The sequence below is a fragment of the Felis catus genome, chromosome B2 (assembly GCF_018350175.1).
Source record: "Felis catus isolate Fca126 chromosome B2, F.catus_Fca126_mat1.0, whole genome shotgun sequence".
Lineage (NCBI taxonomy): Eukaryota > Metazoa > Chordata > Mammalia > Carnivora > Felidae > Felis > Felis catus.
In genome coordinates, this window is record NC_058372.1 from 44,867,077 (window position 1) to 45,011,255 (window position 144,179).

Here is a 144,179-nt window from a genome sequence, read left to right on the forward strand (position 1 = left end):
GTGTGTTCCTGATTATTTACATGTATATAAACCAAAAGCTTATCTTTACCCATTCTCCAAAACATTCTAACTTGTAGGAAGTTGGCATATAGTCTCAAACTTATCACATCCTTTCTTATTATGTCTTTCCACAAGACAAAAACTACCTTTCCAAAAACCCAACATCTTAAATACCTTTCCAAAGAAATGGCCTACATGTACCTTTGTTCATGATTCTCTATGAAATGGCCAATTATTTCTAACATTTCTTACCTACGTGGTAACTAGCAGGCACGATAATAAGTCTAAGAGCCAGAGATCAGAGTCTCATCGTCTCTCAGCAACCCTGGATGTCTGAGATTCTAATAATTTAGTTGTTCCCCAAAGCGCCACAGGATAGCCTACTTCTGTCTTCCATTCGTCGTGTGCTCTTTTCAGTGCTATTTTTTTTTAATTTTTTAATGTTTCATTTGTTTTCGAGAGAGAGAGAAAGAGAGAATCTGAAGCAGGGCCCAGACTCCAAGCTGTCAGCATAGAGCCCGACACGGGGCTCAAACTCACAAACTGCGTGATCATGATCTGAGCTGAAGTCGGACGCTTGACCGACTGAGCCACCCAGACGCCCCTTCATTGCTGTTTTTTTCAACTCAGACCTTGTTTTCTTTCATGTGGGTTAGCACTATGCAGAGGCAGTGTTGGAAGTTTTTTATGGGCTGTGATTAATAGAGAAGCAGGAAAGTCTTCCTAAAATATAGATATTGACAAGTACCACAGCCTGAAATCCAGCACGATGAGCCTGCCTTGGATTTAGGATTGTGTTTCTCTCTTTTTCCTCCCAATGTTTTATTTATTATTCATTTATGAGAAAGAGAGAGAGAGAGAGAGAGAGAGAGAGAGAGAGAATCTTAAGCAGGTTCCGTGCCCAGCGTGGACCCCGCCACCGGGCTCCACGTCACAACCCTGAGATCATGACATAAGCTGAAATCAAGAGTCAGAAGCTTAACTGACTGAGCCCCCCCAGGCAGCCCCCCCCAACAATTTATTATGAAAAATGTCAGACATACAGAAATATTGATAAAAGTGCGCAGTGAACACAGCGAACCCTTAGATTCTATAATGAGCATTTTGCTGTGCAGTTGACCCTAGAACAATACAGGTTTGAATTGCATGGGTCCACTTGCGTGTGTATTTTTTACAGGACAGTACTGTAAATGTATTTTCTCACCTCTATGAGTTTCTTAATAACATTTTCTTTTCCCTAGCTTACTGTGCTGTAAGGATACAGTATGTAACGCATGTAAAATACAAATTGTGTGTTAATTGTGTTATCAGCAAGACTTCTGGTCAAAAGTAGGCTATTAGTAGTTACGTTTTAGGGGAGTCCAAAGTTATACATGGATCCTTGGCCATATGGGGGGGTTGCTATCCCCTAATTTCTGTGTTGTTCAAGGTTCCAGTGTATTTGCTTTATCACATATTTAGGCACCTCTCCATTCATCAACGCATCATATTTTGTAATGCATTTCAGAGTAAGTTGCAGACATCATTATACTTTACCCCTAAATCCTGCAGCGTGTGTATCATTAACTAGAGTTCAAGATTTGTATGCAGTTTCTTTTTCTCATGTTTATTTATCTATTTTGAGAGAGATGGAGAGAGTCAAAGAGAGTGTGAGCAGTGTAGAGGCACAGAGAGAGGGAGAGAGAGAATCCCAAACAGGCTCTGCCCTCTCAGCACAGAGCCTGACACGGGGCTCGATCTCACAAACCATGAGATCATGACCTGAGCCAAAATCAAGACTAGGACGCTTCACCGACTGAGCCACTCAGGCGCCCCCCCTTTTTTTTTTAAAGTATTATTTACATACAATGAAATGCACAGGTTTTAAATGTGGCAGTGAGTCCTACTTTGGGTCCTCTTTTAAAATACAATTACACATATACACACTCCCACACACACCCAGCACTCCTGACGTAATTCATATCTGAGCATAAATTGAATTTACTTCTTTTTTTTTTTCCTCTTTAAAAGGCGTAACACATTGCAGGATGAAAATATATAGGAAAAAGCAAGTAGTCAAATTCTACTTCATTAACTTCCCTCATTGGAACTTCACAGCTATTTTTTTTTAAGTATTTTTTTTCTTAAATTTGGAATATATGTCTGGTTTCCAACAATGTTATGGTGGAAGTCAGTATTTCTAGAAAACATGGTCATCTTCATTAGCAGTATGTTTTCTTTTTTAGAGAGAGAGACAGAGAGAGTGTGAGTGCAAGCAGGGAAGGAGCAGATGAAGTGAGAGAAAGAGAATCTTAAGCAGGCTTCATTCTAAGTGTGGAACCCGACATGGGGCTCTATCCCTGGGATCAGGAACTGAGCCGAAACCAAGAATCATCCGTTCAACTGACTGAACCACCCAGGTGTCCCTTCATTAGCACTTACAAGGGTATTTTATGTGCCATGCACTGAACTGATTGCTTTTTCTTTAAATTTTTTTAACATTTGGGGTGCCTGGTGGCTCAGTGGGTTGAGCGTTTGACTTCGGCTCAGGTCATGATCTCGCAGTCTGTGAGTTCAAGCCCCGTGTCGGGCTCTGTGCTGACAGCTCAGAGCTGGAGCCTGCTTTGGATTCTGTGTCTCCCTCTCTCTCTGTCCCTCCCCTGCTCATGTTCTGCCTGTCTGTCTGTCTCTCTCTCTCTCTCTCTGTCAAAAATAAACATTTTTTAAAATTTTAAAATTTTTTAACATTATTTTTGAGAGACAGAGAGAGACAGAGCATTAGTGGGGGGAAAGGGCAGAGAAAGAGAGAGAGACAGAGCATTAGTGGGGGGAAAGGGCAGAGAAAGAGGGAGGCACAGAATCCAAAGCAGGCTCCAGGCTCTGAGCTGTCAGCAGGGAGCCCAACACGAGGCTTGAACTCACGGACCATGAGATCATGACCTGAGCCAAAGTCAGATGCTCAACCCACTGAGCCACCCAGGCACCCTTGAACTGATTTCTTTATTGGCACATATCACTTAATCTTCACTACAACCATATTAGGTTTATTATTATTATTATTATTTTACAAATGTAGAAATGAAGGTTCAGAGAAGTTAAACAACTTGTGCAGGGTCACACAGCTTGTAAGTGGTGCAGCAGAAACCCAGAACGCAGCATGCCTGACTCCCAAGCCCCCTCCACAGTCCACTTGCCACCAGTATTTACTGAGCATCTACTAAACCCACCACAACTCAAGGCACCAGACATATAATGGTAATCAAAACAGACTTGGTTCCTAGAAGGTCTTATAGTAGAGGAGATGCATTAGACAAATAAACACATCAATTTTGTTTGGTAAATGAATTTTCATGGAAATCATGGAAGGCAGGTTTTTGAATTTTTTTTTTTTTAGCTTATTTATTTATTTTGAGAGAGAGAAAGAGCACGAGCAGGGGAAGGGGCAGAGAGAGGGGGGAGAGAGAGGGAATCCCTAGCAGGCTCCACAGTGTCAGCATAGAGCCTGACATGGGCTCGAACTCATGAACCATGAGATCATGACCTGAGCCGAAACCAAGAGTCAGACGCTTAACCGACTGAGCCACCCAGGCACCCCGTGAGTGGTAGTTTTTTATTAATCCATTTAGCGATGGATAAAACTGAGAATCCCCAAAATGAAACTGGTCCCAGATTACAGCCCTAATAAGTAGGCCAATGGTATTGAAACAAAGGGCAACTTCAAATGTAGATCATGAATAGCACATGACAGCTTTCTTTGTGGAGGAGACTTTCTAAGGTACCCTGAAGGCAAAAGAAAAGGGAAAAATGAATACAATCAGAAAAATCCTTAGAGTGAAATAAAAAGAAGACAAACTCGACGGAGCACAGAAAACAAATCATACAGCCTTAGCCTGCTCCCATCCCGGCCTGAAGAAAGATGAGCTAGTCCATGGAGTAGACTGTCCAAGAAGAAATGAGTCTCTGGAAATTGGGTAAATTGCAACAAAGTTCTCCCCCAAGAGCAATATAAAATGAACTTGGAAAGGATCACCAGAATACTTTTTTAAGGATTCTTTTCACATAATGGAAGAACAGCATGGGCTATTGCTTCTACTTTGGCACTTGCATTATACTCACATTTCTCCAGTTATACAGAGCACATACATACCTGGGACCAATCTACAGCAATTGAGGCAAATAATCTTTGAATACAAAGCATAGGGAAGTTTCAGGACCCAAGATCTATAAATGATGATCATAGAGAGTTGTACTAGATTGTGTTGGATCCTTTTAATTCATGTCCTAGCATATGGGATGATGGCAGACCAATATCCTTGCAATGATCCTCAAAAATAATTAAATCAGAATTTCTGGGGAGGTGGTTCAGACATCGGTGCTTTGGAAAGGCTCCCTGGGTTAATTCTAATGAGCAGCCGGGGTGAAGAGCCAATAGCATTCGAAAGAGCTTGAGGGTTGGAGTCAGGGAGCTGGGTTTGATTGCAGCTAGAAGTTACCTGCATGGTGGCCTTAAAGCAAGTTACTAATCTTTTTTTTTTTTAATTTTTTTTTTAATCTTTATTTTTGAGAGAGAGAGAGACAGAGTGAGAGCATGGGAGGAACAGAGGAAGAGGGAGACGCAGAAGCCAAACCAGGCTCCAGGCTCCAAGCTGTCAGCACAGAGCCCAACGCGGGGCTCAAACCCACGGACCGTGAGATCATGACCTGAGCCGAAGTCAGATGCCCAACCGACTGAGCCACCCAGGCACCCTGCAAGTTACTAATCTTTTACGTTTGGTTTCTGCATTCACAAAACTGAGGTGAGAACATCTATCTCACAGAGTTGTCCTGATTATTCAGTGGGACAATGTAAGCAAAGTATCTGACGTAGTGCCCGGTAGAGCATAGAGGCCCCATTAAAGTCACTGAGGGTGTTCCCTGCACATAGCCTGGTAGGAATAAATACATGTCAGATTTAAGTGATTTTGCTAATGGCCACCCACTCGACTGTGCCTGGCTGATTAGGAGATACCAAAACGGCCATTTACTTTCCCCATTATACACATATATATGCACACACACACACACACACACACACATACACACACATCCTCTAGTGGTGGGAACATGACACACTCTGGTCCATATGACTCCAAAGCTGAGCTTCTCAGAAACTGTGCTGAATGCTCATACCTGCTGGCGGGACAATCCCTGTACTCATCAATGAAGATTTACTAAGCAACTGCTTGGAGGAAGAAACCCTGGGTGTTGCAAATGTGGATGAGACAAGATGGCCACTGTCACATAATGTGCAACCCAGCGAAGAAGCCAGAGAAGCATACAACTATCCGCTTCAAAGAGTCGGGTGTGACGGGCAGCCAGATGCAGTGCGTGTGCAATACAGGGTGCTCAGTTAAATTCTAATTTCACATAAGTGACAGAAATCTTTTAATAGAAGTATTTCCCATGCAATTCTGGGACCATACCTACACCAAACGAATTTACTCGTGGTTTATCTGAAATTCAGACTTCACCAGGTGTCTCTCTTTTATCTGCAACCCTACTGGACTATAGGTTTTATGACTTTGAGAATCAAGGTTGAAATGCAGAAGAGAGAGAGCTCTAGGAACAATAAAAATCAAGCTCTGAAAAAATGGCAAACAGATGGGGCTGAGATAACTCAGAAGAAGAGATCACACCTATTTGTTAGGAAGGGCTAAAGGTGGTATTTGCACTTGACCTTAGAAAGTAAATAGGGTTTGCCTCTATGTGAAGGAGCAGAGATTGCATCTCAGGCCAAGATAATGGTATAAGCAAGGGTGTGGGGATGGGGAAACATAGTTATAGCTCAGTACAGCTAAGAATAATGAATAGAGGGGGGCGCCTGGGTGGCTCATTCGGTTAAGGTCTGACTTCAGCTCAGGTCATGATCTCATGGTTCATGGGTTTGAGCCTTGCATTGGGCACTCTGTCGACGGCTCAGAGCCTGGAAACCTGCTTCAGATTCTGTGTCTCCCTCTATCTTTGCCCCTCCCCCACTTGCCCTCTATCTCTCTCTGTCTCTGTCTCTGTCTCTCTCTCTCTCTTAAAAATAAATAAAACATTAAAAAAAAATTTTTTTAAAAAGAAGAATGAATAGAGGTGGATTAGAACCCAGGTTTTTCTCCAGAGTCCAGGCCTATCACATTCTACCAGTAAGAGAAAAATGCGGTCTGCTCGGGGTAGAATCCAGTGACAACAGTTGGTTGGGAACAGGCTGTCCAGGGACTAGAACACCAGGCTGAGTCCTGTGGGCTTAATTAAGAATAATTCAGTGTGAGGAAAGATACAACCTTCCAAGGACACTGCATGCCCAAACCATAGCTAACAAAGGGATTCCAGAAACTCTGGGGACTGCGGATGAGGAGAGCCACAGGGGTCACACAGCTGTTCAGTTGGCCCACCCCCAGACCCACAGCGTGTGTGGAAATCCCCAGCACGTATAACTTGGTGTGGCTGCGAACAAAACAGGCCCTTGGCGTTTTATTGGCCAAAGATGCATTTGGCTTCAGCTAGGTATCAGTGTTCCAGGCACGGCATCCATTTTGTACTGGCTTTTACCAAACAAAGCTACAAAAGAGTGCATCTCCATTGTAAGTCAGAGCAAAAGAGAAGCCCGGTGTGACAAGCTCACCCATGATTGTGCTGACTCCGAACGTGCTTTCCTGATGAATAGCTGGGTCACAGCAACTGTCACTCTAGCCTTATCTTGGTTGCAAAAATGTGTCTTCCCACCCAGCTGTTCCACCTGCTGAGGGTGGAGTCCGGGGAGATGTCTGAGTAGCCGGGAGGGCCCGGGGCAGGGCGAGTGGACAAACCTCGCCTTCTGTCTCATCTGCTTGTTACCGATGACTCATCGAAGGCACCCGCTCTCTCAGGGCTGCGTGTTCACAGAGTTTCTCATCCTGAAGAACCAACTTGCCTGCCACACAGGCTTTGCCTGGTTAATCATCCATATGAGGCTGTGGAGGGAGTTAGGAAATTGTCCCATTAATAATCACAGCCCTGATCTCAATATTAAAGAGCTTTGTGCATGAGGTTCCCTGGAGGGGAGGAGAGTCCTTTAGGAAATTGACTCCTTGCAGGCAGGGTGTTGAATGAAACCTTTCCTGGCCAGAGAAAGGACAACACTGATTAGCAACACAACCAAAGCAACTGCTGTTTGCCAATATCTGCCATGTGCCACGTACTGTGTATCTTTGAAAAGTGGGAAAATTTCTTCTTTAATTCTTGTTCAACTCCCTTAAAATGTTTTTACCCTGTCCACTCCGAAAGTGGCTCAAAGACACCTGTTTAGCAAAACTAATTTATGGGGATACAGACCAGAATGTTGTTACATCTGGGCAGAGGAAAGGTTGACTAGGAAGGGCACAAGGTGGTTTTCTGGGGTGATGAAAATAGGCAGGTCATGATTGGGGTATTGGTTTCATAGGGTACACAATTTGTTAAAACTGAACAAATGGCACATTTAAGATCTATGCAATTCAATGCATATAATTATACCTCGATTAAAAAAAATTTTATTCCTGCTTTCTAATCCTACTTATCAGAGCCAGTTCTGGCCATATGCCCTCGGAAATCATCTCTCGTCTGAAGCCGGGGCTAGCGCTATGGCCCAAGAAAGGAACTCGGCAGATACGACATCCCCACAAAGCCATCCAGAAAAATCCCTGTTAGTGACAGCCCAGTTTCCTAAGTCCACCACTTAAATTCTTTATGGCTATGCATTTATGGTTTTAACTTCCATTTTGTATTTTAACATGTGTTAGCCCAGCTGGCCCACTAACTACAACTGGTCCATTAAGGACATGATTATACAGATACTTCTTAAATGAGACTAACAAGGTGATGGCTATTTCCATTTGCCTAGACTATCTCATCTTCTTTATTCATAGCACCCAAGTTTTGTTCAGGTAGCAATATTCCCAGTTTAAAAACAGTCATCTCGCCAGACTCTCTTGCAGCTACAGGTAGTGTGTAACCAAGTTCTGGCCAATGAGATGCAAACAAAAGTCTACTGAATAAGAATTTAAGGGAAACTATCGTTCTCCTGATAAAGAGGGTCAGACAGTTGACAGATGTCTTTTCTGTCCACTTCTCTTGGAGCCCCCATATCTCTGGCTTGGAAGGCAGGTGAAATGGCTGGACAAGGTATTGCTACATTGGACCAGGAAACTGCTAAGCATGGGAGAGAAGGAAGAGAGAAAGAGGCTGTTTCACTGACCTCGTCTTCGACTTCCTAACTGTAGTCTCTTTACTACATGAAAAACAATCCCCTTTTTTGGTTAAGCCACTGTGGTTAGGTTTCTTTTATATCCAGCCAAATCTAATTCTGCACTTTATATTTAAATTCTTCAACTTGAAAATATGAGTATAAGTATAGACGATCCATGATTAATGCAAAAAACATAAGCACGAGATCCAAGTGATGACTTCTAACTGTGATGATGTCATAAATATGAGACCCAGGTGATGACATCTACGTGAGACCTGCATGATGATTATACTAGACTTGTGAGTTCCTTGAGGACAGGGACCATGTCTAATTATTGTTACACCTTTAACACAGCACAAGTCTAATTTATATTTGCTGGATGGAACCTCCCTACAACTCCAAGCAAGGAGTCACATTTCAAGAGTACCCATCGAGGTCCCCAAATTTGTTTTCTCTATAGGAACCTGACCTGGTAGGGTTCATAATACAAGACTTTTCCTTCAACTAAATTTGAATTCTTCCTGAGGCTATGTAAAGATTCTATCACTCTTTTCCCCCAGATTTTTTGAGATATAATTGACATATAACATTGTATTAGTCGAAGGTATGCAATATAATGATTGATAAATGTATGTATTGCAAAATGACCACCACCATAAGTTTAGTTAACATCCATCACTTCACAGAGTTACAATTTTTTTCTTATGATGAGAATTTTTAAGATCTACTCTCTTAGCAAGTTTCAATAGACTGGACCACAGTATTGCCACCTGCAGCCACCTTGTTGTACGTGACATCCCCAGAACTTACTTATCCTATAACTAGCAGTTTCTGTCTTTTGATCACATTCCCTCTCCATCCTCCCTTATTCAAGGCAGAGAAACTCCAATTGAGAAAATCACAAAGTGCAGATTCTCAAAGAAGGTTATTCCCCTGATGGTACCACTGAGCTCACTGTCATGTTATGGCCTTCCTGTGAGGATTACCTTGACCACCCACCAGAATGAGCATTTTCCGTGCAATTTTTTGTGGTGGGGGCAGAATTTGAGCTCTAATGCTGAGAATGACAGGGCCTTCTATAGACATCCCCACACTTTTCAAAAGTTTGCATGAGGCCACTTTGCTTTTACAGAAGACCTACCTTATTACCTGGTGTTGCTAACTGAAAGAAACCCGCAGAGGATTTTTGCGTTGACCAAAAAAGAAGAAAAGCAAAAATAGCGCTCAGCATTTGTTTTTGCAGCAAAGCTGTTATGGAGACAGCATACCCCACGCAGGAAGAGGGGCCTTGCCAAGCCTCTTCCGCAGGAGCTACACCCAGCATCCCAGCATCCAGCCAACGTAACTTTGAACTGTGTCTGGGAGCATCTGTGCTTTATCTCAATTTACACTGTCCATGCATTACAGATTATCTTGGGGGTCTAGGAACCCTCAAACAAACCCTCAAAAAAAAGTTTGCACATAAATTAATGATGATCGCTTCTTCCTTTTATGCCATTTTGCATTATGAAAGTTTTCATAGGAACGTTCTAGTTTTGAGTAACGGGGATAGCTATATTTGGACGGTGGGTTACAATATTTAAAGTGGCATCACATAAATGATTTCTTTTGGCTCTCACGGCAATCCTATGAGGTAGACAAGGAAAGCATTATCTGCCCCTATATTAGTTTCCTACTGCTACTATAAGAAATTATCACAGGGGTGCTTGGGTGGCTCCATCGGTTAAGCATCCACCTTCAGCTCAGGTCATGACCTCGTGGTCCGTGGGTTCGAGCCCCGCGTCGGGCTCTGTGCTGATAGCTCAGAGCCCGGAGCCTGCTTCAGATTCTGTGTCTCCCTCTCTCTCTGCCCCTCCCCTGCTCATGCTCTGTCTCTGTCTCTCAAAACTAAAATACACATTAAAAAATTTAAAAAAAAAAGAAAGAAATTATCACAGCCATAGTGGCTTAAAACAAAACTATGTATTATCTTACAGTATCCGTAGGTCAGAAGTCTGAAATGGGTGCTGAGGAGCTAAAATCAAAGTGTCAGCAGGACTATGCTCCTTCTGCAGGCTTGAAGGGGAAAATCAGATTCTTCCCTCTTCCAGTTTGTATTCCCAGGCTGCCTACATTCCCAGGCTAGTGGTCCCCTTCCGTCTTCAAAGTCAGCACCCCTATCACTCCAACCTCAGCTTCTGTGGTCACATCTCTTGTAGCTCTGTTTCCTCTGCCTCTCTTTCACTTATAAGGACCCTTGCGATCATGCTGGGTTCACCTAGATAATATAGGACAATCTACCCATGTCAAGACCCTTAATCACATCTGAAGATCTCCCTTTGCTATTTACAGTAGCGTATTTACAGGTTCCAGGAATTATGACGTGGACATTGGAGGAAGTCATTTACTTTGTTTACTACACACCCTTTTACAGAAGAGGAAGCCAGCTCTGAAAGATAACCGTCCTGCTCAAGTTCACGAAGATGTCTGCAGCAAGGAGGGACTTGGGCCGAGGCCGGTGCCCTGTCCACTGCCGTGTGCTGCCTCTCTTTGTAAATATTTGTCCGACAGCTGGCCCAGGAGAGGGCATGCTCGGGGACAATGGGTACAGCACAGCTGAGGGTAGAGCCTCTGAGGGACTGATTTTTGGATCTTATGAGTCCTCCCGGGCCCAATCTTCCACTAACCAAACACTCTTAATTTTCCTTCCCAGCATCCCTGGGAGACTTGGAGGTCGAGGTACGGTGACCTAAAGTCCCTAAGAGCTGGATTTTCTAAGTGTTGGTTGAGACATAACTGAGGACGTGCCCGGACACATGGAGACATTTCCTTCCACCCACTCTATCTATTTACCAAGCTGGTTAACCCCTTTCCTTTCTGGGGCTTTGCTTGCAGCTTCAGGACTTAACTATCGCCCCCCACTCTCTCCTCCAGGGCAAACGCCACCTCCCTCAGTCAGATGAAATAGTGGGTAAGTGGGGGAAAATGATTAGAATATCAGAACATCATAAGGCCGTCTATGCCAATTAGAAGGTGTCCACCTTGGGGATCCAAACTGGAAGAGAGCAAGTAGAGCCCTTGCTCGCTCCTAGTGTTCTATGTCGAAAGAAAGTAGCCTAAAAAGATGTTGGATTAGGACACTCGTGTCCTCATTCACGCTCATGTTCCAATTCATTGCATGACTCTGGGCAAGTCACTTCTTGTGAGCCTTTATTTCCTCATGTGGACAGGTGCAAGGAGCAGTTCGCTCTGTGAGGTCCTATGCCATAAAGTGACTGATAGTGCCAGACTTAGCATCTGACGGCCCAAGTTCAAAACCCTGCTCCCAACACTTGTTGGAAGGGTTACGTTGAGCAAAAGACTTAACTTCTCTGTGTTTCATTGTTCTTATAAATGCAATGGGGATCCTAATAACATCACCATCCTTAGACTTACGGTGAGGATTAAATGACATGAGGAAAGTAATGCACTTAGCACAGTGCCTGGCACATAATAAGCCCTTGATATATGTTATTGTTGTAGCAGATTAGTGATTCTCAAAGTGTGCCCCCTGAACCAGCAACATCAGCCCCATCTGGGAACTTGTTAGAAATGCACATTTTCATTGTTAAAATGTCAACACCACCCAAAGCAATCTACACAGTCAATGCAATCCCAATCAAAATTGCACCAGCATTCTTCTTGAAGCTAGAACAAGCAATCCTAAAATTGGTATGGAACCACAAAAGACCCTGAATAGCCAAAGTAATTTTGAAGAAGAAGACCAAAGCAGGAAGCATCACAATCCTAGACTTTAGCCTCTACTACAAAGCTGTCATCATCAAGACAGCATGGTATTGGCACAAAAACAGACACACAGACCAATGGAATAGAATAGAGACTCCACAATTGGACCCACAAAAGTATGGCCAACTAATCTTTGACAAAGCAGGAAAGAATAGCCAATGGAAAAAAGAGTTTCTTTAACAAATGGTGCTGGGAGAACTGGACAGCAACATGCAGAAGAATGAAACTAGACCACTTTGCTACACCATTCACAAAAATAAACTCAAAATGGATGAAGGGCCTGAGTGTGAGACAGGAAACCATCAAAACCCTAGAGGAGAAAGAAGAAAAAAACCTCTCTGACCTCAGCAGCAACAATTTCTTACTTGACACACCTCCAAAGGCAAGGGAATTAAAAGCAAAAATGAACTATTGGGACCTCATCAAGAGTGCAGCGTTTCTGCACTGCAAAGGAAACAATCAACAAAACTCAAAGGCAACCGACAGAACGGGAAAAGATATTTGCAAATGACATATCAGACAAAGGGCTAGTATCCAAAATCTATAAAGAACTCACCAAACTCTACACCTGAAAAACAAATAATCCAGTGAAGAAATAGCAGAAAACATGAATAGACACTTGTCTGAAGAAGACATCCGGATGGCCAACAGGCACATGAAAAGATGCTCAATGTCGCTCCTCATCAGGGAAATACAAATCAAAACCACACTCAGATACCACCTCACGCCAGTCAGAGTGGCTAAAATGAACAAATCAGGAGACTATAGATGCTGGAGAGGATGTGGAGAAACGGGAACCCTCTTGCACTGTTGGTGGGAATGCAAACTGGTGCAGCCGCTCTGGAAAACAGTGTGGAGGTTCCTCAAAACATTAAAAATAGATCTACCCTATGACCCAGCAATAGCACTGCTAGCCATTTCCCCAAGGGATACAGGAGTGCTGATGCATAAGGGCACTTTTATCCCAATGTTTATAGCAGCACTCTCAACAATAGCCAAATTATGGAAAGAGCCTAAATGTCCATCAACTGATGAATGGATAAAGAAGTTGTGGCTTATATACACAATGGAATACTATGTGACAATGAGAAAGAATGAAATCTGGCCTTTTGTGGCAACGTGGATGGAACTGGAGAGTGTTATGCTAAGTGAAATAAGTCATACAGAGAAAGACAGATACCATATGTTTTCACTCTTATGTGGATCCTGAGAAACTTAAGACCATGGGGGAGGGGAAGGGGGAAAAAAAAAGTTAGAGAGGGAGGGAGGCAAACCATAAGAGACTCTTAAAAACTGAGAATGAACTGAGGGTTGATGGGGGGTGGGAAGGAGGGGAGGGTGGGTGATGGGCACTGAGAAGAGCACCTGTTGGGATGAGCACTGGGTGTTGTATGGAAACCAATTTGACAACAAATTTCATATTTAAAAAAATAAAGAAAAGAAAAGAAGTCTTGAAAAAAAAAAAGAAATGCACATTTTCAGTCCCATTCCAGACCTTGTGAACCAGAAATTCTGGAGGGGCTGGGGCACAGCAATCTGTGTTTGAACAAACCCTCCAGAGGATTCTAATGCTACATGTCAAAGCTTGAGAACCCCTGGTGCAGATGGTTCTAAGATCCCTTCCAATTCTGGAATTCTTTTTTTCCTGCAAATGTATGCATTTATCCAAGACCCCAAGAAATCATTCGTATTTACTCACATCATTCCACAGACACTTCTCAAACATCTCTTCACAGTGGAATCTAGAGACAAAAAACCAAGCAAGAAACAGCCTGTGGGCTCAAGAAGTTGACCGTTCATGTCCCTAACCTTAATTTACCACTTCAAACATATAATTTGGTAAATGTTTCTGCATCCGTTCAGGATACCTGAGTTTCACTACATGAAAATGGTATCTTTAAAAAAAAAAGAAAGAGGGGCGCCTGGGTGGCGCAGTCGGTTAAGCGTCCGACTTCAGCCAGGTCACGATCTCGCGGTCTGTGAGTTCGAGCCCCGCGTCAGGCTCTGGGCTGATGGCTCGGAGCCTGGAGCCTGTTTCCGATTCTGTGTCTCCCTCTCTCTCTGCCCCTCCCCCGTTCAGGCTCTGTCTCTCTCTGTCCCAAAAATAAATAAAAAACGTTGAAAAAAAATTAAAAAAAAAAAAAGAAAGAAAGAAAAAAGATTTTCTTCAGATCACAGTCAGAGCAAGATGTTAGCTAAGTGACCTTGAGTCTCAGCATCTTCATTTCCGGAGCAGGATTCATAATACCTGTCTCACTATTTTGTGGTGAAGATTAACCTGATTAAATGTGATGACATATATGAAATAACAGTTTGTTCTAGATGTCCAGGAATGCTTGGTCAGGTCGCAGCTTAAAGCCAGCTCATAATTAAGTATTGTTGACTAGTATTGATTTGGCTTTATGGCATACAGTGCTGATATGCAAAATTAAAAAAAAACAAAAAACAGATCAATCCATGATATGCAGAAATCCTGAATGCTATAAGGTCTGTTCATCACTTTCGCATTCTCTTCTGCAGAATTCAGGCAATGAAGCCCCTGGACAGGCTCTTTGTACTTTGGGGATAAATCTGGTGTTTATTCAAAGACAACCCCGAGTGCCAGGAGTCAAAGCGAAAACCTTGATATCACCTCGGAAACTTCCCTTTTAATTCTATCTCAGAAGATTCTATCTGATTAACCAGACAGTCTACAGATTCCAGAAGAGTTTTACCCCTCTTTGTGTAAAAGCCAGTAGCTGCCCCGAGCTTGGCCTGGAAATGGGGCTTCTTGTGGTTCCCCAAATTTAATTCAACAAATATTGAATTTCTGACAGACCACAGGGGGCTGTTCTCAACGTTTGTGGCTTCGTCAAGCAAAAGGGCTTGCTCAGGGCTCAAAAGTCTTTTACACATGGAGAGAAGGAGAGTAGCAGTCCAGTCTGGTGACGTGAAGCATTGTGTCTGCTTTTTCTTAATCCACTACAGCTAAGGAGAGAGGGCTTTTCTTGAAATTCTTTGGGCTGAGATTTGAAATGGGAGCCAAGAGTTCAGGGGTCTGACAAGTCCCAACCAGAAAGGAAGGCCAACCTGTCACTGTGAGCCTTGTCTACAGGTAGAGACATTCCTTCTATTTAGTGAATCATCAATCCTCAGGCCCTAACGCTTCTCTACTTCTCACCCCTCTCCAATCTCCCTTTGCCCAAGTCTAAGTGGCTTCTCACTTACCAATGAATTCACATCAGACTTGGAGGCCGCAATGACAGTCCCAGGTCCTGCAAAGTGAGGTCAATCAAAGTGAGAAGGGTCATGAGTCTTCTATGTTGAAAGTATAGCTTTTGATAAGTGCAGTAAGCGACAGTCTAAGGATGCCTTTTGTTTATTTGGGGAGATGTTTTGTCCACAAAGATAAGCCTCAGGGGCCTGGGATTCAGCATCTTCAACCACCAACAGCACGGGACTCCATTGAATGTATGCCATGTGTGGGTCGGACACTAGGAGAGGCACATTTCTCACTTGACCTCATTTCAAGCCTCACGACTCTGCAAGGTTCATTTCATCAACCCCATTTTCTAGAAGGAGACATCAAACCTCAGTATGGCCGCATCACTTAGCCGAGGTTTCATGATCATTCAATAAAAGAGAGACTCCTGGGGCACCCAGGTGGCTCAGTCGGTTAAGTATCTGACTTTGACCCAGATCATGATCTCATGGTTCGTGAGTTCCAGCACTGGGTCAGGCTCTGTATGGACAACTCAGAGCCTGGAGCCTGCTTTGGATTCTATCTGTCTCTCTCTGCCTCTCCCCCAATTGCACTTGTCTCTATTTCTCTCAAAAATAAATAAACATTAAAAAAAAAATTTTGTTAAAGGAAGACTCCCCCAACCCTCCCAGGTTCACCTGACCCCAAAGCCCAGGCTTCCCCCTATTTTGGTTAGTGGCATAAATAGAAATACAAGTGTTCATAACAGAACCCTGAGTATTAACTCCTCATTCTCCTTCACCCTCACACTTCCCATCTAATGGGCCATCAAATCTTTTAATGCCTCCTTCATTTATTTTATATCTGCTCCCTCCCTCATCTGATTCTTCACTGCTAAATTACTACAATTTCCTCTTTTTCTTTTTCTGACTCCAGTTTTCTACATTCCTCTTAGAGTCATCTTTTCTTTTTATTTATTTTTTGAAAAAATTGAAGTTCATTTATTTATTTTGAGAGAGGGAGAGCACAAGCTGGGGAGGAACAGAGAGGGAGAGAAAGAGAATCCCAAGCAGGCTCCACACCGTCAGCGCAGAGTCCCATGTCGGGGGTCAAACTCACAAACCTTTGAGATCATGACCTGAACCAAAATCAAGAGTCAGATGCTTAACCAAATGGAGCCACCCAGGCGCCCCGCTTCTATTTTTAATGTTTATTTACTTATTTTGATCGAGATAAAGAAGGGCAGAGAAAGAGGGAGAGAGAATCCCAAGCAGGCTCCACATTCAGTGCAGAGCCCAAAACAGGGCTCGATCCTACCACCCTGGGATCATGACCTGAGCCAAAATCAATGGCCAGGCACTCAACCAACTGAGCCACCCAGGCATCCCTTAAAGTTGTCTTTCTAAGACTCAAACCTGACCATGTCTCCTCCCTCATTTGGGTTCCTCAGTGATCCTTTCATAACTAATAATAATCATTTTGTAGCAGTTACCATGTGCTAAACATTGTGTTAAGCACTTTACGTATAGTAAGTGGTATGGGATAAATGTATAATTACCGATATTATCCCCATTCTAACGGTAAAACTCAAATCTAGAAATTCTGTTCCTTACCCAATGATACCAGCTACTAAGTAGCTTAAGTAGGATTTCAACTCTGTAAATATGGTTCTAGAATCTGTGCTTTTAACTTCATCTTGTTTGTAAAGTCTGGGCATTTCATATAGCTTAAAAAACTCTTCATGGTCCAACCCTGCTCTATGCTCTAGCCTTGATAACCACTTAGAAAGTTTTCGGAATGCAGTGAGGCCACAAACCTTAGTGCCTTCCAGTCTCATAATCCGTTCCTTCTGCCTAAGTCCTACCCTCCGTGCCTATGCAGTTGATTCCTGTTCATTCTCTGAGCCTGAATTCAAGCCTCACCACTCTGGTAGGACTTCCATGATCACAGCGATTCTCTGAGATTTATGCCAAAGGTCTTATCTATACTGTAGTGGTCAGTCTGCCAGCGTGTCTCTACCTTCTAAAGTAAGCTATGGGCTCCTTGAGAGAGGCCTGGGCCTTTATCATTTTGTACCCCCAGTGACTGGCATATAGTAAGTGCTCAGTAATTTTCTTTGAATGAAAAAGAGTGAAGGCAGTATATGACAAGGGTGTTAAAAATAAGACCACAGACCCAAAATGGTGTCCTTAGGCCAAGTGACCAGATTAGGGCGCAATATTTAACCTAGTTGCACTTTCAACCTTCCCAGACATATAATCTTAACTGGGCAGTCAGGAATTTTCTGATCAGCACCAAGGGTCATCTGTCATATGGGCCCTCTCCATCTCCCAAAGAAAGAAAGATGAGGTAATCTGCCTAATTAGATCCTTTCCTTTTCCCCCATAAGGAGGTGACCTTGCCTGGAACATCCTTTCATTCTTTTTTTTTTTTTTTTTTTTTTTTAACGTTTATTTATTTTTGAGACAGAGAGAGAGCATGAACGGGGGAGGGGCAGAGAGAGAGGGAGACACAGAATTGGAAAACAGCTCCAGGCTCTGAGCAGTCAACCCAGAGCCCGACGCGGGGCTCGAACTCACGGACCGCGAGATCGTGACCTGGCTGAAGTCGGACATTTAACCGACTGCGCCACCCAGGCGCCCCTATTTTTTTTTTCCTGCTGATAATTTCTTTGCCCCAACTTTGTACCTATAAAAACCTTCCATTTTCTACAACTCCTAGGAGCTTCCTCTATTTGCTGCCTGACTCATAAATCACCTAATACAGCCAATTAGATCAAGTTAACTTTGTTGAATTTTTGTTCTTTAATAAGTGACAAATAAGTTGTGCAGAAAACAAGATAGAAAGAGCCACTAAAAAGTTTGAAAGAAGGAGGAGATCATAGTAGGCTGGAGCACCCAGCATTCTTACTTTGTGTGAGAGAAAACTGAGGCACAGAAAGGGTGAGTGAGGTACCCAAGGTAACACAGCTAGTCGATAAGATTTAGCTCAAGTTGTCAGGCGCCAGGTCCCGTGCTCTACCTGTATAAACATTTTGTACTTTAAGTGAGATATTTAAGTTATGCACTTAAGTCATATATTACAGTGTATAAAAATGTACGTATGAACGAGCGATTTCATGGATAGTATTTTTTAGAATAAGTATAAGAAAACAATGGGTCCTTTTAAAGAAAAATAACAGGAGGATGGTTCTCCGAAAGAACAAAAATCAGGAAGGGGGAATGCTAATGACCAAAGAATCATCTTTATGAAACACGTAATTAACTATGTTAAAAGTTAACAGACCCATTATTTACACAGCTGGGCAGATCGCTGATGAGATGAACTACGATGTCAGGTTGACTTGACTCAATGGAAATTTGACTGGTTAAACCTTGCTACTGTAACCTTAAGAGCTCTCATTCCATTGTCAATAAATTCCTTTACACTTTGGACCTTTGCCCTGAACACTTTCATCATTTCCTCCTTCCACTTCCTACCCTTACTGAAAACCTCACTTTCTCTTTCACCTGGCTTTTTACCCTCTCGAGTGGAATTTACTTTCTTCCTCATTCCTCCTTTATCTCAAAGTCAAGAAGGGGCACATTCTCATTGCCCTCTACCCTCCTGTTGCCTCTGGATCATCTTTGCTGTTCACGTTCTAAACTTAACTCTCTCTCCTCTGTTGAAATCCACATCAGATTATCACCTCCTCTCCATCATTGTTCTGCTATCTGCCAACTTTCAAGTTATTTTTCTACGTTTTGAAGATTCTGATCGCAACAATATTTGAGTGTGACTACCTTCTCCTTTTTGAAAAAGTCTTCCTTTGTTCTTTGCTGGTTTTGTGTCCCTCCACCAAAAGGGTGGATTTTCTTCAAGGTCCCACCCATAGCCCTTAACTCTTTTCCTTTTGTCCTCTCTCTCTGGTAAACTTCACAGCTTCAACCATGACCTCTTTTTATTTTTTTTATTTTTATTTTTAAAAAAAATTTTTTTTTCAAAGTTTATTTATTTTTGGGACAGAGAGAGACAGAGCATGAGCAGGGGAGGGGCAGAGAGAGAGGGAGACACAGAATCGGAAACAAGCTCCAGGCTCTGAGCTATCAGCCCAGAGCCTGACGCGGGACTCGAACTCCCGGACCGAGAGATCGTGACCTGACTGAAGTCGGACGCTTAACCGACTGCGCCACCCAGGCGCCCCAGCCATGACCTCTTTTTAAATGTCTCTCCAATACAGATCTCTTGCTTAAAACTTCTCTGAACTACAGGCTGGAATTTCTAAATGTCTCTGCACTATCTCCATAATATACTGCCAGGTTCAACAAACTGTCAAAAAATGAACTCACTCTTCCTTCTCCTGGCTCTCCCTCTGCACGCCTTCTCTCAGTGAAAGGTGGTCATGTAGAAGAGAATGCTCAGAGTTACTTCTAATGGCTTTCTCTCTTTCATCATCCCAATATACCTTTGGTCGCCATGCCTCATCAATAAATCACTCTGTCTGTTCTTACAGTTGCTCAACCCGAATCTCCTGTATGCCTCACCTCATGGGTCACACTACACCAGCAAACAAAACAGACTACTAGGCTTATGCTAGAACATGTCACTTTCAGGCTCCAGACCCTTGCAAATGTCAATTTCGTCTATCGAATGGAGTTTAAACGTTTTAGTTTAAAGTCCAAGACTCTCTCCCAACCTATTTTTTCCCTCATCTTTTCCTATATATACATCCAATTTTAACCAACCCAGATTTCTTTTTTTTTTTTTAATTTTTTTTTCAACGTTTATTTATTTTTGGGACAGAGAGAGACAGAGCATGAACGGGGGAGGGGCAGAGAGAGAGGGAGACACAGAATCGGAAACAGGCTCCAGGCTCTGAGCCATCAGCCCAGAGCCTGACGCGGGGCTCGAACTCACGGACCGCGAGATCGTGACCTGACTGAAGTCGGACGCTTAACCGACTGCGCCACCCAGGCGCCCCCCAACCCAGATTTCTTGATGGCCCCTGAGTAAACCTATTATTCACTTGAGAAGTATTTATTAAGCACTTTGTATTAGTCCAACACTATCCTGAGTGTTGGAAATATAATGGGGGACAGGACTTCTGTGTTTAGACTTAGATGATACAATTAATGGAAACACAACGTGGTAAGTACTAATCTAGGATCACAGCTTGGTACTATGAGCAATCATCTGGAGGTTCCTAACTGTATTGGGCAAGATCTAGGGAATGCAGAACTAGGAAAGGTTTTCTGCAGTAGGTAATAACTGAGCTGAGAACTGAAGCTAAATAAGAATTGTTCCGATATAATATGGGGAGAGGGCTGTTTTAATATAGAAGGAAATGTATGCATAAAGACTTGGGGCAGGAAAGGATGGCCAGACAAAAGAAAAATGAGAATAGAGATCAGAGGAAAAAGAAGGAAAACAAAGTGTTGCAGATGCCAAGGGATGAATGCGGACCACAGGGTCCATGCTGCCAAGAGGTCAAATAAGATGGAGACTAGAGTGTCCATTGGATTTAGAATAGAAAAATCACTAATGACCTGGCCAGGAGTCCTTCAAGCCATTGATGCAGGCAAAGCTAGATTACAATAGAGAGGGAGAGATATGGAGGGTAAGACACTGACGACTAGAATTCTAAAAAATCGTTATGGAAATTCAAAACTCACTACGTCTTTCTTCCATTTGCTCATTCTGTACCAGTTTCCCCCTGTCCCACTTCTTTCCCTATTTTACCTATACCGTTACTCCCAATTCTTTTCCCACTGAAACGGTGGCTGTTTATCAAGACCCAAATCAATTACCATATCTTGAGCTTCCCTGCACTCCTGGCAGTTAGAATGGATTACTCAGAACTTGCCACATAAATCTTTGCTGAATTAGCTGATCACACGGAATTTCCCTTGTACATCTGTCATAGCACTTGCTTCTTCTTAACTTGTGGTTTGTTTAGTTGCACACACCTGTTTCCCTGACTACATAACTTGATGACAAGCTAGCTGTGTGTTAGTCATCTTTGAACTTCTCAGAGTTCCCAACTAAGTGCATTGGGCATTGCTGTCACCTAAATTATCTCAACTGACTGCTCTCTCTCTTGCATTGATGTAAACACATGCTATATGTATGACATGCTCTTTGTCCTTGGAGACAGTGATTTTTAATAGTACCTCTAATGAGAATGGAAAACCTTGGGGTTTGCTAGGGTTATCTTTGATCTCTCCAAATATTTCCACTATTATTCACATGTTTTTCATATTTCAAATGCTATAAATCATTATCAGATTGGCTCTCTATATGAATGAATACAAACCAACTTTCTGATTCAAGTGAAATAAGTCTAGGCCTCTCCAACCTTTAAGCTCATGGTACTCATTAACAAGGTTGAGTTAATACTCACACGTATGTCTCTTTTCAGAGAACAACCTAGGAAATTGTTAAACGAAGCCAAAAGAGAGAAGTGACATTGAACTTTTGGGTTTCCAAGAACTGAAATCAAATGAGTAAGTCATGTTCTTAAATTCCAAGTGCCTGATGATTATTCAGACATGCTAATTTGAGGAAGGCAAGGACAATAATTAGAATCATGGATGAATTTATTTATTATGCTGTAGACAGAAAGACTTTCAAAATATTTCAAAAATTTTAGTGGTTAATGAAATTAAGATCCACTTAAACCCTGTTTAATGAATACAATTGATAAACCACATTGAAAAATACTTTAGAATTTCCATTAAGTATATTTTATAATTCTTCTGCAACGGAATCTGGAACTTTAGTCCCCTCCCCGCTCTCAAAGCCCAACCTTTTGCTACATTTTTAAAACAGCACAGAGATAACCAACCCGTTCCTAGGTCGCATCACAGAATTGGGATTAAGTACAAAGCTTCATTTCTTTGAAAACCAACGATGGCAAAATGTCAGTAACCTCACAGAACTGGATAGTGGCTATCCTGGTTACTGCAATGTCACTCTCCATTTTTCTCTGTTGGTGTGAAATATTCCATACCATTAAGATAAGAGAACAAAGATCTATGCAGTCCAAAATTACTGGAGAATTCAATCATGAAAGAATTTCTTGTACTGATTCATAAATACCCCATTTCTCTACTGCCCCATGGATACTTAGGTCAGAGATATTTCTTTAGTTTCCAGAGGAAGGAAAAAAAATTAATTAAAAGAAACCAAGTGATTCTGGAGCAAGGGCAGTTCCAAGCTCAAGCCAGAGTTAGAAGTTCTGAGGTATCAAAGGCCAGGAGGCTGCCTCCAGATACTGACTGGCATAATAGACATTCAATTAGTGCTTATTAGATTAATTGATTGCTTGTTTAACGGGAGCAAGAGCTCAGCTCCTTGGGAAAGATGGCATATGTCACCTACCATTTATCACGGATCACGGCAGTGCTGGCCCACCCTCAGGAGACGCTCGTGGGACTTCAGTAGCAGTGACAGTTTAATGCGGAGACAATCACAGTCTCAAGGGTCCCTGCAGGTATAAGGTGGTTGGTCCGGGGTTGTGGGTTCTAGTAATAGCCTTGGTGTGAAGCAAAGTTAATAAATCCAAGACTGGGGAGAACTATAGAACCTAAGGGCAAGAAAGAGCAAAGCTATCTCCAAAGACATTGGCTTCCAAGATGCTCCCTCCTTTTGCCAGAGTTTCTGTTGCCATGGGAGTTGCCATGCCACGCCAGCTGCGTGGTGCTGACTTGGTGGGTGAAGGAGTCCAGCAAACAGGAAAGGGAATGTATGGTGGTCCCAGTACAGATCACTAATGGTGCTGTGTTCTGGAGCTCAACACAGTGGCATTTATTAAGCACTAACTTTTACTGAGCATCAACAGTAAGACACCACATTGTCTTTTCTCTCCTCCCTGCTCAACCTCAATGTGTTACCTCTCCATGTCTCTCTCTGTCTCTCATTCTTTCGCTCTCGCACACACACCCACGCATGCACACACGCCTGAGATTGCTAGCAATTTGTCCTGCCCGCATCAAACCCACGTTCAAAGTCTGTGAGGCAGCACTGTAAGCAACTATAGGGAGTGGAATGGACAGAGGATGGCCAATCTCACTGCAAGGAAAGAGACTGGCTGCAGAAATGAACGGACCTCTTGTCAATGTTCATTTCCTCAAAGCCATCTTACGATTTCTTAGCAGTGCGAACTCATAGCCAAGTCTTTACGATAGACCTACTATCCCGTGAGAACCTTAGTAGCTGCACACTCACTTTTCCAATTGCAGGCTGGCTGTTCGGCTCATCCCCAGTGTCCTTGACAGATGCCTCCTCTCTCCCCAACATCATCTCCCACTACCCATGAAACTGCTTCAAATAGCAAGTCCAGGCTTGTCATGGAGATCCTCTTTCTTTTCTTTTCTTTTTTTTTTAATTTTTTTAATGTTATTCATTTTTGAGAGGGAGAGACAGAGACAGAGCGGTAATGGGGAGGAGCAGAGAGAGAAGGAGACCCAGATCCGAAGCAGGCTCCAGGCTCCGAGCTGCCAACACAGAGCCAGGTGCAGGGCTCGAACCCACAAACCCGAGATCATGACCTGAGCCAAAGCCAGACACTTAACCGACTAAGCCTCCCAGGCGCCCCCAGAGCTCCTCTTTCTGACATGAGCACTGGCTCACGTTCTTCTGGGAAACCTCCTTGTGAATACCCCACTTACCAAATCTTCCCAATCCGTCCTATCTTCACCGCAGTTACATCCTCGGGAAACCTTCCCAGTGCCAATCGGTTCCTCAGCTGAAAGGAGGACTCCTGTGGCCCCTTTCCTTCCTGGGGATTTACCACATAAACCTCTGCAGGGTTGAGGGCTGGTACCGATCTCCCTTAACCAGACTGAAATCTTCCTTCCAGCCAAAACCCGTCCTGCGCACATCCAAGGCAGCGCCGTGGGCATCCATCTCCTGTGGACTAATGTTGCTGTGGGGTCAGCGCAGCAGAGAAGTGAGTCTGGCAACTCAAGGGAATGGGGCAGAGCGGTGGGACCAGGCGGTGGTCTGACTTAGGGAGCACACAGGCATCTTCAACATAGAATTTTCCTCGGCTTTGTCTCAACCGAGGACCTTTAACGCATGAGGATGAGTGACAAGGGCCAGGGAGTTTGTTCACTAAAGCTTCTCGGGGAAAACGGAATTCAAATTCATCCCTCCTGGCGAGAGAGAGAGGTGTCAGAGTCACTGGAAGCAAAGCTGGTATGTGTGTCTGGGAGGGTAAGCCCTTACGTGACTGTTGCTTGTAGGAGCGGTTTCTACATGGTGGTCACTTGCACGTGCCCACACTGGGCAGCCCCAGCCCCAGGTGGAGCCAGGATTCTACGCGGCCAACACGCTGAGACCGGGAAGACGCTCAGTGACTCCTGAAGGCTGGGTATCCTGAGGCCCGCCATCGTACCAGAGGAAAAGTGGGACCTGGAGATAGTGGAGGGCTTGGGCCAGGCTATGGCGGAGCAAGAGGTGTAACTCAGGCCCACCCTCGACCTGCCTAGGGGTAGGCCACCCATGCCTGCGGGGAGCCTTCTTTGTCACCCATAAAACACTGCCAGTAGGGAGAGTAGGGGAAATGAGGCTCACCTCTCATTAAGTCCCCATCCTTGGCTTGGCAGTGCATGGTGTCTTCCCAAAGCTTGCTGCTGGAGCGGGCAGCAGAATTTCCCCTCAGGGCCTCCACTCCCAGAAGCCAGCGGAGTTAGAGAAGGGTTCAACAAGCGCAATGAGCGAACAGGTGGGAGAAAGGGCCACCCGAGAGGAGACGGGGATACGAGGTGAGCCCAAGAGAATCCCAGGTCAGCTGTGGACACGTGATTGCCAAGGCCCTGGTCAAGTTGAGCAATGTGTTCTCTCCTCTCTGCAGGGGAGGAAAGCCAGACCAGGCAAGTTTGGGGAGTTGCCTCTGAAAACCCCAGCCTGCTGAGAGGGTAACAGAGGTGAGAGGCTAACAGAGAAGCAAAGCTGGTGGCAGGATGGGTCCCAGAGACACATTGGGAGGTCCCCTAGATAATTGCAGCCTTCGTACAAAGACTGCCATTACCACAACTGGGAGACCGAAGCTGGGCCAAACCTCAGGATATGGCAGTTCCTTCGGGACTTCTTGTCAACCCTCGGTCTGAACCTGCCTAAGACCAAGTCATCTTGTGCCTTGGCCAACCTAATCCTCTTGAAAATGCTTTCATCTCACCCTTCCCTGGATCAGAGCACTCCCCTGGCTCCATACTGCCTCCTGCTTCAAGTCTAAACCGCTCTGCCCCCAGCCCAGCCCAGCCTCCCTCCCCATGCTCAGCAACCCTCTCGTCCGCACTCCCACTTTAGTCAGAACCGCCCCTTATTCCTCCCTGTGCTCTCTGTGCTCACTTCTTTCTTGTCTTTTCCTCTCCTCTCTTACCTGGGAAATCTTGTCTTCATCCCTGTCTAAAACTGATCTGCCTATCCATCAAAGTATGGCTTAGGCTCACTTCACTCATGAATGCTTCTTCTCTACCAATCCACGTTGACCTCCCCCTTTTCAAAGTGTCATTGCAAAGTCCATTGGACCCCATGAAATGTTGAATCTGTCCTCTGTAGGACGTTCAGACTCAGTCCAAGGGGAATCGAGACTCAAAGCTCCGAATCTCAAGTCGGCTAGGCCCGGGTTCACACAGGGCCCACACTAATCTGCATGGCACCTATGTGCCCATCAGAAAGACCTGCACAAAGGTACCCAGCAGCCCTGGTATAAATCCCTCCCCTGGTGCCCACTAGCTGCTTGACCTGCAGGAAGCCCTTAACTTCTGTCAGCCTCAGTCCCTCATCTATAAAATGGAGCCCATTGTGCCTACCCTACTGGGTTGTTCTAAGAGCTGAGTAGGAAACTATTACAAAGTGCTGGGCATTAGAATCCATTGAGTGGCCACTAAATGTTTGCTGTTACTGTCATTAGCCTTCTCTACCTCTTCAATGAACTGTCTCTAGAAAGAGGAAGGAGTGTCAGTAATTTCTTAAGACAGCAACTGACATCCCCTTCCTTCTGCTCTTTGTCTTTGGCCATCATAGCACCACGTCCTATAACTGAAAGTTTCAAAGACCCCAGTACCAAAAATAATTTAGCCAAGCGGGAAAATTATACCTGAGGGCTAGAGTAGACATATTTAGCCTAAGGCAATCCAGGCATCAGGTGAGGGGCTGGGGGTGGGGGGTAGTTACCCTCTAAAATGAGGGAAAGGGAGTGAGAAAGTTTTCCTTAAAGCCACTATTTGAGAGTGGGAAGGTATGAGACCAAATGAAGTTGATATGGAAACCAGTGCATAGAAGCTGACTTGGGCATTTCTTAACGATTAAATGAATTGGCTTTGGGGTCTGACACCCTAAAGTTCAAATCTTCTATCTGTCCCTTACTTGTTGTGTGAAATTGGACAAGTTACTTAACCTCTCCCTGCCTTAGTTTCCTTATCTAAGGATAGTGGATGAATGAAACCATGTAAGAGATATAGCATGGCTAGTGCTAAATGTCCCCATATTTTGTGGATATTTACCATGTAAGAGGCCCTCAGTGGCATCCAATGACAAGAGAAAGCTATTCCCATTACTCAGCCATGAGACCATTACCGTCTCCCCAAAATAAATCATCCCTAAACTGAGGGTCCAGGAAAACCAGGATTCAGGTTGAGGAGGAAGCAGGAAACATAGGGATATTTGCATGTATCACAGTAAATATCTTATACCTCACAAATATCTGACACATTTCGTGTGTGCATTAAATTTTGTTGAAGGCATGTAAAAACATCCAATTAGTATTTCATTTAGCCTGGTAAATTATTCAACTAGGGCAGAACTCCCAGTTCCTGAGGAGAATTTATTTTGTATTTTTTATTATGAATAATTTACAGGAAAGTAGAAAAGTTGAATAGGTCCCGGTGTACCCATCACCCAGCTTCAAGAATAGTCAACTCATAGCCAGGCATTTTCATATATCCCACTCTCTCCCTGCCCAAACCCAAATTATTTTGAAGGAAATCCCAAACACTGTATCATTTAATAAAATGAGGATATTTAAAAAATTTTTTTTAAATGTTTATTTATTTTTGAGAGAGAGAGACAGAGCACGAGCAGGGGAGGGGCAGAGAGAGAGGGAGACACAGAATCCGAAGCAGGCTCCGGGCTCTGAGCTGTCAGCACAGAGCCCGACGCGGGGCTCGAACTCACGGACCGTGAGATCATGACCTGAGCCGAAGTCAGACGCTTAACTGACTGAGCCACCCAGGCGCCCCAAAATGAGGATATTCTTAAAAGAAAGGAAAGGGAGAAGGGACACATACATTTTACATACCTTTTACTTTTCTGAGACATCCAGCTGCTAAGATGGGCAGCAAGTGACTATTTGTCCACCATTTTAATTGCTTCTCCACTATGTATTTATTCCATCTATTCTTTCTCATCATAGTTCTATATGTTTCCCTGTAATTTGTAATTTAATAGTCTTACGTGGCTTTGCCTCACCAGCTGCAATTGGATTGGAAACACCTGGGAAGCAAGAGCCACGTTTTCTTCTCCGTGAATTTAACATTCTATGTTCTAGTGCGCCACATGACATCTGGCCTGCCTTCCTCCTTTTCTTCTTAATGTTCTCTCTTCCTCCCTAACCAACCTCCTAACCTTCTCATGACTCTAAAGCTTCCTTTTATTAATTCTGTCAACATTTACATGGCAGGGCTCCTGCCATACAGCTGACAAAAGTAAGCTGGGAGCACCTAGCAGACCACGGGAGGCCGAGAGGTAGTGGGAAGCTGGTGAGTGCAGCTGAGTCTTGCCGGGTAGGGATGCATTCGCCAACAGAGGAGGAGGTGGGAGGGCGCCTGAGTGGCTCTGTGGGTTGATTTCAGCTCAGGTCATGATCTCGCAGTAGCCCCTGTGGAGTCTCGCGCTGGGCGTGGAACCTGCCTAGGATTCTCTCTCTCTCCCTGTCCCTATGTCCCCGCCTCTTCACGCTCTTTCTCTCTCAAAACAAGAAAAAGATTTAAAAAGTGAATTAAACAAAGGTAGAGGTGGGAGGCCGTTGAGGGTGCAGGAAGGGCATTCTAGGCAGAGGAAGCAGACCCTGACAAGGGTCTATGAAGGAAATTTGGGTCTTGTGGGGGGGAACTGCAAAATATATCTTTTGGCTGGACCAATCAATCTGAGTGGATAAAGAGGGGAGAATAATGAGAGGTGAAAACATAAAGTTAAGCAATGTCCAGTCGTTGGAGGACAGTGCCGATTGGATTGGCATGGGAGCTGGTTGGAGGAGGGCTGGTAGGAGAGAGGAGTCCTGAACACTGAACACACAGCTATGAAGCATCTTATGCCCTTGGACTCACCAAGGCACTTTTCACCTTCTGCAGTATCTCCTGTGAGAACATGGCCTTATCAGGGGTGCCTGGGTGGTTCAGTTGGTTAAGCGTCTGACTATTGATTTCAGCTCAGGTCATGATCTCATGGTTCCTGGAATCTAGCCCCCCACCAAGCTCTGCACTGAGAGTGCAGAGCTTACTTGGGATTCTCTCTTTCCCTCTCTCTGTCTGCCGCTCCCCCGCTCTTGCCCAGGCGCACATCTGCACGCGCTCTCTCGCAAAATAAATAAACATTAAAAAAAAAAAAAAAACTTCAAAGAACATGCCCTCCTGGGACTCGCATATCTCTTGGATAGTTTACTAAAGACTGATGCCTCCCTCGAAGAGGCTTCCTTTTTATAGAACCTACCTGCTGGACTAGGCATATTATTCAAGCACGCGCGTTCATTTAGTGTGCAAATATTTGTTTTCTCCCAAAATGTTTTCAAAACAGAAAGCGGCCCAGTCCTCATTATTTTTCTCAATTTGTTTCACTTGCTGCAACAAAACAAATGCTAATTGGAATGAAAGGATGATAATGTACATAAATTGTTTTTATTGGGCTTGGTATTAGGTTCACGGTATCCGCAATTGCACCTGTGCAAATATATTTGGAAATATTCACTTAATAGCGCAAGAGCCGCTTAATCACATAGCTGAGACTTTGAGCTAGATTTGCAGAACTCAAAATGCAATCCAGAGTTGCCATTTGGCAGCTGAATTGGAGTGTGTAGACAATCATTGCCATGGAATTATCTACTCAGGCTATCGTCACTGCCCCAATTTGCTTGGCAGTTGAAAATCCCACACTTTGCACTTAAGTGGTTGCACTTGACTGGTTTCAGAGCTCAAAGAGTGGAGGGATGTTTGTAGGTTCCAGGGGTCATGCATTTGAATTGCAATGAAGTATGCAAGAGAGAGTTTGGGAGTGAGAAGGGTAATTAAGTGACCTCTAATGTTCCTTGCATTTACATAACTCCCCCATCCTTGGAACACGGATATCTGGAGCTACTACATTGATAATCATTTTATTGTAAAATTAAGTTAACCAGACTTTGGAAAGATGACTCAGTGACCAGTTTGAATGGTGGCGGGGAGAGTTTGACCATGTTGAGATCTAGTTTCACGTTTTATGAGATTTAGAACCTTGTTCCACGTGATGCCAGGTCCCTTGCGTCCAGACGTGACACCCCTGCCACTCATTTCTTCGCCATTTGAGTCAGGGGCTCACTCGCCTATTTTCCTCATTTGTGGCCCATGATTTTCTATGCCTTGACTGGATTATCTTGCTTGCCTTCCACTCACCTGCCTCTCACCCTCATCTATAAGCTCAATTGCACCCTCGACCTCCAGGAATACATCTAGTCTTGGAGGTGAAGGGCTATTTGGGGGGTACTTGGAGACTAAAATCCTCCTCAATCACCACCAGACCATCACTAGGTGTGGATTTTACCCCTATTTCCAATCTTTGGAGAGCTGCTGACCTGACACATGTTGCTAGCCTTCTAGAAACCTGCTCTCTGGGCCTTGGCTGATCTCCCACCCTACTCCCTCCCGCTCAAAGCCACCAGTGGATTTTAAACCGTGAGGGCTTTAAAATTGTCCCTGTGACCTACAAATTTTAGATCCCTGGGACACATCCTACCTAGAACCATGCCACCTTACATCTCCCAGCTGGGCTCCCATGAGGACCTTCAGGTCTGACTTGACATTTCATCTCAAGCTCATCATCCCACATAGTTCCCATGTCTGTCCCAGCCCCTGTCAGGCCAGAGGCCCCACTTATGATCCCAGACTTGGCTTCTGACCAAAAAGAAAGTAAAAGTAAAATCTCTGGCTCTACCAAAGCTTTGCCTCAGTTATCAGCACCACATTATCACTTTCTAACTGGCTTCGCCTCATATGAATTTTCTCATTTATATGTCCCAACGCTGGTCTTGGACCCAGAGCTTGACCTGACCATGGTAACAGTGGCCGTTTTATGCCTCTTGCTTCCCTAGAAGTCTCAGGGCCTCTTTAGCCATGGGGTTATTACCTTATTCCAACAGCTGGCTCAGATGTGCTCAGATATTCCCAGCATTAACCAACAGCAGCAATGGGCACAGATCTTCTGTTCCTAAATCCGTGTCCTTTCCAGGTGCCACAATGTTCTGATCTATCTCAGCATTTTCTACACTTTGTTCTGCAGAAAATTTGTATTCCGTGAGACAATAAGCATTTGTAAAACAAACAGACAAATTCACTATACGAGCATATCTATGTATATTTCATAATCATGTGAATTTGGAAAATGCTGTGTTAAAGCTAAGTGTGTTACTTCATTGCAAGACTTTTCAGGCCCTTTAATATGCTACTAATGACCATTGTAATATTAATTCAGGGAGTGGGAGGGAGAAAAATGGAGTATGTAGCTTTGTCAAATTTATTGGCCTATAGAGTTTTTTTTTCTGTGGAACACTCTAAACATGTCACCAGAAGTTCCTCAGAACATCGTGTGGGACATGCTAAGTGACTTAAGCTCCATTCTTTGACACTGACCTGAAGTCACCTGGACAAAATTCTCCCTGACAGAATGTAAAAGGAGCAAGGAAGTCAAGACTTCCCTAAAAATTAGACTAAAACTCGACCCTTATCATACACCATTCACAAAACCCAACTCAAAATGGAGTTAAGACTTAAATACATGACCTGAAACTATAAAACTCCCAGAAGAAAACACAGGGGACAGCTTGACATTGGTCTTGGCAATGATTCCATGGGTATGACAACAAAATCACAGATAACAAAAACAAAAGATAGACAAGTGGAACTGTATCAAACTAAAAACCTTCTGCACAGCAAAGGAAACAGCCAATGGAGTGAAAAGACAGTCAATGTGATGGGAGAAAATATTTGCAAACCATGTTTCGAAAATATATAAAGAATTCCTGCAACTCAATAGCAAAACAAAACAAAACAAAACAAAAACAAAAAAAACACCCTAAAATGGGCTAAAGACATGAATAGACATTTCTCCAAAGGAGACATACAAATGACTAAGAGGTACATAAAAAGATGTTCAATGTCACCAATCATCAGGGAAATGCAAACCAAAATCACAGTGAGATAACACCTCATACCTGTTAGGATGGTTATTATCAAAAAGTCAAAAAAGATAAATGTTAACTAGACTTATTGTGGTGATCAGTTTGCAATATATACACAAATATCAAATCATTATGTTGTATATCCAAAACTAACATAATGTTGTATGTCAATTACACCTCAATAAAAAAAAAAAAACAGTCAAGAGATAACATGTTGTGCAGAAGAATGAAACTAGACCACTTTCTTACACCATTCACAAAAATAAACTCAAAATGGATGAAGGGCCTGAATGTGAGACAGGAAACCAACAAAACCTTAGAGGAGAAAGAAGGTAAAAACCTCTCTGACCTCAGCCGCAGCAATTTCTTACTTGACACACCTCCAAAGGCAAGGGAATTAAAAGCAAAAATGAACTATTGGACTTCATCAAGATAAAAAGCTTCTGCACTGCAAAGGAAACAATCAACAAAACTCAAAGGCAACCGACAGAAAGGGAAAAGATATTTGCAAATGACATATCAGACAAAGGGCTAGTATCCAAAATCTATAAAGAACTCACCAAACTCCACACCCAAAAAACAATCCAGTGAAGAAATGGGCAGAAGACATGAATAGACATTTCTCTAAAGAAGACATCCAGATGGCCAACAGACACATGAAAAGATGCTCAATGTCACGCCTCATCAGGGAAATACAAATCAAACCACCCTGAGATATCACCTCACGCCAGTCAGAGTGGCTAAAATGAACAAATCAGGAGACTATAGATGTTGAAGACGATGTGGAGAAACGGGAACCCTCTTGTACTGTGGGTGGGAATGCAAACTGGTGCAGCCGCTCTGGAAAACAGTGTGGAGGTTCCTCAAAACATTAAAAATAGATCTACCCTATGACCCAGCAGTAGCACTGTTAGGAATTTACCCAAGGGACACAGGAGTACTGATGCAGAGGGGCACTTGTACCCCAATGTTTATAGCAACACTTTCAACAATAGCCAAATTATGGGAAGAGCCTAAATGTCCATCAACTGATGAATGGATAAAGAAGTTGTGGCTTATATACACAATGGAATACTACGTGGCAATGAGAAAGAATGAAATCTGGCCTTTTGTGGCAACGTGGATGGAACCGGAGAGTGTGATGCTAAGTGAAATAAGCCATACAGAGAAAGACAGATACCATATGTTTTCACTCTTATGTGGATCCTGAGAAACTTACAGAAGACCATGGGGGAGGGGAAGGGGGAAAAAAAAAGTTAGAGAGGCAGGGAGGCAAACCATAAGAGACTCTTAAAAACTGAGAATGAACTGAGGGTTGATGCGGGGTGGGAGGGAGGGGAGGGTGGGTGATGGGTATTGAGGAGGGCATCTGTTGGGATGAGCACTGGGTGTTGTATGGAAACCAATTTGACAATAAATTTCATATTAAAAAAAAATTCCTTGCTGGAAAAAAAAAAGATAACGTGGGTGAGGATGTGGAGAAAAGGGAATTCTGGTACAGCATTACTAAGAATGTAAATTGGTTACAGCCCTTATGGAAAACAGTATGGATATTTCTCAAAAAATAAAAAATAGAAAACTTTATGATCCAGCAATCCCACCTCTAGGAATCTATCCAAAATAATTGAAATCAGGATCTCAAAAAGATATTAGCACCTTCATGCTTACAACAGCCCTATTAACAATAGCCAAAATAGGGAAACAGACTAAATTTCCATTGAGATATGAATGGATAAGGAAAATCTGATATATACACACAATGGAATATTATTTAGACTTTAAAAAAGAAGGAAATTCTGCAATGCATGACAACATGGATGAACCTTGAAGATATGATGCTAAATTAAATAAGCCGATCTCAGAAAGACAAACATTATGTGATTTCACTTAGGTGAGGCATCTGAAATACTCGAATTCGTAGAATCAAAGAGTGGAATAGTAGTGGCCAGGGGTTGAGAGTAGAGAGAAAATTAGGAGTTACTAATCAAGGGGGCATAAATTTTAATTAAGCAAAATGAGTAAGTTCTAGAGGTCTACTGTATACATTGCACCTGTAAATTATACTGTACCATATACTTAAAAATTTGTCATGAGAGTCAATCTCATATTAAATATTCTTACCCCAGTAAATGAAATTTTAAAAAGAATGAAATATGGCAATTAAACAGAAGCGAGCATCAGAGAGGTAGCACTTTTTAATTTTAAATTCTTACTCATTTGTATGTTTCCACGATTTTATAAATTCAGGTTTGTACTACCACATACATACTAGCATAACTAACATAAAAATACTGACAATATTGAGGACTAGCAAGGATGCAGAACAACTTGGTCTCTTATGCATAATGCTGGGAATATACAATGGTCCCACCACTATGAAAACGGTCAGTTTACTATAAAGTTGAAAAAGCACTTAGCATATTATGTAACAATCCTATACCTGAGTATTTACCCTAAGGAAATGAAATTTATTTCCACATAAAAGTCTGTGCACAAATGGTCATAAAAGTTTTATCCGTAATAGTCAAACACTAGAAACAGCCCAAATGTATTCGTGAATAGTTAACAAACTGTGGTACATCCCTACCGTGGAGTACTATTCAGCAGTGAAAAAGAACGTGTTCGTATGTGCAACAATTTGGTTAGATCACAATGGAATTATGCTGAAGGAAAACAAGCCAATCTCAGGTTACATCCTGCATGGTGCCATTTATATAACACTTTCTAAATGACAAACGTGACAGAAAACAGTCATCAGGGTTTAGGGTGGAGGGGAAGGTGTCACTATAAAGAGGACACGAGGGAGAGTTTCTTTGTGGTGATAAAGCAGTTATGTATTCTGATTATGGTAGTGCCTTCATGAATCTACATATGTGATAAAATTTCATAGTACTACACACACACAAACACACACACACACAGACACACACACACACCAAAAAAATAGGGGCGCCTGGGTCTGGGTGGCTCAGTCAGTTCAGTGACTCTTGATTTCAGCTCAGGTTATGATCTCCCGGTTCATGGGATCAAGCCCTGAGTCAGACTCTGTGCTGACAGCGCAGAGCCTGGTTGGGATTCTCTCTCCCTCTCTCTAACCCCCCCTCCCCTGCTCTCTCTCTCTCTCTCTCAAAATAAACAAACATTTTTTAAAGAAGTGCATGTAGGGGCACCTGGGTGGCGCAGTCGGTTAAGCGTCCGACTTCAGCCAGGTCACGATCTCGCGGTCCGTGAGTTCGAGCCCCGCGTCAGGCTCTGGGCTGATGGCTCGGAGCCTGGACCCTGCTTCCGATTCTGTGTCTCCCTCTCTCTCTGCCCCTCCCCCGTTCATGCTCTGTCTCTCTCTGTCCCAAAAATAAATAAACGTTGAAAAAAAAAAAATTAAAAAAAAAAAAAAAAAAAAAGAAGTGCATGTAAACACTGGTGTGAGCTGAGTAAGGTCTGGAGCCTTAGTTAGTAATATTATATGAATGTCAATTTCCTGGTTTTGGTAATATGGTTATGCAAGATGTTATCCTGGGGAAACTGGGCAAAGGGTGGATAGGAACTCTCTATACTACTTTTGAAACTTCTTGTGTATCTTAAATTATTTCAAAGTTAAAAAAAAAAAATGAACAATGTGAAAGCCAAACAAAAAAGCAATTCAACTTCGGTCGATTCCAGATGAGATGCTCTAGAAGGGCAGCAATCCAGTCCACCTAATTTGTCATTTAGGACCATGCTTGGCTCACCCAGTTCTACAGTGGTCTTCCTGGCTCCACCATTTACTAGCTGTGTGACGTGGGGAAGTCATTATCTGTGCACCAGCTTCCTCATCAGCAGAAGAGAAATTCTAACAGCTCCTGCATCATAAGATGCAGGTTAGGATTAGAGTGAATAATACCAAGTGCTTTGGATACTTTATAGGAGGAGGAGTTGCTTCATGAAGGGACATATACATTCTGGACTCCCAATATGTGATGTATGCAAAGCAGTCACATGACTGGGCCTCGTGTCTTATGATGATTAGCCAATATTTAAACAATATCAACTCCTTGCTTGCATAATAATGTCTACAATACCTACGTTTTCCTTTTGGAAAACTTTCTCTTTACAAACTATCTCTCTCCCCAGAGATTTGGAATGTATGGAACTGTTAACTGTCTGCCCTTTCTTTTAGCGCAATTTTCTTTAAAATTAGAAGGAAGACTTCCACTAAAGGATTTTGTGATATTTTTTCCTTGATTCATATTTCATTTCTAACTCTCCTAATACCCTCTTTGTATTTCTATCATTTCATTTAGATACATTTGATTATAATTTGATTTGATTATAATGTCCGTGTCTGTTTCCTTTCTGAGATGTGAGCTTGAGGTCAGGGCCTGCATGCTTTCATTTACTCAACATAGAGTAACTGAGCACCTACCATGTTCCAGGCATTGTTCTAGATGCTGAGGATACAGCGATGAACAGACAAATGCCCTGGTGTCGACGGTCGTTACTGGCTTGTATAGAATTCTTTGTATTCTTGGCTCTTGGCTTAGTGCCTCACCCATAGTAGGTGCTCACGTGTTTCATGGATGGATGAATGGAGTGACAAAATGAATATTTCTGTTGATGGGTACCCTGTGTTTAAACAAAAGGGGCCAAAACCTAGCATGAAATTGTTCTAACTTCTAAAGAGAATGAGACACAATTGTCACAGGACTTTTGGAAACGAGCTACCTGTGTCCGTCTTCTGCCTCCTTCATGGGATTTCTAGTTTGGCATCTTGCTATGGACAAAGCACTAGGTGAGTGAAAACAAGACAATGCCAGAGCAGAACAGAAGCGTCTCCTTTGGAGAGATGAACAACTATCAAAAGGCTCTCAAGAAAGCTTTGACCTTTTTCCTCCTGAAGATCTTAATTACAAGTGATTCCTGTATTGAGAAATATAAAAAAAATGGGCCAGAAAATAGCTGCTATGTTCCACCTCTCTGAATTTCTTGGTTTGAAGTCCCTCCCTCTAAATTTTGCATTAAGTTTGTTGGGAGCCAAGTCCGGGAAAAGAATCTAAAATCACAGAGGTTGGGGTTAACGGTGGGCAGAACGAGACCCTGTCTCCCTTTTGCAGATTTTACAAAAACGCCCCTCACAGAACTATTACTAACATTTTAAGCCTGGTTCATTACCTTGGTCTTCACGGGTGTACATTCCCTGGATGCCTTAGAAATATTCTAAAAATAGTTTTTATTTATAATTTTTCAAATTCCACACACAATACACACATATGGTGCAAAACTCAAAAGTCTCCAAAGAACAAACCGTGGAAAGAACGTGTCCTTCCTTTCCTCTTCCTGTCCCCTGGATAGCTCGTTCCTTTCCCCAGACGTATCCATTGCCGTATTTTTTATATCCTTGTGAGGTACTTTATGAAAAGCTGTTATTTTAGAAATAGTGAGGCTCTGGCATCCAACATGCTTCACATATTCGGCGACTTGAAGTCAAATAGCATAAAAACTGTTTTAGATTTCTAATGCAAGTAACTCTTGGTCAAATCGCTAACTTCATTTGCCACCTGCTTTCAAGAAAAGAGGCCAAAGAAGTATCTCGGAATAGTGGACGAGTACTGGCAGGGACTAAGGTAACTGGGGTCTGCCATGAAGTAGCAGAAATGAGCCTAGCTTCCCACCTGAAAACCGCAAGATTTCTAGACAATGTCCAAGTTTCCTTACAAAGGTAAGGGCCACAAGTCTGCTAAACAAGAGACTGATCACATCTCCTTTTCTCAAATCGAAGTGTAAGATAGGTACCCGATACATCTACAGGACCATACATCGAAACTGACACTCCCATAGCCCAGGTGCGACCCACAGTCTGAGATTCTATGACATAGTCAGTGCAGTTATAACTCATCAGATCTTACTTTATTTTTTGAAAATTGGCAAACCTTCAATCAAATAGATATAGAAACATAAATCAGAACAACATCACATCCCAAATATTCTTGATTAATCATACCTTATACATTATGCTCAAAGTCATGAAGAACTGGTCAGTTGCATCAATTAATTGTTCAGCAGTGCAATTAAGCCTTAAGATGTTGCCCATCCTTGCTACGTAGCGTATCAGTTCTTGACAGTTACATGTAGTTTTACAGGACGGTTATGGGTTCTAAAGCAAGCCTGCAGAGTTGAGTGGGACGATTTATAGCAAACTCACAATTGCAGATTTCCGAGTTAGTTCCCTGTAAGATTTATCCATCAGATCTGGGGTGAGGATTGAGAAGCACTCTCTCTTCACAAACTCTTAAATCAGTGGCTGTCCAAGCTGACTACACATTGGCATCTCTTGGGGAGCTTTAAAAATTCTGATTCCTGGGTTCCAGGCCCTTAGATTCTGACATCACCGGTATGGAGGTTGACCTGGGCACTGGATTTCCCAGAGCCGCCCTGCTGATTTCGATGTGCTGCCAGGATCAAGAACCCCTGCTGTAGATCTTGACCAGGACTGCCTGATTCTGGAAATCTCTTTGGATCATCGGAAATCGTTTACTTCTCTCATTTGGAAATGGTGTCATCTTCTCTCACATCAGCACTACTCTTTGCATGAAAACGAGGCCCAGTTGCAGGCTACCCAGTGTCGATCTAGAGACCAGCAGCATCCACATCACCTAGGTACCTATCCCCTCACCAACTGAAACAGAATCTGCATTTTAACAAGATCCCCAAGTGTTTCATGTGCTCATTAAAGTTTAAGGAGCACAACAAAGTGGCCTCCAAGGATGCATTCTAACAACCTCCTGGGTGCAGTGACAGCCCACCGTGGCAAGGATCTCAAGCACTGAGCCCAAGATTTTTCAGAAAAAAAAATATGGGAGACACTTGTTCTGTACTTCACGGCAAACCTTCTGAATTGCACTCTCTGGGAACCTGCCTTTAGAACAGACTGCTCTTTCCCAGGTGATTATTTACATGAAAGGTTGATAACCCAGTGAAGCACATCCAACTTTTTCCCAGAGTAGGAGATATTTTCTCCTTGGAAAAGCAACCAGATCTAATTGTTTAAGAGCTCTTCTGCATTTCACCTAAATTGGCTTAGAGGAAACAGTATTACTCTCTAAAGAAAAATAAATTGTCTCTTCCTTAGCCCTGCAAATAGCTGAAGATAGTCTGTCCCCTACCCAGATGATCTTCGTAGTCAACTTTAGATTTCTCAACAAATGCTCCTGTTTCTGTTTCCTACGCTTCTGGCTATCCCTCCAACCCCGCACTGGAAACCTAGTTTAGCACAGCCCTCAAAGTAAGCTAGTTCACACCAGAGAAAACCTCCAAAGTGAGCCACATAATGTATAAATCAGATTGTCATCAACTCTGACCAGAACATTACATATTTTTTTTTAATAATGCAGCTTGGGGTTACTTTTGGGGGTAGGTGGAAAGCTATGTATTATATTAACTCAGTATTAAGCTTCTGATTAACCCTAACTTCCATGTCCCTTCCCCTTGTATCATCAAAAGATGCTGCCCCCTTCTCACACTTCCACAATTATTCATTGAACTTAAGTACAAGGCTTTCTTTATAAGCCACATACATTTCACCACTGTGATCTCTGTATCCACGGCTTCAGCCTGACAAAATATTTCTGGTTATCAGTCCTGAATAAACACTTTTGGATTCAGATTCAAGTCTGATCTCTACCACTCTGTTGTGGAGCCTTAAGCAAGTTCCTTAGCCTTTATAAGCCTATTCTTCATCTATAAAATGGGTACAATAATAGTACCTATCTTAAAAGGTGGTTATGAGGTTTCAATGAGATATTGTAAAAGTCACTTTGTAAGGTACAAAGCTGTAAAGGTTAAGAAAATAATGATCTCCAAGCTAGAAGTAACTTACAAACTTAATAACTATAACACTGATTTATTTTCAAGCCCCACAAAAAATAAGTCGCAGTCTCCAAATCCTCTGAAAAACCCATCTGTCTCCTTCCCTCCCATCACCGACCTATCCTAGTTTGTTTCCCTTTTGAAGAGTTTCTGTCTTCTATTCACAAAAGAGGAAGGGAAATCTGGCCTGAGAACCATAAAACCAAATACCAGAATTGTTCTCTAGAAACCAGCCACATGGGAGTGGATGAAAGCAGAAGACCCCTTCAATGTCCCTGACATGGGTGTCAAAGTGTCCAGACGGGGCACCCACTTCCAGTTTCTCACCGAAAGAGGAACTCAAAATTGCTGATGTCCTGGCCACTGGAATTCTATAGAGCCAGGGTTCCCAAGCTAAGGAGATGTGATAACACATAATAAAAAAAATAATATATATAATATGTTGTAATACATCCATCATCATGAGACTTTGCCCTATTGCCAAGAAAGCCCCTTGAAGTTACTCAGGGGCAATGACGTTTCACACAGAAGCCTGCGAACTTGTACAGACCCCCTCCACCACCCCCGCCCCCCACGAGTGGTAAAATTCCTAGATGGAAATGAGTAAGAATACACTCCAGCACCTATGTCATCATTTATACCTCTCCACCTCCAAATCCTCTTTTCTTAAAATAGAGACAAAATAGGAGCCTAAGATTTACCCCCAAAAGACTAGGGAATGCTTGGTCATCTCTAACACTTGGTCATCCTTCTCTCTGAAGTTCCAAATACTCTTCCAGACACAAAGCTTTGCGAATCTGCATGATTCACAGGTCAGAAATGCAGAGATTTTTAGAATACACACATTTTTTCCAAGAGGCTAACCAAAGAGTTGTAAGTTGAGCACATGTACAAGGCAAGTAGTAAATACACTCAAACTACTCAAGTAACAAACACCTAATATTTATTAATAAATTAGTACACTTGAAGGCATTTTTTCTGCTATCAGTCCCTCCCCATGACCCACAAACCCCGCCCACACAAAGGGAGTCCACGCCACCTTTGCATTAGAGTCTGGCAACTGAGCGTTATTAGAGAGCATGTTTATAAACGGGAGCAGAGTTGCAAATATATCAGACAAGAGCTCTTACAGCTGCAGCCACTTTTAATTAAAGTGATTGAATGACAAAGGACACCCACCAAGACCAAGGCCTCGAGGGCAGACTGGACCTACCGACTACGTGTGTATAAAAAAACAAGACATCTTTTAAAGCAAAACTGAGCAAATCCCCTATGGAAAAAGGTGCCACGGGCACTCAGTTGTGACTTTCCAAAGTGCAGCAATACGTTCCAGAATAGCTCAATTCCTAAAAGATGAAGTTCAAGTTCTTTGGTGGCCCAGGTGTCAAGCCACTTAAATAGCAAGGTCTGATGGCTTGAGGATTTCATGTCTCCAGCCCAGAGCATCATTAGCATAAGAGGGGCACAAGTAATCAGGCATTCTACACGGTGCCCAAGTGAAAATCATACAATCAGCAACAGTGTGGTCAAGTTTCAGCCATGAATATGAACTATACAACAAGGCATATTAAAACGATAACTCAAAATCTATTGCATTACAGTAACGCAACGGGGTATTACACTTCTTTAACCCTTAAGAAAATTTGTAAATTACAAATAATAATAAAAAAAAGTTACAATTAAAAAATAAAAAGCTGATGTGGATGTTGAGACATGAAGACTGCGTATAGAATTCACAAGATGCCATTACACTTTTAAGAAGTTCAGAGCCTCACAATCCAGTGTGCAGGAAAAGCCACACTGCATTTGTGGTACATTAAGTGAATTTAAAGTGCACAGAACAATTTTGAAAACACGTAAGAAGTCGAAACAGAAAATATGGAACCTAGAAAACTTTAGTGGTGGGTATTTTTCAACAGTTACACCTTGAGTAAGGCTTATAAACTAACTTCCTAGAAGGGTTAAAAAAAGAAAGAAAGAACTCAAAACACTGGCCATATACTCTGTTACACACACACACACACACACACACACGCACGTGCGCGTGCGCATGCACACACGCGCAACTAGAAAAACAGAAACAAAACAAACAAAAAACCACCCTGCCACTAAATTGAGTAATTTCCAGAGTGCGGTATCCCTCATGGTCTACAATAGATCGGGAAGATGGCTATACACAGAGTCCAAGAGGGTCTGGCTGGCTTCCTGACTCTTGACTCCAATAATCTCAAATAGCCGGTCCAGCTTGTCCTCAGCCTGAGGAATCTCTTCAATCACCCGCAGCTCCTCAGGATTCAGAATGTGGAGCATGTCGTCAAAAATAGGCTGTAAGTCACAGGGGTCCAGGCGTACCTGCCGCAACACCGTGTCCTTCTTTTCTGCAGGGAGGACAGGGAAGGTAAGGGGCGGTCAAGGGACTGGACTGGGGAAACAGAACAGCGCTAGGAGGGGCAGTTCCCCTCTCCCAGGCCGTCCCCACCCCCACCCCAAGGTGTGTGAGTGAACCCCTGGCACATTTTAAACGATACAATAGTTTTTACTTGCATTGCGCTTAAGATAATAAGATCTGCCTAACAGCAGACAAGGAACCACTTGCATGGGTTGTTGACTGTCCTTAGCGTGACTTTTGTCTAGACCTAAAAGACTTCGGGATTCTTCTATAACTCAGCAGAATGCTGAAATACTTAGAGACACTTAAGGAAACAAAACAAAAAAAACCACTTTTCCATCTGCAATGTGTTTACTAAACAAAGATCAGTCCGCCCTTTTCCCCTCAAAACTTCCAAGTCCATGTAATCTGCTTATCTGACTTTCAAATTACATTGCCACATTTCAAAACTAAACTACAAGGGCAAAAGCACACAAATAAGAAAATACTGCTTCTTGGATCACACCTTACAATGAGACAAGGGACTGTAACGTATTTATTACTCCTCTAAAAAGCTTTCTCTAAAATATAATACGTAGCATAAAATACAAACTAAAATATAAATCTTTCCTATAAATATAAAATAGATAAATGTAAATAGGTAAGGTATATAAGAGAGAACATATTTTATAAACATAAACTACAACATAACATGAAATATAACCCTTTCTTTAAAATCTAACTGGAATTACCCAAACGGGGAAATTTCGAACAAAAACCCATTACAGATATAGTGTGCCTGCTAATTCCCTAGCCTGCCATGAAATATCCGAAAGTGGGAAATTATTTACCAAAAGTACCAATCCTCAATGTTTAAAACCTTGTTCTCTGCAATGATTCTGAAGAGAGTGCATTTTAAGTTGAGTCACTGAAACTTACACTTCTGACCCCCAAGATAGGTTAGACTCTAAATCCTTGGATTCTGCAAACCCGGTCTGGTAAATAATTTTCAAAAAAACCTGCCAGACAACATTTTATCGGACCTTCCCCGAAACACCTTCGATAGCATCATGAGGATAAAGGGCGACCAATGCAGGCTCTCGGCCAGATCAAAAGAGCTGTAAAGACTTCCTGGGTGGGTCCCCCGCTGTCTGATGCCTCGGTTCCTCTGGGGCCAGCCTCACCTTGGGGTCTGTCATAGGTTTTCCTGGGCAGATCACTCCCATGAGGCAACTACCTGGCTGTGGGGCTGGCCAGGGAGAAACCCCGGGGGCTCCTCTGGGGGAGGCTTAAACAATGAATATGCCCTGCTGCCGTTCTGCCAACGTCTGTACCTTTGGTAATAAAGGAGCCCGTCCTGCTCAGAGCCGAGGAGCCGCTGGATGTGGAGTCACAGCGAAGAAGAGGCTCCGACTCATCCACGAAGAAGCCCTTGTTCTTGTCCAGCGGGGAAGGCTCCACCGTCAGCAGGGTGGAATTCTCAAGTTTCGTGTTGGGGCTGGGGATGGGGCTCGGGCTAAGTGGGCTGGGGCTCATCGGGAGGGCCAGTTTGTCAGTTTCCAGCTGTGAGGGGAAACAAACAAATAAAAATGTTTCTTATTATATACTTCAAAAATTGTAGAGGAAAACAATGAAATCAAAACACCCTCTCAGATGCTATTTTTGTTCCATTTACTATTTTATAGATGAATTCTGACAGTCTGTAACTTACATTATTGCTAGACACACATACACACACGCTTTTTAAACCTTAGGCGCTGGCTAAGCGTTAAGCATTAAAAATTAGGAAGCATGTGCACGAAGCTGTTACCTCACGGGAACGGAATTGGACAAGGGAGTGAGTGAACAGGAAGATCTCCAACTTAGAAAAACATTGATTGAGCCAGTGTAGGTCTTCGATAACATCTAGTACCTTCCCCTCTGTATGAGCTGAATTATGTCCCCCAAAATTCATGTTGAAGTTGTAACTTCCTGTACCTCAGAATATGACTGTATTTGAAGATGGGGCCAACTAAGTAAGTTTAAAAAGAGGTGATTAAGGTATAATTGGGTTCTAATCCAATATGACTGGTATCCTTAGAAGAAGCCTTTAGAAGAGGCACACAGCAGAAAGACCATGTAAGACACAGGGTGATGGTTACCATCTTCTCCAAGTCGAGAAGCCTGAGGACACCTCAAACTTGTAGCCTCCAGAACTGTGACAAGATAAGCGTCTGCTGTTTAAGCTTCCAGTCTGCGATACTTTATTACGGTAGCCCTAGCAAACGAACACATCCTCTTTCTACAAGTAAGGAAACTGAGGTCTAGAGAAATGACGTGACTTTCTTAATTATGGGCTCCCAAAGAGTAAGGGGCAGAGCTAAGACTCATTCCCATTTCAAAGCAGCTCAGGAGAACACCAGAGGCCAAAGCAGCTGGAAGAGAGTGAGGACCACCCCACTGGAGCCAGTATAGAGCTCCTAAGGACTTAATGGAGACAGTGAAGCTTGCATTCTGGAGGGGAGGGTCAGAAGGACAAAAACAAGGAAGCAAACAAACAAGATGGTTTCACATGGAGATGGTGAGCTTCATGCCCATTGGCTGGTATGCGGAGAATGGATTTTGGGGGGCGCGGGGGAGGGCGGGCAAGAAACAAAAGAGAGAGCCCAGTTAGGATGCTGCTACAGTGGCCGGGTCAGGTAAAAGCATGGTTTGTACCTAGGTGTGCAGTGGGGAAATGATAGGCGATATCACCCCGTTTTACAGATGAAATGACCAAGGTCCAGGGAGGGCACACAGCCCTTGAGAGAAGGCCGGTGCTCAACTCAGGTCTGCTTAATACCTCTACTTAGCTTCTCATTTGACACTCTGCTTTAGAACTCTGGCAGGCATTTGTGGCATCTCTTAGTTCGTTGACTTGAATCTTTTTATTGGCTCTTCTGGCATGGATGAAAATCTGGGGGCCAGGTGGCCAGATCGCACAGGGCAGGGTTCAGGGAGTGCTAATCACCACTTATTAGAACCCTCATGACTTCACTCAGACACGACAAGCAAAACATTGTCAAGTTCCTCAATCAGGAAGACACTGACCCTCATTTCAAAGTATTGTGCTCAAGGGCTGTAAAACGCACAAGGCAAACACAGCTGCTTCTTTTACAACCTGTAAGGCCTGAGGAATTCTCGCAACTGACTGGAGATTCCAAAGACCACCGATCACTGCACCTGCCCACTGTTCCAACAGCATTTTTCCTCCGCACAACCACCCACACCCTGCTTCTGCTTCCCAGAACAAGCTGAAGACTCGCATAACGCATTCCCAGCTGCCCCCTTTCTGATCCACAGACAAAATTTTATGTTTCTGCTTTTACTTTTAATTCAATAGGCCTTGGCATGTGCCCCTCCTCTCTGAAATGCACATGGCCATTCATGCCAATACACATTTTTTATTCACTCAATTAGACAAAGAGCACTTGTCTACACTCTGGTTCTCAGGGACCACATTACATTGGACGGCATGGTCAGTCAATATAGTGCACTGTTCTTGCTTAAAAAAAGAAATTCCTGCCCACAAATCACATGCCAACAGACTAAGGAGTCCACCCACCTATTTCCTGAACTTAGCTCAAAACTTTAAATATTTTATTTTCCCCCCACTTTTGCCAAAGGATCCTATCAGTGGAAATTAAGTACGTGATTTCCAACACAATTCAGTGAGACAGAATGCTGCAGTGATGCTCTCTTATAATCGACGATGAGTCCAGCGAATAAGAAAATGTCCCTAAGAGTGGTTTTAGCGTCATCACCGTAGGGCTAACAATCACAGCCAAAGCCAGAGGTCATGTAACAATCATCTTTCTAGAAAATCTATTCAGCTACTAAATATAGGTATCTCTCCCTTTATGCAGGATACACAGCAGCTGGTTGATTTCCAGATTTCTCTAAAATTATCTGCACTTTTCCTATAAGGAAAAAAAAACAAAAACCCTGCTCATAGAAAGTTAACTTCTTTCCTCCCTTTATCTTACTATTTACAATATCCATCAACACTGGGTTACAACACAGCAACTCAAGCATTGTATTACCTACGATACCTATTAGATAGCTCTAAATGGAAATTAAGTCATTGGGGGTCACCTGGGTGGTTTAGTCAGTTAAGCATCTGACTTCAGCTCAGGTCATAATCTAGCGGTTCATGAGTTTGAGCCCCACATCAGGCTCTGTGCTGACAGCTTGGAGCCTGGAGCCTGCTTCAGATTCTGTGTCTCCCTCTCTCTCTTCCCCTCCCCTGCTTGTACTCATTCTCTCTCTCAAAAATAAATAAAACACTTAAAAATTTTTAAAAAAGAAAATTAAGTCATCGGGATATGTGGAATAAATTAATTCTTTATTAATTCAGAAAGTTCATGTTCATTGTTGAGTTGATAGCAAATAAAGAATACTTATTAATAAGATTTAGATACTAAATGACAAACACTCTAAACAAGAAAGCCAGAAAAGGGTCCTCTTGTTAAATCTTTAAGCATACACTTAGCCAAATATTCACAAAATAGATTATAAGGGACTTAATTTTTTCCTTATGCATCTTTGGGCCTTCCAAATTCTCTACAGGGACATATCAACTTTTATAACTATAAAAACAATACAAGTTATTTTAAAAAAAAGTTACCACAATGGGGCGCCTGGGTGGCTCAGTTGGTTAAGCAGCCAATTTTGGCTCAGGTCATGATCTCACGGTGTGTGGGTTCGAGCCCCACATTGCGCTCTGTGCTAACAGCTCAGAGCCTGGAGTCTGCTTTGGATTCTGCGTCTCCCTCTCTCTCTGCCCCTCCCCCATTCTCTCTCTCTCTCTCTCTCTCTCTCTCTCTCTCAAAAATAAATAAAATACTGGGGTGCCTGGGTGGCTCAGTCGGTCGAGCATCCAACTTAGGCTCAGGTCATGATCTCGCAGTTCATGAGTTCGAGCCCCGCATCAGGCTCTGTGCTGACAGCTCGGAGCCTGGAGCCTGCTTCGGATTCTGTGTCTCCCTCTCTCTCTGCCCCTTCCCCGCTCATGCTGTCTTTCTCTGTCTCTCAAAAATGAATAAACGTTAAAAAAATTTTTTTTCAAATAAATAAAATATTTTTTAAAATTTTTAATAAATAAAATAAAAGCAGTCACCACTGATAAGTATATTTTCTCTTTGCTAACTTGGAAATATTATGGCTACAGTAGCTCTTATTTATTTATATTGGTAGCCGAGGAACAGGATCACCTTGGAAGATCACCTACTTGGCTGAGCACCTCGCTATACTTCCGTTAAGTGTCCACAGGCACAAAAGGGTAACATTACCCTCCAATTCACTGCAGTGAGGTAGACACTCGACTTAAAAGAAAGGCCTCTGGAGAAATCTGGCCAATGAAGGCAATACATCCACCAGATATTTGAAGTCCTTTTGCAGAAACTTTAAAAATACAATTCTTTTTGCCTTACAGCCAGGAGACAAATCATGCTAACTTAGAAGACTCACTTGAGAAATGAGGTAGAGACGGTAAGACACACGGAAGGGGGAGGCAGCAGGGATAATGAGGGGAGAGCTCCCCAAGCAGCCAAAACCAGAACGGTTCTATTGTGCGAACTTCAAGAGCGTGCAATTTACTTTCGCCAAATGAGCCCCAAATGTCCTCCTGATGAGTTTCTATGCAAGTACACTTAGTCCTGCCAGATACTGTATTTATTAGTCCCAAGTGATAGGGGAAGGGAGATAGATAAATGATTCACCTACTCAACAGCTGAGTCACACCTAAAGGTCCACTGCTGACCTGACTGCTTTCCTTTCTGATTAGCAGAACCACCGAGTACAAGGTACCATCCAAATGGATGAGGGAACCAAGGTACTGATTGAAATTGGTGGGCTTGACCATCCCAGGGCTGTAGAGGTTTATAGCAGTCCTTGTAAGAACAGTGATTTAACTTGTATTTGGGCTACACCGGGGTGAGCCATTCATTTCCAGCTGTGTCTTTGCGACCCTCCACTCCTATGGCATCCAAATGAGCACCCACTCTGGGTGCTCAGCTCAACTACAACCTGAAACTGAAGCTCAGAAGTAATTCTTCTGTTTTAGCATCAAACCCCAAATCGCTTTCCTTGTTGACTAGCCTTGGGGATGGCGTGGCCAGGGATGGTAAAGGAAAATCCTTCCAAGCCTCAGTCATGGCAAGAGTGGTTTATAAATGAAATAAGGTTCCAAGACTACTCCCAAATATAGTCTGCAAACAGGAATCGGCCAGAGAACGCCAGCCCCAGAGGCTGTCTTTCCAGCATGCATTTCATGTGCCCTACAGTCAACTCCTCAACATCAAAATCATTAACATCCTGGAAATTCCACTGAAAGAGAGGAAAGGAAATCGACTTCCAACTAGCTGTGTGGTCTTGGAGAAATCACTTCCCTCCTTAGACCTATTTCCTCATTTCTGAACAAAAAAGATTAGACTAGGTCATCTCTGTTGAAATTATGTCTTATTTATTGTTTGCCACACTATGGCTATTTCCTTCTCTCCCCTCAACCCACCCACCCCCAACTCCCTTTCTCCTTCCAAGTTACCCCTAACTGGTTCACTCAACGAAAGTTTACCACTGAGTTATTTTCAATTACTACCCAATTATAATCTCCCTGTGGTTGCACAATCTGTTTTCATAAAACGAATTCACAACTTTGATGCATCAATGACCCCCTGAAATGAAGCACTAATTACCCAGCCTAGATGCTCCTTGCCAATCTGCTAAAATGGTTCAACTTAACCCCTTGGCTCCTGGCACTAGCCAGTTGGGATTCCACAAGATTTCATATCCCACCGATATGCCCGACAGCCTCAAGAAGAGAACTCCTCACAATCAAAAGCTACCCTTTCAGCTGAACTTTCCCTCCAGGCCTCCTCTAACACTTAGAAAGATGGGAGAATCCTATGTCACATTTTCGACGTTTTTCCATCACTTTAATAATGGTGTTTAAAAGCCCATTTGCTAAATTCAATGAAAACTAATTGCTATTCCATCTGAGTTGACCGGCTTGTCACTCAGATCCAGCAAACAACAGGGACTTTAAGAAATAAACCATTACCGGTACTGTGCTTAAATGATTCAGTGTGAAATACACATATTCCATTTGCTGTGAAGGTAGCTCTTAGGGGCTTCATTTTACAAATGAAAAAACTGAGGCTCTAAGAGGTTTGACTACCCTGCCCAAGGTCACGGAGCCAGGATTCAAGATCAGGTCGGTCCAGTTTCAAAACGACCCTCTTTGCTGAGCCATGTCACTTCTCTGTCTGGACCCACTACATTTACAGAAAAATGACAAACCCCGTAACCTCAGTATGAGCAACCACATGACCACAAGGAGGTGCCCTGGCTGCTGAGCCAGAAGGAAGAAGCAAAAGGCGGGGTCTGCAAGGATCTGTAACTCAGTGGCAGAGCTTAGACTCCGGCTGGATGACGGCCCTGAGATAAAGATGAGAGAGAGATTCTGTAAATATCAGACACCTCAACGGTGGACCAATGACTTGCATTTGTATTTGAAAGTATTTCCAATCTGACAGACCAGGGACTGTTTAAAACACACACACACACACACACACACACGTAATTTCCACTAAAGTTTTATCTCAAAGGAATTACAGTCACAAATAAATACATAACTAAAATTATTTGAGGATTATGATATTATCTCAAGCTTGTTTTCCCCTGCTCTCCCAGCTGCTCGTGTAATCAAAATCAAATTAGATTTCATGACGTCCTATAGGTCTGGTAGATATGTAAGCCGGGGCTCTGAGAAAAGCAAGTGCTATCTTCCCTGCCCGTATAAGCATCTAGATATCTGAATCTTATGCAGTCCCTTTGTTTAGAGAACAGGAATCCAGATGATAAGGAAACCTTTGTCATCTAAATCTATGTGGTTCCAGGATTTCATATATAAATAAGGTTCAGACAATGATGGTTACCAGCTGTCTCTCAAAAAACTTATCTGAATCCATTCAATTCCTAAGATCAGACACTGAAGAAAACCTGAGAAATACAACGATTTCTCTCTTTAATAAATGAAATACGGTGGTGATCCCAACAACAGAAAAGAGAAAAAATGGATGGGAGACAATGGCTTTATTCTTCTGAGTGTGAGTTCTTATTAAATTCACTCAGAGTAAAAGGTGTTGGCAGGAATAATCCAAATTTACACCTAGTAAAATTATAAAATTTTTTTTTCACAAACAAAAAGAAATAAAAGGAAATGGGAAGATGCTGATTCCTCAGCCTTTAAAAGAAGTGTTATCAGTTGTTAAGAAATTTGGAGGGAAGTCTTAGAAATGGGAATATGACCCGGAAATATACATTCACGTATATAGATAAAGCAAAGACGTTAAAATGTGAGTTAATCGTTAAATCTAGGTGGTTAAGCTTATGGGTATTTGTTGTACTGTGTTTTCAACTTCTCTTTGTTTCATAAGCCTTATTTTCTTAATTGGAAAAATAAATTTTAAACAAGGGCTAAGAGCCAAGTAACTATAGGACAAAAATTCCCCAAACTTTTCCTAGGCTTCTGATTCTTTAGTCTGTTGTCATTCCGTCTTTCTTCTCTTGCCCAGCCCCTGTCCCAGGAAAGGGAGACAAGAGGGGGCTTCTGTTGCATAAGCAGGGAACAGGGCTAACACTTAAATCTAAATCATCAGTTGGCAAGTGGGCATTGCTGGCCTCATGCTGTCTAGATCCCCCTAGGGCCACCGGAGGTCATGGGATGGAAGCAGGAACAGGAGTGCGATGCCAAAAAGCCCTGCTCGTCTTCCCTGGGAAGCCCGATGTCAGCCCACAGCAGTAGCAGAGGTCAGTGGACGCAGAGGTGTGCACTGTCCCCGAGAGCTGGGGACCAATAGCAGGACCTACAGTACTCATCCTCGGGTGGCTCATAGGATTAACTTGGCCCAAGAATGGCAAAGCCACCGGGAAATTATTTTAAAAGACACCTCACACCCACCCTAAATCTGTCGAAGCATAGCATCATGAAAGTATTTTGTATCGACTGCAACCTCAGTTAAGGCTATATTGAAACTGCATCCCAGGTTAGCTGGCCATAGTGTGTTTCTCCCTTAACTACGCCAAGCCCAAGTCAAGGCAGTTGCTACAGTCTTGTGTGTATGTGTCATTTCTAAGAGTTAATTTCAAAAGGGAATCCCAAAGGCTACAAATCCACCCACATTTAAGTGAAGGTGGCTAATCCCTGCCCTAAGCAAGAGAACTGTTCCTCTGCTGAATGCAGAGGGGAAAAGCCACAGGAAGCCACAAGTAGTGCTGTATGAAGCTGCCAGAGCTGGGAAGAACCAGCTGGCTCTGGAAGGAGAAGGAAGGGAGCGTGAGCCCCGCCCAGCTGCTGGCGCTGTGTCTGCAAGCTGTCCAGCCTGCTTGACATCAACGGTAACATTGCAGCCCTGAGCTGACTCACTGACTAGCTTTCTCGAAAAAGGAAGCGACGACAGAGAGAGTAAGTGGGTTCTCTTGGTTCCAAGCTGAAGCCCACTCACATCCAAACATACTGCTGAGCCTTACAAGAGCTCGGCCCCGTGGACACATGAGGAGGTCACGCTGCCGGGAATGACGTGGGTTTCCCTACATTTCACTCACTGAGAACCCATGAGGAAGCCTTTCCCACAAAAAAGTCTTTGACCAATTCTAACCATGAAAAGGAGGTACATGAATCTGACAAAGCTTGCCTTAAGGCATTGTGGAAGACAGAAAGTAATTTCACAGGAAACTCATGATCTTGAGCTAAGAAGGCTCAAGCTCATCTCAGTGACTCAACTGTTTTGAACTTGCTAAGTTTGATTAAATTAGTATTATTTAATAAAATCATTAGTTGGATGCATGCCATTAGAATTGGAATATACCTGGTACATAATTCCAAAAGGAGCTACTGTGAAAAATACTTCTCCCTTATTAATCTCTGACTCACAGTTCCCATCTACTCGGTTCCCCTGCGGGTGGTGATTCTTACCCATTCCTCGCGTGTTCTTCCTCCCAGTCGATACTTACACCAATAAAGAGGTATTATATAGTCTCTACCCTTCCCCACCTCTTTTTTAGTTGTTACTAGTTTTCTTAATTTACTTTTTTTTTTTTTTTAACACAACACTCGCTCCTTTCAACAAATGCATGCTGTTCCACTGTCCGGGCGTTCCACAACTTCTACAACCAGTTCTCTGTTGAAGGTCATTTATGCTGCCTCCACTCCTTTATTACAGATGACGTTACAAGGAATACTTTACTTGGGACATTCTACACACATGGCAGAGGCACGTAGGACTATTCGTAGGACATAGTCCTGGAGGTACCAGGTCAATCATCAACTGCCATATACTTTGGTAGATAATACCAGATGGCTCACGTACACACACATCGGCAACAGACAGTATCCCTTTTTCTCTATACTCTCACAACACAAAAAATGGCGTCACACCTTCTCCTCCTTACCAATCTAAGAAGTTAAAATTGTATCTCTGTGCAGGTTTCCATTTTAATTTTTCTTGTTCCGAGCAAGGCTAAAAAACCTGTATACCTTTAGGAACCCTCACGATTTCCTTTTCTGTGAACTGTCTTGTTCACAGACTGCCCAATTTTCTTTTGGGTCCTTGGTCTCTTCATTAATTTGTAAAAGCTCTTGATTTTTTTTAAGGTTGTTAACCCTATGTTGCAAACAACTTCTCCCAGCTATTATTCTTTTGATTTACCTATGATGTTTTCTGGCTTATCCATTTATTGTTAAGTAGTTGAATCTTACTTGTGTGACTTCAGTGTTTTCTATCCTTCTCAAAAGAGACTGACCTACTGTTGGGATAATAAGAACAAAGAAAAATTTCCCCATGTTTTTTTCTAGTACTTTTTTGGTGACAAGTCATGTTCATGGTTGTTCACTGCAGACTGTCCCCTGACAAAGTCCAACTGTGGGTAAATCAAAAGTTTCTCTGTGAAAAAAAAAAATATTTTAATGGGAAAATCAGGAGTGAAAGCTACCTCTCCCAAAGAATATGAAGAATTAAGCATTGAAAGTGTTGAACTGAAATTACCTGGTATACAATAAAACTTACTGCTGGCCATGATGCAATTCCTCACCAGCACGTGTACCTGTGATTGGTACATGTGTTATAACAGAACAAGAGATAGTCTCATAAACATAAAATGGAGAAACTGGGCCCGAATTGGAAGCTACTAAGCTTTATCAAGATATGAGTTTTGGCTTTAAAAATAAATTAAAAATATGATATCCAGCACTGGTAATTGATGGAGAAAATAAGCTTCTTTTCACTATATTGATTCTGATTTCATTTCAGTGGATTCTTTGAGAAAGCCAGTGAAGGTGTGGATTAAGCAACGGAAAATGTCATCAACTAATAGACTGCCTTTTCTGAACATGGAGACACCGTGTCTCAGGAAACAAATAAAAGCCCACTTCAAGTCTACAGAATATCCTTTAACGTGGGGCTCAAATACCTACCCCTCCTGTAAAACTGTCAGCAACTTGAGGGAGGATTCCCAGGTTTTGTGTTTTATGTGTGTCTTATACGTAAATGTTTCCATCTAGTATCTCCAGTGTTGGACACAGGGCTCAAAACATAATGGGCATTCCACTAATGTTTACTAAATAAGTTGTTTAGGTTAATCCATCTATCCTCAAAAGCAGTTTTAAAAAGGAAAAGAAAAAGCATGTGCAAATACATGCGTTGGGAGAGAAAATGTATCAATCTCAAGATCCCCAAGAAACTCCTTATAAACTATACACCTCAAGCTCAACTACCATATTGGATTAATCCTACGATATGTATTTTTTCACATTTTAACATCTCTCAAATAGGGATAAATCTTACAACTATAACTGGCAGTGTTTTAATTGCTACCTTGGTAGTATATACAATAATGGTGCATCTTACAATGGACATGGCCTTGAACTAAATACAAAATGATGTCTTAATTCTCATACCTACCTATACCCTGCAGAACGATGAAGCTTGCTAGATAATCACAGATGTAAAGCACCCACACAGCATTTGGGACACAACAGATACTCAGCAAATGCTGGCTCCCTTTCTCCTTAATGTGCATTTATTGAAAGTAGAGTGGTATCATTTGCTCTTGAGTTAAAAACGGAAGAAGGCAGAATTTAATTTCAATGTAGAGGATAGTAGCAAAACTGTATTGAGCCCCCACTCAATGGCAAGTGCAGGACTGGGTATTTACACTCTTGATCTCTAGTATACACACTCTGGTTCCAATCTTCCCCAGATCCTTAGAAGACAGCCATGAATTCACGAAACTGAAAGTCAATTTGTTGGATCTGCCGATTAGTTCTATTAGTTCCTAAAGATGCAAAGTTCGAACTTCAGCACTTCCATGAAGTGGGGCATTGGAAACTTATTTATGTACCTTTAATATTGTGCAACAGTGAAAGCTTTCTGAACAGCTTGCGACAGAGCAAAACAAAACAAGGTTCTCAGTAAAACAAGTGTCCTTTGCAGAGTCAAAAGCTTGAGAAGCCCTAAGTGTGATTAGGTAGGGCTTCCTCAGCAGAAACCAGACAGAAAATCTCGGGGAAGAGGACCAAAATCCAGTCTTGAAAGAAACTACAGTCTGTTTTTTTAAGAGTGCCTTTTTTGGGGGGCACCTGGGTGGCTCAGTCAGTTAAGCGTCCGACTCTTGATTTCAGCTCAGGTCATGATCTTGCAGTTGGTGGGTTCGAGCCCCATGTCAAGCTCTGTGCTGACTTCGCAGAGCCTGTTTGGGATTCTGTCTCCCTCTCTCTCTGCTCCTCCCCTGCTCATTCTGTCTCTCAAAATAAATAAACATTAAAAAAAAAAAAAGAGTACCTTTTTTTCCTTATTTATTTTGAGAGAGAAAGAGACAGTGTGAGTGGGGGAGGGGCAGAAAGAGAGAGAAAGAGAATCCCAAGCAGGTTTCACACTGTCAGTGCGGGGCCCAACGTGGGGCTCAAACCCACGAACGATGAGATCATGACCTGAGCCAAAATCAAGAGTCAGATGCTTAACTGACGAAGCCACCCAGGCGCCCCTAAAAATGACTTTTTCAAATGGACAAATATACGTCTGCTATTGTTTTCTGTATTTTGGGGTAGGTCAGTACCCCTGCCTTCTGCTACAACCTTATAATTTCCTGTGTACCCTTCTGTTATAACATTTGCTTATCACACTGAATTGCACATTATTTGCACAAGAGTCTCCCTCTCGGTGATCGAGCTGCTGAAAGGCCTAGAGACCACCTTTCTTCTTTACAGAGTACCAGACACACAGCTGGTGCTCCACAAAAGGCTGTTGACCAACTGAATGAAACCCTGGAATGTGATAAGTAGAATGGCCTGAAATGACATTAAAAACCTAAAAGCTTATTCACAGAGCTTGCTTCTTTATACACGATGGCCACCCTAAACACAAGCACCACGAAATGTACCTAAGCCTATCGTGTGGCAACAATCCCTTTATAAAGTCCCTTTGTCACCACACAGGGGAGTTCCCCAGAGCCCACAGTCACACCCTGCAAATTAAGTGACTTGACCTTAAATGACCCTCTATGCTGTGGTAACACGGCCGGCTGAGGGCAGGCGCGAGATACAGGCTGAGTTCAGCTAGCGTCTTAGGGCCTTGGGATAATAATCCCTATCTTCTCAGAGATGACCAACTGGTAAATTAAAGACGAAGACAAATCTGAATGGCCAAAAAGCCAACAGTTGAACATACAGCTGGTATTCGCCTTGACTCGCCCTCACTATGTTAAGTGTCTGAAAAGAGCTGGTCTCAGTCAGACCTTAGGTAAGGACAGCTGCATCCTGCAGCTGGTTAACAAAAAAAAAAAGAAATCAGCAACTGTAGTTCCCTCCACCACAGAAACAGTGGCAAAATCAGAATGCCCAGTGCTGTCCCCAATGCAGAGACTGTCCCAGTTGATTATACAAAGCAAAGCCATCCAGTGTCCAAACAACGTCGACTATAGTTGGGGGCCGGTGGGGGGGAGGACTGTCTCTGGGACGTAGGTCTCCTGCATGGTTTCTGGAAGGGATGGAGAATGTCTAACAAAGAGTCATTCTATTACCCAGCAGTCCACAACAACAGCACTGGCTTCAAGTCCGCTAGTTACATTACAGCATAGTTTTGATCGGTCTTATCTAATGGAAGGCGGGCAGGAGGGGTAAGGTACCCAACTCCCCTGCTGGATTAGCACCAGTTCTGTACATTTGAGTATCACTGGTCAAAGCAGACAGCTGAAGTAACACTTTACATTATTTTCAATTGTTGCAGGTCTTCTTAATATTGTCATTCTGTAAAAGGTGCATAAAATCCCTTTTTCTATCCTTTATCAAACTGAGACAATAAAGGAATACTGAAATTCCAATCACAATTACTGTCGAACCTAGCTAGTAAGCATTGCTTTACTATGTCACTTTCTTACATCCCGCAGTTTAAATAAACAGTACCTCATTCAATTTTGATAACCACTCGATCTTCCATTTTAACTAGAAAAATCTGGGGCCTTGGGTGGCTCAGTCTATTAAGCATCCGACTTTGGCTCAGGTCATGATCTCATGGTTCATGGGTTTGAGCCCCGTGTCGGGCTCTGTGCTGACAACTCAGAGCCTGGAGCCTGCTTCGGATTCTGTGTGTGTGTGTGTGTGTGTGTGTGTGTGCGCGCGTGTGTGTGCACGCTCAAGTGCACACACCCCTCCCCCACTCATGCTTTGTCTCTTAAAAGCAAATAAAAGTTAAAAAAAAAAAAGAAAAATCTGAGAGGGGACGACAGAGAGAGAAGTTGAAGGGAGGGGAGGGGTGAGGAGGGGTGAGAGTAAATCTAGAGATTCAGTTGCTCAATTTTGTTTCCCTTTTTCTGGTGAGAAAGCAGACCGTTATCTTCACACATACCATCACCTTTGTTTCTTCGCTAGAGAAAACATCCCCAGCCTAGGAACATTCGCTCAGGCAGCAAGGAATAAATATTTACCATTAGTGGAATTTCCAGTTCTTGGGCACTGAACCCAGATGGCAACCTGATGCTCAACCGCCCACTTTAACCAGTGTTGGAATGGGAAGTACCTCCCCACCCGACACTAAGTGGATGGATTTAAAGGATCCATTATGTGTATGAGTTGGAGCTACTCAGGAACACTTTTTCCATCTCTCTTGCCTCTAGAGCCCGGGGAATAATGGCAGCCATGCACAGTAAACATTCACCAAGTGCTTACTGTGGGGGCACACTCACCTAGCTCCCACAACACCTCATAGGACAGGCACTAATGGCGCTCCCATTTCCTCAGGAACAAACTGAGGCAGAGAGGCCAGGGTTCCCTGCGACGTGCTGCCAGGGCAGGAACTTCACCTGGCACACATCTCCACACTGAGGCTCCGATCTGGAGCCTTACCGGCTGATTAGCTGTATATCCAGCAACCCCTCTTCCCACCCTTGTGGATTTATTCCCTCACACTCCCTAAGTATATAGAAGTTTCTCCTATTCAACCGTAAGCTTCCTTGACCGCACTGACTCTGTCTTAGACTGGTCTTTGCATTTGCCCCAAATGTCCGGTATAATACTGCACATCTAGTCTGTTAGGTAATAGAGATTTGAACACAAAATCACATCATCTCCTTTGCTCTTTAGCAGAGGAAACTTACATACAGACATGAAAGCACTGGAAAGAAACAACGGTCCCACTAAATTCTCTTTTCCAGCTATCCTTCAAAACCAAAGGGCAACTAATGCAATTTATTTATTGAGTTGGCATTTTCCAGACACAGAAAAACAGAATTTATTGCCGGAAACCTACCCTAAGTATTCTTGGGGCCAAAGAAAAATGATCTCAGGTAGAAGCGGCAGAAAGGAACAAGGAATAACAGAAAAGATCAAGATGCAGGTGTTATCCATGGGAATCCTGACGCGAAAAATCGTAATAATTGTGCCTTTTGGGGGCTAAGAAATGTGTGGTGTTAAAATTCAAGACAATAAGGGGCGCCTGGGTGGCTCAGTCGGTTAAGCAGCCGACTTCGGCTCAGGTCATGATCTCGCGGTCCGTGAGTTCGAGCCCTGTGTCGGACTCTGTGCTGACAGCTCAGAGCCTGGAGCCTGTTTCAGATTCTGTGTCTCCCTCTCTCTGACCCTCCCTCATTCATGCTTTGTCTCTCTCTGTCTCAAAAATAAACGTTAAAAAAAATAATAATTAAAAAAAATAAAAAAATAAAAATTCAAGACAATAAAAAAACATAATGCAAGAGAAGGATAAATAGAATTAAGGTCTCCTAAGGCCGTTGTGCTGTTTAGAAATAGTAAGAAGTACGCACTTATGAAACATCTCTCATAATTTAAGTTGTGATCTCTACGGTAACCATTAAAAGTACAGTAAAACATGTGTAACTAACAAGCTAAAAAAGGAAGAGAAGTCGAATCATAAAAAATACTTGATTAATCCCAAAGAAGGCAAGAAAGAGGGGGAGAAAAAGAGACAAGACAAATACAAAACAAATAATCAGATGGCTAGATTTAAACCCAAATATATGAGTAATTACATTAGAAATGTAACCACACTAGAATTCTCTAATTAAATGACAAAAAGCTGTCGGACTAAATTTTTTGAAACCTTAAATATATGCTACTTACATAAGACTTTCTTTAAATAATGCCACAGAGGGGGAAAAAATCAAAGTAAAAGGTTGGGAAAAAAGAGATAACATACAATTTGGAATGCTGTATTGGAGTTTTTAAATAGCTTTGGCAAAGTCCCAATAACTTCCAACTACGGCCCCACTGCTGTTTCTACCAAACGCTGATGCCCTGGAAGGGAAAAATAGATCCAATTCTAGAAGGCTTTAGATGTTGAACTCCAAGAAGAGAGTACTGAAAAACAACTCATACCTTAGATAAAGAAAGAGTCAGGTAGCTGAATGGATTAATAAACTGGTATAACTAAACACTGGAGTATTATTCCGGGCTAAAAACAAATGAGCTATCGAGTCATGGAAAGACACGATGGAATCTTAACTGTATATTACTAAGTCAAAGAAGCCAATCTGAGAAGGCTACATACTGCATGATTCCAACTATATAACATTCTAGAAAAGGAAAAACCATGGAGACAGTAAAAAAAAAAAAAAAAAAAATAGTGGTTGCCAGGGTGGGTGGGGTAGGAGAGAGAGATAAACGGGCACAGCATAGAGGATTTTAGGGGCAGTCTAAATACTCCACATGATGGTATTGTATCATTATACACTTGTCCAAACCTGTAGAATAGACACTTAGTGAACCCAAAGGTAAACTATGGACTTTGGCTGATTATTGTATGTCAATGTAGGTTCCTCCTTGGTAAAAAATGTGCCATTCTGGTGAGTGATATTGACAATGGGAGAGGCTATGTATATGTCGGAGGAGAAGGTATATGAGAAATCTCTGTACCTCCCTCTTGATTTTCTTTTAAACCTACAACTGCTCTTAAACACTTAAGTCTTAAAAAAAAAAAAAAAAAGAACACGCCAAAAAGTGAATTTTATTATGTAATTTTTTTAGTACATAAAAAAATTTTTTTTTAGGTCAGACTCTGGATGTGTTTAACTAAAACATGGCTAATAGGCCACCATGGTTAATAATGGCCCAGCTGTCCTTGCCAGAGGTAACTAAAAGGTACACCAGGCTAATCCTTTGAGTGGAAGCTAATGTGGGTGCTCTCGGGTTCATGAATAGGAAAAACTATTAACCGTTTTTCAACATACGCACGCATAGTCATTTTTACACATTAAGCTTCCATTAACTCCTAGGGCAAAGTCTCAAGTCTCCAGCAGTTACCACAATACAGCAAGAATACAAATCCATCATAAAGTGGGAAGAATAAGTCTCAATTATGCCCCCTGCACTCTGTGTCTTGTTTGACTCAACTAATCTCAGAGATAAGCTGCAGACAATTACATACTGTGTGATTAATAAAAGCTGGCAGCCAGAAATTCATGCTCATTGGCTCTTAAAATGAGAGTCAGAGCTGGGTCCACAGGGCTGCTAGACAATGATGGCCATTATGAAAACACGGAACAAGAAGCTTCATATTGGCTTCTCAGGCTCCATCATCACACATAGGCTACCCCAGAACTACAGAGAAAGCGACGATGCGTGATGCCACTGTTCCTTAAAAAATAAATAACAAAATAGATATTAGAATCTTGTTGGATATAGAGGAGACAGAAGAAAAGCGCTCAAGGGTACAAGAGTCTGGCACTTGGGGACTCAGTATTTTGTTTTGTTTTCGGATTCACTGACTCAGTGATTTTTGTTACGAATCACTCTCCTTGGTACGCAAACACGGTCGCCTCCACAGAAACTTTGGGGCCTACCTCTCCCAACACCTGTGACAGTGCCTGGAATAAAGTAGGTGCTCAAGAAACATTTATGGACCTCAACGGAATCATCAGAGAAACATCCAAAGGTCATTTTTTATAGTCAACACCCTACCACCATCACCACCACCCCCAAAAGAGAATTACCCTGAAGATTAGGACTGAGTTTTCTAAGTGATTGCTGAGTATGCACAGAGAAATGAGACAGACTTGCAGAAATCAAAAAGCGAAATAAGTCTCGGCGATTTTTTTGGCAAATCTGACCCAACATCACAAACCTCAAGTCAGTCCTTGTAAACATTTACAAGGAAGACTGTCACACAGATATGGTCACACTGTCTACTCTCCCTAAACTGAAACAGGATGGGCCTCCCTCTCTCAATTCAGCAGTCAAACAAAGCCCTACCTACCCTTTCGCTTGTGCCCTTTCAGCTCAGTCATTTAAAAAATATTTTAATGGGGAACCTGAGACCAGAGAGGTTTAGTAATTTGTCCCAGATCACACAGTGGGTAAATTGAGGATCCAGAATTTGGACTCTACACAGACTGATTCCAGAACGTACTTTCTTCAAATCTATACCCACGACACATCTTTCAATTGCATGATTGGGGGTGAAGAGTGGGTATCACTTGATTTATGAAATCAGTATGTGAGGATAACTTGAATATAAATAAGTCACATTTGGGGTGCCTGGGTGGCTCAGTAGGTTGAGCGTTCAACTTCGGCTCAGGTCATGATCTCACACTTGTGAGTTCAAGCCCCGCGTCAGGTTCTGTACTGACAGCTCGGAGCCTGGAGCCTGCTTCAGACTCTGTGTCTCCCTCTCTCTCTGCCTCTCCCGCACTTGCACTGTCTCTCTCTCTCTCTCTCTCTCTCAAAATAAGTAAATATAATTTTAAAAACTTAAATAAGTCACATTCTATTTGCCATTTAAATAAATAAACTTTAAATCACAAAAGTAATGTGTTTTCATTACAGAAAAAAATAAACAAGAAAATTCACTTCTCACTGTATCACCTGGATTTGATGACATAACATTAATGCTTTCTCATTTCCCTATGTTTATATTTTCCTACGCTTGCATTTTTTTTCTAATAAGACACCTTCTTTTCCCTTAAAAATTCATCATGATCATCTTTCTACTTTACCAAAGATTCCACTCCACCAAAGATTCCACTCCACCAAATGCTAACATTGCATCGATCACAATTTACGTTTCTTGTAGGGATCATCGAAAAGACCTAGCGGCTTATTCTCCAACATCTAAATCCTCAAGTCGCCTGCTTGCCCTGCCAGCTCTTTCCCTGAGTCAATATTCCAAGGAAGCCCATTCATGTTTGCCTCTCAACTCCCTTACTCGAACGGCAGTCATTTCATCCAACTAGAGATTAAACATCTTCCTTTCCTTTCCCCCAGATCCAGCTAACTCGAAGCCAGCTTTAGTTGTGAGCCATACTTTTGGTATCATTCTCAGGAAGTCACAAGACACTACTGCGTGCCTTTGAATGTTTACCACTGCATCTGTTCATAATATTTTTTTCTGGGGGCACCTGGCTGGCTCAGTCAGTTAAGCATCTGACTTGATTTCAGCTCAGGTCATGATCTCATGGTTGGTTCATGGCTTCGAGTCCCGTACTGCCTCTGTGTGACAGCACAGAGCCTGCCTCGGATATTCCCTCTCTCTCCCTCTCTCTCCCTCTCTCTCCCCCTCCTCTGCTCACTCGCACTCTCTCTCTCAAAATAAATAAATAAATAACAATAAATAAATATATACTTTTCCTGAAATTCCACATTTCAAGGAAGCCAAAAATATACCAGGAGTTTAAAGACCACCTTCAGTACCAATTAGCACCTAAAAATTTTATCCACTCGCTTAGATAAAAGAGCCACCTCTTGACTGTTTACTTCAATAGTGAAGAAAGACTACACTGTTAGTACAAAAAAATAAAAGCACTTGGACCTCTTGGATATATAAAATTGAGTCCCTTGATACACAAAATTTGGTACAGAACAGTAGTGAGTTAGAGTTGATGGGGGAAAAAAAACTCTCTCCAGCTCTTTGGGTAATGAGTTTGGAGCACTGGAAAATAACATCGACAGAATGGCCTTTTAAATTTTAAGTGGGTTTTATCAGCTCTTGGTGGCAACATTTTCTTTACTTTGGGAATACATTCAGAAACTTTAATCGAAGTTTGTGAGAAACAGAAGTCAATACTCAAGTTTGTACTTAATTCACGGCCTTTCAGGGAAGCATATTATGATTAAAGGAAAGGCTGAGTAAAATCAGGTATGTTATGATCATAGCTACCATTTGTAGAACATCTTCAACATACCAGGACTTCCATATACTTTATTTCTAATCTCAATTAGCCCTAGAAGGCTGGCTTACAAATGAGAAAATAGAAGTAGAGAAAGGGGAAGTAACTTGCCCTTGGTCACCCAGATAATAAGTGTCACAGCCAGGATTCAAATCCAGCGCTGCCTGGCTCCAAAGCCAGAACTCAGTGACCAGTGACTATAAATAAGTCACACTCCTGGGTCCCCTCTGTTCCCGTCTGATGTACAGATTGAACAAGCGCAAGAAGAAGGCTTGATCAATCCTGTTACCTACTGCTGTCAGCACCACGTGCAACCTCAGAAGGTAAGATTGAGTCCTCCTAAACTACATCACAAAAAATATCCTGGGGGAGGGTTGGGAAAGGGGAGAATAGGGGGAGAAAAAAAAGAAGTCCTCCTTCTTGGATTTGTTCAGGTGTGTTATGCAAAATGAGACCGTACATGGGAGAACGAGATCTGGTTGCATAGTCTGAAGACAGAACATACCCCAAACACGATGATTCTCAACTCTGCGCCTCCAAATTAACACCATTTGGAGGGCTTTTTAAAATACTGATTTCTGGAGCGCCTGGGTAGCTCAGTCGGTTAAGCATCCAACTTCAGCTCAGGTCATGATCTCATGGCTTGTGAGTTTAAGCCCTGCGTCAGCTCTGTGCTGATGGCTCAGAGCCCGGAGCCTGCTTCGGATTCTGTCTCCCTCTCTCTCTGCCCCTCTGCTGCTCACGCACTCTCTCTCTCTCTCTCAAAAAAAAAAAAAAAAAAAATTAAAAAAAAAATTATTTTAAATACTGATCTGTGGTGCTCCACCTACAGATTCTGACCTGACTGGTCTACAGTGGAATCCAAGTACCAGAAATTTTTTAAAGTTCTCTAGATGATCATAACGGACAACCACCGAGAACCACACTGTCCCAGAAGGGGAGGGTGTGTGATCCAAACACCGAATATCTGTATTTTTCCTTATTATATACACCTGGTAAAATCTGAACACAGGGACCCAAAGGTTAGTTGGAAAGACCAACAACCCAGGGACATTACCTGGGCCGTATCTTCCATCAGTCCCCGAATCTTCTCCACGACATCGTTGCGCCGATGCTGGCGCAGGGCACTGATGAGCTGGGCGAGGCTGGCCTCAGGCCCCCGGATGGTCCAGTGCTGCAGAGCCGCGTAGGCCCGCTCGTGGTCAGCTGTGTACCCGTTCGAGAAAGCGGCCACCTCCCGCTCACTGGCATTGCACAGAAACTGATAGATATCCTTCCACTGGCTTCCCACTTGGGCTGCTACGAGCTTCAGGATGTCAATCCCTAAACCAGAGAGAAAATAAAATGAAAAACAGACACAGGCACACGAGGAAAGGTCCTTCTTTATATATGGCGACTGTTTTAATGACCTAAAAGAAGCATGCTCTCCCCTTGTAATAACATCCAAGGGAGTGGACTGCCTTCTATAAGCACTTAACATACACAACCCCTCCTAGGGACTAGTCAGGTACCCTCCTATAAATTTCACTTCCTGAATATGGAACCAGAAGAAGGCACAATCCTGGAAGTACAATAAATAGCCCCCAAAACGATGTTTTGAAAGCCAAATCCAAACAAAAGAACCAGGGACTCCTTTGTTACTGCTAAAAACAAGTGCATCCACAGCTCCTGAGTGGCTCAGCTGCTTACGTGTCTGACTCTTGATTCTGGCTCAGGTCATCACGATCTTGCATGGGTTTACGGGTTTGAGCCCCACATCAGGCTCTGTATTGAGAGTGCCAAGCCTGCCTGAGATTCTCTCTCTCCCCCTCCACCGCACACCCTTTCTCTCTCTCTCAAAATAAATAAATAAAACTTAAAAAAAAAAAAAAAAGTGTAACCAGAGGCCCCCGGACTAAAAAAGTGGTAAAATTAAGAAATTAAGGAATTCATGAGATTAAGAAAAAAGTAAGCCATGGATTAAAAGCGCAGTGGACTTTATCCAGCACCATCTGGGTACAGTGTTCAGATTCTGGAAATAATGTCCTTTATGTCAACTGACGGTATGCCCAGCCATTCCAGCCCAACGGAGGCACTCCTTAAGAACCTCTGGCTCCTTGTGCTCTAATCCTATGCTCAGCAAGCAATTTTTTCATCTATTATTCAGTCTCCGAAGCTGACTTGCACAGTTAAAAGGGAGACAACAACCAAAGTGAGACTATAATAACAATAGCTATTATCTCCCCGGTTTTATGTCTCAGGCACTAGCTCTTGGAACATCTTTATAAAGCGTTAACATTCCAACCACACGGATAAGACCACAGCACCTAGAAAAGTTAGACAATCTGCCCAACAGCACAAAGGCAGCTGGGTCGGAACTGAACCTGACTCACTGGATCATGTATTATACGGTCACTCTGGCGGATCGGTCACTTGTAAACTCCGTCAGTGTGGGTCTACGGGACCCAGATCTGATGAACACAGGGTGAAATGCTGAGTCAAATCCCGGCAGCTGCATGCTCGAGGTGAGTGCCTGACATTGACCCTCTGTGAGGTGTGGCTCTCCCTTAGCAATACGCTTTGGTGTCTTCCTGTACACAGCACCTTCTCTCGGCATTTACACGTTGGCTTTGCCCAAATTGATACACGGCATTACAGAGAACCTCACAGTTGGGGACCTGGCAAGCAGTTTACCACAACAGGGGGTGAGCCCTCTCAGCCAGTACCATGTCTTCGAATGAGGCCGTGCTCCCATGCCCAGATACCGGAGGTATTATAGTTAACTGTTATGTCTTTAAAACACTAACTACTCAAAAAAAAAAAAAAAAAAAAAAAAGGAGTCAAGCTCCCACGTGAAGCTTAGGGGAAAAAAAAAGAAAAGAAGAAAAGAAGAGAAGAGAGGGAAGATTCCTGGGATCAAGAACTGAATTTTTTAATTAACTAGAGGTTAACCAAGGGGAAAAAGTCTTTTTTTTTTTTTTTTTTTTTTTTTTTGCTTCAGTCAGTTCTTGGGGAAAATAATTATAAAACTAGCTCTCAATGTTTGCCTAAGAAAAGAGCAACACTAATTCCAGAAGTTTCTTTGAAAATGGAGAGCTTTGTGTTTCCTCGATGTCAATCCTTACTCTGCCATGCAAACCTACAGAGGCAGATTTATCTGCAAGATTGCATACATATCCTGAACCAACCACCCGCAACTGGCTTTTAGAAATAAGTTCCAGGTAGAAGGCTGCTTTCTTGTCAACTCTAAGAGTAGAATGCCACAAATCGAGGCATTACTGTACTTTCCACACGATTTTCCCTGGGCAGTGTGAAATACACTTGAACTAGTTGCTTTTCAATTTTCATGGCAATGTTTAGCCAGATACAGAGCTTTTGATTTCAAGCAACAGACACCTTAAAAAAAAAAAAAAAAAAAAAAAGTCTATGTCCTATTTAAAACCCTGCAGGTGACTTTAAGGAGACAGCCAGCTCTTTGTGATTGATGCGGTAGGTTCTTCCAAATACCAAGAGGCTTGTTCATCCCTGAATCTTAATTTAGGTTAATTTGACTAAGGCCCACAGTGTCTTACACGAAAACATGACTGCATTTTCTTGTACATGGGACTTTTGCCTAAATCTTCATAATGCCCGTGACAGTGTGGCTTTGGGCAAACCACTAACTGTCATGTCCATTTCCTCATTTGTACAATGGAGATACTCAGTAGAGTCCCTGGGGATGGGCTGATTAACATTTTCTATAGAGTTGATTTATTTTTGGAAGCACCCCGTCATTATAAATGCTCCATATACTAAACACTAAAACTTAAGACTAAATGCATTTCTGATGTAAATACACAGCCTTTATAGAGTAATTACAGAGTCTAAAAGGCTCAAACCTAACAGTTCCCTCTCCCCAAACCCAGTAATTTATACTTTGTTTCAGTCACAAAATAAAGAAAAAGGAGGAAAAAAAGAAAAACACAAAGAATGGATACACTGAAACCTTCCTTCAACTAACTGACTGGAAGCTAAATTTAAGGCCCACGGATCAGGTCTCATTTTATTTCTTTATTATTTTTTTAATGTTTATTTATTTTTGAAAGAGAGAGAGAGACAGAGCGTGAATAAGGGGAGAGAGAGAGGGAGACACAGAATCCGAAGCAGGCTCCAGGCTCCAAGATGTCAGCACAGAGCCCAACACAGGGCTCAAACTCACAAGCGGTGAGATCATGACCTGAGCCAAGTCGGACGCCTAGCGGACTGAGCCACGCAGGCGCCCCTCATTTTTTTTTCTTAATGGCAGAGAGAGCTACAGCCTTTCCACATCACAGGGGATCACAACACAGCAGGAGACGGGCCAGTCTGAACTGGCCCAAGAGCCTACGGCCCCTGGTCCCCACCCCCACAAAGGGGAAAGAAAGACCTGTGGAGTATTTCAAGAATATTTGCTGAGCGGCCACTGCGGCTTACTGTGTTTGCTGGACTGATGACCCCTACAGAATTTTAATGCAGAAAGAATGATATCGCCAAGAAAGTGAAGTAATGCCAATGAAATGGAAAGTGTGATGGGCTCTGGGAGTGCTCTTTACTTAGAAAGAAGTTTTAGGCAAAACTAAGCCATACAACTATAGAGAAAAGCAGTAGGATAACAAAACCACATTGAGATAGTTACGTGGGGGCTGGGGGAGCAAGGCGGAGGTTACTGGGTAACGAAACAGAAGGGACTTGAGAGGTAGTCACAAGGTTCTCTTTGTCAAACTGGATGCCGGGGAAATGGGTCCTCTTTTTATCTTGTTACTTTATTATTGGTTCGAGATCAGCTAGCCAGTTAGTAGTACTGCAGCTAATAGGGAACGTGGTGTAGGACAGGAGCCTTATTATATGCTGAAATTATGAATGCACTTGGGGTCGGATACAGTGTGTATGCTTCTTCCTGGCCTGTTATTACTGACCAAGCAGATGCTGGGAAAGTTTTCTGTGGGGCTAGTAAATTTATTTCTTTTCTTTAAAAATTATGGTGCCCTTGGGGCGCCTGGATGGCTCAGTCGGTTGAGCGTCCGACTTCGGCTCAGGTCACGATCTCGCGGTCCGTGCGTTCGAGCCCCGTGTCGGGCTCTGGGCTGATGGCTCAGAGCCTGGAGCCTGCTTCCGATTCTGTGTCTCCCTCTCTCTCTGCTCCTCCCCCATTCATGCTCTGTCTCTCTCTGTCTCAAAAATAAATAAATGTTAAAAAAAAAAAATTTTTACAAAAAAAAATTATGGTGCCCTTAGGGGGGAAGAAAAGGGAGGTCAGCACAGGTTTTCCGTAAAGGGCAACAGTAAATATATTAGGTTTTGAGTACCGCCATGATCTCTGACCAAGGTCTCTTCCTCGACTCTGTTGTAATGTGAAAACAGCCATAGATGATACACATGAGTGTGCCTATAAGAACCTTTATTTACAAAAACTGGGGGTGGCCTACGTATGGCCCACAGACTGTACTTTGCCACCCCCTGAAGCAGATGCACTTAAAAGGGACCATAGCTTGGGGGCGCCTGGGTGGCTCAATCGGTTAAGCGTCGGACTTCAGCTCCAGTCATGATCTCACAGTTCATGAGTTTGAGCCCCGCATCGGGCTCTCTGCTGTCATGATTGAGCCTGCTTCGGATCCTTTGTAACCTCCCGCCCCTCCCCGACTTTCTCTCTCTCTCCCTCTCTTTCTCAAGAATAAACAAACATTAAAAAAAAAAAATAAAGGGAACATAGCTAGATTATCAAATGGCACAAAGATTTAGAAAAACATCTTGTTAAAAGAAACGCCCTGCTGACACACACACAAGACAATGAGAGTTCTCGCCCCAATCATTAATGTGAAATGGGGGTAACTGAAAGAAAGACCAACCCTGGTCCTGGTCAACTGTCCTATCCAAGTCCCAGGTTTTTATCTATCCCGGAGACAGAGGAGCTGAATAGATGGGACTCATTTAGCTGAAAGGGATGCCACATCTCATTCCTTAGGTTGAAAAATAACACATCCCTCCACCCACGGAAGTGCTGACAAGGGTGTGAAGCTTAACTTTGCTCTTCCTGTGATGTCAGGTCCCGGAGCTCTGAGAATGAAGCTTCTAAAGAAATCTGCATAGGAGTCAAACAAGCCCTTATCTGCCAGATAGTTGCTAGGGGCTGTGTGTGAGAAGGTGGCCCTGGCCCCAGGACACGGCTTTTGAATTTTGAGGAGCAAGTAGCGGAAAGATCATGAACTTAGTCATCACAAGATACAGTTTCAAATGCCATGACTTGTTAGTTGTGTGACCTTGGGCAAATGACCACCCCTAAGATTTCAGGGTCCACATCAGTAAAATGGCAATGCCACCTCTGATCTCATAGGGTAGGTAAGGAGATTTATGGGATCGGGTAGTAAAACCGTCAAGCCGAGAGCCTGAGTGCACATCGGTTTCGCTTCCTCTGTCCCCTCCACCTCTGCACAGACAGGTCGTCGAGACAAAGGACCTGAAAGATGGCAGGGGTTTTGCAGAGACCTAGGGATTATAGCTACTTGACAATGAAGGCCAGTACCAGCATCCTGGCTTCCTGTGCTTTTTGGAACCTCACTGGCACATACCAGAAGGGGCACCGCCACACAGAAGGGCACCATCCACAGAAAGGCAGATGTGAAAGAAAAATGTTTCTGCCTCTGCAACATGCAGGGCATCCTATCAGTACTCACTGCTGACCTTGCCCAGATTGGCCACCAAGGAACTCAAGAACAGAGGCATGAAGGAGGTCATTGACTGAGCTATTGTGGAAGCAACGGCATTTTTCTAGTGCATCCTAAAATCCTGAATTAGATATCTGGGTGACAACATTAATTTGAGGCTCATTTTGTTAAGCCCAATGTCAGCTCCAATATGCAAAAAAAAAAAAAAAAAAGAGTTCCACCTCTTTTCATAAAAACCTGAACTGCCCTTTATAATCAGAGAAGGTATTAAAGCTCTTTCCTTTTAGAGATAAATATCTGAAATGAGTGCCATCATTAAGAACCCACATTAAAGCCTCCCCGGACGAGGTATGAAGGACAGTGATGATGGAAACAAAGGCCATCTGTAACCCACAACACAGCACCTGGTTTCATGCCGTGCACCCGGCTTCAACAGAACGGGTGCGTGGAAAAGATGAGTAGGTTATAAGCCTTGTGATGGTACCAAATTCTCATCATTTAAAAGATTCGAGCATTCCCACTGCATCTCCCATACTTGTGAAATGTAATGTCCGTTCTCATTATTCTTCTTAGAAAGAGAGGTAGAGCAACGAATAATGAGAAAATTCCCATAGAGGCAATTAATACACAACTTCCTCCTCCCTGGACAGATAACTCCATAATTATCTCTATGCTGGTTTCTCTACACACAGCAGTCTCCTGCGATGTAGACACACGAAAGAAGGAACGAAAGAAAGAAAGAAAGAAAGAAAGAAAGAAAGAAAGAAAGAAAGAGCAGGAGAAATGAGCTCGATTGTCTCCCTTCTACCATCATCCTAATTCCTACCCACCCCCCCCCGACATTACTCTTTATCAACACGTGCTGTGTCCTCAATGTACAGCAAGTTGGAAATCTCAATAAAAGCCTGGCTTTAGCATTCCTAGAATTGATGTTCTTCCCTATCCAATGGTCATGTCCTCATTGGTGCCTTTTCTGACCTCCTTCTTCTGCCTGAGCCCCACGTTGGCTGTGACTACCATTATCCCCAGCACCTGCCACAGCCTAGCACATAACAGGAATTACAACAAACATCTTGAATGAATGAATGGGACCCTTTTTTTCTGAGCTTTCCCCTCTTGCCTGAACACCCCCCCACCACCACCACCTTTTATCATCTCATTAATCTCTATAACTGCAGCCATCGAGAACCTGAGGGGCCACATGCTGACACACCCTCGTCATGTAACCGTGCCAGATCTCATGTGGTCAACGATGGGTGGAACCTGGGCTTCCTGGCACGGGGACCCAGTTCTTGTGCAAGAGCCTCTCCCTATGGCAGTGCCCTCTTCCCAGTGAGGGTGGTCCACCACAACCATATCAGGCACCGGAGGAAAAAGTCTCCCAGACTGTGTGCCCCTGCAGCCAAATCCTCCTGCGGAGAGAAGCTGTCTAGACCAAGGTCTGTCTGGCCCGATTACACAGTAAGTGCTTCTAAAAGCAACATACCCAGGGCGCCCGGGTCACTCAGTAGGTTAAGCGTCCGACTGCAGTTCAGGTCATGATCTCGTGGTTCGAGACCTCGAGCCCTGAGTCGGGCTCTGTGCTGACAGCTCAGAGCCCGGAGCCTGCTTCGGATTCTGTGTCTCCCTCTCTCTCTCTGTCCCTGCCCCACTCGTACTCTGTCTCTCTCTCTCAAAAATAAAACTAAAACAAAAAATTAAAATAAAATATAATAAAATATAATAAATAAATAAATAAATAAATAAATAAATAAATAAATAAAATAAAAGCCACACACCAAAAACATGCACCTGTGTTTGGTAGTAACTAGTATGGTTACGGGATGGTTTTAAAAATGGGATATCAACAGGAATCACTCTCAACCCATCACACAGGAAACTACTTTATCAGCACTTGGGAGCTTAGTACGCCCCAAGTTAAAAATACTCCTTTCCTCTAGTTGGAAGTACAAAAGTTGAAAGAACTGCTTAAACTTCATTTTAACTTGAAAAGTGACTTCCGAAGCAGAATTAATCACTATCTTGTTGAAGGCTCAATGGACAATCACTATAAGCTCAGATGAATCTCAAAAGCTACTAAAAAAAAAAAACCACTGTGCAAAGGTCTCATAAAGCTAATGATGGGCTGTCTACCAAAGACAAGTTCTATCAAAACAGTAGACAATTTTCCAGATGGAAGAAATAGATACCACTGATGCTGTGGGGAAAACTAATAACCTTGTATTTCACTCCGTGGAGGAAAACAAAAAGCACAAGGCCCAAGATGCCTCCTTTCTCCTGGTCTTAGTCTGTGTTTGAAGCTGTTCATTTATTCATTCGACAAAAACATATCGAGCCCTTATTCTGCACCTGCCACTGTCGTAGGCACTGGGGACACTGTGGCGTACAGGGCATAACAAAAGCCTTTCCTGCATTCCACTGGGAGATATGGAAAGTAGTCAGATATTTAGCGTGATAGACAGTGAGGCATGCTGGGGAGAAAAATGTAACAAAAAGTCACTGGAGACGTTTGAACCAAGGAATGGCACCATCCGACTTCCATTTGAGCAGGGTCATTTTGGCTGCCGTCAAGAATACATGGAAGGGGTACAGGTAGAATAGAAGCCACCAGTCAGAGGTCACAGCGATCTCCCCAGGGAAGGGACAGTCATTTGGGCCTGAGGGGCAAAATGATAGGAAAGGGTCAACCTCTGAATATATTTTGAAGGGAAGGCTGATGAGATTTGCTACTGGGTTTACTGAATATGGGGGGAGATAGAAGGAGTCACTCTAACATTTTGGCCTGAGCACCTGGAAGGCTGGAGGGGCCTCTTTCTGCAATGGGTAACTGATGCGGAGGCGTGGCTTGGGATTCAGTTTAAACGTCTTAGGTGTCGAACGTCTAGACATCTGGGTCTATCGGGCAAGGGAGAGGATATCTGTATATTACATTCAGGTTCAAGAACCAAGATGCACTTGGGAATCACCAGCAGATAGACGGTATTTAAAGACCTTAGCCACCAAGGAAGGGAGAGTGTACAGGTAGGAAAGAGGTGCAAGTCCTGAGTTCTGGGGCTGTCCACTGTTTATAGGTCAAGTTAAAGAGGAGGAACTAGCCAAGGAGATGGAGAAGGAATAACCAGAGAGGTGCGAGAAGAACCAGGAGAGAACAGTGTCCTGGAGGCCAAGGTAAAGAAATGTTTCAAGGAGAAGGGGATCAAGAATGTTAAATGCTGCCAATAGGCCATGCAGATTCAGAGGAAACTGAACTGAACAGACAAAATCATGTTGTCAGACTCTAAAGAAAAGATGCAAGATTATAGCTAAAATACTGCCATATTTCACTGATTCTAAGACATCTGAATGCATATTTCAGTCAATGCCTTTTCATATCTTGGTTACAGTGGATTTTCTTCCTTAGTGGTATTATATTTTTAATGTTTATTTAATTTTGAGAGAGAGAGAGGCAGGCAGACAGACAGAATCTGAAGCAGGCTCCAGGCTCCGAGCTGTCAGCACAGAGCCTGACGTGGGGCTTGAACTCACAAACCACGAGATCATGACCTGGGCCAAAGTCGGCCGTTTAACCAACTGGGCCACCCAGGCGCCCTCCTTAGTGGTATTTTAAAAAATGTTATGTCACCATCAGTGGTGTCTTAGATTTGATAAAATATAAAGAGTCATTATCTTTTTAGCTTATAAACTTGAACCCACCTATTTTTTAAAATACGACACAGCATCCACACTTAATATGTCAAAATCTGTGCATACCCTGCAATGTTAAAAACCAATTACTCAAGAAGAACAACCAACAGAAATCTAGAAATTCCTCCTCCTCTGCAAAATCTGCTTACATAATGCCTGACCAGGTTGATTCAAGGGCACTGATTTTTAAGGATTTTTGTTTGTTTGTTTGTTTTTTGTTTGTTTGGTTTTTATTTGTATTTTAGCCCTCTGTGGGGGAAAACACTAATTTGTTTTCCAAAGAGCTTAAATGCAACAGCTGTTAGTTAGATAAATTACAAAATAAAATATACACTTAAAACTAAATACCATCCCCTTAAAGCCCAGAGGAAGCATCATCAGCGGGTGGGCCTGGGGAGGACTGCAGCCTGCGATTCCCAAGGGCAAAAGCCCATCCCTGGCCACTTTGTGCACGAGATAATGCTTTTTAGGCTCCAGTGATAAGAGGCTTTTCTCCTGCAACAGTTCTTTCTGCTGCATAATCCTCAGACATCCTCAGAGGTTAAACAGATAGGTGCTGTCGGCGGGAAATGGCATTAGTGGAGGCAGAGGTGGAAAAGGCAGCGGGGTAAGGGGGGAGGTGGAAAAAAACGTCTCTTCCTGCCACTGTAAAATAACTGTGGTGGGGCAGCCCCGGGGACGGAGCAAAGGACACAGCGGCCTCTTAAAATGGAACAATCTGCTCCCTTCAGCCCAGCTTCCCGGTGTTTACATTTCAAGTCTACTTCCCATAGGAAATTTGGGCTGACAGAGAGGTGACCGTCTGGAATTTTTAGTCAAGGAGGCTTGAGGCAAAGAAGGAAGGTTTCTTTGGTTGCAGCTGTCTGCTGTCTGGGGCTGAGAACACCACCAAGTTCAACAGATGTGACTTCAGATTAGCAGGACTCCATCACCTCTGACTTATCTGTAACGGCCTTTATTTATTTATTTTTTTATGAGAGCCTTCCAAGCCTAAGCTTAAGAGAAAAGTGAAAAGTAGGAAATCGGTGTAACTTCTATAGAGGAGAACTCATTATTGATGACAATTTTGTAGTTGTTTTATTTCAGACAAGTTGGGTTTTGCTAAGGGAAATAAAATTTTCTTAATAGAGCATGATAAAAAAAAAATCAAGCATAGAAATTTAGAAGTTTCTAGCCTCAGGTGATTCATGGGAAATTTCAAAAAATCTCTCAAAAAATGAAAATCAAATACAAAATTCGTAGAACAGGATATGCCACTCAGTAAGCATGAGGTAAGTCTTTGTTGAAGCAAAGTAAACAATGGAAACTTAATGGTAACAGAAGCCCTTCTTATAAGGCTAAAAAAATATATTTACTAGTCACAGTTGTACCCCAGAATTACTTTCACGATCTTGCCTATGTCAGCACTAACAAACATCCCATAACATCACTTTAGGGGAAAAAAAAATGAGTCGAGTACTTATTATCAAATTCCTAACACACTTCACTTGTTCATCATTTCTGAATGCTGCATATGGTAGTTTCCATAATTCGATTGCAATGTTTTAAGTGCTCCCTGAAACCTGACTGAAGAAGTCTATTGATATTGTTCAAATATATCCAGGGCACGGCTTCCGGTTACTCAACCTCTGTCCCCTACCAACCACTGCAACCTTGGGGAAAGATTTATGCCAGAAACACAGTCCCAACTGGACCGCATCTGGCTGCTTTCCCTGGAAAGAGGATGAAGGCTATGAGAGCTGGGAATCCGAGAGACAGGTTTCCTTCACAACCCCCGTAAAGACCCATTCTCCCATACCTGACCCATCCTGAAGGAGGAACCACAATTTGGGAAGAAAGGAAACACATTTCCTAAGCCTACTGTTGGGATTCATAAGGACCTAGAACCAAGGATGATGCTCGTAAGTAACACTTAAAGAAGAGATAGGTTTTGCTTATTTGCTGGGTAGTGCTTTGCTTGAGCAGCGGGGTAAGGATAGAGAACAGGATGGAAGAAACAAAACACGTATTACCAGAAACTCAACCCCTAAAATATAGCTTTGTTCAAGGACAGTGTCTGAACTTTTTAAATAAGTGCACTGGCAAATTACGTCCGGGTTCTCAGGCAGCACTGTTTTCCCAAAGAACAGTCTTTACAGACAGACTGGGATATCAATCTTAGACAAATAAAGTTATGCAATCAAGTTATGCAAATAAGAGGTTTAACGACCAAGCCAGCTGAGCTGTACTTGAACTTGAACTTCGTCTTCAGGTTTCAAGCCTGAGACACGGAAGCAGTTTGGTGTTTGGTCGTGGGTCGTTCTTAACTTCACTGGTCAGTTTTTGCAGTGCCGAAGGGCAGGATTTTGGAATGGAAGATGTTAAAGATACTTGAAGCCAAGACCTTCATCCTACCAGTGAGCAAAACCGGGGTCCACAAGGTCACAAGGTCCTTCCCTCTGCATAGCCTCCCTCCAAGCCAATGCTGTCCTACTGCACATGTCCCCTGAGCATGGTGGGTTCCTCCCCCCTCCCCCTTGCCCCAGGCTGCACTGTCGAGGCGACCACGGGAGCAGGCTGGGTGAACAAAATTCCTTCCTCTCGCCCTCGAGAATGCTGAGAGTCACAGACTATGTGCCACACTGTCAGTTTCTTTCCAGCTCTTTTTGTTCTGGTCAGTCGGGCTTTGAGGCACGTTATGGCCACCGTTCTTAGTGTAGATTTTTTTTTTTCCCTGCAGCCATTTCTCCTGACCCACAGGACTCATTAAATCTCACCCTCGATGGAGTTCTACTTGTCTGGAACATCAGATACAACTGTCCCTCCACCCTGGCCTCAGCTCTCCACGAATGCTTAGTACAGCTCAACTTCCTGACCTTCCTGTGAGGGAAGAGAGAAAGAGAAGCAAGCCGAGCTGGCAGCTTTATCAATATTTACATATGATCTCATAATTTAGTCTTCATCACCAACCCCATGAGATAGGAGCTATGTCCACATTACAGATGAGAAAACTGAGGAGAGGTTCGGTAGCTTGGCATAGTTGCACAGTCAGGACGGAGAGTCAAAACCGCAGGTGAATCCACCCATCAGCCCACATCTCTCACTGCACCATGATGCCTCCCGGAACCAAGCAAAGTGTTACCCACCCTGTCCTTCTTGAGTCTTGGTTGCTTCCCTGAACATAAATCTTTTGAATATGTCTCCCGCCAACCCCGACTCCCCTTCATGGGGTCACAGGAAAGGAGACAAGTGGAAATAAAGGAGAAATCGGTTACAATGATAGATTTACGATAGCCCAGGTTTCAACCTTCTGCCCACTCTTCCTCCTCCAAACAATGGAGAGATGTGGGAGAGGCAGCAGCACATGCTAGTGACCAGCTCGGAATCCAAGGCCAGCTGTGTAAATGCCAGTCCTGGCTCACCACTGGCTTGACGTGTGGACCTTTGTCAAGTCATGTAATCCTTCTGTGCCTCCGTTCTTAATATGCTGTAGAATGGGCACGGTCCTGCCATTATAAGGTTGTTCTGAGAATTAAATGAGAAAGTACATAAATCCCACAGAAAAGTACCTGGCACACAGTAAGCATCCGATAGCCCTGGTGTATTCTTTCTCTCCCTTCCTCCAAACCAGTGTGTCAATGCCAAGGCCTTACATAGGCTCCCTTAGAGCAATTTGCTTATAGAATAATCCTAGACAAGGACATTTCTGAGTAAAACTGAGTTAAAGTCAGAGGATGTCAAGAGCAGCCAGAAAGGTGCTTGAGCGCCTGAGAAGCAGGCCATGAGGGTGTAAGGAAAGGATCAAAGAAAGGAGAATGCCTCTGCCTCTTCAAGGTCAAGGTGGGAAAGTTCCGTGTATATTGCAAGAGCTTTAAGAACTTCTTTAGGGGCGCCTGGGTGGCGCAGTCGGTTAAGCGTCCGACTTCAGCCAGGTCACGATCTCGCGGTCCGTGAGTTCGAGCCCCGCGTCGGGCTCTGGGCTGATGGCTCAGAGCCTGGAGCCTGTTTCCGATTCTGTATCTCCCTCTCTCTCTCTGCCCCTCCCCCGTTCATGCTCTGTCTCTCTCTGTCCCAAAAATAAATAAACGTTGAAAAAAAAAATTAAAAAAAAAAAAAAAAGGAACTTCTTTACTTTCACCTGCTGCCAAGATCTAATTCATCTCCAGCTCCCAGCTTCTTCACCTCCCGCAGTCGGAAATCATCCAATTAAGAGGCTCAGCAAAGGTAGCAGAACACCGCCACCACCTGCAGCCCCCCCCAAATGAATGACCACCTAGGGACCATCACCATCCCCATGAAGGCAATCCAGGGAGACGTCCCCTTCTGAAACATGCCTTCGTCTCCCCCCCCCCACCCCGCCCCGTCCACTTCTGAGTCCCTGTGGCCAAACGGCTAAGTTCTTCTGCTCCCCCAGCCTCAGCCTTTGGTATCCTCACAGGCAAACAGCCTCTCCATGCTGTCATTTAAGAAACAGGAGTAATTGCTTTCAAACCCCGATAGCCTCTGAACCGAGCAGGACCCTGCAGTCCTTTGACCAGAGAAGCAACACGTGAAATATAAAGAGCACTGTCCCAGGAGCCAAGAGACTCAGCCTTAGTTTCTTCTCTAAGCCTACTGGCCACATGACGTTGGGCAAGTCACTGTTCTTGTCTGGCACTCAGTTTCAGCTCCTGTAAAATGGTAGATTAGACACACACACACACACACACACACACACACACACACACTTCTCCACGATCTCCAACTTGAAGCTCTCCCCAAATAAAACTAAACCGAATACCTTCTATGTTACTAAAGCCTGGTCCTTGGACCATACCTTAACCTTGGTGTTCACACATACATAATTAAATGAAAAATAACAGAAGTCAAGCAGTTTAATAACGAGTCACGTTTGAAATTTCCTCTTTTTTTTTTTTTTTTTTTTTGCCTTGGGATTCCTTAAAGGTAACCCTGGTTACAAACAGGAAGAGTTGACTTCAGACACTATAGTCCCCTACTTCAGCCAAAGTACAGCTAATTCAGAATCAGGCAGATTGACCATTGAGTTCCTTTTCAGGAAAACAAGTCAACATCTGGATGACAACTCTGAAACGGGAGATAATACGGCAAAAGACTCAACAAAGAGGGAGAAATATGTAACTAAGATGGAGACTAGCTCCTCTCCAATCTCATGTCTCTCATAGCACTTTCCCCTGAAGAAATAAGAAATTCCTGGCTGTCGAGGCAAAAGGCAAAACCTGTGGACAAGAGCTCTGCCTGGGCCTCTGAAGTACCCGGCAGGGTGCCTCGCCTATTCCCTGCAGGTGAAACCACACTTGGACACTGCCTTTCTGGAAGCGAGATAAATTCTTTCTATAACCCCAGCCTTCCACTGATCTATGAGTGACATTTTTTCCCTCATCCTCAAGGATTATTTTTGGATTATCCTGGAACATTTTAAGCATAGTCCCAACAAATTACAAAGCTGCACGGATCTGTGCTAAATGTGTAATTTAAGAACCCCTTGACAGGGAGAGTAATCCTCCCCGAGAACTAATAAGAACTCGTAAAAATATATATGAAAGTTAAAGAGAGTTTCAGCAGAAGTCTGAACTTATTCATTGATCCTCAGCTAGACTGCTAGGGGGTACTGCCCCAACATGTGTATCCTGGAAGCTGCCTTGACAGGTGGATATGACAGGTGGATATGAGCTGCTGGCCGCCCTCCAGCCAGGACGAGAGTCGACTAACTTTTCCAAGGCAGGAAAGCACTTACCAGGTATGCTCTCTGTGTCACCAGGGTAAAGCTGTTCTCAGGAGTTCTGTTGGGAATGGAGTCCCTCGCCCACATGAGGAGACCAAGGCCTTCCTCAGCATAATAATTCAGAAATGGATGAGAGCCTTGGACACAGCTTCACCTTAGGCAATCAAGGTGACACATCTGAAGGGACTGAAAGACTCAAAAGTAGCTCCCCGCCCCGCCAGTCCCAACCACGCTACAAAAATGTCTCACATTCTCGCCAAAAGCATGCACGGTTATCGCACGTTCCCCTGGTCCTCCCCAGCCACGTGTCCTAACTTAGGTGGAAGCCACGTGTCCTAACTTAGGTGGAAATTTCCGCTGCCCTGACCTTACTCTAGGGTAAGCGCAAGGGAAAGCTTTACTGCGTGGCAGTGAGCACGCGGTCCTTCTTTGGCATCAGTTTGGGGTTAAGCCTGGCCTCTTATCTCGGCCCGGAAACCCCTGTACTCCATTCTACAGCCCGCTGCAGGATCCATGAGGGCAGATCACACTGGGACAGACAACAGTGTGACAGCAGTGTCCTTGGTTACAGTAAAATGATCATGCAGACCAAAATCTGATGACCCTGCTGTGTTGGGTTCAAGTTTCCTCATTCTTCAAAGTTGAGATTCAAAGAGAGCAAGGCTTCCTCCCAGGATCAAGCAGCCTTTTAGTAGAAGACCCAGATCTGGACCTCAGGTGTCACAGTCCAGTGTCATTTCTGCTGCCGTGGCGCCTTCTGGGCACCGCGATCCAGCCTCTGAAGAACAAGCCCGTGGCTCCACTCAACCAGCTCATGCTTGTTGAAGGGACTGCATTTCAGATATTCTTACTCTGTGCAGCAATCCGGCATGCCTCCCTTCCAGCTCTCCTCAACACCACTATTCGGACACTGAACGAAGAAAATATTCAATGCAGCCGTGCAGGCTCTCAGCGTCTGAAGAAAGAAGGGGCGCGCTGCAGCGTATAGTTGGTTGTGCGTGTCCACTGCCTCGCTCGGTCCCTCTCTCCACGCAAAGCACATCGGTCCCCTGAGCGAACGACGAAAGGTAGGCGACCAGACTGCACCCCAAACCACTGCCTCCTCCCTCTATGGCTCTGGTTTGCCTAAGAGGCAATATATAGCAGGTGCATGGCAGGTACCCCCCATGAGGTGGACCCACGAGGTGAGACTAGGGTCTCTTGGCAAAAACTGGTATCTATCAGGAGGAGGTAGAGAAACCCTGGAGTAATTTTTCAGCAAAATACAGGGTAACTGCCACCTTTTTCTTGCCCCCTGCCCCATATCTGATGGTCCTGTTTTATAACTCAGCCCTTCAGCAGTCAGACTGGGAAACAGTTGCTGCTAAATATAAGGTGGAACACTGAGGCTAGAATTCAAGCAGCTGTCCAAGAAGAACCAGACTGCTTCTCCAAGCCGTACAAGGCACACGGAGGCAAGATACAAAAAGAAGTGCTAAGAGGGGCGCCTGGGTGGCTCAGTCGGTTGAGCATCCGACTTCGGCTCAGGTCATGATCTCCCGGTCTGTGAGTTTGAGTCCCGTGTGGGGCTCTGTGCTGACAGCTCAGAGCCTGGAGTCTGCTTCAGATTCTGTGTTTCCCTCTCTCTCTGCTCCTCCCCTTCTCACGCTCTCTCTCAAAAATAAATGAACATTTGGGACTCCTGAGTGGCTCAGGGGTTAAGCGTCTGACTTCGGCTCAGGTCATGATCTCATGGTTCGTGAGTTCGAGCCCCGCGTCGGGCTCTGTGCTGTCAGCTCAGAGCCTGGAGCCTGCTTCGGATTCAGTGTCTCCTTCTCTCTCTGCCCCTCCCCCACTTGTGCTCTGTCTCTCTCTGTCTCTCAAAAATAAATAATAAATATAAGTAAATAAATAAACAAGCATTTAAAAAAATTTATTTTAAAAAAGCTGCTAAAAGACAACGCTATGGTATACATCAGGGGCTGGCCAACTAGAACGTGCAAGACAAGCCCCCTATTTCTACAAATAAGGTTTTCCTGGAACACAGCCACGTCCATCATTTACATGTTGCCTATAAGGCTGTTTTCATCCCATAAAAGCAGAGCCGAGTATAGCAACATAGACCGTATAACCTTCGAATGCTGAAATACGTCCTAGCTTGCCGACCCCAGTAGAGCGTAGAGAAAATATTACCATGGAAAGGATAAGTCCATATCTAAATATAAAGCCAATAAGGAGTCTTGTTTGACTGTCTATGAGGCTTTCTGCCATTTCAGAGAGCACTGCCTCCAGCAGCAGATTAAGTAAACCAAGAAGGAACCATACCCTGCATGGAGGGAAAACCACATTTCCAGCAAGCTCTTTTAAGGTAGCAGTTTTGACGCTATGTAAGCACAGCTGCCCGCACTATAAAGGAGACTCGTGGTCATTATTTCTGTGACTGAATCAGGAAACAAACGGAGAGACTACCAGAGAGGACAGAAGTGACGATGACGAGTCACTTCTCTACCATCTCTCCTTACAAACCACGGACCACATGGCCAGCAACGTACTGAGCGCTGGGCACACACTCCCTTCACTCCCACAACAAACGATCCGTTAGTATGATTCCGATTCTATACACATGGAAAACGAGGCACCGAGGGGCTAAATAACTGGACCTTGATCTTGATCACATAGCCACTAAGTGGAACCAGACTCCAGAGACCTTGCTCTGAAGTGCATATGAGAACAACTTCTTTCTAACCTTCTAAACAGAGGCCCAGAGAAGTGAAAGGTCTTCACTGAAATGGACAGGGAATGGCAATTCTAGAATTTTAGAACCCAGCTTTATTGCTGTCATTTCCAGGGTGTAGAGTAGTGTTGCTCTCCTCCCCAAACCCCTGGCCTCCACTGCCTCTGCTGCTCTCACCTCCGACCCAACCAAGGGCCGCCTCCCACCGGCTTCCTTGCTTGAGGGCACCCACAAGACTAAGCCGTTTGCATTCTGCTTAAACGCAAGCACCGAAGCATTCACGAATTAATTCCCTCTCTTCATGTCACCCAGCTCTCCAGTGTCCAAGAGCCCAAGGGTTCCACATTGAAGCAGCATATCAGATGGAGGAATATCAGCAAATTTTGTAGCTGGTTTTTGCATATTTTAAAGCACTACTGTCACGAAAGCTTCCTTTGGCTCCGAATAATAACTCCTGGTATCTACGGCAATTTCGTGTAAAGAACCCACCTTAAGATCTTTACGTGAAATCCCTCACACCAAATATGATTATAAGCCAAAGGAAAAAAATCCAATATTTGAATGGAAAACAATGCAACCTGGAAAAGGATTAGGTAGATTAATTAGTTCATGGTTGCTCTAGACCAGTGTTATCCAATAGAACTTTCTATGATGGAAATGTTTCAGAGCTGTCCTGTCCAATCTGGCAATTACTAGCTACATGTGGCTACTGAGCCCCTGAACGGTGGCTGGCACAACTGAGGTACTGATTTTTTTTTTTTTATTTTAGTTACTTTTACCTTTACGTGAAATAGCTCGGGTGGCTACCACATGGGCCAGCTGGACTCCGGGCCACCCCTCTGAGGGCCCTGGGCTATTGCCCAGGCCTGGGGCCACACAATAAAACCCAGTGTCTGCTCTCTAAGAACTTAGAAACAATGTGGGGAGACAAACCACATAGACACAAACAGTTAAACAGTGCCAGACAGTAAGAGCAAAAGGAGTTAAGAAATAGCATCTTAGAATCTAGTTCTACAGAACGAGTCCTTTCCCCTTTTGCTGCGAAAGAGTTGCTCGAGAAACAGTGCACCAGCCGCGTGTACTATTGTTTTTGCAGTCAATTTCTAGGAGATGCCGCTGTCCTTATATGTCATGTGCTTGAAGTAGCCACACCAGAAGGGCTCACTGTCCCTGGCCAATGCTTACTGTCTCCCCGAGACACAGAACTCAGAAGGTGCTAGTCAGGAGCCAAGTTCAGTTTAAACGAGATAAAATCCAATTCCTTGGTCTCTCACTCTTTTATTCCTCATTTTTCTCCATATCCTGAAGTCTGAGAGAGAAAGGAAATACGATCGAGGAGAAATACTGTCCGTTTTTTGTTCCCTTTATCACCTTGCAGAGCCTCCTGTCTGTATTCTCCTCTCTTATCCATAGAAGCATTTTTCGGGGTGACTTCCACTCCTCGCCCTGCCTTTCAAACTTCCCCTTCCAAATCCCTCGGACAATAGGTTGCCCGGGATCGCAACTTCACACTTTTTGCAAATAGCTAAAGAGAAGGGGGGATAAAGGAAGGAAGAAGAGAGAGAAGTGGGAATGGAGAGAGAAGGGGAAGAAAGTAAGGAAAGGTAACTAGAAATGGCCCACAAAGGAACAGCCATGAGAGAGCGGCGACAGATTCCCGTCGTCAGCCATCTCCTCAGCTACAGTTCTCTCTCTTCCATGGTTACCAGGAAGGGAATAGAGAGACTATTTTGAGACCATTTGAGCCTCTCGCGTTGCAATGTATGGCCAGTTGTGCACAGGCTAACTTTCACTATCTTTGCGTTTGTGCTTTTTGTGACAAAGCAGATCAAACAAAAACTACTGTTTCCCATGTGACCTCCCAATGAATGTGAACCCACACCTCTCTTCATTTTAAATTAAATGGAACATGTTGGTCCCACCATTGACCCATTATGTTGGGGTTATACTACAGAAAGAAGGAACGTTTTTAAAAGTGACAAAACGATGACAAATGGACCATTAACAGCAGACATACATCTTGAGGACACTCATGACACAGTAATACAGAGTGACATAGATTTTTATGTATAAAACTTCTGGGGCGTCTGGGTGGTTCAGTCCGTTAAGCAGCCTACTCTTGATTTCAACTTGGGTCATGATCTCGTGGCTCGTGAGGCTGTGCCCCACATCAGGCTCTGCACTGATGGTGAACTGCTGTTTGGGATTCTCTCTCTCTCCCTCTCTCTCGGCCCCTCTCCCGCTCCCGCTCCCACGTGCGTGTTCTCTCTCTCTCTCTCTCAATATAAATAAATAAATTTTTTAAAATTCTGAAGGGACTTCTAATTCTGTGGCTACAATAGATGCATTACAGGAAACCACAGTCCAGACCCAATCAACCAGACATAAAATTGCTACGACTTCAAAAAAGAAGTATACAAGTACCACAGCACCTTCGGTCTTTGAACCTCTTGGCCATATAATGTCTCATCTGGTGTTTCCAACACTAGGATTCCGTGAAAGCGGGATTGCAGTTTGCAGGAATTCAACTTTAAAACCCCTAACCTGGGGCGCCTGGGTGGCTCAGTCGGTTAAGCGTCCGACTTCGGCTCAGGTCATGATGTCACAGTTCGTGAGTTCAAGCCCCGCTTCAGGCTCTGTGCTGATGGCTCAGAGCCTGGAGCCTGTTTCAGATTCTGTGTCTCCCTCTCTCTCTGACGTCCCCCGTTCATGCTCTGTCTCTCTCTGTCTCAAAAATAAAGAAACGTTAAAAAAAAAAAAAATTAAAACCCCTAACCTAAGTCCATAGTAGGTAAAGAGGGCTGAGTGGGGCCAAATAAAGGAGAGGCTCTTGTTGGGAAAACGGATGGGAACCAATGGCCCCGCGTCAGAGTGCTGAAGGTCTATGAGGCACTCAGGATCACAGCCAGGGTTGCTAAGGTAAGGGGAGGTAAGTGACGTCCTACATGTACATGATCTCTTATAGAGCACGCCCCAGGGCTAGGTGATTTTATCCCCTCTCATCCTCATGAACAACTCAGTGTGAAATGGGTGAGGATCACAAAAAGATCTTATTATACAGGATTATCCGCTGCCCAGAACTCACTGCAATCAGATCAACAAGGTATTGTTTCTAGAGGCCTCTCTGAGCCCCTGGGACGGTTATTAAACAGAACCTCGCTTTGTAATGGGATTTTACCTGGTTGCACCTTTGAGAATAGCAATTTGGAAAGAAGAGACCTTCCTTAGGTCTTCACACTTTTTGCAATATAAACATTGCAATGCAAAAACCTGGGGGAAAAGTTTAAATACGGGAAGAGATCATTGTACCCGAATGAGACTACTGTGATTTAGCTGGAAAAGCATAATCCCGAGGTATTGATTTGAACGCAGGAGTTATGGTTTTATTTGACTTGGCACTTCCATTCTTTTTACGAGACAGGAGATTGTTTCAAGGACACAGGCATGGGACACAAGGGCACGGGACACAAGGTGGTCCTAAGAATGCCTAAAGGTCACTGAATTAAGCTGCTTTCTACCGCCGAACCAGTTTTACTTCTTCAACTCGCAGTGTTCTCAAGAATTCTGACAGCTATGACTGCGATCTAATCGGTAAGTGCGACTACTACAGGAATGGAGTCACTTTTTTAATAAAGTAGGAGGAGGGTTCCGGACATTTACGGAATCCAGCAAGATGTTCTTTGCTCGTGTTCTCCTAATTAGATATATCAGAACAAGTGTCCTGACTGGCCATTTAAAGGGCAATTCAATGAAATAGCTGATCCTAGACCGATCCTGGACCAGAGGAAAAAGGTACGCTATCCATCGAGGGCTTTACTGGGTCAACTGACAACACTGGAATATGGGCAGTGAATTAAAATACTGTAGCCAAAAAATAAATAAATAAATAAACCCAGGAGCTCTTGATAACGTTAAAAAAATAAATAAAATAAAATAAAATAAAATAAAATAAAATAAAAATACTGTATCCATGATAAATTTATTAAGTTTGAAAATGACTACGTTTTTTTAAAGAGAGTATCCTTGGGGCGCCTGGGTGGCTCAGTCAGTTAAGCGTCCAACTTCAGCTCAGGTCACGATCTCACCCTTTGTGGGTTCGAGCCCCACGTCGGGCTCTGTGCTGACAGCTCGGAGCCTGGAGACCGCTTCCGATTCTGTGTCTCCCTCTCTCTCTGCCCCTCCCCTGCTCACACTCTGTCTCTCTCTGTCTCTCAAAAATAAACATTTAAAAACTTAATTTAAAAAATTTAAAAAAATATAGAGACTATCCTTACTGTTAAGAAATGTATACTAACGTACCTAGGCTTAAAGGGCCATGAAATGACTCAGAAAAATTATTGTATGCATGTACATATGTATATAGGTCTTCCTTAACTGGTGATGGGGTAACATCCTGATAAACCCATCGCAGGTTGAAAGTATCATTTAATACACTAAGTTGAAAATGCATGTAATACACCTAACTCATTATTCTCAATTAAGAGAAAAATACACCTCACCTATCAAACATCACGGCTAAGCTTAGCCTACCTTAGACATACTCGGAACACTTACATTAGCATACAGTTGGGCAAAATCATCTCACACAAAGCCTAGTTTATAATAAAGTGTTGAGTACCTCGTGTAATTTACTGCATACTGTACTGAAAGTGAAAACCAGAATGGCTATTTGGGTACATCAGGGTTATAAGTGTATTGGTTGTTCACCCCCGTGACCGCGTGGCTGACTGAGAGATGCCTGTCACCCAGCATCATGACAGAGTATCATTCTGCACATCACTGGCCCAGAAAGACCAGAATTCACAATCTGAAGTACAATTTGGAACGAATATATATATATATATCACTTTGGCAACGTCGTAATGTCAAAACACCTGAAGTTGAACCATCATTAAGTCAGGGACAGTCTGCATATATACACTACGTATTATGTAACACTATTTTATATATATTATATAACATTATGCTATATGTAACAAACTCGTCTGTGTTATTACGCATGTCACAACACAAAGTCTGTATGTAATTTTATATTAAAAGAGCAAATAATAAAGCAAAAGGACAAAAGTTAACCACCAGTCGATCTGGGCACAGGTGTATCGGTATTCTTTGTACTATGGCCAATATTTCCGTAAGTCTGAAATTATGTCCAAATAAAACTACGTTTTATGAAGAAGGAGGGGAGAATTAATTGAAGCCTTCCTTCCCCAGCTGGGTTGCCTGCAAAGAGACATCTTATTCAAATCTATGCAGGCTCTATCCCAAACAGGATGCTCCCCCCAGTCTGATTTTCACTCAGACTAGCAAAAGGAAGCAAAATGAGTTTTGGGTTTTTTTTTTTAACTTTCCCTAAATTTCTGATTATAAAAATTGCACGAGCTTATTATAGAAAATTTGGGGAGAAGAACAGAAAACTAATAAAGAAGGGGAAAACAGCACTCAAAAATTCCACTATACCCCACCAAACTGGAAGAAACATTATTTTTATTCTGGCGTATTTCTTTTCAGTCTTTTCCCCACATTTTAAGAGAACCAGGATTTTATTGTGTAAAGTGCGTAGCCTGGGTTGGCTTTGTTGTTTTTCTTTTAAGCTAGTGTAAACATTTCCCTATGTCGCGGGTAAAAAGAACAAAACCTCATTAAATCGTCAATGTCAACACCGTACTCCACTACATGGATATGCCATAATTTACTTATTCATTTCCCTAAAACTAGGCCTTCGATTGATTATTTTTAGTTTTTATTTATTACACAACATGCTGAGTTAAAAGTTTAAGGTCTTTGGGCTCATATCTTTTTTTTAGTATTTCCGCTTTATGCCTTTATGAGAGATTCACAAAAACTGAATTACTGGGGCAAAGGGCATAAACATTTTTAAGACTCAACACAGGGGTGCCCGGGTGGCTCAGTCGGTTGAGCGTCTGACTCTTGATTTCGGCTCAGGTTGTGATCCCACTGGATTGAGCCCCCGAGGATTCAAAGAAAGGGAAGTTACTACCACAAGTTAAAAACTGCACTCGTCACATCAAACTTAGCTGCTGGGACACGTCCTGTTGGCTGTTTTTAGCCTTCGAAAAAAGGAAAAACTGAAATATTCTAGCCTGTATCAGCACACACTGACCACTCGGTAGAAGACACAGGGTCCAGCTTCGGATGATAACCAGTAGAGTAAGCTTTGGGTGTCTATAATCTAAAAGACTTTCCTAGCCTCCTGATAGAAATGGGATCCTCAAAACACAAGGAGGGGAAAAGCACTTGTAAGAAAGTGACAGGAATCTAAAAGCAAGGTTCAGATTCAAAAAGGCAAACTTAATGAAGACAAGATGGGTTTTTTCGCCCTCTATTTTTCCAGCAGCCTCGTATTGTAGAAGCAAGGGACCTAACAGTCAGGAGATACGGAGTCAGCCCCATCTGGGCTGAACAAACAACCAGCCTGGGTCAAGGACACGGCCAAACTTCCCTGAACTCTATCTCCCCGCTTGTGAAATGACACGGTTGAACAAAGTCCCTAAGGGTCATTCTCAGGTCTCTGATTTGTCAACATTCTCCTTTAAATGTGCCGGGGAGAAGAGGGCTGAGTGGTTATTGTCTGTGAATGTATTACGTCAAATGCGGACCACCTCATTTTTCATAGCACAACTAGATCCAACAGCACATGGCATACAGCAGCTTCCAGAAACTTTGCATTTCCCACTCCTTCAGGCAGCAAGGACTAAGAAAGGACAGGCATGGGGATCTGTGAGCAAGGAGAAAAGAAGGCTCACCATGGCCATTGCAGTAGTAGATCCACTTCTCCCGGTTCTGGGTTGGGGTCATGGATTTCTTCAGCCCTGCCTTTTCCACAATGGTGCTCGGATCCTGCCGGGGCCCCTTTTTCAGAGTCCTTGAGCTTTTCCGGATACTGCACACCACTATCACCACAAGCACCAGCAGCAAGAAAAGCACAATCATCCAGGGCAAATGTTCATTGATGTCAAAATGCTTGTGTAAATTCTGTCTGGGGTGACCCCTCTTGAGGCCTTTGATGGGCGTGCTGGACTTCTCCCCCCCAGTGGCCTCCATGGATGGCAGCAGCTTCAGGATGTGTCTGTGGTGGGGGCCTTGCTGGTGGTTGACTACCTGGAGGTTTGGGAAGGTCTGGTTCACGCCTTCCTCACCCCTCGCTGAGCTTGTGTTGTTGGGGACTGTCCCTTCCTGGATGCCACTCGGTACCTTTGGTCTAACAGAGGCAGAAGAGCTGGATTCTGTTGAGTTCATGCCTAGAAAAAAGGAGGGGGGGAGAGCTTTTCTATATTTGGGGATCTGTATATTCCTCCTCTTCCTGTTCATCTTCAAACCAGGCCAGATAACACAAGATGTGAACTGTTGGAGCTTAAGAGTAATTTATACTGCACGTTTTCGTAAGGACTCTAACGGCACTTTTACGTGGAAGGTGAAAACTAAACCTAACAGCTAAACTCACTTCCTCATGGCAAAACCAACAGCATCCTCAGGGCCCCAACATCTGAGCTTCAGGGCAGCTTCTCCTATGCTTCACGTTCAGAGCAGACCCATGAATGTTCAGGGTTCTAGTCAACTCTTAATTGTGCTGATGATTCACAAAACTAATCTAACTCCTTTACTCCTCCTCCTTTTGACCATTTCAGGATACAGTGGTAAAACTGAGACTATAGCTAAGGTAGGGAAAAAGAGCTCAAACTCAGTTCCAAATCCAACCAGGGAAAGCTTTGGTGAGAAAAGTCAGTGAATAAAACAAAGCAGGACTGGGGCGCCTGGGTGGCGCAGTCGGTTAAGCGTCCGACTTCAGCCAGGTCACGATCTCGCGGTCCGCGAGTTCGAGCCCCGCGTCGGGCTCTGGGCTGATGGCTCAGAGCCTGGAGCCTGTCTCCGATTCTGTGTCTCCCTCTCTCTCTGCCCCTCCCCCGTTCATGCTCTGTCTCTCTCTGTCCCAAAAATAAATAAATGTTGAAAAAAAAATTAAAAAAAAAACAAAAAACAAAAAACAAAGCAGGACTTAGCATCGGCTATTAATAGATTAGTAAATTTTGGGCAGCTTAGTGGACTTCTTTCAGAGAAGTTTGCACATACTCCTGGTGTGAGAGCCAGGGATTTCGAGTCCCAAGAGACAGGACCTAGACTGCATCCTTCACTGAGAAAACCTGGACAGTTCATTTGAGCTCTTTGAGCCCATTTCTTCATTTCAAAATGGCGGTTGTGAGAAGGCCCTCCTTACAGAGTTATCACGAAGGTCCAGTGTAATCACACACAAAGAGTATGCTAGAAAGCACAACTCAAGTTGGCTATCATCTCATGAAAATTAATCAAAAAGGACTTGGAAATAAATAATAAATTTTATATTCTGCCTGACGTCCAAATCCTAACAACTGGGATACTTGATGAAGGGCATAAAGTTAAAATAATTGGAAAAATTAAACTTATAGGCGCACCTGGGTGGCTCAGTCGGTTGAGCGTCTGACTTTGGCTCAGGTCATGACCTCACAGTTTGTGGGTTCAGGCCCCACGTTGGGCTTTGTGCTGATGGTGTGGAGCCTGCTTCAGATTCTCTGTCTCCCTCTCTCTCTCTGCCCCTCCCCCAGTGGCTCTCTCTCAAAAATAAACATTAAAAAACTTTTTTTAAAGAAAAAAAATTAAACTTATTATTTTCCAAATGTGAATGCCAGTTATGTTCAACATGCTACAAATGTGCTTGTTTCCTGAAACTTCTTTCTTTCTCCTTTTATGCCCCAACTTGTTTCTAATATTCATCCTTCCCTTCCAGGCATCATGGTATTTTCTCCCCTTATCCCTCCTTCTTTCCTTCTGGCTGTGTCTATCCAGGATTGATTCCATGTGGGAAAACTTTGAGTCTGGATGGAACCTTGAACATCATGTATTTAACAAGTTTGAAACCAAGGCCTGAAGAAGTGACTTACATAAGGCCACACACTATCTTTATTTCTCTCGTTCTTATTTTTAAACTTGATGTGACCTAGTTTTTAGATATTTGATTCCCCCCCAACAGAAAACCTGAGTCTAAATGTTTCTAATACATGCAAAGAAGCCAGATTAAATTATCCACGAAATGGAGGCCCCTTCCTCAAAGGGTGACTTTGGAATATACAAAATGGAGAAAACATCCTCCGTACAAGCCCATTTTCGGTAGTTCCACTGGGCTCAAAGCCTTTTTCAAATAAGTAACTCATGAGGTTAAGTTACCTTTGGGAATATAGGTGGAGGAAGGGACTTCATGGGATTCCATGTGCTCCGGGTATGAAAAGATGGCTGTGCCAGGGGAAGGTGAGGTCGTGCTGGAGGACGAAAGTGTGCCACAGACGTTGTCTGCTTCCTTGGTCCCCGGCTTGATCACCACCAGGTTCTGACTCAGACAGTCTGTGTATGCTTTGCATTTCATCACACTAGAAGGCACATCAGAGAAGGTACCCCGAGCACACTGCTTACACCGCACGTCCTCGGTCTCTGTCCCTTTCTTCCGCACGCCCCAACCCACAGGACACACCGTATGGGGGGTGCAGGTAGCATTAAACTGGAACATGCCAGGTGGGCAAGTGCATTCTCGGTCAGTCAAGGCAGCACAGGGTAATTTCTCAACCATCGGCCATGGGCACGGCTGACTACAGTCATGGCATTTCTCTATGCCATTCTCATGCCTGGTAAAGGTCCCCACAGGGCAGCTACTACAGACACGCAGGCTTGTGTTGGTACAGTGCTCGGACACATACGTTCCTGCCGGACATTTGTCACAGGTTAGCACCTGGCCAGTGGCACGGTCCACATGGTGGTATTTGCCAATGAGATTTGGGGCCTTCTGTTCTGGCTGAGCTGTGGTGGTGCTAAGGAATCCAAGCTGAAAGAAATAAAAGGGGAGGGAGAAGGGATAAAAACCAAGAAGGTGTTAGATGGGAACAGAGGAGAAGAAAGAAAAGAACACCACAACCACCATCGCTCCCATTAGAGATCCAACCGGTCCCATAGCCTCTTAACACAGTAGGAAGAGACCAAGACTCTGATTCCATCCTGAGGCCTGATTTGGTTTTCTTGCGTGACCTGTGCCTCAACTTCCTTCTTTTTCTGTCTGTAGTGACATGAAGTTGATGATACTGCTCAAATCGATTACAAAAAATCAACTGAGAATATGAACATGAAAACACTCTGTAGTTCATATTCAAAATGCTATACAGGGGCGCTTGGCTGGCTCAGTTGGTGGAGCTTGCAACCCTTCACCTCAAGGTCGTGAGTTCAACCCCCATGGTGGGCATGGAGCTTACTTAATTTTTTTTTTTTCCAATTAAAAAAAAAATAGTTTTTAAATGCTGTGTAGAAGTGAAAAGTCCTAATGCAAGAAGAAACTAACTTCCTGAATAGTTGTCTTCCTTCTCGTGGCCCAAATGTTCAGTTGCCATTGCTTGGTACCAGGACAAAGCAACTGAGAAGTATGACGACGTCTATTTAAGCTACTTCTGCTTATGGTACCAGATTACCCACATGGGGTTAACTGATAATGCATGATTTTTTCAAAGCTTTTCTCTATGCAACGCCAAACATTTTTTGGTTTTGTTTTATTTGCAAAACAGAGGCAGGCCCTTGGCATTCTTAATTTGCTTTCCACAATGGAGTCGATGCTTTTAGATGTACATCCTGTTCTGCTCAGCCTCTGAAGACCATGGTTGCGGGAGCATGGACCTACAGACACCTAGGGGGTCCAAACACCAAGCTGGGTCCAGCAGGGACTCCACAGATGTAAATTTAATTCACAGGACGGAAACTTCACCCAGCTAGATTTTACACTAGCTTCCAAACTGAAAACTTCAGAGAAAGTAAATTATATTTGTGCCACTAAATCTTGAGGTCCTTCCGAGAGGGGAGAAAAATATTTAAGAATGAATATTGAGAGAGAGCTTTTCTGCATGAATGAAGGTTGAGAGGGTCCAACAAGAAAGTTCCCACTGCCCTCCTCAAAATGGAGAAAGGTCAAGCGTCAAGAAAGTAATGGCTGCCTCAAACTACCAGATGCCCATCAGGGCAATTTCCTCTGAATTAGAACCAATAACTAGGAGAATAAAAGCAGAATTTTTTCAAAAATTGATCAGAGTTCCTGTCTCCTTAGCACCCTGCAACTTAACCCAAGATTCAATTCCCCTCCACCGCAAAATTTAACTAATTAAATCAAAAGTATCATCCCTTACTCTCTCCCAGGGCCTCCTCCAATTAAACAACAATACTGAAAACAAATTTTTAGCTTGTGAGAATCTAGTCATCGTTTCTTTAATCTGAGACACACAAAAAAGCTAGTGGTTGATTTTTCTTGGTAAGAAACTTAACTGCAGGTTGGACTGTGAAGAAAAAGAATCTCCTGCTTAATAATGATAAATTCTCTATCATCCCCTTTTTGCTTCTGGCTTTCTTTCCTTTTCTTGGTCTTTCTGTTTGCAAAATCAGCCCAGCCACACTCTTCTGAGCATTCCAGACATATTAGATTGAGGGAAGAAAGCCCATCACCATCGTGTGGAGCCCAAGATCCATTTGTCAAGCACATGAGGACAAATCTTGTCCCCATCTCCTTGACACTAAGGACTGACCCAAGAGGTCACAAAAGTGGCCCTGCTCTGTGTTGCTCCAAGTTCCTTTATATGTAGCTTCTAAGTGCAAAAGCGCTTCTAGATGGACACAATGTTCTGGAAGTTTGAAAGATGTATAAACAACCCAAATGGCAGGTTATTACACTTTTGTAAAGGAGATAAATCAGAGAACATACAGGAGATCTGGCCAGAGAGTGGTGGTCAGGACAACCACCACCTTGCTGTGCAACGTATGGGCTCTGAGTCTGGCCCCTACCTGTGCAAGGCTAGACAGTCAGCCAGGCATCTACTCCAGGGTGGCTCTGCAGAACAAGCATAGTGGTGAATAGCAGTGTGTGTGTGTGTGTGTGTGTGTGTGTGTGTGTGTGTCCAGGCATGGGGTTGAAGCTTGTCTTCTATAGCTTCACTTCACTCCCCAGGGTGCACACTTCTCAGGGATGCATCAGCCCCTGACTACCGAATTACCAGAGGTCCCCCCACCGCCCCGCGGCGGCACACAAAACCCACTTCCAGATCCCACTGCACCCCCGCTCTTCGCCACTCATTAAGTAGATGTTTCAGTTCTCCGTTTCTTTAGAATAATTTGTCAGATTTCTAACTGAAGCAAAGCTCGGGGCTCTTTAACTGCATCATACTAAGTAACCCACTTTATAGACAATGGGGCTCTAAAAATGGACCTTTCAATTACCTCATGTTACAGGAGGCAATTCTGGCTCCTACACACGGAGTTAACAATGATGCCTCAGCATCTCACCCGGACTGAACGCTAGAAATGAGATTTGTGCAGAGCTAGGCATCTTGAACGCACTGGACAAACGTGTAGTGAAGACCTACTATGCGTATACGAGGCACCATGCCACCGGCTGACAACGGAGCCCTGTGAACTCCATTCCAGCCCCATGCAGTGCACTTTCTAAAGCAAGGTGGACAGAAACAACGAATTACATCAGGTATTACTTAATTCCAATTGAGATTACTCCTGCTAAGGAGAAACACAGAGTCCCGTGAGGGGGAGGTTAGCACATGCTTCCTAGCTCAGGGATGTTATGGAAGTGTTTGGAGTCGTTCCAAAGGACAGAGAAGCAGAATTTAATTCTGCGCAGGGGGAAGGGAGGGCGGATTAGGCAGAGGAAGCCCCACAGCCAAATTCTGAAGCAGAGGGGCGCCTGGGTGGCTCCGTCGGTTAACCGTCTGACTCTCGGTTTCAGCTCAGGTCATGATCTCACGGTTTGTGGGATCGAGCCCTACATCGGGCTCTGCGCTGACAGTGCAGAGCCTCCTTGGGATTCTCTCTCCCTCCCTCTCCGCCCTTCCCCTGCTTGCATGCTTTCTCTCTCTCTCTCAAAATAAATAAATAAACTTAAAAAAAAACCTGAAGCAGAATAAAGCTTAGCTCAAGAACGAAAAAAGTTTAGGTGGCTCTACCTCAAATGCAACACAGTGGCCATAGTTAAATTTGGAGAGGCTCTGAATTTTGATCGTAATCCAAAACGCAATGAGAAGTCACTCTGCATTTATATGGGGGGGGGGGGGGACATATAATCACATTTGTGAGTAAAAAAGTTAACTGGCAGCAGAGTAGAGGGGGAAAGTGGCTGGGGGGAGAATGGATGAAAAAAGGTGAAAGCCAAAGTGAAAGTCAGGGGTGGCTGGGATTAAGGGGGTGGCCATGGAAAGAGAAGAAGGCAATGGATTCGAGAGGTCAGAGCAGCTAGATTTGGTGAACAATTACCTATGGAAGGAGAGACAAAAAAAATCAATCATCTTCATATCAGACTTGAGAGCACCGTTCTCAAGCCTGCCCCTGAAGCCAGGAGGGTGCACCTGTGGGCCATGGCAAGGTCAGGAGGTAGGGCTCCGAGCTCCCCATTTCTGCCCCAAACACAGCAGCTCTGATTTACCAATTTGCTAAGGGGGCTGGGGCTCCAAGTAAGAACTCATTTGAAGGAAGGATTACTCCTAAAACAAGATTGCAAATCACTGCACTTGAGGGACCTCTAATATCTCCTCCAATTCCAAAGTCAATGGCAAAAACCCATCTGAGCTACAAAGCTGGAGGACAGTCTGTTGAGTGTCCGACTCCTGGTTTTGGGGGCGTCATGATCTCGGGGTCGTGAGATCGAGCCCGGAGCCAGGCTCCGTGCAGGTGTGGAACCTGCTTGAGATTCTCTTTCCCTCTCTGTCTCTCCCCTGCCCCTCCCCCCACTCACATTCCCTATTAAAATGAATCTACTATATAAGTATTGTCAGCCTGTGGGAAGACCAGACCTGAATAAGAAAGGTTATGTGCACTAAGGTTTAGAAAACAGAAGACGTGTTTTTGTCCGGGTTATGCCTTAAGATCAGTTGCACCTTGCCTCACGTGTGTGTCAAATTAGGTACGTTGTACTAGATCCTATTCAACTATAACCTTCAAGATCATATTCAACTCTGTCTGCGGCTATAGGTCAAGTTCCACCTCCTCCACAAAGGCTTTACAATTACTCCTATGTCTAGGATTCCAAGCAGATGAGCAAGCTCTTCATCACATTTCCTGTTTCTAGTCTTCATTTCGGTGACTAATTACATCTTGCTGGTAATGTTTGTTGATGGCCTCATAAGTGTATATATTTATCTTCCCATAATGATTATAAGCAGCTCAAGGCCAGGGACAACCACATGGATTGCATTTCCTTCCTTGCTGAACCACTTCAATAATGACGACCATGGAAATCATAAACAAAGCAACCTCTGAGCCAGGGGTCAGCGAACTAAATCGCACATGCTACTTATTCTTGTAAATAAGTTTTACTGCAATGCAGCCATTCATTTAGGTATTGCCTATAGCAGCTTTCAACTAAAAGAGCAGAGCCGGCTAATTCCAAAAGAGACCAGATGGCCCACAAACTTAAAAATATTTACTATCTGGCCTTTTACAGGAAAAAAAGCCAACTAATACCTGGTCTGAGAAGTCAAAGGAAATGTCAAAAAACGCAGGGACCAGGAGCCCACTCATAGGAACCCCCAGACCTTCTCTCAGTCTAACAATCAGTATTGAGTTCTTGCCTTCCTTTGTTGACACACACCAAATCTGATCCATTTATCCCCTGCTTAAAACTCAATAGCTTCGAGGGGCGCCTGGTAGCTCAGTCAGTTAAGCAGCCAACTCTTGGTTTTGGCTCAGGTCACGATCTCACAGTTCGTGAGATCGAGTCCCACATCAGGCTCTGCGATGACAGTGCAGAGCCTGCTTGGCATTCTCTGTCTCCCTCTCTCTCTCTCTGCCGCTCCCCTGCTCATGCTCTCTCTCTCTCTCTCAGATATATATAAACTTAAAAAACAAAACAAAACAAAACCTCAGTGGCTTCACATACGACTTAGGATGAAATGCAAAATCTTTCACAGAGATCGGACTTCCTCTGCAATATCATCCCTGCCCTTCTCTTCCTAACTTAAATCAGGTTTCACGTTGTCCCCTCCCCTTTTTTCCTATGAAACCCATAATTTTGCAGTGGTACATCTGTCAAGTTTAGGTGTGCCTTCCCACCTGGACAAGCTCCATGAGGACAAGGATAGAGTCTGTTTCACATACCGATGCTAACGCAAGCCCTCAAGGCCTGTACCCGATTCATGACATACCTGACGAGTGTTTATTGACTCAATGAGTGGATGTGCAGACCATAAACAATTAGAAGCAACAAATTACAGTGTGATGGTACAGAAGCGGCTGCTGGAGCACAGGTATGAGAGCCAACGTGAGAAAACCAAAAGGCCTCCACAATGTAGCCATCAGAATCCAAGTCTGGCAGCCTTCGGTGGGCGGGCACACAGTCTGTTTCACCTCCAAAGACACTGAGGACATATCACCGTTTTAACAGAACCATGCCTGATGTACAAGAATTACGTTGGGCGGGGCGCTTGCGATGAAAACCAAATGTCATGAAGAATTGAAAACATCCCTCTTCCTTTTAAAAAAAAAAAAAAAATCACACTAATGTGAGACTTGGATTTGTGAGGGGTATAATGAGATTATTCTTCAGAAACTATTTATGTTCCACCCTAGTCGAAACTTCAGTTCTTGGGAAATTTTCATTTATCCGGGATGCTGATTTCACCAGCCATAATGGATAAATAACCAAATGTCAGTGTACCAACCCTCACCGTACAGGATGTGGGAGTGCTATAAATGCTTAATGAGTAGCCAAAAGGCAAACCCCAGGATAAACCAAATTGCAAAAGAGGAAAGAGGCAGCTCCAAAATGACCAGCTGTAAAGGCCCCCAAGGCTGCCACACTCACCTTGGTGGCCCACATCACACCGGTCCTGTTGTCACTTCTCCTCTAGGGCACTGGGATGAGACTGAGGACCAGAAGCACCCAGATGTGCAAACATAGGTCAGATTGCTGATGTTTATAAATCTTAAACAAGTCTTATGCCATGACCTCATCCTTCAAACAAACGGGAAAGAAAATCCCCTGCGGTTTACCTGTACAATGTATTTATGCCATTCTTGCTCTGGATCAAATTCCAGTAATTTTTCACGGAAAATGAGTAAGCTCAAGGCAGTGACAGACTTCTGCCTATTCACAATGGGCAAGCAGGAAGACTGCTTTTGAGTTTGCTAGAGAAAATGTTTAATGGCACGTCAAACTATTATTTTAAGAGGGATCTCGGTTACTGTGATATTCTAACAAAGACAAGGCAAGTAAGTTATTCCTGAGATGGTGACCATAAAGCCTGCCAACTGATGCTCAAAAGGCAAAAGCCAGGCAGAGCTAGGCACCCCCAGAATTTCTGACCATTTTATTATGAGAGTCACATCAAATTTATAAGAGGCAGACATTGCTGGGAATTCTCCAAATTGGAAGGGGAAAAAGAACGGTATGAAGAGGAAAGCTGCAAGGACAAAGCTTCCACAAAACACAGATCTGTTCCCAGGTACGTTATATAAATTTGGTCAGCTTCTTGCATTCCCTATTATCTACGCTGCCTTAAAAAGGTCTTCTGTTGCTAGGGCAAAAGCAGGGACTGCTGTTAACGTCGGCGAATATAAAGAAACACCGAGGCTAGAATGTGCTGACTCCAGGGCTGGAAGGAGGCGAGCTCAGGGCATACTGGGAAAAGGAAAAACACAGGCACAACTTAACCCAGATGCTGTCTGGCCTGGAACCTGCAATGCAGAGGAGTGCCCGCACCCAGCACTGAGTCCTTGGACCACAGATTTCAGCTCCTTCCATCTAGGCCAGTGGCTAATTCCGTGGGCCAGGACCCCCGCCTACATGGGGAAGCCACATTATAAACAAGACAGTGGTCAAGGTTTAGGGGAAACACTTTTCTGCGCTCCCTGAGCATTTATAGAATCCTCATATAAACCAAGGCAACACTAACAACACCAGCCAGGGCAACGGTCCCGGCAGGAGAGCATAAACAAGACCTATTTTAGCCTGGCGTGTGCCCTGCAGGCTGGCTCCACCAGGTCCCGGCTGTAGGATCTTGGCGAGTGACCCAACCTGTGTCTCCGTGTCCCCATCGGTATAATGGCGAGAACTACTCTCCCAAGACTGTTTTCAGGATTCATTGTTAATACAGATAAAACAGGTGTAACACGCGAGACACAAGTCAGCCCCCCGGAAACTGTAGTTATTTTAATCATTACTCCTTCTGCTTATCACATTACTATATGGTAGCTTCATTGCCTTGGGATTAGGCAGTCTCCTAAAACACCCCAATTAAAATGCAAATGTCCAGTTCGTGAGAAGTGCATCAAAGACACCAGATTTTAGAGGCGCCTGGGTGGCTCAGTCGGTTAAGCGTCCGACTCTTGATTTCGGCTCAAGTCAAGATCTCAAGGTTCGGGAGTTTGAATCCCACATTGGGCTCCACACTGACGGCATGGAGCCTCCTTGGGATTCTCTCTCTCCCTCTCTCTGCCCCTGCCCTGCTCATGCTCTCTCTCTCTCTCTCTCAAAATAAATAAAACGTAACAAATTTTTTTTTTTTAATTTTAAAAAGATACCAGATTTTAGAAAGCTGTAATCCTAAAACATTCCCTACTAGCCTTGGAGCATGCTACAAAAACCAAAAAACAGAAAACAAAACACAGAGTGCACAGTGAGGAGTTAAGAGACAAACAAGGGCCAACTGACACTTCAAAAAAGGTTTAACATGTAAACAATACATAGCAAACGAGAAAACACAAGAGAGGAGAAAGGATTTACTTTCAATAAAGTGTACTTCAGACAAACGGAGCAGCAGAATTTCAGCAAGCATGTTCCAGAATGAGTTTCCCTGACTTGGTCCAACAGGATGCTCATGCTCTCGGGTCTGAAACACGGGGGAAGAAACTCCCGCCAGTCCCCTGCTTTTTTATAGCCCACGAGCTAAGAATGATTTTTACATTTTAAATAGTTGCGGGCGTAGGGGGGTGGGGGTGGGGGTGGGTGGCTGGGGTGAGAATCAAAAGACGAATAAAATTTTGTGACACATGAAAATTTGAAATTCAAATTTCAGTGTCCACAAATCCAGGTTTATTGGAACACAGCCACGCCCATTCTTTTAGGTATTGCCCAGAGCTGCTTTCAAAGCACAAAAGCAGAGTTGAGCGGTTTCCACAGAGACCACATGCCCCTCAAAGCCAAAAAAACACTATCTAGCTCTTTACAGATAAAGTGTACCAACCCCTGGCCTAAAAGTTTAGGAAATACTCCTGATGGCAGCCCTCCCAGAGGCACAATTCATATTAGCCTGTTGTGGCTCCAGGAGGCTCCGCGGGAGGGCTGCAGAAAATAGTGACTTCGCTGAATCCGGCATTTCCCAAACTTTTTTGGGAACTGGCCATACAATCCTTTACTCACGCAAGATGGATGAACACCCCGCAGAACACACTGACGCAGTTTCCACCACCAACGTGCTGCTCGAGACCAGAAAAGTCAGCTAACCTGACGTTAAAAAGATCAAGCATAAAATTCAAAGCCGTCAGAATAGTCGGTTGAGCCCGACTGTAAAGAGATCCATTTCTGATTATTAAAACAAAACCAATGACAACCAAAGACACTCTAGAACACAAAAAAGAGGGGGTTTAAGAATTTACTCACCTCAATTTTTGTTATTAAATATAATGTTAAAAGTAGAACATAAAAAAGTGTGCCACACAACAGCTAACAAAAGCTTATAACCAAAAATGTAACGAACGAATGCAAATGAGGTTAACATAAATTCCACCCAACAGCTGAGACAGAGGACAACATGAGTAATTAATTACAAAGGTAATTATCACATGGATAAACTTATGACACCCTAGCAATCCCCGAAATGTAAACGTGGGCAACCAAGGACCCTTACATATCTATATTAAAGCTGCATAAATAAATTAAAATGATAAACTCCAATGTTGGCAGCCTTGTGGGCTAGAAGGCACATTTATAGTTCCTGGTGGCACTTTAAATTAATTCAGTCTTTCTAAAGACAATCTGGCAGTACGCAGCTAGAGCCATAAAACGGTTCATTCATTTCCCGTGACCCAGCAATCCACTTTGGGGAATACACCCCAAATATACCTCACTTTTGGGAACAACCCAAAAGGAAAAAGAGCGGTTGGTCTGTACAGAGACAACTTCCTCAGTGCTGCTTGCTTGCAGAGCAATGCCAATAACCCAAGCGTCCACCAACGGCAGGGTGGCTCAACACATGGCCAACCGGAGGAGAGACGGCTATTTAAAAATGGCAGGCGGGGCCGGGGCGCCTGGGTGGCGCAGTCGGTTAAGCGTCCGACTTCAGCCAGGTCACGATCTCGCGGTCCGTGAGTTCGAGCCCCGCGTCGGGCTCTGGGCTGATGGCTCGGAGCCTGGAGCCTGTTTCCGATTCTGTGTCTCCCTCTCTCTCTGCCCCTCCCCCGTTCATGCTCTGTCTCTCTCTGTCCCAAAAATAAAATAAACGTTGAAAAAAAAAAAATTTAAAAAAATTTAAAAAAAAAAAGGCAGGCGGGAAGGCTTGAACTGCATGAACCACAGGCACCTCAAACTGACCAACACACATCCAAACTTTGGGTTCCCGAGCCCAGCCACCCCTCCCCCAGCTTTCCCCTTCAAAGTAGTCAGACCACCAAAGACTCCACTCAGGAACCAGGGAGTCCGGCTTGATGACCGAGTGAAAGCTGTCATGCTTTCCTTCAGCTCCTGCCCCCTCACATCTCATGGTCAGTAAACCCTCTCCAAAACCTTTCAAATCTAGCTAGTAATCCCCATCTTCCCTGCCACGACCCCAGAACCACAGTCTTTCCCCTGAACTAACTGCAAAAGAATCCAACTGGCCCTCCTGTATCTCCAGGTCCTCTTTCTTTCTTTCTTTCTTCCTTCTTTTCTTTCTTTCATGTTTATTTATTTTTGAGAGAGAGAGAGAGAGAGACACACACAGAGCATGAGCAGGGGAGGGGCAGAGAGAGGGAGACACAGAATCCGAAGCAGGCTCCAGGCTCCGAGCTGTCAGCACAGAACCCGACACGAGGCTTGAACCCAGGAGCTGTGAGATCATGACCTGAGCCGAAGTCGGACACCGAACCAACTGAGCCACCCAGGCGCCCCTACAGGTCCCCTTTCTAAGCCTTACTCCACAGAACCGCCACAGAGTGATCTTTAAAAGAAATCTCATTAAGGGGCGCCTGGGTGGCTCAGTCGGTTTAGCAATTGACTTCAGCTCAGGTCATGATCTCATGGCTCGTGAGTTCAAGCCTCTCATCGGGCTCTGCGCTGACAGCACAGAGCCTGGAGCCTGCTTCAGATTCTGTGTCTCCCTCTCTCTCTGCCCCTCCTCCACTTATTCTCTCTCTCTCTCTTTCTCTCTCTCAAAAATAAACATTAAAAAACTTTTTAAGAAATCTCATTAAAATCATATTACAAGGTTGCTTACAACTGTATGCCCAGCCACATCCTGACACGTTCACATCTTTAAAGGGCTTGTCCAACCTGACCCCTGCCTGCCTCTTCAACCTCAGCCCACACTCCCTTTGCCCCTACTCGCTGAGCACCAACTGCAATGGCGTTCTGCCTACACTCTGAACATGCAGACTCCTTCCTACCTCTGGACCCTTCTACATGCTGTTCCCTCTCACTGGCATCCTCTTCCTTGTGCTCTTGCAGAACATCGCCCTTCCTGTCTTCCCTAATAAACTATGAACTCCAAAAGGGAAGGAGTAAAAGGCCACGAAAGGCCTTTTACTATCACACCCAAAGTGTAGCAATGCCTGACATTTTGCAGTGCAATTTAGCAATGTGCCATAAATATTTATTAAATGAAGGAAAATGTCTCTGTCAGATAAGATAGATGCAAAAAGGAAAGCAGAATACAAGCAAGTATGTATACATTAGTTTTAACTACTCGTAAATGTGTGTATATCAAAGAATAAAAATGAATTGGGAAGAGAAATGCATACCCACTAGGTTCCTCAAGTCTGCCGATTCGCCTAAGTTTAAAATGTCCTTTGTTAATAACTCAAATACCCTCCAGTTGTAGCTCAAAGTGTTGAGATGCAGCTCAAGACCCAACTACCCTCCAGCCTGTCTAGAATGAATGGTTAGTTTAGAGCGAGGTCCTGGACTCCTAGAAGTAAAGGAAGAGCAAAAAGTGAATGATAACCAGTTAAATTATTCTGGAAACCTGTTACCATTTGCCTTTGAATCTTTTCCTCCCTCCCCGGCCCATTTCTCTTAATCCTGGTGAAGCCAACTTGGCCGTACCTAGGATGAAATCAAATAATGGTCTTGTCTCAAGAGTTCTTTGAGAAACCAGAATCCCAACCTCTTTCCCAGAACCAGTGGTTAAACTTCTCCTCATCCTTGGCCTTTCTTTAGTCTACTCAGCATCTACAATCTAGGAAGAGATATGTTTAAAAGCCCGCTTAAGAGAATATTAAAAGTGAGTGTCAGAAACCCCACACAAACACATGACTTACGGGACCGTGCAGATCATGGAGTTCAACCAGTTTCTAAGAGACCTGCAAAGTTACTGAAGTAAATACTACTAACAGATGAGGCAAAGCCATGCACTAATCCTACACAAATAACCAGGCTGGCAGCGAAAAAACCCTACCAGGTCCTCAAGTTCTCCGGAAAAGTGAGTTAAAACTACTTGCTAAGCAGAACCCCTGTCACACCGTTACTCACTAAGCAAATATTTGTCAAAATGACCCAAGGCGTAGGAAAGCAAAGCATCCATTCCCTAGTTATAACATTTCAACTTGCAAGAATATCTTTCCATCCTAACCACGGCACCATCGTCCGTCCACTTTCAGTCCACACACACACACACACACACACACACACACACACACAGGTTGCTCTTACTTTATAATCAGCTGTTCTGGCTAAACTTCCTAGTGCCATCACAGGGCAGAATGGCTTGCCAGAGAGAAAGGGAAATGTTCGACTCTCAGGTAAAATCATTCCCTTAATGAGAAACAAAATTCCAATAACTGAAGGTTACTTGTTCCCTACCCACAACTTGGCCGAGAAAGCATGGTGTACGAAGCCACAATGGCCTAGATGGGAATCCTCTCTCTGCGACTTGCCAATTGCTTGACCATAACTTCTCTCACACCTCAATCCTTTACTTATAATATGGGGCTAATGCTACTACATCACGGACTTGTAAGATATACTGAGATCATTTGTAGAAGGTATTCAACACGATGTCAGTGGTAATGTCAATAAACAGGAGCTTAGTAATATCCACATCAGTGATTAATATGAACAGCCATTAATATTCCTCCTCTCTGGGCTCTCGGTGCAGAAGCCTTCTTGAATCCACAGCTACTCTCATTTGATTCCGGGACTCACGGACGCAAGCCTTTCCTGCCCCCTAAATCCATTAAACTCAGGTTCCTTCTCCCAAAACAGATCTGCATACAGCTCCAAGCGGATGACCCACCAAGCAGTTCTGGTGGTGAAAAGGCAAATGGAAAATAATATAAGATCGGGGAAAGAGCCCCTGCTATGACGTAGCTTACAAAGCCCCCTTACTTCTCTGTTGTTTTCCTTTTGTTCTTTACTTTGCAACAAAGCCTTAGACAGAATTTCCAAATCTCCTAAATTTTGTTTAATGTTTATTTATTTTTGAGAGAGAGAGAAAGGGAATGAATGGGGGAGGGACAGAGGGAGAAGGAGATACAGAATCCAAAGAAGGCTTCAGGCTCTGAGCTGTCAGCACAGAGCCCAACATGGGGCCCAAACTCACAAACCACGTGAGATCGTGAACTAAGCCGAAGCTGGATGCTTAACTGACTAAGCCACGGAGGCGCCCCCATAATTTCCAAATCTTCTAAAGAGGAGATGGGGCTAGAGAGGTCAGTGTCCTGACTACCCACCTACACCCGGCCCACTCTCACCCTGCTTGAGCTCCCTTGGAGCAAACTTTCCCTCCACTGCAAGCATCGGTCTCTACAAGGCCGGGATGCTGATCAGGGCAGGGGAGGCGGGGGGGGGGGGGGGGGACAGCCAGAATCCAGGGAGAATGGACCATTCCAGGAGGACTCTCCACCCCTCAGGAAGAGTGAGGTCAAAAGCGTAAATATCCGTGAAACCACGGGTTTGAATCAACAGCCTGAGTATCAGTGAGCCTCACCTGTCTGCAGCCCCAAGGTTAGGACACACTCACTGACACCTGCCAAGCTCCTCCCTGGTTATACCTCTGCCCGGGGTTCCTCTCCCCTGGACTCAGGCCAGGAAACGGGAGGTGGTAGGAAAGCCAGGTGGCAGCAGAGAAGCCGATTTCAGACTCTTGTTTATTTTTTGGTACTTGACAAATACAAACACTCGGACAAAGCCAGTATTTATTCATGATCTAGCACCCCTCCCCAGTTCCTAAAGAATCAAAGCTCAGCAGCTGCTACCCCGGCAGCAACAAAGCCCAGTGTCCTGCTAATGCTAAACACGGATCCAATTTGGGGGAACAAGTTGACTCCTATTAATATTAAGGCTTCTGTTTTCATTCCATCAAGCACACATATCTGTGCCTGATGGCCCGGACTGAACCTGCTTCAAATGGTCATCGGGCACATGCCCAAAGGCGATGACATACCCTAAGCTCCTCCAGTCACAGAGCAGAAGCATCTGAGTTTTCCAGGAAGTTGCCAGTGACTTGGCCTCAGCAGAATTTGCCAGGCCTGTTTGGGGGGGAAGAGGGTCAACAGCGTTTAGTGCTTACTGGAAAATAGACGTTGCCATTTATGCAGTGATAAGTCACTCAATTCATACTGGCTCCTAAATAGTCTGGCGATCTGACTATTTCCTGGCATCAATCAATCAATCGATTGATCCATCAGGTTTACCCAAGCCAATTATGCGTTACAAAGAGCAGGTGGAGTACGAAACCAATTTGCAGCTTGTCAATGGAGTCACCAAAGACTCACTTTCACCCCTCACTTTCACAGATGGACTCAAAGGCAGAGTTGAAGTGGGATGTCTCCACATTCTGATCTACAGTGCAGAAAGTACACAGACCACCTGTTAGAGAGCCCCTTAAGCCACGCCTACTTGCCTCTATCCAATAAGGCATACCTGGAGAAAGTCACCTTCTTCAACCTGTCCTGGAAAAGAGGGCATTAACTGTTTGGACCACATCCAGCTTGGTAGCCTTTGTGCAAATTTAGCCACACTAAAACACGTATAATTGCGCCAGTTGGTGATCTGTGTCTATTTAGTCTCAGGTTTTTTTCCTTTAACTTAACGTAGTGTACTTTCCACAAGGAACTTTTTTCTTGCTGATCTGGTTTGCCCGTGTACTTTATTTTACAGTAGATTTTTGTCTGTTTGTTTTGGACTGAACCTGAGGCAGATTCAGCCATATGCCTTTGGAAACAGTGCAGATTGAGAAAGCTTTGACAAGGGGGATGGGAGATTACGGGGTAAGTCAGAAATCCTGCGTTCCAGTACAAGTCGGCCCTCCCTATTCTTCCGATTATAAGTGACTTCCCCTACCAGTGCTAATGTAGGTTATTCTGAGACCTGGGAAGGTTTTTCTTCTGCTGGCTTTCAAACTAAGCAAGCCAAAGTCACTTAAAGTAGTCTAAAGATTTTAACATCAACCACACGTTGTGTATTACTTTGAGTACATTCATCCACGGACTCCATATCAGCCCTACTGATAGCCATGTGCATTTTACATACCACAGAAACCGTGCCTGAGGAGCAAGATCCAAATCCTAACTCATCCCTGGGTTCCCACCGCCTAGTACAGCGCCTCTCTCAGAGCAGGTGCTCAGAGTAGGTTTGCTAACATGGAAAGGAAATCAATTCCCCTAATCTAGGCTCTTGTCTTCCCTCCAGCTTTCCCTTGCCACTTTCCCCCTCTACGATTTGGAAGTTATATTAAAGAAAGGAGAAAATCTTTTGGATATAATACCAGCTCTGATTCAGAGTGCTACTTGAACTTGCCATCAAGTGCTTCAGGACTTCAGGCCCCACCAGACCACTCCAGGCATGCCTAGCCCAATAGCCAAAGTCAAGTGCCAAGAAGCTAGATGATTAACTTCAATAAGCGAAGGGCAGGAGGTGACACGAAGCTAGACATCCAGTCTCAATGACCCTGGCATTACTTGGTACTTTCTAGGCCGGCACATGGCTGAACAGGCTCCTAGAACGAACGCCCCTCTATCTGGAAATCGTAATACGTGCAGAATAGCAGTTTCCAAAACTTCAGACCTCATTTCCTTATCCATTACGGTTCCCTTCTCTTCTGACTGCCTCCCTGCCAACATTCTATCTTTCCGGTCAAAGCAAGCTCCCTGAGAGCAGGAGACCCCTGTGAGTGTGTCCTACCTACTGGGCATGCCCTTGTAGGGCATTCCTTAACAACGGCACAAACTTCAAAGCCTCACTTCTCTCCAGACTTTCGGCCTGGAACACATAACATTTCATCTCTCAGTTTCTGGTTTACGTTCCTCATGAATACTCTGCAACAAACCAAACCACCAGTCTCAACTTTCCTCCGGTGAGCCTTCGGTCGCTACACTTCATCGTCCAGCAATTTGGAGTTGTGAAATGCGTAAAGTGGCACAGGAGTGAGCAAGAGTACGAGCCGAGGAGTCAGGCGCTGCTGGGTCCCGGCCCGAGTGCCATCACTAACGAGCTGTGTGGCCCAGCACCAACCAATGAAGTGTTTGCAGCCCTAGGTTTCCTCATCTGTAAAATGAGCATAACACCACCTGCTTTGCAGAGATGTTGGGAGTAAATGAGATACGGTATATAAAGCACCTGACACAGTGATTTATATATATATGTGATATTGTACGTTATGTAGGTATCATACGTTTTTTTTAAAGCTTATTAAAGAGATACAAGATTTTCATACAGTTAGCCTGTCATCCCGAAAAAACAGTGTCAAAAATGATGACAATAATGTGGTGCCTGGGTGGCTCAGTCATTTGGGCTGCTGACTTCAGCTCAGGTCATGATCTCACAGCTCGTGAGTTCGAGCCCCGCGTCGGGCTCTGTGCTGACAGCTCAGAGCCTGGAGCCTGCTTCAGAATTCTGTCTCCCTCTCTCTCTACCCCTCCCCCACACTCACACTCTGTCTCTCTCTCAAAAACAAACATTACAAAAAAAATTTTTTTTAATTTTTTTTTAATGTTTTATTTATTTTTGAGACAGAGCATGAACGGGGGAGGGGCAGAGAGAAAGGGAGACACAGAATCTGAAGCAGGCGCCAGGCTCTGAGCTGTCAGCACAGAGCCCGACGCGGGGCTCGAACTCACGGACCGCGAGATCGTGACCTGAGCTGAAGTAGGCCGCTTAACCGACCGAGCCACCCAGGCGCCCAGAAAAAATTTTTTTAAATGATGACAATTAACAATTATAGTCATAAAAAGAAGATATTTGAAAAACTAGAGTAACTGAAAGCCATAATAAAAAGAATATTTTATTGAGTGCATTTTTTTAATCTAACTGCAATCTGTGGGTAGAACACTAACTTCCCCACTTCCCCCACGAGTGTTCTGAGCACCTGCCATGGTTCGCTGGGCTCCAGTGCCTGTTGTCTGCCATTTTCACATGGCTAAGAACTCCAAAGGGATAAATAATCCTATACCGATATCATGAGATCATCATTTTACACATTAGCAATGCCTATCCTGAGGACTGGGCTTGCAGAGTGGGGATGGGAAAAAAATAGAAGACCTCACCTCGTTGGGTGTTAGAGCAAAATCCCTGGTGACCCCTGGCACACCCTCTCGGTCACCCTCAGGACAACTGGGTCAACCCCAAGCCATTTCATGGACGGAAATTAGTTGCCGGGAGAATAAGGACTCTCACTTGAGTTAACAGCCTGAGATAGCCTCTAAGCCCCCCTATAAATCTCATTTTTAAAAAAGACAGCTACACTTGAATTCTCAGGTCTTTCGTTGCAAATCCAGGGCACGATTGTTAGATAAACTGAGTTTAACGATTTCAGAAAAGGAGCATGGTTCTTTCTCTGATGGTCAAAGCAGTGGAGACACTTTCATTATGTGGAGACCTTCCTTTAAACACCTATCTCATGCTCAAATGTAAAATGAATGAAATATCACACGGACTCAGGATTTAACCGAGGCAAGGACTGTGTGCGGCATGTAATAATCAGATATGTCAGAGGGACCAACAGGCATGTGGTGGGTAGAGGAGCATGGAGAAATTCAAGGGCTGATGTAACTCCACTGATGTTAGGGTCAGTGTTCCCATGGGCCGAGATGGGTTTCTCTCCACACCAACACTGTCAACCCAGGTCCACTGCTTGAAGAGACGCCCATCCCCACCCCCTTATGCTCAGCATCCCTCCCACTTGTTTCAAGGATACAGATCTTGACTTTGCCATTACTATTAATGGGCAGAAAAGACGCTGAAAGGAGACTGGGACTTGCCTCATTATAAATGCTAACAGCACCAAACTTTTCTTTAGCCTCTCTTTTCCCCTTAAAACCTACACTCACACAGGGAACCAGAGCGTCTGTAGGATGAATTCCCAGGCCATAGCAACTGCAATGCCCTGGGATCTAAGAGATCTTGGCTAACCAGCCATTAAGCCCTTTTCGGGAAGGAGACAGCGAGCCTGCCTTTCCCTTACACAGCCCAGCCATGAAAATAGGCTCTTGTCTTTTGTTTTTGTTTGGGTTTCAGCTAAGAATCTCTGTCCTCCCTCCAGAGACAAAAAGACAGGCATGGGAAGCTTATGGTGGCTCAAGGGCTTGATCTCAATTTTTCTTCCACCTGACTCGCCCCCTCCCTTCCAACATTTGGAAAGGGGAAGGGATCTGGGGAAGTTGAGGATAAGTTTTAGGTCAAGGGGTGGTTTCAGGCTTTGACCAGGTAAGCGAAGGAGGACTAGGTCCAGGGCACGCCCTGGAGGCTGAATGCGGCTCGGGTGAAGAACGAACCTGCTCCCCTTTGCAGGGTCACCTGCCTGGCCGCAGGTAAGCGAGCGATAGGAAAGGCTGGAGCAATTCATCTTCCTTTATGTGGGTCTCTCCCCCTCCCCCCACTCAAGTGGCAGCGCGCTGGCTGGCTGGGAGCCGGCGCTTCGGAGGCGCCCGACAGCGGGTCTAAGGGTCCTTTTTTTGGCACGCAGAAACTGCGACCCACCCGAGGCGCGGAGGAGAGGTGGGGGAGGGGCGGCCGGCGCGCCGCTCGGGAAGGCACCGCGCGGACGCACCTAGGTCTCCGGCGGCCGGGGCGCACCGGAACCGCTCTCCCACTGCGGTAGCATCCCGACACGACACTGCAGCTGCAGCACAGCGGCGGCCGCCGCCCCCGGCGCCCCGCCCCGCAGCCCCCGCCCCACGCCACGCGGAGGGCGCAGCGGCCGGTGCCAGTGCCGGTGTGTGGAGGGGGTAGGGGGCACAGGGGGCCCGAGGTGCGGGAAAAGCCCCGAAATGCGCAGGAAGCCGGGGGGCCACCTCTAGCGCCTCCTCCAGCGCAGCCAGACCGCGAGGAAAACAGTTCGCCTTCATTCCAGAGTCCCGGCTGAGCCCGGTGGCTCCCCCAGACGACCCGGGTACCTTCCCCTCGGCCTGCACGCTCTGCCACCCCCACCGCCACCCCCACCCCCACCCAGCCGGGCGGACCCCGCGCCCCCCGCAGCCCCGGCCCGGGGACCCGCCCCGCTCCCGGAGCGCGGCGCCTTGGGCTCCCGCGCGCCCGCCGCCCCCGGTCCCCCCCGCGCGCTCACCAGGAGAAAGGAGCCCGCGATCATCGTAGCTCTAGCGACGCGGCTGCAGGAGGCGAGGGCGGTGCTGCTGTTCGCGGAGGTCCCCATGGCTGAGCCCGGGGCTCGCAGAGGCGCCCGGGGCGCGTGGCCCCCTGGCAGCTGGAGTCGGCGGCTGCTTCTGCCCAGCGCCGCATCCACCGCCGCCTCCCGGGCCGGGAGCCCATCTACCTCCAACACCCCATGTGCACTGCGGCAGCCGGGCAGCCGGGCAGAGGAGGGAGGCGGCGAGGGAGGCTCCGGGGGCGCTCAGCACCTGCCCAGCCGCGCGGCCGCCCGGGCGGGGAGAGGCAGCGGCGGCTGCAGCCCGCGCCTCCCCGTGCTCTCCTCCGACAGCGGCTGCGGAGAACCAGGGAGGAGGGCTGGGCGCGAGAGAGCAAAGGAACAACTTCCCATAGCGAAGCCTCCAGCCACTGCCAACCACCCTCCACCGCTGCCCAGACCGGCCGGTGAGGGACTGAGTCGGGTGGCCGCCGGGCGCGGGGACACACGTGGTGGCGCCGAAGGGGCGGGGGATCGGCCCTTTGTGATGTCACCCGGGAGGAGGCCGGGCTCTTTGTGCGATCAGCACCGGGAAGGCGTTCCAGGTCGAGCGGGGAGGGAGAGGGTGCCCCTTGGCGTTGGCTGAAGGAACTGCAGTTGCTTTTTGACCCGGGGAAACCGCGGCGAAGGTGTGCCGACCCCTGGCCCAAATTTACTTGTTTTTTCTAAGACGATTCTAAGTAAATTATTTCTGCGACAGGCGCCCATCTGTGGTTTTTGACGCAGTGATTAAAAACAGACAAGCACCCTAGAACACGTAGATGAACTGCGTGCCAAAAATATACCAGTGAGTTGGTTCTCAAACCTGGCTGCGTTTTCGAATCACCTGAAGAGCTGAAAACACATGTATGCATGCCTGATCCCACCCCAGAGATTCTGATTTAATCGAAAATAGGGTGTGGCCCGAGCATTGGGATTTTTATAGGTTCGCCAGGTCATTTTACTCTGGAGCAAACTCCGAAAACCTCTGGGCTGATGAGCACAGTTAAGGAAACCCAGACTAAGAGTTCCAGACTCAGAGTCTGTGGAGTTGGGTCCGTGGGTGGTCTTTGTGAGGCCTTGGAAATCCTTGAGATGTGTGGGCAGGTGCATCTTTCTAATTAAAGGATCCAGTGTTTTGAATCAGATTATCACCGAGATGAAAAACATTTCTCCCCCCCCCCCCCAAAAAAAGAAGTGTTAACATTTTGTAGTTGAGTTTCAAATGCCGTTGTGGGCGGGTAGAAAGGAAGTTAGTTAGCACAGTGCTTCAGAAGTAGGAACAGCCAGAACTTTATCTTGGATAGTTAACATCTACATTTCTGAATGTGAGATACGACCCAGCATCCCTTTCTTTGGAGGGAGTCCGTCCCCTGACTGTGACCGCCTTGTCTGGTCCCATGGTGTCCATCGTCTAGATACTGACTGCTCATAGAATACTATATTGAACCTGCCACTTTCACTCTGTCATCCTCATTTGTCAGCCCTGTGGTGCTGGGCTTGTTCTAGCTTTCCTTGACCCTTTCTAGTTCAAGGTACACACTTTCTCAGTCACCTGCTTCAAGACTCACTCAGTACCCCTGAAGATAACCTATTAAAACAGAGGTGTGAACTATTCATTTTTTGATTGACATATTTGTGCTTTGCCCATTGTTCTGTGCTTGCTTGGAAGATGATAAAAATAGATAGATAGATAGATAGATAGATAGATTCATTCCAATCTCTTATTTCAGACATCTGTCGGTAAAGAAAAGGATTATCCATAAATATTAAAGGGGGGGACCATAATGTGTAACCTCTGGTGAAATTAAAAGAACGGGTAGAAAATATTACCACTCAATATGTAGTTTGGGGAGAGGGTAATGTTTGGATTTGAATGTCTCTAGCTATTTCCAGAAGTTCAAGAGAGTGAGGGTTATTTATTGTGTCTCCATATGTAACAGTTTCAACTATTTCTTTAAAAACTCAAAGGACTGGTCAATATCATCATGTTTTTTTTTTAAGTTACATGGGTGTAAAAAAAATGGGGGTGGATGGGTGAGAGTGACAGCCCTTGTTTGTTAGCTAGTTCATTTAACTCCTCACAACTAAACCTACCTTGCTCAAAGCCGGAGCTGATTGATTTGCTTCATGAACTTGGGCAAATTTCGGGTTTAGGTTTTGGGTTACTATGCAGGTGTAAGGAGTCCTGTCTTAACTGTCTCTCTTCTTAAAAGAAGTTTGAATTGTGATTTCACCACTCACAAATTTTACCATTTCCCCAGTGTGGTATTGATCACATCAAGCTGAAATTAAATATCCATTTTGAGGGATGAAAACTTCACTCAATCCTGTTTTGTACTAACATTTAAGTAAATGTCCCTCTATAGGAGTCATAAGTGGATTATGGATAATTTGAATCTAGGTGGGGTGTGAAACTGTTACTTTGAATTAAAATATATGAATGATCTTATTTCACTTCGTAAAAATTCTTCAACTATTGATTAACTCATTGCCACATTTTCAGTATGGTCACTCAGATATGTTTATTTTCTGGGAAAGGATGGAAATCCAGTAACCCATAAGGATTAGCTTTGTCATATTTCTGCCACATCACCCTCCAACTCCCATCTCCTTATACACCTCCCAGCTTTGGGCTTTTTTTTCACATTTCTGCCATTGCTACACATTTCTTCTAGGCTTCCAGTTTCAAAATCATTGTTGATTCTTTTCCCTCTGTTAGCACATTTCCAGTCAATCTGCTTCTTCTATCCTCCTATATATTTTTTTTCCATTTTCTTTGTCTTGCTAGCTAAATCCGGATTATATATTTGGACGCTGGAGAAATCACCAAAACTACCATCTTGCCTCGAGTTTTGCCTTAAACTGTTATTTATCCTGCACACTTGGGGCGGTTCTAATAAAATTCCAGTTTTCAAAAAGGTGAGCATGCCCAAAAATGCGAGCACCCAGTTTTTACAATGAAAATAGAAGTGGGCTGCATCCTGAGTAGTGTATGGCCAATATCCTGAGCTGATCCTTGGTGAAGGAAAGGCAGGAATTGACGTGGTGTGACGTGGAAGGTACAAGAATCCAAGGAAGCCAGGCTCAGAGAAAGAGCAGGAAACTTGTCTAAGCAACAGCAAGATTGTTTCATTGCAACATGTATCAAGTATCTGTTCTGTGTCAGGCGCTGTTGGGTACTGCAAAAGCAATACTAAGTGATCCTGTCTGAGGCGTTCACAGTCTCCAGGAGAAATAATAGTATAGCAGGTGTGGGTGGTAAAGATTGCTTTGTACCCCCATTACAGATGCACACCTACTGCAGGGGTCACGCGGCTGCCCACAGTAAGAGTCGACCTTTCCCAGCCTACAGCGCTCCTAAGCGTGCACGCGTCTCACATTTCAGCGAAGCAGAATTGTCCCGTGCGTCTTCTGAAAAACATTCCCATTGGCTAGAACTTATTCATCACCCCTCCCCTTCAAACTTCACTAAAACCTGCTAATCCTATCTCAGTCAAGTCTGATCTGGTTCCACATCGAAAATTTCCCCCTTGCTCCTCCTCTGTAAACCTTCTGCCTCTTGCCTAGGGGGTTATGCAAACCTCCTGATTGCCTCTCTGCCTCTAGTTTTGCCTGGACCCCCTCGGTTCTGCAATAAATCTCTTCTTCACACCCTAAGGAAAAGGAGCTTGGTAGAACCCAAATCTGATCATGCCCTTCCCTTGCCGAAAGCCCAACAAAGAACCCTCATTAGGCTCAATTTGAAGTTCAGAGTCCTAATAAAACCATTCATATTCTGAACTCTGCTTATGATTCAACTGTCACCACTGCTACAAGATTGAGTAAACAGGCACAAATATGGCACACAGAGCCTTTACGTCCTATATCCAGCTCAGATTTCCATCCCCGACGCTACCAGTCCCTACGAATCCCAAGGTCTACATACTAATCCCATTAGATCATTGTGTTTCCTGACTACCTTGTCCCTGTGATTCTTCCAGACCTTTGTTAGGTGGTGTTTTCATTTCCCCTCCTCCGCTTTTGAATTCCTGTGAATCCACTCTTTAAGACCAACCTCAAACGGTACTTCATCTAAGAAGCCTTCTGTAATGTCCTCTTTTCACCTTCTCTACCCTCATTTGAAAGATTTAGTTATTCCTTCCTTTCATTTTTTTTTTCCCAGGCAGCTTTGTTATAGCATGTATGACATTATATAGTTAGCTTACTTCTCTGTGTCCCCAGCTAGATATTGAGCTCTTTGGGGCCAAAGTTGATATCTTAGTCATCTTCATATCTCCATAGTCAAGGTTCAAGATATTTACCTGCCTCAGTAAATATGTGTTGAGCGAAACAAACTTGGAAAAATTTGACAAGCAGCAGAGGAGTTAACATACCAGATTGTACGTTTCCTTTTTCCAAGCCTTAATTTAAACATCTTGAGTTGTGTTATTCAACAACAGGTTTAATCTTGCATATTACTAAAGGGCCGCGTCCCACACTTGGGTTAAACATATTGTCCGCAGACTCTGTTTCCTTCAAAAATTCATTTACGAACTTGCTGTGCTTTGGCCTAAGAAGGAATATCAGCCATTCAGCAACAGATTGCAAGATTAAGTGCATGAGCATGAGTTTGATCAAGTCTCCATGGTGACATTCTACAAAGAAGGCACTCTTGGATAAGATCAAATGGGAATAGAATTGCAAAGCAGGCACAGTTCCAGAAGCTTCCTTGTCTCTTGGAGGACAAGAGAAGGATGATTTGGAAAATAAAATAGACAGCCCTTTGAAGGGACGACACCTTTGTCTCACTCCGAAGAGCAGGGAGGTGACTAAATTAGTTCCCTTCCCCGAAGGAGAGAATCTGTAGAGCTGGGAATAGTGGGGCTCACCTTGAAATGCCCATCATCCATGAACTTTAGGGTAATGTTTTCATTTTGCCATAAGCTTTTTCACTCAGGGCCCTAAATAACTTTTCACTTCATGTGAGAGTTGATGAGAAAGTTTAATAATTTTATATATAATACTTAATTTTTTAATTTATGTATTTATAAATATATCATTATGTAATTTTATATAATAATTTCATGTATGATATATTTATATTTTTATATATAACATTTAATAGTTTAATTGAAAGACAGTGGGTTTGAGGAGTGACCAGATAATGGGATCAAATCTCTGTTACACCACTTACTAACTGGGTGGGTATGAGAAAGTCCCTTAACCTGTGTGAGCTTCTCCATGTGTAAGGCGTGAGAACTATCTCACAGTGGCGATATGAGGAATAAATGGAATAAAATAGGTAAAATTCCCAGCACAGTGCCTGTCCTTTCGTTTGTACTCAATCCACTCGTCTTCTCCAGTTCCCTTTTGAGAGGACAGTATTTTATAAACTACTCTAACTACAGAAAAGCTGGAAAGTGTAATATTTCTTCCTAGACACATTAGAATTTGGGGTTGGGACAAATAGGAAAATTGCTTACTCTGTTAGGATGCAAAGTGGTGTCAAGAAAGGTGCAACGGGGGACGCCTGGGTGGCTCGGTCGGTTAAGTGGTCGACTTCGGCTCAGGTCATGATCTCGCAGTCTGTGAGCTCGAGCCCCGCGTCGGGCTCTGTGCTGACAGCTCAGGGGCTGGAGCCTGTTTTGGATTCTGTGTCTCCCTCTCTCTCTCACCCTCCCCTGTTCATGCTCTGTCTCTCTCTGTCCCAAAAATAAATAAAACATTTAAAAAAATTTTTAAAAAAAAGAAGAAAGGTGCAACGGGACTTCTGATTTCTGGTCTTGGCTCTGGCAGTAGCCAGCTGTGCGAATTTGGACAATTCACTGCATTCCTCTGCATCTGTTTGGGTTTGTTTAAGCTTCCTGGTGTGCAAACTGGTAAATATGAACTAAGTAATCATTTATGACTCTTTCTACTACTAGGGTTCTAATTGGCTCCCGTAGCATACTTTCTCCCGGCCGAGAGGGGTTCAAGTTCTTTAAAATCAGAAGGCAGAGAAGATTGACGAAGAGAGGATTGGGGGAGGAGGAAGTCGAAGCAGATGCAGGGAGGGGTGTGAGAAGCGTGGAGCCCAACTAGCTTCTGTTCAGGGTTCACGTTCAACATGCTCGTCCAAGTTGGCAATTTTCAAGTCATTGGCTTCTCCCCGCTCCTCACTTGCTCCCTCTGATGGACCTTTCATCCGCTCAGTGACTCAGTAGTTACGGTGGACATTCTCTGGCTTGGTCCTCACCACTCGGTGGCAATCAGCCTTTTTTCTTTTACTCCTGTTTCCCTCCGATCTTCTCTTTCCCACCTGGGCCCCTTGGCCCTCATCGGATCACCTTGATGTAATGTGAGCTTCCTCTGCTCCCTTCTTCCCAAGCCTGAATCATTCTCTACCCTCCCTTCCTTTTCTTTCTTTACTTCCATTTCAGTGCTTGAAGCACCTGTCCTTGGCTAGGCTGACGCTTCCTTTTAGGATCTTGACTTCACTGCTTCCGCCTCTAAAATCACAACTCCTTCTCGCCCTGCCTCTAGAAAATCTCTCTTTTCTGGTTTTCCCATCCCTATAATATCCAGAGACCTTCATCCTTAAATATGTAAACCAATAAGTAAATAAACACATAAACAAATAAAGAAAACCCGTACACTTCTCCATTTCTTTCCTAAATCAACCAACACCTCTTTTTTGCAAGGACTGGGAGGGGGGGGCTGTTTTTTGTTGGTTTGTTTTGTTTTGTTTTAGTGGCACCACATTTTTCTCATCCACAGCTCTGGATTCCCAAACCATCCCTGAGTCGTCCTTTTCTTTGCCTTCTCTCTCCCACCTCCCAACCCTTGCGTCTACTTTGCTGCTAAGACCTGTGCTTTAGCAAAGTCTCGCGTGTCTTTGTATGTCTTTCCATTTCTCTCTATAATCAATCTCCTTGAAGTTGTTAACATCTCTGCTTAGCTGAATTCATTAGTTTGATGACTGGGCTCCTGGTCTTTAGCTCATCTCCCCTAACACTCTGACACACCAAGGCCAAATTTGCTTCCTAAATCACAGGTTTGATCATTCCTGCCGAAGAACACTCAATGGTTCCCCATTGATTGAAAAGTGAAGCATGAAAATTTCGTTTTGGACTTCAAAGTCTCTACAGTATGGCTTCATCCTCCCTTTTCTGTATCATCTTCTGCCACTCTCTTAGCTATAGAGAATAAAAACTTTTCATCATTCCTAGCACACACCGTGCATTTTCCTAAGTGATTTTGTGTCGTCCGTTTTCTCTGCATGCGGTCTCTACCAGTTGAAATCTCAGTCAAGACTCACCTTAATATTTCACCTCTCTTATTTAGTTCCATTCAATTCAGCAAACATTTACTGAGGACTGTGTTCAATGCGCTAGGCTAGGCAATGTAAGTCATACAATGGTGAATGAAGGTGACTTCTGCCTTTAGGGGCTGGCAATATTATTGAGAGACATGATGTTGGAAACATACAAATGACATTCAGATTTTCACACTCTGCCTTAAATGCCTAGCTGGGGCCTGGCACCCAGATGATGTGATGCATGTTTGCTGAATGACTAAACGATTAAGCGTTCTGTGAGATGCAAACATAGTACAGTAGTAGAGTATAGGAAGCAAAGATTCATTTCAACTGGGAGCACATCTGAGAAGACCTCAAGAGTGAGATTTCCAGGAGAGGGAGGCCCTGCAGGGTAGTGGTTAAGATCATCGGCACCACACAAAGTTGGATTCGATGCTGTTGTTCTGAAGTCTGCTTGCTTGTCAAAGGGAGCCAAGGGAGTCAGAAGGAGGCCAGCAGCCTTCTCTGTCCTGAAGATTCCCACCTTGCTTCTGGGCCGGCGCTCTCTACAGAGTCCTTTCCAGCATCTTTTCCCAGCTTCCCTGCGCTTCCCCAAACCTTTCTAAGGTCTCTCCCAAGAGAACCCCACGTTATTTTGCATGGAAAAACCTACACATCGTAGGGAAGAAATATTTTGCTTTTCACATCCAGCCCTTTGGCTTCCTGTGTCTTGACACGGAGAACCTTGCCTTGCAATTACGCATTTTGCAAAGCAAACAGCAGCTTTCCCCTTTTGCCAACTTCAAATGAAGAAACCTGATTCCATTTATGATGAGAGCAAGGAGAGGGTTTGGGGCACTGTAATCAGAGTAACACTAACCGTCAGCAGCATGTATTGAACATTTACCATATACCAGGTACCATATAAGCCGTTCACGTATATTATTTTGTTTGATCCATACAACGGGGTACGTATTATTAGAATCATCATCTCCCTTGCACAGGTGGGCAAACGGAGTCTTCCTGAGGTTTTGTAATTTGCCTGTGGTCACACACCCAGTCATTGGCGGAGACAGGATTTGAACCCAAGTTTTGTGGCTTCCTAGCTCACCTGCCCAGCCAATATACAGATTCTCTCACAACGGTAGGTTGTTGGTTGTAGACGATCCCTTGGAAAAGGAGCACCTCTCTTAACCAATTCTCTCAGCTTTTATAAATGGTAAAGGCAGCATTAAAAGCCTCTGACAAATGGACAGACAACTTCATCAGCAAGAGAAAACTGGATCCAGAGTCATTTAAGCAATGGAAATTTAGGTAATATGATCTCATATTCCAATTCACCACCCCACACACCCTGCCTCGCCCCTTCAAAGGCCTTTGGGGTTTTCTGGATGATTGGTCTTTGCTGCCCTGCGTGCAGCAACTGATCTCAGGGAAAGGGATTTTTTTTTTTTTCTTGAGAGGAAACTTCCCCTTCTGATTAAATTTTTTTTGCTTTTATTCCTCACAGCACTTACTAAGTAGAGGGTTCTTACAGAGAGTGCCCCCCACAGGTCTTAGTGCAGTTTCAAACTTCAATGCTTGCAGAAGTCTATGTTGCAAACTTAACCAAAAAAACATTCCAAGGTTTCATTTTTAAACTTTGTACTGTGACTACATTTTTTAGTCTTCGGAATAATACACATTTAATTTGAATTTTGGACCTAACTGAAAATGGCAAACATTGACCAGAACACACACAAAAAAAATTAAAATAAAGCAGTGATTATTCAGAATTCACCAAATTGCATAAAGGTAAAATCATTGAAATAACACTTTCAACCAATTCGTTATTGTTTGTAACACATACGTTTTTCCAGAAATTAAATCTTAAAACCACAGTAAGGTATGGGGACATCCTATACATATTATGCGTTAGGCTCAGTTGAAGTCATTTGCTTGAATCCGAAATCATTTCCCAAGCAACGTGGACAACCAGAATGTGCTTGGAAAAATAATCATTTCACTGAAATATCTAAAGTACTTAAAGAGCTTAGTTTAACCAAAAATGTTGTCACTGCACAGTTTTCAGCCATCCATCTGCACAGCACTAAAACTAATGCTACATAAAGAATTCACAATGATGAGCACAAGGGACATTTGTATTGTAAAGTAGTTTATTTCTAGAAATGATTTATGAACAGTGTTACTTGAAAACCCATCCTCCTTACATGTCCACGAATCAGTTAAACTCTGTCTTTAACACAGAGCTGTTTACTATTTTAAAAAGTAAAGGGTTGTAGGGGCGCCTGGGTGGCTCAGTTGGTTGAGCGTCGGACTTCGGCTCAGGTCATGATCTCATGCTTTGTGGATTCCAGCCCCGAGTCGGGCTCTGTGCTGACAGCTCCAGAGCCTGGAGCCTGCTTCGGATTCTGTGTCTCCCTTCCTCTCTCTCTGTCTGCCCCTTCCCCACTCATGCTCTCTCTCTCTCTGTCTCTCTCAAAAATAAACAAAAAAAATAAAGGGGTTGCAAATGACTGTATTGGTTGCTAAGTTGCTGTCTTACACAATTTTTCTCTTTGAAGTGATTTTAAAAATGAGTTTCATGTTAAGGCATTAAATTATTGTTTCCCTAAAAAAAAAATAATTTATCTGTTTACGAGCCATGAAAAAAATAACCACACCCTCATTTCTCTTGCTTCTTTTTCAAATTCTTCTGTCAGTGAGCCGTGACGGAAGGATATGGAAGGCAGAGGACGGAACTGAAGGATGGAGAGGCAGGGTTCAGGGATGGAGTGTTATCTCTGTAGAGCTCTGAGAAGGTTATAACTTGAAATGTCATGGGTCAGCAACTTTAGCTTGAAGGAATACTATATGCCAGATATTTTCACAGATATCATCTCGTATGAATCCTATGAGGTAAAAATCCTTAACCATATTTTACAGATGAAGAAACAAATTACCAGAGAGACAAGCAACTGGTCCAAGCTCACATAGCCAAGTGATGACGCTAGAGTCCTTCCCAGTCCCTCCCACCTGTTGGTGGCAGGGACAAAGACACAGTTTGAGAAATGCAGTGCTATCCAGCTAAGGATCAGCTGAGATCAGAGAAGAATCTGAGCTCTGTCTCTCCCTGACTGGTTGACCCCTTGCTGAAGACAGGTCTCCAGATTCACAATGTACATTGCCCCCAGCCCTTATATATCCAAAGTATTCAGATTTTTACTTTCTCGTCGATACCTTTACTATCTATTCATTTCAAACATTGATTAATCGTCCACTATGGGCCAGCCATTTTTCTAAGTTCTGGGTAACCGACAGCAAACAAAACAGACACTTACCCCTGCCTTCTTGGAACTTACCAAGAAGCAGATAAAAATAAATACTTAAGTTATTTTTAGGGGCTGAATTGTGTCCCTCCCACCCTCCCCCCAACTTATATGTTAAAGTCCTAATCCCCAGTATCTCAGAACATGACTATATTTGGAGATGGGGTATTTTAAGAGGCATGTAAGGTAAAATGAAAGCATTGGAGTGAGCCCTACTCCCACATGACTAATGTCTTTAAAAGAAAAGGAGATGAGGACACGACACATACAGAGGGAAGACTGTATGTAAACGCAGGGAGACGGCCGCCGTTTAAAGCCAAAGAGAGAGAGAGCTCAGAATCGACCGACCCCGTGGACACCCTGACCTCTTACTTCCAGCCTCCAGAACTGAGAAAATAAATTTCTGTTGTTAAGCCACCCAGTCTGTGGTACTTTGTTACAGCAGCTCCAACATACTGATATAGTTACACGGTATGATAGTGACAAGGCAGAGCGGAGAAAGATTGCAATCTCTAAAGGAGATGATCAAGGAAGACCATACTTGCATAAAGATCTGACACAAAGGGAGGGAGTGGGGGAGGGAGCCAAGCAGGTGTCTGGGAGAAGCAACACCCGCGGTAGCCCTGGCAGGAATGTCCCCATTGTTCTGGAGAAATTCCGAGAAAGCCAAGTGTTGCAGAGCTGCTAGAGAGAGCTCAGAGAGAAAAGAGGGACAGGACCGTGATAAAACATTGGCTTTTTCCCGGTGAATCCAGAAGCCATGAGCAGAGTTTCATGATCTGATGTGTGTTTGTCCAAATCGGCCTGGCTGTTGTGTTGAGGACAGACCGTGGGGGAGCTGGGATACCAGTTAGAAGGTTACTGAAATAACCAGACTAGAAAGGGCAGTACCTTGGACCCGGGCTGGCATCAAAAGTGCCAACTGTGTCCCACATCCTCATATCTTCTGTAGCTATAAAAACCTCAAGCACAGGGAGAAAGGACAGTTAGGTGATTTGGTTCTAACTCAGTCTCTTTTTATGCATGGATGTCTGCACTGCATTATGGCCATCGTATTTCCGTAAGATTATATGTGAATGTAGCTAGAGTGCAAGCCACTTGAAAGTAGAGACTTTCCTTGCTCATCTTCGTATCATCTCATGGCACCTGGAACAATGCTTCCTGTACAGAAGCTTGAAAAACGTTCGCTTATTTAACCAACTCAAGATTAGCAGTATATCTAATCTTTTTTCTGGACTGCATTACTTGACTTGGTATAAAAATATGTTTGCAAAACTTGCCCTTCAGGGATTTATATTCTGAAAGGGGGAGAGGGGAGGAGAGAGAAAGAAAGTGGTGGGGAAGGAAAGAGGAAAAATTATGTAGGCTTTTCCTGCCTTGTTTTCTTCCTTCCTTCCTTTTTTTTCTTCCCTCCTTTTCTTCTTCTCCTCCTCCCTCTCCTTGTTATTGCTTTGAGTTTGGTATGACACCCATTATAAACGCTGACACGTTTCCTTAGAAAAATGTCAGCATTTTTATTAAATTCTTTTGGTATGTTTGTACTTTCTAAGTATCTTTGGAATGTCATACAGCTCCTTAAAGAATCAGAAAGAAAAGGTGGAGAGAGGAAGGGAGGAAGGAAAGTTAAAAAGAAGTGAGAGTGGGCCTTACCTACACGTTAGGCAACTTGCTAGACATATGCTATTAGTTAATCCATGCATTTGTAAGCCACATATTCTTATCCACATTTACACAAGAAAAACTCCTGTAGGAAGAAATGTAACTATGTACCTAAAGTTATACAGTTGTTAAGTTCCAGAATTAAGACTTGAACCCAGGCCTGCAAACCTACTCTTTGAACTCTTTTTAGAAATATATCAGAGTCCAGGTGCCTGGATGGTTCAGTTGGTTAAGTGTCCGACTTCGGCTCAGGTCATCATCTCACCGTTCAGAGTTCAAGCCCTGCATTAGGCTCTGTGCTAACAGCTCAGAGTCTGAAGCCTGTTTCAGATTCTGTGTCTCCCTCTCTCTCTGCCCCTCCCCTGCTCACACTTTGTCTCTCTCTCTCTCTTTCAAAAAGAAACTTAAAAATATATATGTACCAGAGTCATGAGATCTGTCAAAAACAAAAAAGTTACATTTTGTTTTTGTTATAATTGTTATTATGAATATTTGGTTTCACCTTTTCAGTCCTCAATTTTGACCAGTGTAATTTTAAATTACAATTTTAAAACCTGGGGCACAAATATATACAGACATCTATTGCATTTCTGTAACAAACTATCAGAGAGAGGAATTAAGGAAAAAAAATTCCATTTATAATGGTATCAAAAAGAATAAAATACGGAGTGCCTGGGTGCCTCAGTCGGTTGAGCGGCCGGCTTCGGCTCAGGTCATGATCTCATGGTCTGTGAGTTCGAGCCCCACGTCAGGCTCTGTGCTGACAGCTCAGAGCCTGGAGCCTGTTTCAGACTCTGTGTCTCCCTCTCTCTGACCCTCCCCCGTTCATGCTCTGTTTCTCTCTGTCTCAAAAATAAATAAATGTTTAAAAAAAAAAAAAAGAATAAAATACTTAGAAATACTGGAAGCTGTAAGACATTGATGAAAGAAACCGAAGACACAAATAAATAGGAAGATATTCATACTCATGGATTAGAAGAATTAATGTTGTTAAAATGTCTACACTACTGAAAGCAATCTACAGATTCAATGCAATTGCTCTCAAAATTCCAACAACATTAGGGGCGCCTGGGTGGCGCAGTCGGTTAAGCGTCCGACTTCAGCCAGGTCACGATCTCGCGGTCCGTGAGTTCGAGCCCCGCGTCAGGCTCTGGGCTGATGGCTTGGAGCCTGGAGCCTGTTTCCGATTCTGTGTCTCCCTCTCTCTCTGCCCCTCCCCCGTTCAAGCTCTGTCTCTCTCTGTCCCAAAAATAAATAAACGTTGAAAAAAAAAAAATTTTTAAAAAAAAAATTCCAACAACATTATCACAAAAATAGAACAATCCTAAAGTTTTTATGGAATCACGAAAGACCCTGAATAGCCAAAGCAGTCTTGGAAGACAGGAACGAAGCTGGAAGCATTACACTCCCTGATTGCAAACGCTATTACAAAACTCTAGTGATTGAAACAAAAACAGATACATAGATCAATGGAAGAGAATAGAGGGTCAGAAATACACCCATGCATGTATGGTCAACTAATTTACAATAGAGAAGGCAAGAACGTACAATGGGGAAAGGACAGTCTCTTCAGTAAATGGGTTTCGGGAAACTGAATAGCCACAGGCAAAAGAATGAAACTGGACCCCTACCTTACCCATACGCAAAAATTAGCTCCATAAAAGTGGATCGAAGACTCGAATGCAAGACGTGAAACCAGAAAACATCTTGAACCAAAGAGGCACGAAGCTCCTTGATGTTGATTTTGGCGATGACTTTTTGGATGTGACACCAACACAAAGGCAACCTACCAAATGGAAAATATTTGCAAATGATATATCTGATAAGGGGCTAACATCCAAAAATACATAAAGAACTCCTACAACTCAGTAACAAAAACAAAAAACAATCCAATTAGAAGATGGGCAGAGAAGGGCTCCTGGGTGGCTCAGTTGGTTAACTGTCCAACTTCCACTCAGGTCATGATCTCACGGTTTGTGGGTTCGAGCCCCACTTCAGGCTCTGTGCTGACAGCCCGGAGCCTGGAGCCTGCTTTGGATTCTGTGTCTCCCTCTATCCCTGCCCCTCCCTCACTCACACAGTCTCTCTCTCTCTCTCTCTCTCTCTCAAAAATAAATAAACATTAAAAAATTATATAAAAAAAAAAGACAAGAGGGAACAAGTGTTGGTCAGGATGTGGAAAAAAGGGAACCGTCATGCACTGTTGGTGGGAATGTAAGTTGATGCAGCCTCTGTGGAAAAGCCAATACAGAGCTCCTCAAAATATTGAAAATAGACTTATGTCAGAAGGTACCAAAGGTGCTAAGAAAACATAAGGGACAAGGTCATGGTGTCTAACTCTTTGCTCCCATATCATTTGCAGATTGTTTTAACATTGGAAGAGATTTGAGATTAGATCAAGGATTTAAAATGAATGTTCCTTTGGCTGTTCTCCTTTTTTTAATTTCTTACAGCAACACTGTTCAGAATATCTGCCTTTACATAGCTATGGTCCTAGTTCCTACGATAACCTATGGAACGACATAAAATCAATAAAACCTTGATGATTCTTCAAGCAAACAAGCGAAAAGCAAAAGCCTAACGCCCATTTTTCTTCCTCCACATCCTCAAAGGTGAGCTCCCCAGCCCTCGGACATTTCAGCTGTAGGAGGCAGACAGGACTGTGCCACCGCTGGTGGGGACAGTCAAGGACATCCACTCTAGCCCCTGGATTGGGAAGAAAACATTAACAGCAATGGTGTGGAAGTCGATTTCTCAGGGGGGATCAGACTTCTCTCCCTTGCTCTATTTTGTTTCTTTACCCTTGCTTCAGTATGCTCTCAACTTGTCCTTCTAAGCTCCCACCTCCTCTCTGACCTCCCCCTGGCACCTTCTACCCTTTCGGGACCCTCTTCACCCCGTAGGCCAAACGTGCAAATCACGTAACAAAGGAAATCATAGGAGAGGTCAACAAAACTAGACAATGGAGGAGAAAGCAACATTTCTTTTCAAATAGAGCAGAAAGAAGAAAATCCTCTAAAAAATCTTGACATGTGGTGGTGGTGACTCATATATTGGAGTTTGGGAAGAGATGTGTCACTTCGACTCTCACAGAAAGGTAGAGCTGGTCCAATGCAGAGGCGGAGATCTTGAGAAGCGGTGACTTGCCCGAGGGGAGGTACGCAAGAGTCAAGGGCGAATACCGGAGGCTGTGATCAGGCATGCCTCCAGGGCATCCAAGAGGACTTCCCAGCAGAAGTGACAAAGAACAGGGCTCTGCTGAAGGCAGCACAGCTCTTCAGTTGAGAGGAGGAGAGGGGCACCTGTCTCCCTGACCAGAGGAGAGGCTGAAGACATAAAATCCTCCGAGAAGACCCTCCCGGAGACCGTCCCAGCTTCATCCACCACTCCTGTCCATGCCACACTCACTTTCGTGCTGTTCCTCAAACTCACCAAGCAAATCCTGCCTCAGGGGTTTTACACTTGCTGTTCTCCTTGCCTGCCCATCTCTTTGTTAACTCCCTGGCTGCATCCTGGGCTCACAGGCCACCTCCTCAGAGAAGTTCTAATTCCCCTTTCTGAAATAGCAATCCCTTGGAGTGCCTGGGTGGCTCAGTCTGTTGAGCATCTGACTTTTGGCTTGGGTTCATGTCATGACCCCAGGGTCTTGGGATCAAGCCCCACGTGGTACTCTGTGCTGAGTGCAGAGCTGGCTTGGGATTCTCTCTCTCCCTCTGCTCCTCTCCTGCTCATGCTGTCTCTCTCTCTCTCTCTCTCTCTCTCTCTCTCTCTCTCTCTCAAATAATAATTTAAAAAAGAACTTAAAATAGCAAGCCCTATTATTCCCCATCCTCTTCCCTGTTTTATTTTTATCGGCATTTTGCTCCAACTGGCATTATTTTTTATCTTTACGTGTATCTTTATTTGTATCCTTATCTCTATCTCATTTCCTGTCTCCCCCATAAGAATGTAAGCCCTGTACTTACATGACCTTTTCCCCAAGCTTCTTAGCAGACCTGGAAAGATTCCCTTCTTTTGAGTTAGCCACACAACTTTCCCTCTGCTGTAGAATTCCATCACCGAGAGGGCGTCACATAAAAACTCTTCACTGTCAGGGCAAACGTTCCTCACAATTCACTTTTTAATCCAGTTGCATTGTCTTATCTCTATTTAACATCATCTACCTTTTTCCCCCTCTCCTTTACTAATTATCTCAAACTGAATCATTCTACCTCTCCCTCTACCCCAGTCTGTGCCCCGGGATACGTCAAGAGCTCTGCCATAATGCTGAGGGCCCACTTCAGATTTGGGGTAAAAAATATTAGGCAGGACCTGCTGGCAAAATTGCATTTTTCTCCAGACTCATTTTGCTGCTTGGAGAAGTTGAGTTAACCAGGGATGAGGCTTATGACAGAAATGAAAGCAAGGGTGTTGAGAGAGTATACAATGGAGCCTCACAGACCGTCCAGGAATCTACACTGGGGAAGTGGGGAGATGGGGACAGATGACAGATGGTTGTGGTGGGCCGAATAATCTTCCCCCCCCCCCCAAAATATCCACATCCTAAGTCCCAGGACCTGTGACTATTGCCTTATATTGCAAAAGAGACTCTGCAGACAGAAGTTAGGCATCTTTAGATGGGGATATTATCCTGGGTTATCCAGCGGGTCATAAATGTAATCACTAGCATTCTTATAAGAGGGAAGCAAGAGGTCAAAGAAACAAGAAGGCAATGTGATGACAGAAGCAGAGATTGGAGCGATGCGCTCAGAAGATGGAGCAAGGCCACGAGCCCAGGAACGAAGATTGCTTCTAGAAGCTGAAAAGGCCAGGGGAACAGATTGTCCCTGCCCCACCACAGCCTCCACGAGGAACCAGTCCTGTTGACATTTGACTTCAACATTCTGACTTCAGAAGTGTAAGAGAATAAATGTGCGTTGTTTGAACCCCACCTCTGGAAAGGAAGAAAGGAAGAAAGAAAAAGAAAGAAAGAAGAAAGAAAGAAAGAAAGAAAGAAAGAAAGAAAGAAAGAAAACAGAAAGAAAGGAAAAAAGAAAAAGAAAGAGAATTCTGCCTTAGGGCTGCTTGAGCACTGATAACTCCCAGGGTGTTCCCTGAGTTCAGTCAGGAAGCCAGTCTTCTTGAATCTCCATCACCCTCCATATCATTAGCGTCTTTGGGCTCAACATTGCTACCCCCCATGGGAACATGCTCAGGTTTACTGAGCAACTGACCTTATACCAGGTTCTTCCGTAACTATTTTACATGCATTATCTAATGCCATATTTACGATAGCCCTATATGGAAGGTACCTTAATCACCCTTAATTTTATTTGGGCTTCATTGGAGGCTGTGACTGTTGCAGTTTGGATTTCTGCTGAGCTGGGAACTTAACAAATAGAACCCTGACCTTGAACCTGGATCACAGCTACCCCAACCTTGGGATGGTTTTGTCGGCTGTTTAGCCAAGCAAACTAAGGTATTTCATTCCGAGACATTCAGTTTCCAGAGATGAAGACAGGCACGTGTTTGGGGGCCATTATTCAACCACCACATCGGGAAATGCAGATCAACCCAACCTTACACCGATAGCCCGAGTCCCTCCCTTCAAATCTGGCTTTAGATTCCACATCTTGTCTCACTATCCACCCTGTACCACCGCTGCAATTGGCCAAATTCACGAGAAATTCAACAATAAGTAGTTACGCAATGCCCTAACACGAGCCGGTCACCGTGTTAAGCTCCAGGAATTCCAGATCACATGTGGTACACCCAGAACCTGCTCTCCCGTCATGGATGGGAAGCAGAGGAAAAAAAACAAGTAACAGTAACAGAGCAATAAGTTAAAAAAAAATTTGCAAATTTTAGCAAGTTCTAAAAAGTAGCAACATTTTGTGACATGGTCAGGTAAGAAATCTCTGAAGAACGTTTAAAACTGAATCCTAAAGGAAAAGAAAGAGCTAGGTCATGGAAAGAGTGTGGAGAAGGGGCACCGGGATGGCTCAGTCCGTTAAGCATCTGACTTTTGATTTCAGCTCAGGTTATGATCTCACAGGTTCGTGGGTTGAGCCCTGAGTTGGACTCTGCCCTCTCAGAGCCTGGAATGTTTGGGATTCTCTCTCTCTCCCTCTCTCTGCCTCTCCCCTGCGTGTTTTCTTACCACCCCCTCTCCGTCTCAAAAAGAGTGTGGAGAGGAATATTCTAGACATAGGGAAAAGGCGTAATTAGGACTTTTTAGAGAGCCACAGAAGGACGTTAAGCAAGGGAAGAGCGTCACAAGATGGCTTCAAAAGCAGTCTGGGGACAGATGGTGTGGATAGCGTAGGCCCTGGATACCATTCTAAGGGTGGTCAGAAGTCCATCGTGGGGCACCTGGGTGGCTCAGTCGGTTGAGCATCCGACTTCGGCTCAGGTCATGATCTTGCAGTTCATGGGTTCAAGCCCCGTGTTGGGCTCTGTGCTGACCCCTCAGAGCCTGGAGCCTGCTTTGGATTCTGTGTCTCCCTCTCTCTCTGCCCCTCCCCTACTCATGCTCTCTCTCTCTCTCTCAAAAATAAATGAAAGATTAAAAAATATTTGAGAGAAAGAGGTCCGTTGAAAGGAGAATACGGTTCAAGCAGAGAATGAGAAGTGGCCGATGATATTAAAGGACCAACCTGTCCTCCTAACTCTGGTTACACATTTCTCCAAAAAAAAGATGGACAAAATGGAAGTCAGCCCTCAAGTGGGCTCCCTTCCCATGAGAGAGGAAACTGAATGTGGACTCATCAAGTTTACCCCATACTTGGGAAGAGAGTCCCACATCTTCTTTACCACTCCGTCTCAAAGAGAACTTCTTTCTTTGCTGGAAACATCATCATGCTTTTTGGCTCACTATTTCTAGATCTGGGGATCTACCTTAGGGAATAATAATTAATGTAAATAAGGATTTACGTAAAAGAATATTTACATCATTGCCATAGCGAAAACTGGAAAACAACTTAAACATCCACCAGGAGGGAAATATTTAATTTATACGCTATACTGAAGTGGTGGAATATTATTGTAGTTTATTAGGATAACATCTTTTGAGAATAATATCTTTCTACATGTTCGGTTACATAAAAATTCTTATAAAGTGAAATTAAGACAAATAGAATAATAATACATATGTATGCATATACACACATATTCTCAATTTTATTGGAAACATGAATGAAATAAATGTAAAAATAAAAATACTCACAGTGGATATCTCCATGGGGGCTCCTTACTCAGTTCTGTGCACTAGTTGGCATTTCTTAAATACTACCCACTCCGTAGTAGGCATTAGGTTAATATTGTGGGTTCACAACTCTCCAGGAATACAAGTGAACTCATTCCAGGTCTGTGAAAGACAGTGTACCTCTGCCTTGCAGGAGAGTGCGATGGGTAATAGAATGTTCAAGAATTCTTTAAATTAGAAACATTTTCCCTTCACCTTGTATTGCATGAGCTTCTTCTGGAGCATAAGAAGTGGTTACATGTGCCAGTCTCAACATCCCTAATCTGGGTTGTGCCCAGAAAATTTATTAACTTCTTAATCTTCATCTGTGAAATAAAGGTGGTGGTGACAGAGGAGATGATGGATGTAGAAGAGGCTGGAAGCTCTACTTACCGGCATACAAAATACGTCGCGGTTTATATGGTAATTGGAGCGCCCTGGAAAATTTGCTTCCTCCCAGATTCTTCTTTCCTTCTTGAGCAGTCTAAAATGCCACATTAGAGGGTAATTTGCTGAGCTTAAGGCATTGTTAAAATGTAAATACCCAGGGAAGTAGACTAAGCCACTCTTAGTTATAATTACTTGATCGGGTCCTTTTCAGTAATTCCAGGCTCTGAGCGTGGGCCTTGCTCTGTGGGAGAGTGAATGCACCAGGAGGCCATGCACAGCATGAGAAGGTGAGGGGCAGGCAGGTGGTAAGGAAGAAATACACGAACCATTGGGAACCCAGGCAAGCGTGGCATAATAGAAAGGGCGCTGAACTAGGAGTCTGAACCTGGATTTAAGCCCTATCTTAGTCACTAATATTTATGGAGAGTCCGCTTGGAGAGGAGGTTGGTTCAACACGGCCACCTGAACAATCCTGTCTTACGAAAGAAAACTCCTGCCATCCTGGCCACGAGGGAAGGGCCCACGGACAGCCGATCCACAGGCCAGGTGGCAGTCTCCAAGAAGGGCTGCCACAAGAATTTTGTCCACAAGGAATAACTATGAGACTAAATGAACCAGTCAGTGCCTCTCAGGGAGACTGAAGGCTAGACAGAAGGAGAGAGAGTTAGCAACAGACAAGCTGAAGCTTCCACAGAGGGAACCAACAAGCAGAAACCACAATCAGGAGATGCCAAGAGTCAGCATAAGCCCTAAAGAAGACAGATGAGGTTTTTTTCAAGTTATTAACATGAGGTGATAGAAGCAGCTGGAATAGTCAAAGCAGAGATCAGGAGGAATGGGGATATGGCAAGGCATACCCTTAAGTAGGAACTTAGAGTTCCTGATGCTGAGGGCATGGCCAGCTGGCCTGGACTTGGTGCTGATTCAACTTCTGCAGAGCCTAAAGAATGTTCCAGCAGCCATAAGCCTGCCTGTATGGCTGTTGGGATTGTATGTTACCTTTTCCACTTTCCCACATAGCCCCCGGGCTTCCTACCCCACACTCCTCTACAACACACACACACACACACACACACACACACTCCCACAAACACACTCGCACACACTCACACTCTCTCACACTCACTCACACACACACACACACACGCTCACACATATCCCCCACTGATTAAGGAACCAGAAAGTGCTCATGTTGTTTTCAACTGCAGAGCCTTGTTAACTTTAGATAAATTTCTCTGAGACTTTTTTTTTTTCTAAAATGAAGGAGGTGGATTTCATTACACAGCCTCTAAGATCCTGTCCAGATCCTTACAATTTCATGAATCTAATAAAGATGTGAGGAGATTAGGATCAGACCATGTTTTTATTACAGTACCTTCCCCTACATTAAGGGAGATAGGTTCTAAGAATTTACCCCTTCCTTGTTATGGCAATCCAATGAATATTATGGCTTGCCCTAACAAGAATCAAGACCAGACAACAGGAAAGAGACCCACTTATACGAAGTGTGTGTGTGTGTGTGTGTGTGTGTAGTAGGGGAAGGGGCTGAGGGGTGTGGAGATAGGGAGGGAGAAATTCCCTAGGGAGACAGGCTGAGAAGCAGAGTGAGCTGAGCCGATCAGGACTGAATTAGGAAGGTCTGAGTTTCGCTGCTCTCAAACTAGTCTTAATCATGTTATATGAGTGTGTGTAATGGGTCTGGTGCCTTTTCTCCAAATGATGTTGACACATGTCTGCTCAAATAAATTAATGCTCCCATCTCCACTGACTCATTTGGTGGGACTGACAAGCACACATGCTGACTGGAATAGAGAGGAAGAGAGGGCACAGCAGTGGGGAAAAAGGAAGGCAGACACATTACACAATTAATCAAACCTTCCCCTCTCCACAGAATAATACCCAAGCTCCCAGCTGTGTGCCTGACTGGCTCCGCCTCATTTCCCTCCATCTTTGCCGTCCAACCGAGCATCCTATGAGCCAACCATATTAAGCATTTTGAGTGCTTTAATTATATTTCTTGCTATTTCTTGCCTTTGTGCCTTTGTATGTCCTATTCTCTCTACTGGAAAGGTCTTGACTCCCTTACCTGCACAGTGGACTCCTATCCTTCCCGCAAGATATGAATCAAAAGTCATATTCCCCTACTGGAATATAAACCTTGGTAGGGCACTGCTCTTGCTTGCTGTCTTATTCATGAGTGTATGTCCAATGGCTAGAATAGTGTCTGGCACATAGATGATTCTCAGTCCATGTTGGATGGATGGATGGATGGATGGATGAGTGGGTGGATGGATGGATGAGTGGGTGTATGGGTGGATGGATGGATGGATGGATGGATGGATGAGTGGGTGGATGGATGGGTGGATGGATGGATGGATGGGTGGATGGATGGATGACTACTTATACAGCTTTCCCTTAATCCCCACGTTGGGCTCTGAGCTGACAGTGCTGAGCCTGCTTGGGATTCTCTCTCTCCCTCTCTTCTCTCTTTCTCTCAAAATAAATAAATAAGCTTAAAAATAAAAACACCTTACAATGCACAGGACAGCCCTTCCCAAGAAAGAATTATCCAGCTCAAAACATCAGTAGTGCCCCGGTGGGACAGCTGTAGACTGTGAGTCCCCTACGAGCAGGTGCTAGGAACCACTTGTGTTTGTATCCTTCACAATAGTCCTTCTCAACACGCTGCCTTTCACAACCACTTGGAAAGCTGCCTAAATCACCCCGAAAAGTCTGTCTACCTGGGTCTGGGTGGCCTGGGCATCCATACTTTTTTTCAAAGCTCCTGACATGATGGAAACGTTCCAAAATAGGATTGCCACAATGTTCACACAACTCTGCAAATGTACTACAAGCCATTGAATCATATGCTCAAAATGGGTAACGTTTAGGAGTATGTGAATTAAACCTCCACAAAACTGTTTTGAAACAAGGAAAAGAAAAGCTCGCCAGGTCTTCTTCTATTCCCTCCGTGAGTGAGAACTGCTATCCACGTGCATTTACATAATGCTTTGTTCATGGTACCCACTCAGCAAACATGAATGTTGTTAATTGAAATGTAACTGGACTGATGTAAATGTATGGGATAAATGGCCTGTATGTTAAAGCCAAAATAGAATTGCTTTAAGTTCCTTTGAGGGTTCGAAGCACTTCATAGAAATCTGTACTATGTGAGGAGGAGAAAAGACCTTTGATTGGAGAGCCTGGGTAATTGGACAGCCCGGAGCTGGCCGAGTGATTGGCTTCCTGGGAACCGCTGTAACATGGAAACCGAAAAGGCAGCCCGTGCACATTCCCACCAGCCAGGGCACCTGGCTTTCTGCACCCAGGAAAATGGGGAGCATGTCTTTTCCCGGTGAATCTCGAGGAAATGCGTCGATTATATAGCCATGAAAGCATCCATAAAGCTTAAAGATTTTATAAGAAATTTAGCTATCACTCCCTTCCCTTACCAGTTAAACTGTATTTTTTTTCTGATTGGGGGCAGTAGGGATGACAGTGACCTATTTTTGTGCTTTGGCATATCATAGGCCCATGGGAAATTATGAGTTTAAATGAACTAGGAAAAGAGAAGCCTTTTGACTGTGAGTACTGCCTTATTATCTGGAGAAAAGAATGATTATCTACTTTAAATTTATCATAGAAAAAATAAAGTGTCCACCTTCCTTTGTGGCTGCAGATAAGGAGAAGTTGAGTCACCACTATGTGTGTGGAGGCGAAAGAAAGACGCAATTTTTGGGGCGCCTGGGTGGCGCAGGCGGTTAAGCGTCCGACTTCAGCCAGGTCACGATCTCGCGGTCTGTGAGTTCGAGCCCCGCGTCAGGCTCTGGGCTGATGGCTCAGAGCCTGGAGCCTGTTTCCGATTCTGTGTCTCCCTCTCTCTCTGCCCCTCCCCCGTTCATGCTCTGTCTCTCTCTGTCCCAAAAAAAAATAAAATAAAACGTTGAAAGACGCAATTTTTTATTTTAGAGAGAGAAAGAAAGCACACAAGTGGGACAGGGGCAGAGGGAATGAGAATGTCAAGCAGGCTCCACGCTCAGTGAGGAGACTGACAGGGGGCTCGATTCCACGACCCTGGGATCATGACCTGAGCTGAAATCAAGAGTCAGACTCTCAACCAACTGAGCCACCTGGTGCCCCTGCCCCTCTCTCTCTACTTTTTTCCCCTACCACTGATCACCAGTGGGGTATGTTAAGTCAAATGCAAAGCCCCCTCAGTTTGTATCTATTCATGATAATAACATGCAGCCAGGTTCCTATTCTAACGGGTTCACTCCCTAGCAGTTTGCACAGGCTGGATTGTACATAGTCCTCCTCTATCCCTCTTCCTTCTGGCAAGGTGGGTTTTTCTTTTTCTTTTTTAATGTGTGTTTATTTTTGTGATAGAGAGACACAGACAGAGTGTGAGTGGGGGAGGGGCAGAGAGAAAGGAAGACCCAGCATCCAAAGCAGCCTCCAGACTCCTGAGCTGTCAGCCCAGAGCCCGACGTGGGGCTTGAACCCACCAACTGCAGGACCATGATCTGAGCCGAAGTCAGACGCTTGACCGACTGAGCCACCCAGGCGCCCCTGACAAGATACGTCTCTCTTTAATGCCTGTTGCAGTTTTGTGATCCTGCCTTCACGGGCTGGTAGTATCCAGTTCACCTGATTAGGAAGCTTCCTGAGACGTGCTCTTACGGAAATGCTCATCTCCCTCCACCCCGCCCCCCTAAGATTCCCTGGTTTCCCCTCTGACCATGTGAGGCCATGTGGGGCCAGGCCCTGGAGAAGTGTCCTTGCCAGCCAATCCCTGGCCTCATCAAATCCGGTTTCGAGGACTGGATGGAGAATGGGACTCCATTTTACCCATTTAGAAGTCTGAGGGAAGGAAGCTTCTAAGGGAAGCATTCCCCTGCATTAAGACTCACGAAATGAGATAAGATTTTCTCTTCCTTATTTAACTATGAGTGGTGGTAGAGCAATGGATTAGATTAGGCAGTGGAGATAGACCTTATGCAAGTTATGCAAGCTCTCTGTGCCTCAGTTTCCTCAATTGTAAAATAGAGGTAATGACAGTTCATATCTCATGGGCTTAAGCATAAATGGTCCGTAAGTGGGAGGTAATTTTATTACAAGACAATATAGAAATGGAGGCTTTGCCAGCAGAGTGAGGCGACAAAATTATCCCCTGAGCAGCATTTTACACTGACAAAAGAAAGGTTTGTTTATGGCTCTGAAGTACCCCCTTCTGAAAAATCCGAAAGACATAAAGCCTCTTTCAGCCACACCCAGGGAACATCTACAGATACTCTGGATGGAGCCACTAATGATTCCCAGGGCACAGAGACCCAGAAAGTGCTTCTCTGGGAGTCCAGCAGAGCGCAAAGCAAGGAAAGGTTGGGAGGGATCGTCAGGGAGGAGAAAAGAGGAACCAGTCGGAAAAGGCCTCTGGTTGCCCGAGGTTGGCATTATAAGGACTAACTGTGGGCACACACAGAAGTACTTGGCACCACCCGCTGCATGGAGATCGTGTGCCCAACAGTGACATTTTGCTTCACTCTCTGATAATAAACTTTCCCTTCATGCCTGTCCAGACATGTTGCCCCTGACTGAGATGTTTTCCTGGAGGCCTCTGGGAAAGCTGGAGGCATCCTCATCATGCCCGCAAGGGTTTACTAAGTGCCAGGTCTGCTAGGCACAGGAGGCGGGAAACAGGGAGAAGAGGCAGGGGACAAAGTGAGAAGAAGGAAAAGACCGTCATGCCAAGCTCTTCCTGGTGAGATGAGACTTACACCATGAAATGAGATTACCATCAAGACAGGAGGTTATTGAGTTGCACCTACATGTGTTGGGGAAACTCCGAGAAGGGAGAGGTGGACGGGGACAAGAGTAGTCAAGGCCTGTGAAGGGGAAATAATGTGTAAGTATTGATTTGAGCATCCGTTCTGATTCTTTCATTGCCACAACTTGAAAGTTAGGTATTCCCCACACCCCCGCCATTTTACTCGGGAAATTGCAGCACCGTGAAATTTAAAACTATGGCCAAGTTCACGCAGCCAATAAGAAGTTGAATCTAGATTTGAACCCAAGTTTGTCTGTATCCAATGCCCTTGCTCGTTCTGCTCTCTCTTGGACTTGAGATGAAATTCGAAGAGTGATTACGAATTGGATGGGTGGTGTTGATCAAGCAGGGGCACTCCTGGATTTAGTTCAGTAGAAGTAAGTTTAGTTTGGACCAGTGTTTTATGAAGGAAAATGCTCATTTTCTCTACTTTGGGAATTACTGTGCAGAAACAAGACAAGAAGAGTGAAAGTATCCTAGTGGCCTTCTCCCCTTAGAAATGCTCCTGATGATCTGGTGCCACAGAATTTTGTGGAGATAGTTCAACCCAGTGCTGGAAAGTTCCAACAGCTTCTCCATGATTTTATGAGCAGATGGCACCTTTTGGACCAAGACTTAACAGATTTTGTCCAGGAATTTGTTTCATTTTCTGTGTATAATTCATAGGCACCTTGACAGCTTGCCTTACTGAAATATTTTCTTTTTTTAAACTCTACCCTCCCAGGGACACTTGGGTGGCTCAGTCGGTTGAGCATCCGACTTTGACTCAGATCATGACCTCGCGGTTCATGAGTTCAAGACCCACATCGGACTCGCTGCTGTCAGCCTGTCAGCGCAGAGCCAACTTCATATCCTCTGTCCCCATCTCTCTGCCCCTCCCCCACTTGCGCTCTCCCCAAAATAAATACATATTTAAAAAATAAAAATAAAAAAGATAAACTCTGCCCTCCCAGTTGCTCTCTACCTGACTAAGCCACAGGCCATTTAAAACGAATCACTGGTAATTTTTATAATAGTAATTCATGTCTAATTTTTACAAAGGTAATTCAAACTATAGTTTTCGTGGGAATCTTCACGAATATTTCTCGAATGTTTATCCAATCACTTATACATACATTATCTCATTTTATCATCATCAAAAATATTATGGGACTCGTGGGCACACAGAATTGCATAGGACCAACTAATAGGACCAATCAGGGGCTCCTGGGTGGCTCAGTCAGTTAAGCAACTGACTCTTGATTTCAGCTCAGGTCATTGTCTCAGAGTCATGAGGTCAAGCCCCACATCAGGCTCCACCCTGAGTGTGGAGCCTGCTTAAGATCCTCTCTCCCTCTCGCTCTCTGCCCCTCCCCCACCAAAATTTAAAAAAATAATAAAATTAAGAAAAAATAGGGCCAATCATACTCCTTAGTTTGGAGCATATTATTTGGAGCACTACCAGCATAGTCTTTTTTTTTTTATTCCTCTGTGCCTTTGCCTAATCCATTTTGAATTTAATTTTAATGAGTTTATTTATTTTTTTTTTTGTCATCTTCCCTTTCCCTTATCCACTGCCATTCACCATCTGATCTCCACCACACATAGCCTCATGGATATTATTTCACCATCCATATCTTTATTCACAAATCTGTGTAACAATGAACAACACAAAGTATCTTTTTATGTTCTACGTCAATTATGTCATGCCGAACATTTCATTTTGCTTTTCAGTTTTCATACTCAATATCACATCTGTAAACCATCTTTACTGATATATCTACTTCCTTCTCTTTCGTTGATACACTTATTTGATAACAAGCATATACCACATGGGTTCATCCATTCTCTGTTGATGCACTTTTGGTGGATTTCAAATCTTCACTCTAACACATATTAATAACAACGCTGCCATGAATCACCTTCCTCGAGCTTCTTTGTGAAGATTTTCCAACGTATTTACCAGGCATGAAATTTCCTGGGTTATAAGCTAAATGCATAATTGTTTGTATTAAATACCACCAAATTGCTCTCCAAAAGCTTAATCTCACCAAGAGTCTGTGAGGCTTCTGTTCCCCATTTTTCATCGGTATTTGACAGAAAATAACTTAATTTGCCCTATTACTTGGATTAAAGTAAATATTTTAATTGCATTTTTAGGACTGCGAATGAGGCTAAGTCTCTCGTTCTGAACTTATTAGCCGTAAGAGTTTCCTCCATCTCTGAACCACTTATTCTCATCCATTGCCCATTTTTCTATGAGGTTCCACATTTTCTAGCAGATTTACAGGAATTCCTATGTATTCTGTATATTCCATTAAAAATACACCATATTTTATTATTCATGTCTTCTGAAATTTTTTCTATCATAATCTGCTATCTGGTAGTCACCAATTAACTACTTAAACGCCATCCATTCTTGAGCAAAAACCTTTCATTCGAATAGAGTAAACACCAGTGAATTCCCCCCTTTATGGTTTTAGTTTTGTTTTAAAAAAAAATCACTACTACTTCCAGTTCCAGAATGGCAGCATGAGGAGCTCTGTGGAAGAGACTCAACAGGAAATAACCAGAATTTGGTGAAAAATATGTAAAAAAGGCCATTTCGAGTTTCTGAAAATTGTCCTAATGGCATACAACACATGAAGAAGCATTTATTCAAGAAAATCTACTAAGTAATCTCAGTAGTAACACCAAGGATCTGTGGCACTTGAACCAACACGGCTCCTTTCTACCCTCAGCTGTAGCTCTGTGCAAAGACAGAGGCTTCAGTCCGGATGGGTGTGGCCAAGAAAACAAAGCTCCCTTTTCTCCCAGCTTCCCATCAAGGAATACAGTACCTTACCGGAAGGAGCAAAACATCATCATTTCTCATTTCCCTCCAACTACAAGTTGCTGAACTTAAATTCTTGGTGAGTGTGACCAAAAGATAGGGGAGTCCCTTCCTCCATCCATCTCACACTTACAAGGGCACAGACTTGGCCCAAGATGTGTCAGGTGGACAATATTGAGGCCCTGACCACCCTTGCCCCACCTCACTTCATAGGGCAGAGATTCCATGCTGGGAGAAGCAAATGGAGAAGACCAGAAGCTATTACCTCCATCCAGTGCCTTGCTTGTTAGGGAGCAATATCGTTACAAGAGACATGAGCCACTGTTTCTATATCAAAAGCAGGAGCTCAGAGATTTTGAAAAGGGGGAGAGGCAGTTCCTAAGAACAGAAAGTTCCTAGGTTACTCCCAGAGGAACCGATTTTATTTAAAACAGATTATGGGGAAGCTTAGGCTTACAGTCACTCCTCAAAAAATTAGAGATTTTGGGGGTAGCAGTTAAGAGGGAAGTTGGTAATTCCATTGGAGTAACATCTTAAACCACAGATCAGCCAGTTCATCAAAGAGAACCAGGAAAGCATAGAGCTAAGGAGAGCCCTCCAGGGGTCAAAACAAACCTCGAAGAATTGCCTCAAAAACTATCTCTGTGAAGGATTCAAATTTAGCTGGCTCTGAAAGACAGCAAGTTAACAACCAGGGTGTCTAAGCAATAGAGCAATCAACCAGCAATGAGAGGAGTGGGAAATCTGGGTGTGAACCCCCCAGAGGCAGACAGCTTAACAGGGAGATCAGGGGAGGGTTCAAAGCGAGTCCCAATGAAATCACTATCATCCCAGGTGTGACAATTTCATTTACAATAGTATCAATAAAATAAAGTTCTTAGGAAAATGTTTAACCAACTTTTTGTGTACAGTGAAAGCCACAAAACATTGCAGAATGAAATTAAAGAGGCCCTAAATAAATCTTCATGGATTGGAAGACTTGCTATTGTTAAGACAGTAATATTGACCAGTAGTCTGATCTGTAGATCAATGCAAGCCCTACAATTTAAGCTGCCTTTTTTGCAGAAATGGACAAGTTGATCTTAAAATTCACACGGAGGGGTGCCTGGTTGGCTCAGTTAGAAGAGCATGCAACTCTTGATCTTGGGGTCGTGAGTTTGAGCCCCACGTTGGGTGTAGAGATTACTTAAAAAAAAAAATTGAAAAATAAAACCAAAAACCTCACATGGAAATGCAAAGGACCCAGAACAGCTAAAATAATCTTGAAAAGGAGACTATGGGGCTTCTGGGTGGCTCAGTCAGTTAAGTGTCCGACTTTGGCTCAGGTCATGATCTCATTCATGGTTTGTGAGTTCTAGCCCCACATTGGGCTCTGTGCTGAGAACTCGGCCTGAAGTCTGCTTCAGATTCTGTGTCTCCCTCTCCCTTTGCCCCTCCCCCATTCACACTCTGTCTCCTTCTCTCTCTCAAAAATAAACATTAAAAAAAATTTTTTTAAAGAAAAGGAAACTACTGAAAAAGTGCAAAGGCACAGAGAAAATATTTTCAAATCATTGGATCTGATAAAAGTCTATATCCAGAATAAGAAAGAACACTTATAATTTAACAACAAAAAGACAAACAACACAATTTAAACATGGGCAAACAATTTGAATAGACATTTCTCCAAATATATACAAATGGCCAAGAGACACTGTGCCTCTCTGTCTCACAAAAATAAACATTAAACAAGTTTTTTTAATATATGAACGCATATGTAATTTTAAATTTCTTAGCAGTAACATTAAAAAAGGTAAAAAGAAAGTGAAATAAGCCAGTCAGAGAAAGACAGGCATCATGATTTCACTCATATGTGGAACTTAAGAAAGAAAGCAGATGAACATAGGGGAAGGGAAGGAAAAATAAGATAAAAACAGAGAGGGAGGCAAACCATAAAAGACTCTTAAATACAGAGAACAAACTGAGGGTTGCTGGTGGGGGGGGGGGGGTGTTGGGCGGGGGGATGGGTGATGGGCATTAAGGAGGGCACTTGTTGGGATGAGCTCTGGGTGTGTAAGGGATGAATCACTAAATTCTATTCCTGAAACCATTATTACACTATGTTAACTAGCTTGGATTTAAATTGAAATAATAATAATAAATACAGTAAAATAGATAAAAAGAAACTATTTGAGGTTAACTTTAATAATATATTTCATTTAAGTCCATATGTCCAAAATATTAATATTTTGACATGTAACTAATATAATACAGTTATTTATGAGTTAGCTTATTTTTTTTTTGTTTTTTTGTTTTTTCTACTAAGTCTTCAAAATTGGGCGTGGGCTAGGGGCGCCTGGGTGGCTCAGTCGGTTAAGCGGCCGACTTCGGCTCAGGACATGATCTCACGGTCTGTGAGTTCGAGCCCCACGTCGGGCTCTGTGCTGACCGCTCAGAGCCTGGAGCCTGTTTCAGATTCTGTGTCTCCCTCTCTCTCTGACCCTCCCCCGTTCATGCTCTCTCTCTCTCTCTCTCTGTCTCAAAAATAAATAAACGTTAAAAAAAAATTTAAAAAAAATTGGGTGTGGGTTGTATTCATAGCACATCTCAGTTTGCATAACCACAATTCAAATACTCACTAGCCACATGCGGCTAGTGGCTGCTACATGAGACCACGTATTTCTAGAGCAACCCACGCTCACCCTCCTCATAACACCTATCACGCAGGATTGTTATTCTGCTTTCCTAGCCTATCCCCTCTTGGGCTATAGCCCTCTGAAGGCAGAGACCATCTCAGGGCTGTTATATCCTTGGCGTTTGGTACGGAGCCTATGTGTTTGTTTGTTTGTTTGTTTGTTTTTTTCAACTTTTATTTATTTTTGGGACAGAGAGAGACAGAGCATGAACGGGGGAGGGGCAGAGAGAGAGGGAGACACAGAATCGGAAACAGGCTCCAGGCTCTGAGCCATCAGCCCAGAGCCCGACGCGGGGCTCGAACTCACGGACCGCGAGATCGTGACCTGGCTGAAGTCGGACGCTTAACCGACTGCGCCACCCAGGCGCCCCGCCTATGTGTTTGTTGAGTGTATTTGGCTAGAATGTAAGTGTGCTTCCTAAGCATAAGTAAGTAACGCACTGACAACTCAGAGCCTGGAGCCTGCTTCAGATTCCGTGTCTCCCTCTCCAGCGGGAGCTTCTGTGTCTCTCTCTCTTTCAAAAATAAACTTTAAAAAAAAGAAAAAAAAACTTAAAAAAAAAAAGAACTGAGCAAGGAACTAGGGAATCAAGGATGGAGGGTGTGGACGGTGATAAGGAAAAGCAAGTCTCATTCTACTTGAGATTTTCACCTGTGTGGTCTTCACTGCCTCAGGGTACTCAGAAAACCGGGACTGGGGAGTCCTTCCCTGGAAGAAATGCCATTAGCACCTTCTCTGGCTAACATTAATATTAATCATCACTACTCTCAGCCACTTTCAGTTTTTCATTATGTTATGTGACACAAAGTCCCCATGAGATGGGTAGAATGTGTTTATGCTCCCTCCCCTAAAGGTGAAGAAACTGAGGCTCAAAGATATCAAGTTCCCTGATCAATACCCAGTGTTGTGCTGACACATTATTTAGCAACAAACTTTCTGGGGAGAGAAGTAGATGAGAAAGCCCTGACTGAGAGCATTTGCCAGTTTCCATGGTGTAAATAATCCCACCGCAGCAAATTCCAAGCCACCAACAGCGTGTCCCTTCAACATAAAGGGGAAGCGACGCATGCAACTCACCCTAGCTCCAATGTGAGTCGACTCCCAACACATCACTATATGAGACAGAGGATTTGTGGGAAGGATGTGGCAGCTGATGTTTTTTTAGTACCTGCTAAATACTGGGCCATCTCCAAGGTGCTTCACCAACGTTATCTTGCTTAATCGTGGCAATAAACATTTGAGGCCGATACTCATTATCCCCCCACGTCAAAGCTGTGGAAAATAAGACTTTGGTGAAGTAACATGCCCAAGGTTGCTTGCTAATGTATGGGATTGTATCTTCGCTAAGCCAATGGCGAAATCCCCTCCTTTTCCTTTACTTCTCAACTCTCTCCATACATATTTTGGGTTCTCCATTCCTGGCCTTTGTAAGAATTTTATTTTTACGTGGACTTCACTTCTATGCCAGCTGCCCAAGACCAGCTTGTCTCGCAGAAGATTCTAATAGCAGCAGCAGTCTTGCTCCAAGGAACTTTAGATGTTCTTCTAAAATATTCTAGGGATTCCACTGAACAGAAGGCTCACGGAGGCTGAGGTGAGAAGCTCTCAAGGCCGGCAAATAAAAGTACCTGTGTGGTCATTCTGGTTCTAGAACATCCTTCCGCAGGCTTGCGTCCATAATCAATGCCCATGTGAGCAGGAGACATGTGGAATAAGACAATTATCACCAATGTGCATGGCATGAGAAGAGAAACCCCTCAGGAGGACACAAGCTTACATTTCATTTAAAAAAAAAATTTTTTTTTGCAACGTTTATTTTTATTTTTGGGACAGAGAGAGACAGAGCATGAACGGGGAAGGGGCAGAGAGAGAGGGAGACACAGAATCGGGAACAGGCTCCAGGCTCTGAGCCATCAGCCCAGAGCCTGACGCGGGGCTCGAACTCCCGGACGGCGAGATCGTGACCTGGCTGAAGTCGGACGCTTAACCGACTGCGCCACCCTGGCGCCCCTCATTTTTAATGCATTTTCAGTAAGCTCAACTGTAACCAAGGGTGAGTCGACATGAAAGATGTTTCAGGAGAAAAGCAAAACCAAATGAAACCAATAGGCAAGGGACTATTTTTGAAGCAAAATTTCATCTTCAAAATCTATTTCCCAGTTTAACTGGTGGATAATAGTTTCTCCCAGCACGTAAGAGAAAAAATTGGCAACTTTCTTCCACCTGAATGTACAGTAGGACTTATCACACTTAACCTGCTCTCTCCCCAGAGTGTCAGAAACAGTATCAGCTAGTAATTACTGAGCGGTACGACAGAGTTTTACATACAGGTTTCCAATTCTAGTTCTAGACTGTTTGTATGGCGATCCCTATTTTAGTCTTGGAAATAAGGCTCGATCATTTAAGTAACTTACAGAAAGACCCTCATCTGGGATTTCAATCTGAGCCTGCCTAACCTCCAAACATGTGATGGCTCGATCACACCATCCTGAAACACAGGACCCAGACCAAAGCTCTGCTACTCAGCAGCCTCTCTTGGGCTCCTTTCCTGCTTTTTTGTTTCCCCGGTTCCATGCTTCGTTGCTTAGCTGGGCCATTTGATGCCAATCTCAGTTTGAACACTGGGCGACTGGCACCTGGCATGTGAGCAGACAGCTAATTAAAAAACACTTTCCACCTCTCCTATGTTCTCTTTGGTTAGGCAAACAGCAGCTTAATGAAGCTGACGTCAAAGTTATAGTCCTTCGGGAAGGTGTGGCGTTCACACACCCATTTCATAGATCGGGCAAACAGAGGACCAGAGAAAGAACCAGACGCACTCAAAACAAATAGGTGGGAAAAAGCCTAGTGGTTTTTCCCATTGCCTCATCATTAGCACCTGTTCGCATAGATTATCTTTGAGATAATATCAGCACTCTAAAACGTGACATCTAGAGGTACATTTCACAACTTTCCAGAGGGACAAATTATCTAGG

General features: G+C 44.0%; 1 protein-coding gene across 1 annotated transcript; it reads right to left on the reverse strand.

The window, feature by feature from the left end:
- Positions 1–37,419: 37,419 nt before the first annotated feature.
- On the reverse strand, positions 37,420–110,529 carry TNFRSF21 (TNF receptor superfamily member 21). Its single transcript, XM_023254047.2, has 6 exons — positions 110,000–110,529; positions 90,453–91,101; positions 88,001–88,495; positions 63,516–63,781; positions 43,108–43,336; positions 37,420–41,783 (listed from the first exon to the last, which is right to left on the reverse strand). The coding sequence occupies exons 1-6, from the start codon at positions 110,084–110,086 to the stop codon at positions 41,554–41,556; spliced, it is 1,956 nt and encodes a 651-aa protein (XP_023109815.1). The 5' UTR covers positions 110,087–110,529; the 3' UTR covers positions 37,420–41,553.
- Positions 110,530–144,179: the final 33,650 nt, after the last annotated feature.

Bases quoted from the DNA above. Each gene is read 5' to 3' on its own strand.
- TNFRSF21 (XM_023254047.2), bottom strand. From the start codon at position 110,086: ATGGGGACCTCCGCGAACAGCAGCACCGCCCTCGCCTCCTGCAGCCGC. The intron at 88,496-90,452 runs GTAACTTAACCT...CCTTTTTTCTAG, and splicing joins CTCCACCTATATTCCCAAAG to GCATGAACTCAACAGAATCC. The intron at 43,337-63,515 runs GTAATGTCCCTG...TTCCCCTCACAG, and splicing joins TGATGGAAGATACGGCCCAG to CTGGAAACTGACAAACTGGC.